At 54.6% G+C, this 120,417-nt stretch overlaps 7 protein-coding genes across 14 annotated transcripts; 3 read left to right on the forward strand and 4 right to left on the reverse strand.

Moving 5' to 3' along the window:
- Positions 1 to 8,138: 8,138 nt before the first annotated feature.
- AMOTL2 (angiomotin like 2) lies at positions 8,139 to 15,881 on the reverse strand. 2 transcript variants are annotated; one of them, XM_032119909.1, is made up of 10 exons: positions 15,793 to 15,881; positions 13,997 to 14,796; positions 12,446 to 12,668; positions 11,805 to 11,949; positions 11,573 to 11,665; positions 10,646 to 10,941; positions 10,251 to 10,543; positions 9,912 to 10,123; positions 9,471 to 9,611; positions 8,139 to 9,301 (listed from the first exon to the last, which is right to left on the reverse strand). In XM_032119909.1, exons 2-10 carry the CDS (start codon positions 14,707 to 14,709, stop codon positions 9,243 to 9,245), a joined length of 2,175 nt encoding a protein of 724 aa, XP_031975800.1. In that variant the 5' UTR covers positions 14,710 to 14,796; positions 15,793 to 15,881; the 3' UTR covers positions 8,139 to 9,242. The 2 variants fall into 2 exon arrangements, with proteins under 2 accessions (XP_031975800.1, XP_031975799.1); XM_032119908.1 differs by having other exon boundaries at positions 9,471 to 9,614.
- An 11,087-nt stretch (positions 15,882 to 26,968) lies between these two features.
- Positions 26,969 to 39,098, forward strand: SENP2 (SUMO specific peptidase 2). 3 transcript variants are annotated; one of them, XM_032119395.1, is made up of 17 exons: positions 26,969 to 27,106; positions 30,568 to 30,620; positions 31,286 to 31,416; positions 31,636 to 31,702; positions 32,386 to 32,464; positions 33,086 to 33,215; positions 33,370 to 33,464; positions 33,880 to 33,968; positions 34,576 to 34,633; positions 35,676 to 35,739; positions 36,090 to 36,233; positions 36,396 to 36,527; positions 36,878 to 37,081; positions 37,188 to 37,267; positions 37,940 to 38,024; positions 38,273 to 38,368; positions 38,878 to 39,098. In XM_032119395.1, exons 1-17 carry the CDS (start codon positions 26,991 to 26,993, stop codon positions 38,953 to 38,955), a joined length of 1,701 nt encoding a protein of 566 aa, XP_031975286.1. In that variant the 5' UTR covers positions 26,969 to 26,990; the 3' UTR covers positions 38,956 to 39,098. The 3 variants fall into 3 exon arrangements, with proteins under 3 accessions (XP_031975286.1, XP_031975287.1, XP_031975285.1); XM_032119394.1 differs by having other exon boundaries at positions 26,970 to 27,106; positions 33,361 to 33,464; XM_032119396.1 differs by lacking the exon at positions 36,090 to 36,233 and having other exon boundaries at positions 33,361 to 33,464.
- Positions 39,099 to 39,891: 793 nt separating this feature from the next.
- On the reverse strand, positions 39,892 to 63,362 carry IGF2BP2 (insulin like growth factor 2 mRNA binding protein 2). Of its 3 annotated transcripts, XM_032119392.1 has the most exons (18): positions 63,042 to 63,362; positions 62,502 to 62,562; positions 52,901 to 52,949; positions 52,517 to 52,568; positions 51,970 to 52,033; positions 50,538 to 50,610; positions 50,338 to 50,405; positions 46,495 to 46,629; positions 46,221 to 46,343; positions 45,514 to 45,649; positions 45,212 to 45,340; positions 44,448 to 44,471; positions 43,806 to 43,874; positions 43,014 to 43,130; positions 42,674 to 42,748; positions 42,319 to 42,450; positions 41,930 to 42,043; positions 39,892 to 41,445 (listed from the first exon to the last, which is right to left on the reverse strand). In XM_032119392.1, exons 1-18 carry the CDS (start codon positions 63,229 to 63,231, stop codon positions 41,350 to 41,352), a joined length of 1,707 nt encoding a protein of 568 aa, XP_031975283.1. In that variant the 5' UTR covers positions 63,232 to 63,362; the 3' UTR covers positions 39,892 to 41,349. The 3 variants fall into 3 exon arrangements, with proteins under 3 accessions (XP_031975283.1, XP_031975282.1, XP_031975281.1); XM_032119391.1 differs by having other exon boundaries at positions 44,448 to 44,468; positions 50,338 to 50,610; XM_032119390.1 differs by having other exon boundaries at positions 50,338 to 50,610.
- A 5,617-nt stretch (positions 63,363 to 68,979) lies between these two features.
- TRA2B (transformer 2 beta homolog) lies at positions 68,980 to 84,516 on the reverse strand. Of its 2 annotated transcripts, XM_032119364.1 has the most exons (9): positions 84,386 to 84,516; positions 78,037 to 78,170; positions 74,518 to 74,680; positions 74,070 to 74,258; positions 73,165 to 73,280; positions 72,241 to 72,324; positions 70,440 to 70,502; positions 69,909 to 69,982; positions 68,980 to 69,390 (listed from the first exon to the last, which is right to left on the reverse strand). In XM_032119364.1, exons 1-9 carry the CDS (start codon positions 84,419 to 84,421, stop codon positions 69,380 to 69,382), a joined length of 870 nt encoding a protein of 289 aa, XP_031975255.1. In that variant the 5' UTR covers positions 84,422 to 84,516; the 3' UTR covers positions 68,980 to 69,379. The 2 variants fall into 2 exon arrangements, with proteins under 2 accessions (XP_031975255.1, XP_031975256.1); XM_032119365.1 differs by lacking the exon at positions 68,980 to 69,390 and having other exon boundaries at positions 69,901 to 69,982.
- A 10,325-nt stretch (positions 84,517 to 94,841) lies between these two features.
- On the forward strand, positions 94,842 to 100,816 carry CFAP410 (cilia and flagella associated protein 410). Of its 2 annotated transcripts, XR_004242177.1 has the most exons (8): positions 94,842 to 94,955; positions 95,545 to 95,563; positions 96,142 to 96,188; positions 96,871 to 97,100; positions 98,041 to 98,212; positions 98,607 to 98,700; positions 99,876 to 100,301; positions 100,457 to 100,816. XR_004242177.1 is itself a non-coding variant. In XM_032120073.1 (7 exons), the coding sequence occupies exons 1-7, from the start codon at positions 94,879 to 94,881 to the stop codon at positions 99,996 to 99,998; spliced, it is 762 nt and encodes a 253-aa protein (XP_031975964.1). In that variant the 5' UTR covers positions 94,842 to 94,878; the 3' UTR covers positions 99,999 to 100,816. The 2 variants fall into 2 exon arrangements, 1 of the variants encoding a protein (XP_031975964.1); XM_032120073.1 differs by having other exon boundaries at positions 99,876 to 100,816.
- Positions 100,817 to 104,189: 3,373 nt separating this feature from the next.
- Positions 104,190 to 110,477, reverse strand: PFKL (phosphofructokinase, liver type). Its single transcript, XM_032119993.1, has 22 exons — positions 110,349 to 110,477; positions 109,808 to 109,881; positions 109,639 to 109,716; positions 109,364 to 109,553; positions 109,028 to 109,193; positions 108,893 to 108,937; positions 108,699 to 108,807; positions 108,282 to 108,377; positions 108,110 to 108,202; positions 107,680 to 107,805; positions 107,528 to 107,592; positions 107,287 to 107,350; positions 107,054 to 107,200; positions 106,880 to 106,950; positions 106,705 to 106,792; positions 106,432 to 106,584; positions 106,129 to 106,293; positions 105,894 to 105,955; positions 105,450 to 105,561; positions 105,271 to 105,370; positions 105,061 to 105,166; positions 104,190 to 104,975 (listed from the first exon to the last, which is right to left on the reverse strand). The coding sequence occupies exons 1-22, from the start codon at positions 110,431 to 110,433 to the stop codon at positions 104,828 to 104,830; spliced, it is 2,343 nt and encodes a 780-aa protein (XP_031975884.1). The 5' UTR covers positions 110,434 to 110,477; the 3' UTR covers positions 104,190 to 104,827.
- Positions 110,478 to 112,748: 2,271 nt separating this feature from the next.
- On the forward strand, positions 112,749 to 115,258 carry PROCR (protein C receptor). Its single transcript, XM_032120205.1, has 4 exons — positions 112,749 to 112,937; positions 113,044 to 113,280; positions 114,201 to 114,467; positions 114,549 to 115,258. The coding sequence occupies exons 1-4, from the start codon at positions 112,763 to 112,765 to the stop codon at positions 114,659 to 114,661; spliced, it is 792 nt and encodes a 263-aa protein (XP_031976096.1). The 5' UTR covers positions 112,749 to 112,762; the 3' UTR covers positions 114,662 to 115,258.
- The last annotated feature ends 5,159 nt before the right edge of the window (positions 115,259 to 120,417 follow it).

Raw genomic sequence — 120,417 nt, forward strand, 5'->3', positions numbered from 1 at the left:
AGGATTCCATCCCTACGTGTTTGTGCCGTGGTCACCCCAAAGATCCCTCGTTCTAGCCCCAGGGATCCCCAGTGCTGAAGCGAGGAGAGGTTGTGGGGCTGGAAATGTTCCAGCTTCGGGGTTGTTTTCAGTGCTCTCCCACGTAGCAGGGCACCAGCCACTGGGAGTGGAGATGGACCATGGACTGGAGATGGTCTTTGGACCATGGGAGTGGGGATGGTGTTTGGTGGAGCATGAAGAGCATATGGTTTGTAAGGGTTGGGACTGGTTCTCCCGCCTGGAAGCAAGCGGAGGCCAAGGGGGGGTGATGTGATGGACTGACTGTCTTGCTTCACCACAGAATGACACTTTCTCCAAACTCTCTCCAAGCCTCCCAAGCCAGCCCATGGTGCAGCAGTCCCGAGGGAGATATCCATTCCCATTCACTCCTGTTCCCCTGACCACAAAGCCACCTCCCTGAGCTCTGCTGCAGCCATGGCACACATCCCTCTTTTCCATGGGTTTTCTCCTCCCTTACAGCTGTTTTGGACCTTGCAAAGCCAGAGTGGATTTTCCTGCATTGTCTGCCCAGCTTCCCTCACACTCTCCTGGATGCAGCTCTGTGGCAGGGCAGGGAATCGCTGCCAGCAAATGCCTGGCATAGAAGAGGAGGACAGCAGGGATTACACCCTGCAAGCGGCCGTAAACAAGAGAGCAGAGTACAAAAAAATTCCTGGGATTTGCAATCCAGTCTTCCTGATTTGCTGGTGAGCCCTGTGCTGGGGTGCTGGGCGATGCTGAGCATTCCTCCCCACTGATCCATGGGCATTCCCAAACCATGGTGGCTCCATGCACTGCTCAGCCTTGAAGCCAGCTGAACATGGGGATGGAAAGCAAAGCTGCTGATTAAACAGCCACAAAGCCAAGGGAGTTGGGGAGGAAAATGGATGGAAGAGGAAGGAGCGAGGACCAAAATATTGGGGCTTTTGGGCAGGACAAGCTGTGTTTGGGCTGCAGGGATGGAGCCTCCCGGGTGCTGGAGACACATTTAACTCTGCAGGCACACAACCCAAAATAGCTGCCATGGGGGTAACATCTCCATGGGGGGCTCTATTCCGGGATGGAGCCGCTCCTGGTCTGGGCATGGGGCAGCAGCTCAGGAATAGCCTCGACTGGCCAGGGCAGCCCTGGTGTGCTTGGAGACAACCACGAGCATCTCCCCTGTTTGTATGCATCCAGCATTCCTCAGGAAGGGCCAGGGAGAGGGACCAGCCTGCCAGTTTTCCGTCTGATTTCATTTTCTTAGAATTTCCTCTGATGGTTCCATTTTTTTTTTTCTCTAATTCCACCTTTTTTTTTTTTTTTTTTTTTTTTTTGGCAGCTGGAAAAAATAATGTTTTGGTTGCCTCGGAAACACGCTCCTAAACTTTTGGTAGATCCAAGACATGCCTGGAGTTCCAGGATGGCCTGTCAGGGTGGTGGGGGCTTGCCCTCCCTTCCCAAAAGTGGCAGGAGCTGCTCTCCAGTAGCTCTGGACACACGTGGCCCTGACCTACCCTCTGTCTCGACCCCTGTTTACTCGGCAAATACAACGTTGCTTACAAATTCCTGCGACATGCCATGGGATCTCTAGGCTGGGTAGTGTTACTTCATGCTGGACCCTATGCAAGAGGGAAAAAAATAACAGGATTGCACTTTAAGGCTGTAAAAATGCGGGTGGGAATATTTTCCAGCCTGTGTCATTTTCCATTGAGGCCAAAATTCACATTCTGCCTTTCTCTGTTTGTGTTTTTCTCCCTGAAACTTGGATTATTTTTTTATTCTCCAGCTTTCTCGAATGAAAAATTAGGAAATTCAAGGAAAGTGATTCTCCCCCCGACCATGTTTCAAGGAAACTTTGTACATATACAATTTTAGGTGTCAGGAGTTAAAACTTTCCTTTGGCCTGAAGCCAAATGTTTTCCCGAAAATTCAGTATTTCTGTGATTTTCTGGGGAAGTGGGATATGGGCCCCTTCTCTTTCATTAACCAACATGCACTCTTAAACTCTTGTTTATTCAGAAGAGTTTCAGGTCCAAAGGGGGGAGGAGAGGAAAGGAAAATCACAATGACATGTTTCCCCTGCAGTGGGCAGAGAGGCCAAACATCCAATTTTTCCTGGAAGGAAGAAGATAAGTTTTTTAAATTTAAAAAGAAAAAAAAAAGAAAAAAAAAAAAGAAACCAAGGCACTTCTGTATGGGAAAACACTTGAAGTTTCACTTGAAATGGCCGGAGCAGCATTAGTGTGCAGTGACTCTGTGCTGGGAGAGAGAGACCTGGGAAATGAAGCTGGGTGGGTTTTAAAGGCTTTCCCTGCCTGGAGCGATGGCTCCGGCCGTCTCTGTCTCCTGCAGCTGGATGTCGTTTCCCTGTCCAGCTGAGGAAGTGCTGAGAGCCTTGTGCCCTTTCCAAGCCCCTTTGCTTCCAAATGAGCTTCTAATGACCACAATTTTTCTCCATCCAGTTAATTAATCCCTGGTTCCCTCCAGATATTCGGCCAGAGCATGTTGCAGCACCCTGTGGTGGGACGTGGCCCATCGCCCCAGGGACTTGCCCTTCGCTCCATGCTGGATCCAGCCCTGTGTGCCAGGACCTGCCACAAACCTCTCAAATTTTCCTGCTGCAGCTAAACTCAGCAAGCAACCAAAAAACCCCTCCATCAGATCTAGCAGGATGCTCCTTCCCTTCCCTTCCCTTCCCTTCCCTTCCCTTCCCTTCCCTTCCCTTCCCTTCCCTTCCCTTCCCTTCCCTTCCCTTCCCTTCCCTTCCCTTCCCTTCCCTTCCCTTCCCTTCCCTTCCCTTCCCTTCCCTTCCCTTCCCTTCCCTTCCCTTCCCTTCCCTTCCCTTCCCTTCCCTTCCCTTCCCTTCCCTTCCCTTCCCTTCCCTTCCCATTCCTGCCATTCCACACCATCCCATGCTCTGTCTGGCCCCTACCACCCTGTGCCAAAAGCCCTGGTCCAGGGAAAGCTTTCAGAGGGAGGATGAGGAGGCAGGAAATAGAAGGAAGGAGTCTCAGACCTGTCAGGGGACCTGTGGAATGAAGCAGGGAATACTTGCTGCCTGCAAGGGCTGGATGCTCAGGCTGTTCCCATGTCCCTCTCAACCCCCAGCTGCCCACATCCTTCCAGCTCCTGGGGATGCAAAGCAAGGAGCACAGGCAGCATCCCATGCCCCTGCCCCAGGTGTCTGTGTGAGCTGCACCCACCGGAGCACCCCCAGTGCCTTCACCATCCCTGGCCACCTCCAGCGCCCCCCGCACCTCAGTGATTCCCAGAACTGCAAGGATCCCCAGCATCCTTGGGCATCCCAAACCTCCTCGAGCATCCTCAGCACCTCCAGCATTCCCAGCCTCCTCCAACACCCCCACCACCTCCTGCATCCCCAGCACCTCCAGAATCCTCAGTGCCTTCAGCATTCCCAGCACCCATGAACATCCCCAGCACCTCCAGCATCCCCAGCACCTCCAGCATCCCCAGCGCCTTCAGCATTCCCAGCATCTGTGAGCATCCCCAGTACCTCCAGAATCCTCAGCACCTCCAGCATCCCCAGCACCTCCAGAATCCCCAGTGCCTTCAGCATCCCCATCCTCCTCCAACATCCCCAGCACCTCCAGCATCCCCAGCACCTCCAGAATCCCCAGTGCCTTCAGCATTCCCAGCACCCATGAACATCCCCAGCACATCCAGAATTCCCAGTACCTTCAGCATCTCTGTCCTCCTCCAACATCCCCACCACCTCCAGCATCCCCAGCACCTCCAGCAACCCCAGCGCCTTCAGCATTCCCAGCATCCGTGAACATCCCCAGCACGTCCAGAATTCCCAGTGCTTTCAGCATCCCCATCCTCCTCCAACATCCCCAGCACCTCCAGCATCCCCAGCGCCTTCAGCATTCCCAGCATCCGTGAGCATCCCCAGTACCTCCAGAATCCCCAGTGCTTTCAGCATCCCCATCCTCCTCCAGCATCCCCACCACCTCCAGCATCCCCAGCACCTCAAGCATCCCCAGCCTCCTCTGGCATCCCTAACACCTCCTTGAGCATCCCTAGCTCCTCATCCAGGGAAGGAGATGAGCAAGATGCCCAGCAGGCCGGATCCTGCCCACCACTGCCATGCCAGTGCTGCTCCACCACCAGGCTCAGCCCTGAATTCCCTTGTTGCCGGCCATGGGGAGCAGCGGGAGCGGCAGCCGGAGCACAGCTGGGGAGCGGGTGCGAGCAGAGACAGCCAGGGAGCTCATCCGCCTGGTTTTTCAAGGTCACAGAGGTGGTGGGAAGGAAAGAAAAGAGAGCGAGGAAAAAAAGTTGACTCAGAAACCGCAGGGAATTTTTTGCCTTTTTAGAATACTGGGAAGAGAAAAAATAGCCACAGTTATTCAAAGCATCCAGGATAATAACAGCCTGTTTACTGTTTGCATGCAAAGATGGCAGGCAGGCAGCACAGCGCAGGCAAGAGGAATGAGGAATTTGCCGCACTCGCACCGCGGGTCCGACCGCTTCTGCTGAGCCCAGCAAAGCCCTGGTGCTGATCCTGGCTGTGAGAGCAGGAGCACGGCCCCACCATGACACCTGGACAGTCCCCACTCCACCAAGGGTCCTGGAGGAAGGGTTTCAGGAGGACCTGGGGCTGGGGACGGTGGGGAGGGAGCTCCCAGGCATGCTCCAAGGCTGAGTGGATGGAGCATCCCGGAGCGTGTCATGGCCAACCCCTAAATAACAACCCCCATCTTGCCATCCCATCCCTGCCACAGAGACATCTCCAGTGCTCGGCAGGCACCTCCAGCCACCCCCTCACAGGGGCATGGGAAGCCAGGGGGACAGGGATGCAAGGACTGAGGGCACAGCGGTGCAGAGATTGAAGACAGAGGGGTGCAGGGTCATGGGAATGCAAAAATCAAGACATGCTGATGTTCTGCAGGGAGGGGACACCTTGGGGTGGCTCATTCTGCAATGGAATGCGAAGCCCAATGAAAGGAATTTGGGAAGGGAGCATTGACCCTCTGGCAGAAGAAAGCCCAGGGAGCAGCCCCCAACTAGCTCTGGACACAGAGAGGAGCCTGGAGGCCTGGGGGACCTCCGGGAAAGGGGTGGGATGAGAGAGGGAGGGAGGGGGAAGGGAAGGGTTCAGCAGGACCAGCGGGGAGAGCTTCATTCCTGCCAGTCCAACGAGCAAGCTGGGACTTGAGGCGAGAGAAAGCACCCGGTTTGCCTGACTGGTTTGCTGGGAAGCGGCTGCAGGGCTGGCCCACAGCCTTGCCAGACTTCCCCCATGAGGATCAGGATTATTTGGAAGGGGGGTGAAATTCCCTTTCTCCCAAATTCCGGTGAGGATTTTTTGGTTTTTTAAACCATTTCCCATAGGAAGGAGGGTGTGATGAGCTTGTCTTTCCCCATTCAGCTCTAGCATTCGGCAAGTGGAAAAGGAGGGGGGGTTGCACGAGGAGAGGATGAGGAGGAACCCGGGCCCACAAAGGACCTTCCAAAATTCCAGGATGCTCCAAGGACCAAGTTCCAACGTTCTCCAAAGAGAAATGAGGAAACGCAGGAACCAAAGCTGCAGAGAGGCTGCTGTGGTGTGGCACCAAGGGCACGAGGTGTTCCTGGCTGGGAATGGGGCTTGGTGGATGGCCAGGGAACCCCAAGGAGATCCTTGGCCTTGTCCCAGCCCACTGTGACCACAGAGGGACCAGAACTCCCCAGACAGCCCTGGAGCAGTGGAGCCATCTCCCTGTCACCCACAAGAGCTGCTGCCCTGGGATAGGGCACCCCACCCAAAGCCACCAAGGTGACACTGGTGGCACTTGGAGCAGAGCCCTTTCCCATCTCTCCAGGGATGCAGATGTGCAGCCCACAGGAGGAGTTGCATCCAGGTGCCAGCCCAGCCAGCAGCTCTGCAGGCATCTCCAGCACCCCTTTCCAGGGCATGGGAGCCCAGGACAGGGATGCAAGGATTGAGGCTACAGGGATGCAAGGATTGAGGCTACAGGGATGCAGGGCTCTAGGACACATGGGAATGCTGAGAACAAGAACACAGGGATACCAGGTAACAGGGATGCAGAGATTGAGGACACAGGGATGCAGGGATACAGGTATGGAGAGATCAAGGACACAGAAACAGAAAGATACAGGGATGCAGGGACACAAGGATGCAAGGATCAAGGACATAGAGATCACAGGCACCAGGATGGGAGCAGGAGGTTTGGCTCCCACGTGGTATTTCAGCCATGCCATGGTGACAAGGACATGGGGTAAAGGACAGTGGGTCCAGGCAATGCCGATGGTGAAATCCAGGGAGACGGTGTGGGAAGGGCAGACGGAAATGCCTGTGAGCACAGAGCAACGGAGCAGGTGAAAACACACCCCCACAGCAGCTTCCACGGACAAGGTGTGGAGCTCCTTGGGGTGTTGCTCTGGCTGAACAGCATCCCTACCAAAGCACAAGGCTCCTTGGAAAGTGTGGCAGGAGGAGCCGGGACCTCCTGCTGGATTTAGGAATCCTCTCCCTATGGCCCGATTCCTGGATCCACAGATGGGCTTTGTACTTCTTTCTGACTGCCAGAGACTGAGAGCCCTGCGGATGAGGATCAATGGGCAAAGCTCTCAACAGGAGCCCATTTCCTGAATCCCTGGTCCCAGAAAGCTCCCTGCAAACAACCAGACCTGCAGCCAGGCCAATCTGCATCCGGATTCGGGTAAATAAAGCGTGGGGTGTGAGAGCTGTGGAATGCCAGGAATGCTGCCGGCCTTCCCGGGCTTTGGAGCGGCAGGAGCTGGGGGAGGCAGGGCAGGTACAGCCCTGGCTGGAGGCCGCCAGGATCCTCCAGACATATTCCCAACCTCAGCAATTCCCTGCGAGCTTCCCACCCTCTTCTGCCCATCCCTGGCCCCGTTTCAGGGTCCTCTTCGTCCTTCTGCATGGGCGGAGCTTATTTTCCTGCTTGCAACACCCAGGAGAAGCCATGGGTGCAAGGAGGATCCCAGCTCCGAGCTTTGCATTGCTCCAAGTCTCCCTAACCTGCCCCAGATTTTCATCTTTTAGCCCCACTCCTTCCAGATTCCTGAGTGGGAAGGGTGGGGCTGAGCTGAGATTCAGCATCGCTGTCCCACCAAGACCAGTGATCCTCGATGAAGTCCTAAGGCATCCTGCCCAGGAAAGGGATGGAATCACCATCCTCAGAAGTGTTGAAAAACATGTTGATGTGGTACCTGGGGACATGGTTTAGTGGTGGCTTTGGCAGTGCTGGCTTAACAGTCAGACTTGATAATCTTAAAAGTGCTTTTCCAGCCTAAACGATTCCATGAGTCCGTGATTCTGTGATTCCATGGAGGAGCTGGCAGCAAAACTGGTTTCTGATGCTGCTGTTCCACATAATCCAAGCTAAACCCCATTGCAGAGCACAAAGTCCCCAGGGACAGTGGGATAACAAAGATGAGCTGCCAGTTAATGCCAAGGGATGCACAAAGGGAAAGCCTCCGCTTGGCTGGAGAAGGCAGAGTCCCCAAGGATGTTCCCTGGGAAGCATTAACACCACAGGTGTTAGAAAATAGAAGTCCAACACCTGGAAAACTTGTGGTCTTCTGGAAGATCAAGGAGCCAAGCAGAGGGGGAAGGGCTTGGAGATGGCTGCCAAAGCCAAGGAGAGCTTGAGGACCAGGTCCATCCATGTTGGAAGACATCAGGGAGTCCCTGTGGCAGGGGCTTAGGAGGGCAGGAAGGGGTTTTGTGAGGAAGAGGAGAAGGATCCCACCAGGATGCAGTTATGGGATGCACAGATCAAGGACACCAGGGTACAGGGATTGAGGACACAGGGATGCAGCGTCATGAGGATGCAGAAACCAAGGACACAGGGATGCCAGAGCAGGAAGGAAAGTACATTGACACTTTCAGGCAACTCCATCCTTTTCCCCCATGAAGCTGGGGGGAATGGGATCCCAATGGGATTTTGGGGAATGCAGAAATGCTCTTGAGCATTTTTCTCCTCTCCCATGTAGCTGCACCCCAAATCTCTGCCCAGGGGAGCTGGGAAGGACATGTGAACCAGGGAGTCAGCAGCCCCAAACCCTCTTCCCCTGGCAGCACCTCCATCTCTCCCCATGGCATGGAAGAAAAGAAAATCCATGAATCAATATTTGGGTTTTTTTATTAAAATATTGTTATACCAAGTGGAATGCTACAGCAATCTCGGTATAGGGCGGCGTAACGAAACAGCCAGGTTTATGTTTAAATACTTAAAGATAACTTAAAACGCACAAACGAGAACTTGTCATCTTTGGCAGGAAAAAAAGTTCACAGCACGAAAAAAATACTTAAAAAGAAATACCAATATTAATATAAAATATATTAAGTCATGGGGTTTGGGGATTTTTTCCTCTTTCATAATTTTTTGTTTCTTTTCCATTTTGTAAACAATGCACGAGAACCGAACGCATTTTTTACGTGTCTGGGGAGAGAGAAATAAAAAATGCAGTTGGCCAGCAAATGCACACGTTGAAAGGGGAAAGAAATAAAGAAAAATATATATATTTACATGAAGGGCAAGGATGGGAAGCTCCGAGGAGCAGGATGTCGGCGCTGGCTACGGGCAGAAGCCAGCTGCCAGTAGCTGGGGGATGCAGCCAGGAGAGGGGCAGCACATCCCGCTGCCTCCATCGGCACCCTCGGAGCCTTTCACCTCTGCTTTTCCTCCACCTTTCATTCCCTCCGTTGTCATTTTTGTTTCACTGCCACCCCATCACAAAGCCCTCGCCCACCCGTGATGAAAACCCAGGAGCAGCATGCAGGTGATGGAAGTTTGGTGCTCGGCTTGGCCACGTGGATCCAGGTGGTTGATGGGACCCACGGAAGATCCCTCCCGGCTCCGCCCTCGTGCGCAGACTTCAGCTTGTGGGTACAGTTCAGGCGATCAGAGAGGGATTTTCCAGTTGGAAGCCAAGCACCTGGGTGGGTGTGGATGGCCAAGACCCAGAGGTGGGAGCTGGGATGGGGATGGAGCCGGGATGGGGATGGAGCCACCACGGGGTCCCCAGGCTCCAGCGCGCCCCGCGCAGCCAGGGACCCGTGTGGGCACCGAGGGGGACAGTGACCCTCCCACACACCGGAGTCACTGCCGAGACCGGCCGAGGGGACACCGCTGAGCTCCCGGCTCGGTCCCTCCTTCCCAGAGGCTTCTCCATCCCGACATGCTGGCAGAAAGGGTGGAGAGGCCACTGTGCAGCTCGGGGTGGCCCTAAATCAGGATCTCCACCATGTCAGACAGGTCTGGGGCTCTGGAAGCAGCCGAGCTCTCTGCAGAGAAAGAAGGGATTCACAGTGATTCGAACCCACCCCACTCAACTAGGGCCTTAAAAATGCCTTAAAAAATCACTGATGCTTGTGCAAAGCCCATCCCAGGCATGCTGAGCCCACGGGCTGGGGCCTCCCAACTCCCTGCCCCGTGCCATCCGGGGGGACTCACCCAGCACACCGGTGCCCTCGCCCTGCCCGCTGCTCCCGGCCGCTCCGTCTGTCTGCGTGCTGCCGTCCTTGCTGCCGTGCTTGGAGTGGGATGGCAAGGGAAGGGCAGTGGACACTGCTGTCCCTTCAGCGGTGGCTTTGCCTGCTGAAGGAGAGTCTGTTATGGATTCAAGGCAAGGGATTCAAGTTTTCAAGGCCAGGTTGGAAGGGGCTTGAAGCAACCTGGGTTAGTGGAAGGTGTCCCTGCCTATGGCAGGGGGTGGAACGAGATAGGCTTTAAGGACCCTTCCAACCCAAACCATTCTGGGATTCTGTGACTGCTGGCTGCTCCTGGAGGAAATCCCCCTCCCCAAGCTCTTTAACTCCAAAATCACAGGGGAAAATTGCAAGCATGTCCCCACTGCCAAGTGAAGGTAGCAAGCGGACAGGTGTCCCTGTGTACCTGTGCTGCCACGGGAGCTGCCCTCAGATGACCGGTCACTCTGGCCAGCCCCTGGCCAGCTCGGGGCGGCGGAGGCGGCAAAGATGGAGGGCACGGATTTGGCCGGCCGCAGGGAGCCCTGAAGGGCTTTGCTGGGGTCCCTCCGCGAGCGCTGCTGCAGGACCTTGATGACAGCATCCTTCTCCAGGATTTGGGCATGAAGGGCTTTTAACCTGGAGAGGAGGAAAGGCAGAAGCTGGGAGAAGAGCTGGACAGGGAGAGAAGGATCCAGGCACTGCCCAACCAGACCACAGAAAAACCTTGATGGGGGCAAAATGCCTCTGGCAAGGTGGGACTAACCTGTTCTCCATCTCCTGGTGCTTGTGGCTGGCCAGGAGAAGGTCCTCGTTGAAGCTGCTGTTGGGGGAGTGCCGCGGGGAGTGGCTGATGAGGGTGGTGTCGCGCTGGGCGGCCGCCGTGGCCGCGGCGTCCATGGCGAACTGGCGCATGGTGCACTCCTCCAGGTACTTCTGCTCCCACTTGGTCATGTCGGCCTCCAGCGCCAGGATCTTCTCCTCCTTCTCCCTCAGCTGCTCCGACAGCGTGTGGGCGCTCAGCTCCGGCGTCCCCCCGCCCGCAGCGCCTGCCTGCCTCTGCAGCAGCCAAAACAAAGCCCCGGTGAGGATGAGGAGGTGCTGGGAGGATGCAGCACCCGCCGTGCCTTGCCGGACCCACTGTGGCTTGCCAGCACCCACCTGCTGAGCCCGCAGCATCTTCAGCTCCTGCTCCAGGCGGGTGCGGAGCCGCAGCTCCAGCTGCTCCCGCTTCTCGCAGGCGGCCTGGAGCTGGCCCAGGGCTGCCTGCAGCCGCTCCACCTTCTCCACGTAGGCTCGTTTCTTCCGGAGCTCGGCCTCTGCCTTGGCCGCCCGCGCCTGGGCGCTGCCCAGCGCCTGCTCCAGCAGCTCTGCCCGCCGACGCTGGTCCTCGTTGGCGCTGCGCAGCAGGGACACCTCCCGCTCCAGCTTCTCCTTCTCCTGCTGGTGCTCATAGCCTGCAAAAAAAAAACCCCACAAGTCTCAGACATTTGGCTTCCCTAAGGCTGATCCATGAAGCCCTGCAGAGATTCTTTGCTCCCCGACATCTGGCCGTGCCACCCCTTCCTCCAGATCTTCTATCAAATGGGGGTCAGGGGCATTCCAGCCACTTGGGCAGATGGCCAAAAGCATCCACGTGCCACATTCCAGCCTAAATTTTAGCTCGGGAAGGGTGAAACCTGCCTAGCACGAATCCAGCCACCTTAGGGAAGGGGAGGCAATTCCTCCTGCTAACAGCAACACCACGTCTCTCTGCTGAAATGTAGGTACACTTTCCCCCAAAAAAGCCCAGGCTGGCACGGCTGCGAAGTGCAGGAGGGAGGAAGCAGAGAACGGCCGGGCCGGCGTGGGGCGGGAGTGCGGGCTCGGTGCTGGAAGAGCCGGCGCTGCGGCAGGAATGTGCGGAATGCGGGTCACGCCGCCGGCCGGCCGCCGGGATTAATGGCTCGAGTCCAGCGCCAAGAGCTGCTCCATCCCCCCTGGGGAAGGGCGAGAGCTGCTGCCCAACACCCGCCTCCTCCTCCAGCCGAGCCCCGCTCGCAGATGCCACGGGGAGCCGGGCAAGGATGGGTGTCCCCCGGGACTTACTCTGTGCCAGGAGTTTGGCCACGCTGCCCTGGTTGCTCTCCTGGCTTTCCTGGGTCTTGCTGGCCAGCTGCTTGTTCGCCGATTCCAACCGCTCTGGTCCAAAACAATCAAACCCAATTAAGATTTAAATACAAGATTTTGGCTGGAGGAAGTGGGGAAAGCCTGGTTTCCCATGGAAACAGCCAGGGGACACAGAGCACCCACAGCAACGGGGACACAGAGGGTCCCTCACCTTTCAGGTCCCGGTTGAAATCCTGGAGCCGTCGCATCTCACAATCTCTCTTGTTTCTCATGGCTTTCTCCAAGGCTTCCCGCTTGGAAGACGCCTTGACGAGGTTTTCATAATCCTCTGAGATGCGCTGGATCTCGCTCTCCAGCTGGGGTGGAGGAAGGGACAGGCCAGGGTTAGATATTCATGGAATGAGGAAAGGGACAGGCCGGCCAAAGCTCCGCCAGGGTGCTCAGCCCAACCAGAGCTGCCAGAGGAGCTCAGTGTACCCCAAATTGATCCCCAGCACATATATGGGGGGGGGGGGGGGGGGGGGGGAGGAGGGGAACTGATTTTTCCTGTCTTGTTTCTTATGGAAGAGTCTCTCCACAGACTTTGGTTCTGCTATAGCCTGGCTACGGGGAACAGCCACCCCTTGTACAAGGCCACACAAAGGGCTTTCTGTGGCGGCTGGGATGGGGGGACAGGCAGAGGGAGAGGGTCACTGGAGAATGGGCTCCTTCTCCCCAGTCCCGGCTGCAGCTGCTCCGAGGGGAACAAGCCGCCGGAGGGAGGAGGAGAAGGGATTAAATCACTAAAGGGGCTGAATTTTCACAGCAGCTGGTCAGGCATCCCCCGGGCAGGGGCTGCCACCATTCCCTCACCTTCTGGATACGGCTCGCCTTCTCGGCACAGCTCTCCAGCTCCCGCCGCAGCTTCTCGCTCTCTCGCTGGAGCCTCTCATTCTCCCGCAGGACGGCGTCTGCCCGGGCCAGGCGGCTGCCGGCCGACACCGCCTGGGCGCTGACCAGGGCCTCCACGCCGGCTGGACCCAGTGTGCTCGGACACAGCGGCAGGAATGCGGCTGGCACTGGAGTGGGCAGCACCCTGCAGCGGGGGAGGAGAGGGTGTCAAGGTTTGGCAGGGTGGGAGAGCTGGCTGTAACTCCAGCATCCCACCAAGCACGTGCTGGTGCCTGCAAGTCACCTCAAAGGAGGAGGGAGGCTCTGGGAAGTGCCTATCCTGCTTTTTAGAGCTGGGAAGCGCTTGCTCTCTAACCACAAATCCCGTCTTGCAGGGATGCCTTGACCTGACCCCTCCAGGACCGGGCCAGTGGGTCTGGATGGACTCCCAACCCCCCAGGCTCCTCTCTTCCTGGGAATGCTGCAGGCAGCCTGGTATAGGATGCACCTTGGAAGTCGGCAGCGTTCCCCATTTTCCTTATTTTCTGGGCGAAGCAAGGGCTGCTGGCACAGGTCCTCACTGCCCAACTATGGATACGTCCTTTCTATATTTGGAGGGGCCAGGACAGCCTGGCTGCCCCTTGTGCCACTGCTCCAGCATCCCACAACAACATCCCGCCAGGAATACCCTGAGCAGGGTGGCTGTGCACAGCCCAGCCCCGCTACGCTCCCCCGCGGGCTGCCTGCCAAGGGCCTGCATTCCTGCGGGATGATATCGGAGCAAGGAAGAATAAATACATCTTCCTCGCAGCTCCCCTTCCCCTCTTTGTTCCCTGGAAGGAGAAGGTTTTCCTGCTGGAGATGCTATCGCTCTCTGCCTGGATACATCAGCAGGGCTGGGAGCAGCGTGTCCTCTCATCGAGCCACAAATTCCCTTCTTCCCATCATTTTCCACACTGGAAGAGGTTGTTTCCAGACCTCCTCAAATTCCAGGCAATGCCCGAACCCCCAGATGTCCATCTCACAGTCAGCCTGGGGCTTTGCCAGAGGCATTGAGCTGCCAGAGGGAACACAGACCACCTGGCACCAGCCCAGGCTCTGCTCGGCAGCAATTCTGAATTACATGGACATTCCCAGCTCAGGACCATGGGATGGGTTTCTGTGGAGCAGGGAGCATATTTGTCTTCTGCCCTGCCCCATACCTATTCCACATTTAGCTGCTTCCTGGGCTGTTTCCAGCTCCTAGATTAACCTCTAAGTTACCCCCAGATTCCTCCCGGTGCATGGGGAGGGGGCAGGGTCTGCTGAGGGAATGGGATTTTCATCACTGGTTGGAAAAGCCTAGCCGTGCTGGGGGAACTGGGGACAGGAGCAGAGTGGGGGGCTCCCAGCAGACCCCCATGGCCTGAGCCAGTGAGGACAAGAGCAGCTGCTCTGCGCCCCCACTGCCCTTCACATCCTGCAAGTTCCAAGCATCCATCCCGGACACTCCTGGGAGGCATCCAAAAGCAGAGCCCAGGGGCCACAGTTTACCTGATTTCGGGATGCTGAAATCCAGGCCCTTCCCGGGAGCAGGGTCGGGGCTCAGCCAGGTAAGCGTCCTGGGAAGGGATGACGTAGGGATACTCCGGGGGCGGTCCCCGCGGCTCCGTGCCCTCGGGGTGCTGCCCGCGCAGGGGGACGAGCTGCCGGGAGAGCTGCGGGAAGCTGTGGGAAGCGCTGATGAGGCTCTGCGCCTTGGCCCCGTTCCGCTCCAGCGACATCCGCATGAGCCGCTCGCTCAGCGACCGCACGTGGCCGTGCTTCAGGTCCTTCAGCCCCTCGTCGGGGCGCCGGGCCCCGCTCTCGGCCCCGCGCGGGGCGTTCTCAGCCCGGACCCCCGTGCCGGCCGCTCCCCGCTGCGAGGCGAAGAACTGGGAATGCGCCTTGGCCTCCTCGTAGGTGGGCAGCTCCTCGCCCTTGGGCGGGCAGAGCCGATAGACGCTGTTCTCCAAGTAGACGTGGTCGGAGTGATGCTCCTGGCCCTGCGGCTCCTGCCGCGTGGATTGCTGCACCATCTGGCTCTCCTCCGGGCTGAGGCTCTCCAGGGAGGAGCGGGGGCTCCCGGCCCCGCCGGCCCCGCCGCCGCGCAGGGCCTGCTGCTGGATGGCCAGCAGAGTGCGGTTCTCCGTGAGATTCCCATAGCGCAGCTGCTCCTGGATCAGGCGGTGCAGGACCGTCCCGTTCGAGTCCTCCGCCGTCCTCATGTCCGTCCGTGCCGGCGGCAGAGCCACGTTTCCACCCGAGAAGGGCGTCCCGGGGGACCTCAACAGCAACTGGCCACGCCGAGACACCTGCAAGAGGGAAAAACGGGATTGTCGGCAAGCAGTCGGGGCAGGACACGGCGCGGATCCTGACGGACTCGGGGCTGTTTGCCGGGACGTGCCGGAGGAGTGGAATCCCGTGGCGGCAGTGGGAGAGCGGAGCAGCCTCCCGCGGTGGGGTGGCCGAGCGCCGGCACTCTCGGTGCACCCGGGGCCGGGGCTGGCAGCCGGGGCTGGCTCCGGAGCTGGCGCCCTATGGACCCGAGACTGGCACTGGCCCGGGAATGGGGAATGGAGCGACCCCGTGGGACCGGGCACAGAGCCACCGGGAGATGGGGAGGACCTCGCATCCCCGGCCACGGACATGGAGGTCCTGGACCCTCCTGGACCATGGGGAGGGTCATGGGATTTTTCCGGGGGGGCTCTAGGTGTTGTGGGGATGTTCCGGTCCCAGTTTGGAGAATGCCGGGAGGGTTACCAGTCCCTGGGGGTGGATCTCGCATGGGAGAGGGTCTTTTCCCCGGGAGGGTCCAAGTGCCGGGGAGGGGGGCACGTCCCGGTCCCAGGGAGAAGGATCCCGGTTTCGAGGGGCGTCCTTTTCCCGTGGAGGGATCCCAGTCCCGGCTGGGGGCTTCCCTGGGCCGGGAGGGTTCGATCCCGGTCGAAGAGTCCCAGTCCCGGGGGGGGGGGGGTCCCAGTCCTGTGCTGGGAGCATCTCGGTTCAGGGGGGTCGCGGTCCCGGGGTTGCTGGTCCGGGTGGGTCCCGGTGCTGAGGGAGGTCCCGATCCCTGCTGGGGGGTTCCCGGTGGCGGGGGGGCGTCCTTTGTCCGAGGGGCATCCCCGTGCCGGGGGGGGGTCTCGGATCCCGGTCGGGGGAGAGTCCCAATACCGGGGGACTCCCGGTGCCTGGGGGTCCCGATGCCGGTCGGGGGGGTCCCGGTGCCGGTCAGGGGGGTCCCAGTGCCGGGGCATTCCCGGTGCCGGGGGGTCCCGGTGCCGGTCGGGGGTCCCGGCGGCAGAACTCACCGGGGCATGGCGGAGCGGAGCGGTGCTGCGGCGGCTCTGGGCGTCCCGGGGCCGCGGGGGCCGGGCCGGGCGCTGCTATGCCCGGAATGTGGGGCCGGTCCCGCCCCGCTCCGCCCCGGGGCCGCCGCCGCGCAGGAGCGCGGCCGGGAGCGGGAGCGGCAGCTGCGGGCGGGGGGGCGGCTCTGCCCGCCAGCTGTCCCGGGCCGTAAATCTGCCCCAGCCTTTGTCTGCGGGGCCGGGGCAACCCCGAGCCTGCCGGCCCCATCTGCTCTGCCCCCGCGGGCCCCCCCTTCTCGCATCCCCCTCCTTACATTCCCCTTCTTCGCATCCCCCCTCCTCGTGTCCCTCTCCTTGCATCCTCCTTCTCACATCCCCCTATTCACATCCCCCTCCTCACAGCCCTATCCTCTCATTCCCCATCTCACATTCCTCCTCGTGTCTTCCTCCTCACATCCCCCTCCTCACATCCCCCTCCTTATGGCCCCCTCTTCGTATTTCCCATCCTCACATCCCCCTCCTCGCATCCCCCCTCCTCACCTTCCCCCTCTTTGCATCCCCTCTTCACATCCCTCTCCTCGCATTCCTCCTCCTCACCTTCCCCCTCCTTGCATCCCCTCTTCACATCCCTCTCCTCGTATTCCTCCCACTTGCATCACCTCCTTGTGTCCTCCACCCTCACATCCCCCTGGCTAGGGATGCCAGCTCCCTGTGGATGCAGTAATTCCTGCCAGCTCGCGTCTGGCTTGGCACCTCTGGGTGTTCCCCGCTGCTCTCCCAGCCTCTGTTTCCCCTTTTGGGCTCTGCCACCCACCTCCCTGGGGGGGTTGACAGGGATGGAGGACGCCATCAGGGACCAAACTCCCCCCTCAAAGCACCCCGGCTCATCTCTGGGAGGACATTGAGCAGCCCCAAAGCAGTGAAACACCAGCCCCGTCTCGGCCCCGGGCGCCCCAGGCTGTCGGTGCAGAGTCCAGAGGCCCCGAGACGGCAGATGGCCGGAGGGGAGGCGGCGGGGAGAGGCAGGTGCAGGGGAAAATTGCTTATTAGCTCCGGGACATTAAGCTCCCATTCTTTTGAGGGAACTCGGCATCTTCTGACTGGCACAGAGCCGGGAGGCTGATCTGGGGAGGGGGACACGGGGGTCTCCAGCCTCTTCTCCTTGTTTTGCTGCTCCATCATGCTCTGGTGCACCCGGGGTGCAATAGCAGGCACAGGGCTGCAAGCACAGCTCGCTCCCTCTGGGTTATCTCCCCAAAAATGGGGAAAAAGTAAATCTCCAGCGTGTAGCAGGTACCGGGCTCAAGGGCAGGGGAGCATGGAAAGAAAATGCAGAGAGATGGAGTCGGTGCTTGGAGGAAGAGGAGCGCCTGGAAGCTCAAGAAACAGGTTTTCCAGCCCAGTTTTCCCAGTGACAAGTCAAATCCTCATGGATGGAGGTTGAAATGCGGGAATTGGCACCAGTCCTGAAGCCCCAGTGAGGGTCTAGTTTTGTGTGGGGAGGAGATGAGAGCACAGCACTGGTCCCTGTGTCCCCAGGCACATGCGGAGTCTGGAAACACTGGCCCAGGCCCAGCACCACAGGGATGGATGGATGGATGGATGGATGGATGGATGGATGGACAGGTTGGACAGCGCTTGGAGCAACCTGGGATAGTGGAAGATGTCCCTGCCCCAGGCAGGGGGTGGAACAGGATGAGCTTTAAGGTCCTTTTTCTTTTTAACCCAAACCAGTCTGTGATTCTGTGGATGGATGGACGGATGGATGGATGGATGGATGGATGGATGGATGGATGGATGATGCACCACTCCAACACACCAAGCCCAGCAGCAGCACCTCCAAAAGGACCCAGCTGTGGCTCTGCCCTGCTCTTTGCCAGGTGAATGGGGCTCCCAGCTGAGCTCCAGGGGAGCCAGCCCAGCTCCCCCAGCAGCGAGGGTTCCTCTCCTGGCTCATGCCCCCAGCCTTATCTATGCCTGTGTCATCCTGCTTCCCTTCCTATCTTAACACTGCTCTATTTCTGGCAGCAGGAAACCCCTCCTGGGCTGATAACACCCCTTTGGAAAGTGATCTGAAGAGTTTCCTCTCCTTCTTTCTAATGCTGGAGGCAAGAAAAGCCTCAACCTTTTCGTTTTCCCCAGGAGAAGGTGAAATAGCAGCCGGACCTGTGGGCAGTGGTGGTGGCACCTTTGGCTGCCTGCACGGACCGTCTGCCCAGGTGGAGCATCCTGGAGGATGGGACAGGGACTCAGGGATGTGGCTGGAGCCAGGGAAGCGCAGGTGCCGTGTCCCAGGCTCCATGGGGTGACACACGGCTCCGCAATGCCAAACCCTCCCACTGACCTCAGCCCAGCCTTATCGCCGAGGCGTTGGAGCGAGGAGAGTGAGCCAAGAAAATACTCGTGGGATGAGATCACCTCGGCTGTCTTCGGGCTCCCAAAATGCCTCAGCCCTCAGCCGTGCTGAGCCTGGAAAACTGGGGCATTGTGGGCAGAGGAAGGTGCCTGGGATGGAGAGGAGGTTTGCAGCCTCAGCACATCTCCCGGGGTGATGGTGACAGTGGTGACAGCATCCCGTGGCCAGTGAGCCCCAGTGACAGTGTCCCATGACCGTGATGAACCCCTCAAACCTCTCCATGGCAATGTTAAAGCTCCCTCCAGGTACCTGCCTCCGTCCCAAACTCTGGATTCAAAGTGCAACCACGTGGGAAGGAGAGTTGGAGTGCCAGGAATCACACAAGTGCCATTTCCCAGTGCCAGGATTCCGCAGGCTGCCCCCAAAGGGAACTGATCCCCATGGGCAGGGAGCCAAGGCAGCATCCCAGCCAGATGGATCCCATCCTCCTGGAGACACCTCCATGAGCTGCCAGCCCTGAGGCCAGCTCATCTTCCCTGTCCTCTCTCTGAAATCTGCATCATTTTGGGGTGTCCCAGGTCTGATCCCACCCTGGGAATGTGTTCCCACGGAGCCTGGGGTGCTGCTGTGCAGCAGGGTGAATTCCAGTCCCAAAATTCTAACAGGGAACACTCCTCAGTGTGACTGGGGAGGGCATGGGTGGGATTGAGATGCTCCTGGTGATGCTCACATCCCCACTCCCAGGAACTTCTGCCACAGTTCTTCGATCAAACACTCAGGGAGATGATGCCACAGGCACCTTCACAAAGCCCCTTCTTAGGAATTTTGTGAGGGGAAAAATGTGGCTGAAAACACAGCCAGGACCCTCCTCTTTCTCATCCTCCCTGCATTTTAATCCCCCTGAGTCATTTCCATTCCTGGATGTTAAATTGTTCTTTTCTGCTTTCCTTTATTTCCCTGTTCCTGAACTGCCAGCACCAGTGGGACCCTGTCCAGGGCGCTGCCAAGGAGATGCCAGCAGGGACAAAGGTGGAGCCCAGCGAGATCCCAGGAGCCACCAGCCCCAGGGGACACAGCCCCACATTTCCATAGCAAAGCCCCTCTCTGCTGTTTTGCCACTTTTGAGGAATTTTCTCTTTTTCCTGAGAAATTCAAAGTGCTGGGTGTGATTTCCTGCCCACCTGGCAGGGAACCCCCGGGATGGGGGAGGCTCCATCCCCTGCCCCAGAGCTTGGTGAGAGTGTGGGGTGACAGAGACACCGAAACAGTATCACAGGCAGGTGGCCACCAGCAGCACCTCCTCGCTGGCCACATTTGCCCACTTGACTTTGGAGCACATCCAGGTGGATGGATGGGTCCGTGGCCCCTCCCCAGGCCCATGTGTGGGATCTGCACCCTAATTTGGAGCCACCACTTGCAGAAGGAGGGGGCAGAACCCAGAGGAGCAGAGGGACACCAGACACCCCGGTCCCCATTGCTCTGCAGGGGTGAAAATCAGCACATCTCTGGATCCCTAAGGAATTTCACATCCTCCTGGCTATGAGATAAACCTGCCAGGGATGCAGCCAGGGCAGAATCAGCTCGGCCTTGTGTTCCCTAACACAGAATAAGTGAACTGGAAGAGCAGGAGAGGTTGAGGAGAGAGAAAAGGGCTGTTCACTCCAGTGCCCAGTGATGACACTTTAAAGGCAGGTTGTCCCCAGTGCAGCGCTGGGCAGGGGTTGTTCTTCATCCCAGGATCCCAAAGACAGCAGGAATTGTCACTATCTTGCTGCTTCACCCCCTTGCTGCCTGCTCACTTTGGCTCATACCAGTGCTGGGGACTTGCAGCCACTCTGTGGTGATGAATTAGAGGTGACCAGGAAGCCACGCAGAGTGGGACAGAGTGGGACAGAGCAGCCCTGTGTCACCTCTGGGATCATTGCCAGCTGCATCCGAACACCAGAGCCATGCTGGGATCTGTGGTGGGAAGAACACGAGGGGACAACGTGCCAGACAGAGAGGTGACCTTGATGGCACTGAACATCCCCTGGCACCGTGGCAGTGAGGGTGTCACCGGGATGGTCACAGCTAACAGGGCTGGATGGCCCCAGGGATCATTCCTTGGGGACACAAAATGCCTGGAAAACACCCACGGACCCTCTTGCCATGAGTTTTTGAGCTTCTGCTGTTGATGATGGTTGGGAGAGAGGCTGGAGTGGCCTCGGGACAGGTGTGGAGAGGGGACAGTGAAGAGCATCCTCCAGCAGGTGCATGGAGGGAGCACAGATGGGTGTAAAGGTGGAGGGTGGAGCAGCACCTTCAAACCCAACACTGCCTGGGAAAGATGGAGCAGGGATGAACCTGCAGGTGTGGAGAAACGGGCTCCAGAAGGACCCATCATCAGCACCTGTGATATCCAGCGGGATAAACGGGCAGGGCCTCGGGAGAAGTTTGTCCAAGAGCAGGGAGAGGCTGCAGGGCTCTGCCCACACTGTCACCGCTGTGAGTGGCTGAAATGCTCTTTCCCAGAATCCCAGAATGGGTTGGAAGGCTTGGAAGGGACCTTAAAGATCATCTTTTTGTGGTCCAGGGAGCAGCCAGCATGCATGTCCTGAGTGCTCTTGTGTGTCCCGAGTGCTCCCCTGCTCCTTCCTACCTGTCCTGCCTCCCATGGCTCAGCTGCCTGCTCACAGTGCTCTGTTCCTGGAGCTCCTCATCCTGGCCCTGGCCCTGGCCCTGCCTGGCACACAGCACAGGTCCTGCCTCTAGCAGTGGGCAAAAGCCAAGAGAAAAAGTGGGAAGACCAGAACTTGCAAATCACAGGGTGGTTTGGGTTGGAAGGGACCTCTAAAGGTCACCCAGTCCAATTCTCTGCCATGGGCAGGGACACCTTCCACTAGCCCAGGTTGCTCCAAGCCCTGTCCAACCTGGCCTGGAACACTTCCAGGGATGGGGCAGCCACAGATTCTCTGGGCACCCTGTGCCAGTGTTTTAACACCTTCATTGTAAAAAAGTTCCTGCTAAATCTCACAATTTCCTCTAAAATACTAAGTGCTGAACTCTCCCATGGCAAGTTTCCACCAGGCTCCCACGGGACAAATCTCTTCCTTCCCAGCCCAGCCAAGGTGGGAAGGTTTGGTTGGGACAATTCTCCTCCTTCCCAGCCCAGCCAAGGAGGGAAGGTTTGGTTGGAATGAAGTTCCTCCTTCCCAGCCCAGCCAAGGAGGGAAGGTTTGGTTGGAATAAAGTTCCTCCTTCCCAGCCCAGCCAAGGTGGAAAGGTTTGGTTGGAATGAAGTTCCTCCTTCCCAGCCCAGCCAAGGTGGGAAGGTTTGGTTGGAATGAAGTTCCTCCTTCCCAGCCCAGCCAAGGTGGGAAGGTCTGGCTGGCCACCGAGCGGATCCCCCCAGCAGAGCCGCATGTTTCAGCCTGATGATACAATAGAAAATGCCTCTGAAGTCCCGGCCCTCTGGAGCATTTCCTTAGCTCTCTGGAATTTCCGTTTAGTCCTTCCTCTCCCAGGCTCTTACCGAAAACCGATGTCACCACGTGGCTCTGGAGAGCAGCCAGCTCCCGGGGTCCCCTCCCAGGTCTCCCACCGCCGTGCCGGGGATTTGCAAGGAGCGAGCTCCTGGAGGGTGTCAGCTCCGTCGTGCCCCTTGATTAATCACCAAAGGCCACTCTGCCAATCAAGGAAAGATTTACAAGGCAGGCAGGAAGCTCTTGTTTTTACAGGAGTGCCTCAAACACACGCACACAGTAGGAAAAGCAAACATTCCAGGCATACCAAGGGATCCACGGGATAAAAATTCCCCAAACAGCCCAGATTAAGATACTTGGCTGCACATGGAAACACTAAAACCTGGGCTCAAGGATTTAATTGTCTTATTTCGCAGAGAGCCCTGTGGAACAACCTGAGCGGCCTGGGAACAGCCACCCTGGGGGGCAGGGAGAGGGTCAGCGGCGCTGCCCTCCCTACAATAAAGGTCAGGCCTGGCCCCCACCCCTCTCCCAGCTCCATATGGTCGCCAGAGCCTTGTGGCAGAGTTTAATGCTGGTTTTCCTTTGGAAAGACTCAGCCCTGCTCCTGCCTGAGTCAGGCAGGGTCGCTCTGCATCAACCGAGTGTTGGATCCGAGCCCACGGGAGCGGAGAGAGCCTCTGCTCCAGCTCCAGCCTCGAGACCCCCGGGCTCAGAGCGGTGCTCAGCACGCTGTGTCGATACCTGGTAGCTCCCATCCTGCCCTGAGAGAGCAGGAGCACTCCCATCCTCTCCAGTCCCATGTCCCAGCCCAGAAGAAGCCCCAGCTTTGCTGTCTGACAGTGACATTTTGGTTTACAGATTTTGTAGGGGCCATGAGAAAGGCAGCAGGGAACTGCTATCCCTGGAAGTGTCCAAGGCCAGGCTGGATGGGGCTCTGGGCAGCCTCTTCTGGGGGATGTTGTCCTGTCCCTGCAGGGTGAGAAATGAGAGGGCTCAGAAATTGCTGTGAGCTGGAAATACCCTCCCTCTGAAAGGGTCAGGGGCTGTAGAAAGGCTCCTGTCTCATCTTTCTGCAAACCACACCACAAAAAGAGGAACTGGACCTCACCTGGTACACGTGGTTTGTCCACTTCTGCTCCAAATCCAGCTGCCGGTGGCTTGTCCCAGCAGGATGCTCTGGCTTGCATTCATGGATCGTTTCTGGAAGAGCAGTGGAGGGACCGATAAGGAAATAAATCACCTGGTGAAGGTGAGAGTTAAAGGAAAGACTGTGCTTGAGATGACAGAATCATGGAGTGGTTTGGGTGGGAAGGGACCTTAAAGCTCATCCCCACCCACCTTCCACTAGCCCAGGTTGCTCCAAGCCCCGTCCAACCTGGCCTTGGACACTGCCAGGGATGGGGAAGCCACAGGCTCCCCAGGCAACCTGTTCCTTATCCCAAAGTGCAGCCCATGCTCAGGCACGAGTGGAGCTGCCTGCCGCAAAATCTCACCCCAGCTCCCCTCCTGCAGCCCAAGCTTTCACAGAGCTCCCCAGAGCTGTGGGGATGCTCCGTGGGATACAGATGCGGGATCATGGCTTGTGTGATTGAGGGTTTGCATCTCAGTACATCACCTCATTCCTGCAAGCAGTTCCTTGTGCTCCTGCTCTCTTTCCCCTACTCATCATCAGCCAGAGCAGCAGCAGTCCAGGACCTTCCAGTAGCCAGCTCATGGCTGGGACATGGATGCAGCCTTCAGGAGTTGGTTTTGTCCCAGTAAACACTGGCTTTAATGTGGATGGCTTCAGCATTCTTTGAGCACTGCCAGGGTTGTTTTGAGTGTGCAGCCCTTTCCCAGAAGCCAGCACCTTCCCTTTCCAGGGCTTTCCCAAGTGCTCTGAGGCTTCTGGCTTGGCAACTCCCATCTGAAGTCACTGGAGAAGCCATCCCAAGGGAGATGATCACCGCACACCGCCCAGGGACCTGAGGGTCCAGGGATCCAGCAGCTGCTGGTGAAACAGGATAAGGAGTGGTGGACCTGGAAGGAAGTGGTCAAGGATAATTCCTTACTCACACTGAAGAGGGTCAGGGATAAACCCCTGGAGCAGGGGGTTCAGGAGACCTGGTGTCAGGAGGGTCATTGCTGTCACCCAGCCCAGACACTGGGCAGGCTGGAGGCCTCTGTCTTCACACCAGCAGAATTCCCAAGGGCTCCCAAGTTCAGAGTGGAGATGCCTTCAGGCTCTTTTCCAGGAGACCTCTGGCATCAGGCTGCTCATCCTGGGCATCTTCTGCTCACCATGGGCTCATCTCCTGGCTGGGAGGGCCTGGGAGTGGGAGGTGGGGAAATATTAGGGCAGGTGGAACTTCCCATCCTGTCCTCAGAATGGGGTTGGGAGACCTACCCAGGCTGCTTCAGGTGGCCTCTGTCCTGCCTTGCCTTCCTTTACTTTGCCTTCCCATTCCTCCCCACCCCTGCCTTTCTTTGCCTTGTTTTCCCTTTCCATGCCTTCACTTCCCATCCCTTGCTTTGCCTCCCCATTGCTTCCTTTTCTTCCTCTTCTTTTCCTTTACCTTCCCATCCCGTGCATTCCCATCCCTTCCTTTGCTTTTCTTCCCCTTCCCTCCATCCAGGTTAACCACCACCCTGCAGGCAGAGCTCTTCCACCTGGCATCCTGCACTCAGGTAAAATAAAGGGATTTAAATGACAGATTGAGCCTATTTGCTGTTATATCTCTAAAATCACCCATCATGTCCCAAATTAACACCTCACTGGAATTACCTTGTTATCCCAATATTTTGAAACACCAGGTACTGGAACCCCACTGCTGTCACATGGAAGCTACACTAAAGGCAGAGACACTTTGAGCAATGCAGAAATAATGAGCCGTAATTAATAATTATTTATGGAAATTCTCCCTCTGGGGTCGGAGATGGGACAGATGTGATCCAGGTCTGTTTAGCCAGGAACAGCCAGGAGCTGGAGTCCGGATTTTGGGTGCATCAAATGTCATCACTTTGAGTCACAACACGTCAGTGCTCTGAGCAAGATGCTCGGGGGCAGAGCAAGGGTGAAGTCATGGAGGGAACCAGCAGCTGTAGAAATACAGGGATTGGGAAATGCAGCCGACGTCAAACTGCTCTGGGAAGACATGGCAGGAGTTACAACACACAGACACTCGTTGTTGTGTTTTTTGGGGAAAAAAAGGGGAACTTTCGCTGCATGGAAAGCAATACAAGAAGAAAGTTCGCTCAGCCTGGTGGCATTATTTTAATTAAATTGTAATTTATTCGTGTATTTGGATATTGCTGTTTCAGAGATTGTGGTAGTCTGCGTATCAACACCACGGAAAACAGAACCAGCTCATGTAATTCCGTGTTAGTTACCCTGTGTTTGGGATAAACTCTTCCAGCTGCACAGGTTACAGGGATTTGGATGTGCAGTGATGACTCCCACCCCGCGGACACGTCCCCAGCTCACAAAAATCCAATCACAGGCGTTAAAAATCATTTAACAGCCCTAAAATCCTTCTCCTTCTCCCGTCCCGGGAGGATGAGGGAAGGACTGACGGGTGGCTCTGCAGGTCCTGCGTGGGGCTGCCGTGCCCTCTGCTGGGCTCTGCATCCATGCTCAGGCTCCTTCCTTGAGGCCTGAAGCCTGGGAATTAAACTCCCAAAATATACAGGAAGGTCGTTTTTATTAATCCGGACCCCACCACCCCTTAGATTCCCTGCGGGACCTCCTGTTGGGAAAGCTGCCCCAAAGCGCTTTAATCTGCCCATTTTCCTCCCTGCCTTCCTCCTTTCCTCCCTTTAAAAATCCTGTTCTCTCCTGTGGAAAATGCTGGAGCCAGCCTGGAGCGAGCAGCTGGGAAACAACAGGAGAAGCATTAAAAACCCCTTTTGTCACCGAAATTCGGGAATAAAACGCCTCAACACCAATTAAGGAGCAGGCATCACTTTATTCTAGCACGGGATGCTCGAGGGATAACTCCGCCTTTACGCGCACTCCGGACTCAAGGTGCTACGTGCATTTATTAGCCAGGAGATGCCAATTTATCAGGAAAGAGCTACATATTCCCGGGAAACCTGTAACTTTAGTCGGCCACAGGACCCCTGAACTGGCTTGGGCTCCTTGAGTTGTTCCCGAGCACCCAAAAAAATCCCTTCTCCGTGACTTCTGAGGGATGCGCAACACATTTACCAGCGGGGCCGGAGCGGGCAGCGCCCAGCGGGGAGCGCGGCCGCTCCCGGGGCTCCGGGCAGCGAGGACCGGCCGAGCCCCGCGGCACCGCGCGCACCTCGCGCTGGAAGCCTCGGCTCGCGGCCGCGTTCGGTCCCGGTTCGGTCGCGGTTCGGTTGCTACTCAGTCGCGGTTCGGTTGATGCTCAGTCGCGGTTCGGTTGATGCTCAGTCGCGGCTCGGTCGCGGCTCGGTCGCGGTTCCGTCGCGGCTCGGTCGCGACAGCAGCAGGCGAGCACGATGCTCAGAAGCGGAAAGCGCCGCCGTGAGCCGAGCGTGGCTCGGTGAGAGCCGGGGAGGGGATTCCGCACCGGGGGGCAGGGAGAGGGAGGCGGGGGAGACCCAAGGGACAGTCCCTGCTTTTCCTGGGATGCTGGGGGGTTCTGCCCCGCGGAGCCCCGGGAAATCACCTGAGCCTCGGGGAATTACCAGCAAATCCCAGCACCTCGCAGAGACCCCCGGCGAGTTCCCCACGCCAGGTCCTGAGCCTCGGGGAATGCCCAAGCAAATCCCAGCACCTCGCAGAGACCCCCGGCGAGTTCCCCACGCCAGGTCCTGAGCCTCGGGGAATGCCCAAGCAAATCCCAGCACCTCGCAGGGACCCCCGGCGAGTTCCCCACGCCAGGTCCTGAGCCTCGGGGAATGCCCAAGCAAATCCCAGCACCTCGCAGAGACCCCCGGCGAGTTCCCCACGCCAGGTCCTGAGCCTCGGGGAATGCCCAGCAAGTCTCAGCACCTCGCAGGGACCCCCGGCGAGTTCCCCACGCCAGGTCTCCACCAGCGCCCGGCGACTGATTCTTGGAGTAGGGAAAACCCCTAACTCTCGGAGAGGGCAAAGCCCCTGACCCAGCCGTGGTAGCGCTCGCAGTGCCCGCTTGGGGTGGGGTGGGGGGAAGAAACGGGGCGGGATAGGGGCAGAACGGGCAGAAATAGCCCAAATTTTGGCATCGGAGTGTTGGCAAACGCACGCGCGCATCGCTCCAGCCAACGGGCGCGGGGGGCGTGGCCTGCGGAGCGGGGGGCGTGGCCTGCGGGGCTGGGGGCGTGGCCTGCGGGGCTGGGGGCGTGGCCCGGCCGGTTGCGGGCGGGGTCTGCCGGGGGCGTGGCCGCCGTCGGCGGCGCGGGGCGGGGCCTGGCGCCGGAAGTGCGCGCGGTCCATGTACCAATGGCTGCTCGCCGTCCTCCGCGCCCTCCGCGACGCCGCCCGCCAGGCCCCGGCCCCGGCCCCGGCACTCGCCCCGGACCCCTCGCTCCGCAAGAAGCTGCCCCCCAGGTCAGCCCTTCCCGCCGCGCTTCCGGCCTGCGCCCCGCCTCTGCTGCCCCTCCGCTCGGCCCGGCCCGCGTCCGCACGCCCCCGCGGCTCCCCCGTGTGGGTCGCAGAGATTCCTGATAAATCCCAGGTGTTCACGTGGGTGTGGGTCCCAGATGTTCCGCGTAAGTCTGTCCGCAGATGAGGATGTAGAGGTGATTTTGGGTCCCAGATGCTCCTGATAAATCCCCGATGCTGAGGTGGTTGTGGGTCCCAGATACTCCCGATAAATCCCCGATGTTGAGGTGGTTGTGGGTCCCAGATACTCCTGATAAATCCCCGATGCTGAGGTGGTTGTGGGTCCCAGATACTCCTGATAAATCCCCGATGCTGAGGTGGTTGTGGGTCCCAGATACTCCTGATAAATCCCCGATGCTGAGGTGGTTGTGGGTCCCAGATACTCCCGATAAATTCCCCATGCTGAGCTGGTTGTGGGTCCCAGATACTCCCGATAAATCCCCGATGTTGAGGTAATTGTGGGTCCCAGATACTCCTGATAAATCCCCGATGTTGAGGTGGTTGTGGGTCCCAGATACTCCCAGTAAATCGCATGTGCTCACGTGTATGTGAGTCTCAGATAGTCCCAGTAAGTCTGTGGACAGACCCTGGTGTAGAGGTGATTGTGGGTCCCAGGTACTCCTGATAAATCCCCGATGTTGAGGTAATTGTGGGTCCCAGATACTCCTGATAAATCCCCGATGTTGAGGTAATTGTGGGTCCCAGGTACTCCTGATAAATCCCCGATGCTGAGGTGATTTTGGGTCCCAGATGCTCCTGATAAATCCCCGATGTTGAGGTAATTGTGGGTCCCAGGTACTCCTGATAAATCCCCGATGCTGAGGTGGTTGTGGGTCCCAGATACTCCCGATAAATCCCCGATGTTGAGGTGATTGTGGGTCCCAGATACTCCTGATAAATCCCCGATGTTGAGGTGATTGTGGGTCCCAGATACTCCTGATAAATCCCCGATGTTGAGGTGGTTGTGGGTCCCAGATACTCCCAGTAAATCGCATGTGCTCACGTGTATGTGAGTCTCAGATAGTCCCAGTAAGTCTGTGGACAGACCCTGGTGTAGAGGTGATTGTGGGTCCCAGGTACTCCTGATAAATCCCCGATGTTGAGGTAATTGTGGGTCCCAGATACTCCCGATAAATCCCCGATGTTGAGGTAATTGTGGGTCCCAGGTACTCCTGATAAATCCCCGATGCTGAGGTGATTTTGGGTCCCAGATGCTCCTGATAAATCCCCGATGTTGAGGTAATTGTGGGTCCCAGGTACTCCTGATAAATCCCCGATGCTGAGGTGGTTGTGGGTCCCAGATACTCCCGATAAATCCCCGATGTTGAGGTGGTTGTGGGTCCCAGATACTCCCAGTAAATCGCATGTGCTCACGTGTATGTGAGTCTCAGATAGTCCCAGTAAGTCTGTGGACAGACCCTGGTGTAGAGGTGATTGTGGGTCCCAGGTACTCCTGATAAATCCCCGATGTTGAGGTAATTGTGGGTCCCAGATACTCCTGATAAATCCCCGATGTTGAGGTAATTGTGGGTCCCAGGTACTCCTGATAAATCCCCGATGCTGAGGTGGTTGTGGGTCCCAGATACTCCTGATAAATCCCCGATGTTGAGGTGGTTGTGGGTCCCAGATACTCCCAGTAAATCGCATGTGCTCACGTGTATGTGAGTCTCAGATAGTCCCAGTAAGTCTGTGGACAGACCCTGGTGTAGAGGTGATTGTGGGTCCCAGGTACTCCTGATAAATCCCCGATGTTGAGGTAATTGTGGGTCCCAGATACTCCTGATAAATCCCCGATGTTGAGGTAATTGTGGGTCCCAGGTACTCCTGATAAATCCCCGATGCTGAGGTGATTTTGGGTCCCAGATGCTCCTGATAAATCCCCGATGTTGAGGTAATTGTGGGTCCCAGGTACTCCTGATAAATCCCCGATGCTGAGGTGGTTGTGGGTCCCAGATACTCCCGATAAATCCCCGATGTTGAGGTGGTTGTGGGTCCCAGATACTCCTGATAAATCCCCGATGCTGAGGTGGTTGTGGGTCCCAGATACTCCTGATAAATCCCCGATGCTGAGGTGGTTGTGGGTCCCAGATACTCCCGATAAATTCCCCATGCTGAGCTGGTTGTGGGTCCCAGATACTCCCGATAAATCCCCGATGTTGAGGTAATTGTGGGTCCCAGATACTCCTGATAAATCCCCGATGTTGAGGTGATTGTGGGTCCCAGATACTCCTGATAAATCCCCGATGTTGAGGTGGTTGTGGGTCCCAGATACTCCTGATAAATCGCATGTGCTCACGTGTATGTGAGTCTCAGATAGTCCCAGTAAGTCTGTGGACAGACCCTGGTGTAGAGGTGATTGTGGGTCCCAGATATTCCTGATAAATTCCCGATGCTGAGCTGGTTGTGGGTCCCAAGTGTTCCCAATAAATCCACTGGCCCCTCCTTCCCTTCCCACCTGCATGGTGGGGGCTTGAAAAGGAGAAAAGGGGTGGGGATTTGGAGCAGGTGTGTTGGAGGAGCAGGGAAGGGTATATAGACCCATAGGGATGTGTTGGATGGAGGGAAGCCATGGGATAGGGATGTGAAGTGGATGGAAGAAGGGTGTCTTCCTAGGCATTAACCACTTTGTCCCTAGTGATGATGGCTGAACCATCTCCCTGCCTGCTGCTTGGAATGTATGGATTGCATCCTGTGGGCTGGGGAGTGTGGTTGCTCCCTCCGGGAGGAACTTACTCCAGGAGGCTTTGGTCAGTGTCCCATTCCAGAGTGAAAGAGGCAAGGGAGCGTCTCTGGAAAGAGCCACGTGTTGCACAAGCAGTTTTCACTGAGGAGCAGCTCAGAAGGAATTAACTCTTGGGGGAAAAAATAGAAAAGAGAATAGGAATGTTCTTTGTGCTCAGTTCCTGCAGGAGGAGTTTTTACCGGACTTAATGATGGTATAAACTGATAAAATACTTGGGTTTAGGCTTCTGAGAAAGGATTAGGCTGGTATTTGTTTCAAGGAGTTGTTCCTGAGCGCTGACTCAGCAGGAAGCTGTGGAGTGGGTGGAAGCAGAACTGGCTTTCCCACCTTTCATTTCCTGCTCCACTTAAACTTTCCTCTGCAACTCAGTGTAGTGACATGAACTTGGGTAGCTTGGTGACCTCTGGAGTGCTTCTTTCCTGGAGGAAAGCATTGCATATTAAAGAATTTTTTGGTGATAGGAACAAGCATCAAACATGAGGAAGCATTAACAGAAGGGGAAAAAGAGGCCTGGTCTGCTTTAGTGGGATGATTAACTCTGTGGGAGATGATCCTGGGGAAATAGGGAAGCCACCTTTGGAAATCTGGGTTGTGTGGAGGGGAGTCAGCCTGCTGGGAGCTGAGCTGTGGTTGCAAAACATTGTTCTGTCTGTTCTTCCCTCAGCGTTCTGTCATGTGTGGAAGATCCTGAGATTCCTGCAAAGAAGCAGAAAGCAGGTATGGCCCCTCTCAGAGAGAGTTAATGTGCTTGCTTTTCCTTGGGTTTGGGGTGCCTTGGATAACTCTGGAGTTTGTACTTCCGAATTGCTGCTGGAACTGAGGATTTTTGAGCCGTTCTTGTGGCTGGAGGGGGTCTCCTGGGGCCTGGGCCTGTTGATGATGTGTACCACTGTTCGTGGATGTGGCACTTGGGGTCAATGGTGGCCTTGGCAGTGCTGTGGGAACAGTTGGACTTGATGGCCTTATAGGGTTTTTCCAGCCTTAATGACTCTGTGAGTCTAAAACCCAAGTGTCAGATGAAGGGAGGAAGGGAAGCAGGGAAGAACTTTTCCTGTCCTAGGAGGGCCGTGTGTTTGCACCAAGGATAACTCCTGGCTGGGGCAGGGCACGGGATATCCCAGGTCTCTCTGGCACTGAGCAGCACAAAGAGCAGTTTAAATCAAGGCTGTTGCTGTTCCATGGGGGATGCGGAGCTTCCTAATCCCTACTTGGGAACAACCTCCCCGGTGATGGGGTGGGGGGTGCTGCTGGGCTGTTGCTGTGTTGTTGGAATGAGTTACCTGCTCCACATGGGATCGAGGAGTTGGGCTTTGGTGCAAGCAGAAATCCCAATTCCTGTTTCCAGTCCCGTTCTTTATGGCCTGGTGGTGTGGTTTTTCCAGAATGTGTCTCTGGGGCTAACGAGGAGCCCAAAGAGGTTTCTGTGGCTGCCAAGTTGCCACCTGAGGCAACGAGAAAAAGCCAGGAGACAAAAGAGAGCGATGACTTCTCCTTCTCCGAGTCTGAAGATGAGGTGAGCAAGGATTTTGTGGGGAGCTCGGGGGATCACTGCCACTGTCCCTGCACGTGTGAGAGCCTGTATTACAGAAGTGGTGCCATCAGTCCCCCTGCCTTCTGCTGCAACCCCAGCAAAACCATGTCAAGACAGAGCTGACTGACTTTCAGGAAGGTGAGGTGTTTGCTTGGATTCATGTTCAGGTTATGCTCATTCTGGTGCTTGTTTTTATTTCAGGTTGTGCACATTTCTTCTGACTCTTTGTTTGTAGCATCTTCAGAGGATGAGGCTGTAACAGAACCTGGTAAGGCTGATAGCAAGTCCTTCACTCATTCCTTTCTCCTGCTGCTGTGTCTGGGCAGCTCTGCCCAGGCTGGGGGCTGGTTGCTGGAGGTGAAATATCTGGGTAGCATCCAGGAATAGTGGAGGGTGAGCTCTGTTTCTTCCCTGCATCCTGGTATTGCTTCTGGACTGGAGCCAGGGCTGGGAACAGGCTCCCCAGGGAATGGGCACAGCCCTGAGGCTGCCAGAGCTCCAGGAGCATTTGGACACTGCTCTCAGGGATGCTCAGGGTGCGATTGCTGGGGTGTCTGTGCAGGGCCAGGAGTTGGACTGGATGATCCCTGCGGGTCCCTTCCAACTCGGCATGTCCTGGGATTTATCCCAGGATGCTCACATGGTTGTGGAGCCCAGATATTAACTGCCTTGGGTGCAGTTCTAGTGTGTCCCACTGCCAGCTTGCCTGAAGGAAATTGTTATAAATGCTGATTTTAGGTAGTAGAGCCTCAGAACCCTTTTTTATTAGGCTTAGGCGGGTGACATTCTGTAGTTGCCAATATGAAAATATCCTGAAGCAACGTAACGCAAATAATATTAGGACGTGAGGGATAAAATTAAAGTAATTTATCTTTGGTGAAGCTCTTTAAACTCGTAGAACTCCTTTTTTTTCTTGACCAGTTGCTGACTGCTTGTGCTCTTCTCCCCTAGACGAAATGCCTTGTGACACCACGCTGTGCTTGACTGAGGAAACACCATCCTCTCTTTGCAAGAGAGTTCCATACCTGAGGTAAAAATCCTTCTGTTGCCTTTCACTCCTCCTTTGAAGGGTTTCTTGCCTTTCACTTTCATCCTTGAACTGCCTGCGTTGCCCAGCATTTGTTTTCGTGTCCACAGAGCAGCATTTTTCCTGGGTGTTCTGGGACTCCTCCAGGCAGCCATACTGAGGGAGCTCTCCAGCTGTGGAGAGGCAGCTGTGTTCTTGCCTGTGACCAATTTTAAACGTTCTCTTTAAATCCAGATAGTTCATAGACTCAGGAGATCAGAGGAAGATTAACAAGGTCAATACTCTCACCTCTTGTGGTAGGAGGAAGTGTTGAACTTGGGAAGAGGCTGAGACCAGAAAAACCCACAACCACAAAAAATCCCAGAGAATTCCCATTTCCCCAGAGAATTCCACTGGGAAACACTTTTTTTTTTTCCCCTCTGAGGGTGCTCAGCTGCTGCCCCAGGTCACCTGGAGAGGTTGTGGAGTCTGTCCATGGAGATGTTGGAAAACCCTCCCGGACACGGTCCTGGGCAGCCTTCTGTGCCTCCTTGAATCAGGAAGTGCTAATTCAAACCTAATTAATAAATCAGGAGCTCTGAATGTTCTCTGAATACCATTTCTTCTGCCTTTTGATGCTTTCAGCCCAAGCAGGGATAACCACATCCAAGCTGCTCCAGAGAGTCCTGTCACTCCCAGGCCCCCCATTAAGGAGCCAGGTCCCAACTCCCCCAGAGGCAGCGGCACCAGGAGGCCCTTGTGTGCTGCTGAAGAGGTGAAGTGGGGAGAAGGGAAGAAGGGAGGGGAGAAGGGAATTGTTTTGGGATGAAACAGCTGCAGAGTTCCTGCACAGTTAGGCTGAGACAAAAGGAAGGGGTGGGAATGCCTGCTAAAGTTTTTTTTCCCTTCCCTTCTGCAAGGATGTTCAGCAAGCAGAAAACAAGAAATACAAAGAGCTCTTGAGTCTGTTCAAGGAAAAATATTCTGGAAAACTTACTTCTCCACGGCTAGCAAGACTCAACAAGTAATTATCAGCAAAACAACCCTTAACTTTTCTGGTGGTGGGTTTGTTGTATGTGGAAGGGCAGGGGAGTTGATGTTTCCTACTCTCAGAGTTCTGGAGAGAGTCAAATGTAATGACTGAGCCTCTTTTGGAATAGTGGAGACAGCAAATCTGACTCTTGTATGTTCACTGTGCCTGGGTTGAAGGTGGCCAAACTTCTGGGTGTAAACTCCTCAAAATGCCCTTTGCATCTGGTCACGGAAGCAGTGACAGCAGGGTTCTGTTAAGGATTAAACAGCCTAATTTTACTTTATATATTCTATTGCTTTCATTCAGCCAGTTGTGTACAAATAGCCCTGTCCTCTGTGGTGAATTGATGGGCACTGGTAACAAATCACCTGTACAAACTCTGTCCTTTTCTTCTGCTACACCAAAGAGTTCAAGCCAAGGAACCAGGGATGACTGGGAGTCCCCTGAAAGAACGAAAATCCAGCCGTGCCTCTCCACCTGTGCCAGGAAAGACCAGTGAGTATCCCCCTGCTCCACTCTGTAGGTGGAAGTCCAGCCCAAACAGGGCATTTCCTCCAGGTAGTTATTGGCTAAACTGGGTTTGTGAGGGTTTTATTGAAGGGGAAAAATTGGTTTAAAATGGGATTTGAGAGCTGGGACTGTAGCAGTACAGTTTGTAGCTGGCTGTGACCCCACTGCACAGGAGAAGGTTGTTTTACCTGGGATTTCTGGACCAGAGGAGGGGGATAGTTGACTCTGCACCCTCAGAGCTGCACTTTAATCCCTTTTTAATGCTAGACAGGACTATTTCCATGACAGCAGAGCTGCCAAACCAAGTAAACTAATTACATACATGTTTAATATTGTCCCAGGTTGGTTTTTTTTTCCCCTGTCCATTGCTTAAATGTGCCCAATCCCCTCGTCTGGTTCTTTTATATCTTGGCCTTTATGACATGATCATATGGGGATTGAAATGATTTCTGAGCAGGTTGCCAGAGTTTGAGCTTCTAAGTTGAAAATGCTGATGAAATGTCTGTGATGTCACCCAGAAACCGAGAGCTCTGTGCAGCTGCTGCAATGGGAAGTCACCTCCTTGTTCTCACATTGCTGCTTTTCCTTGCAGGTGTCAAACATGGGGATGTTTTCAGCCCCCAGCTGCCTCAGAGAGGTGTCATGATCAGGTGAGAGTCTCTTTTAACCATGGCTCTTGTTTCTTTTGGCTCTGTCAGCCTCCAGAAGACCAATCCTGTTCAGTGTCTCAGTGCTGGGCGAGAGGAGCAGCTGCTTTGAGGAATTGCTCACAGCCTGTTGTCCCTCAAATCAGCTCCCCTGTCACAGCTGGGCAGCTGTGGGATGTGCTGGGTGTTTTTTGGGAGAAGGAAGTAAGGGTGACAGTGGTGGCCACACCAAGTTGTCCTTGGGTTTGCAGAATCCGTTTTTGCTCCCGAGGGTCTTTGTGCCACACCATTAACGAGCTCACTTTTGCATTTCCTCTGGATCCTCAGCAAAAGAAGTAGGGAGCTTGTAAAGCCTGGGGGCACTGAGGCAGTTTTCGAGGTTTGCAGGATGCCTTGGGTTGGAGTAGGAGACCAAAAAGGGAGCATTGCTCCCTCATCAGGGGCCCGTGGGCTCCGTGGTGGCACAGTGGGAGTGCAGGAGGCTCCTTGTGCATGGAAAGGGGCTTTTGGCTGCGGCTCCAGGGAGGGATTTTGGTGTGGCAGCTTGGTGCCCTCCTCTTCCTCCCCTCAGAGGAGAGAGTGCAGATGGGGCAGAGAGAGGTTTGGTTGTGGCAGATCTGGTTTTGGGTGATTTCGTCCCTGTTCTCTTTCCCCCTTAGACATGAGCACTGTATTGAGCTGTGTGTTTGTCCTGAGTTAAATTGTCTCTGTTCCTGAAGCTCAAGGGAAGAGAGGAAATAACTGGTGGAGTGGGATTTGTCACCAGGAGATCACAAAGTACCTGATTGAGGAAGTGCTGGTTGCTTCCCTGTTTTCCAAAGATTAAAACTGAGAAACAAAAGGAGTTTGGCACCTGATGGTGGAAGAAAGTTTGCAAAGCTTCCAGCTCTTCATCTGTCCTAATCTGGGAATGGGCAAGGAAACTGAGGTGTTGTCATGTGTCAGAATCAGCTTTGGAAAAGCATTTCTTAGGCTGAAGGTGAATTTTGGGGAATTTCATGGGGCAGTGTGGATGTCCAGCTCACCTCTCTTTCTCTCCTGACAGCTACTACACACCACCAGAAGACTCTCGTGGACAGGGGAAACGAGAGAAACGAGCTGCTTCAGTGGTAAGCTTGAGTTAGTCCTTACTCCACTTTGTTTTTAGGAAAACAGAACTCATCTCTGCTCAGGATTGAGATCCAGAATAAAACTGGAAGTGTGGAAATCAGAAATACTTACCTTGATCTCAGCTTGCTACCTGTGTGGGGAGGCTTTGCTGGGGTTCTGGATGTTAGTCTAAGCCCAAGGAAAGTCCTGCCTCTCGGGCACAGTTGGAATGCAGTCACCAGTCAGACTTTGGGGTTTGCTGCTGGTGTGTGTGTACCAAAACCCTCCCAGTTCTATGCAGGATTCTCTGCCCTGTCCCCCAGCAAACCCCTCGTGCTTCTCTCTGACTCCCTGTCCCTGTGTCTGGCAGGGCCAGCATGAAGCTGAAGTCCCCCAAGGAAAGTTATTCCAGTTCCATGTGACACCTGTCCTGTCCAAAGACCTCTTTTTTGTGGACAGCGAGCCTCTGCCATGCCCAGAAAGGCCAGCAGACGACCTGGCTCCACTGACAGAGGTACCTGGGCTCAGCAGCAAGCCAGTGCTGTGGCTGGTTCAGCAAAAAGGCCTGCAACACCCCTTGCTCTGGCAGTGGAGCTGCACTTGGAGGCTGCCTGAGGGGCTGGTGTGCTCCATGTGCTGTTCCATGAACCCTTCCCCATGAAATCCTTTGTTCCAGGCCATGGAGAGCGAGATCTCTGCTGCCTTTGACGGTGGTGAGCCCGAGGATGTCCTGAGCAGGGCCTTCAAGCTCGCAGTCACCCGTGAGGACATCTGCACCCTGCAGCCCCTGGGCTGGCTCAACGACAGCGTACGTGCTCCTGCACTTCCTGGGAAATCCCCCTTCCCTGGGCACAGGAGTCTTCCAGGAGCTGCACTGCAGAGCCCAGAAATAGCTGTACACTCCTTATTTTGGGTGCTGTGTGGGCTGGTGTTTCTGGAAGCTTTCACTTGGCTGCTGCAGCTCCCAGGAGTCAGTCTGGGTTACTGGAGTGGGTGCAGGGGCTTTACCCAACAGCACAGGGCACCCAGTGTAAAATTCTGGGAGCAAAAGCTGCCAGCTGGAGTTCTCTCAGCTCCAGGGTGGCCAGCAAAGACATGTTGCTGTCTTTTTGGTTCAGTATCTTATTTCACATCTCCATTTGCCTCTCTCTGCTCCAGATCGTGAATTTCTACATGAGTCTTCTGGTGGAAAGAAGCAAGAAGGAAGGATATCCAGCAGTCTACGCTTTTAATACCTTCTTTTATTCCAAGCTAAGCTCTACAAGCCACAGGGGAGTAAAGAAATGGACCAAAGGTGTGGATATCTTCAAGCACGATGTCCTCTTGGTGCCTATTCACCTCAGAATTCACTGGACACTGCTGGTGAGTCACACTGGCTTTTTATTTAGGGGAAGGGGAGAACAGAACTAGCAAGCAAAGTCCTTTAATGTTTTGGCTGTGCTTTGTCTAAATCACCTTTTAACCCCAGGTCGTAGATCTCCGAGAGAAAGCCATCAAATACTTCGACTCCTTGGGACAGAAAGGAGACCACATTTGTAAAACTGTCTTGTGAGTAGCTGCTTTTTTTAATCCCTTTTGGTTGTTTTTGAGGCCTTTTCCCCTCCCCACGTGAAAAGTGTTTCTGCCCTGTCACATGGTACTCCTCACTTTGAACCTCTTCAGTTCTGCTCAGTGTTTTGAATCCCCCGGAGTGTCAGAGGTGCAGGTTTTCACATGTGCTGCACATCCTCACGTGTCTTTGTCAGTAAAATCCCTTCACCCAGCAGCTTTGTAGGGTGAGAGCAGCCCCACAGAGACAAATCCCAGAATCATTGAGGTTGGAAAAGCCCTCCAGGGTCACTGAGTCCAACCCGTGACTGATCCTCACCTTGTCACCAGCCCAGAGCACTGAGCAGATCCCTCTGCAGAGCCTTCCTGCCCTCCACACTCCCACCCAGCTTGGTGTCACCTATGAATGTAGTGAGGGTGCCCAATCCCCTCATCTGGATCATGGATAAAGATACTAAACAGTGCTGGGCCCTGGGGAGCCCCACTCACAGCCTCTCACTGTGTCTCTAAGGTTGGGATTTTTCCTCCACGTTCCTCAAATCCACTGCTGTGAGGATCCTCTGGCATTTCACTGCCATTTATCTTCCTGTCACCCTTCACCAGCTTTTTTTGTTCATTTGTTTTTTCCCTAAATCTGGGAGGTGAAAAGTGATTGTGTGTTGTTTTCAACAGAAAATACCTGGAAGAGGAAAGCAAGGAAAAAAGAAACATTGAATTGACTGCTTCCGAGTGGACCCTTCGCAGTCTGGGCGCAGAGGTATGGGAGCAATGCCTGGATTTGGGATGGGAGCTGGAACTCCTCGTCACAGAGGGTTTAACACTTTCCAGGGAAGCAGAGGAGGGAGATGATGTGCAGTTAACTGGGACTATTCCTTGGGTTTGGGAGCGGTAAATGGATTATGGAAGTAGGTTTTCAGGAGTAGGTGTGGGTAATGTGTGCTACGACCACGTTGCTGCTCTTTTAAGACACCTAAAAGGTCTCTCCATCCTTTTTGTATTCCTCAGGAAATCCCTCAACAAAGTAATGGAAGTGACTGTGGCGTTTTTGTTTGCAAATTCGCCGATTTCATCACCAGAGACAAACCCATCATCTTCACCCCGGTGAGAGGAGGTGTCAACAACTCCAGCCTTTCCCACACGCATGCAGGAGCCAGGGAAGCTGCACAGCAGCTGGGGCAGGGCCTGAGGGTTTGTTCCTCGTGTCTGCTGCCTGCTTCTTGGGCAAGATGCTCAATCATGGGAATCCCAGGGTGGTCTGGGTTGGAATGGACCTTAAAGACCATCTCATTCCAACACCAGGATGCTGCAGCCAGTGGTTTGGGATATCTGGCTTTTATGTCTCTTGGAGAAATAGGTTTCCCCCTTGGATCAGCTCAGACCACTCAGCCACTGGTTATTTTCCAGTGTGGTGATCTTTAATAAAAGTCCCTGTAAAGAAATGGGGTTTTGCTGGGTGGTTGTGTCACCCTCGTGTGAAACCCACCTCGTACCCAAATGGCAGGTGCTCAAAAGCAGCTTCCCCTTCAAGAATTCCCTGGGTGTTAATGGAGATTTCCTGCCTCTTTCTCCTCTGGCTTCCTATGTGATGGATTTTTCCCATTTCTTTTCAGGAGCACATGCCTTATTTCCGCAGGAAGATGGTGTGGGAAATAATCCATCAGCAGCTGCTGGGAGACATGCACTGTTAGAAAAACACTGTTCTTTAAAAGAGTAGTATATTTATTTCTTATTGGTTAGGTTAAGATAAGATAAATATTAACTTATGTAAGAGCCTTATTGTATGGGAACGTTACTTGTTAATAGAGTAATTTATTTTTTAATTGAAAACCGATTTGCTGTCTCTGTGTGGTTTTTAACTTGCTCCCCATCTGAAGAAGAACAGGGCCTCTCTCCTTTCCTGGTGGCTCTGGGGACATCCCTGAGCTGCTCCTGGCCCAAAGATCCACAAGATCCTGGCAGAGCTGCAGCGGGGCTTTATCTGTCTCTGCTTTCACTGCTTGGTTCAAGCTGCCACAACCTTGGGCAGGTTCTCCAAAGGACAAACAATGCCAAAGCCACTCGTGTTTTATCCTTACCAATAATTAACCAGGGATCATTAATTTTCCCTGAGGCTGCGGAAGATCCGAGCACGAGGACGCAGCACCTGGGAATGTTTTAGGCGTCCTTTCCCCTTCCCTTTGCTTCTCCCGGTTTGGGGCTGCAGTTTTGAGTGTCCCAGGTGCCACCAGAGCCACTCTCCCATGGCAGCATTCCCAGGGCTGGAGGGGTGGGAGGGAAGAGCCCAGCTCTGGGGCTCATGGAGTGGGGTTCCCTCATTGTGGCACCCAGCAGCACCCCAGGCCCTGCCCCCCCACAGGCCATCCCAGCCCCATCTGGCGCCTTTCCCCACTGGATCTTCCATCGTTTCAGCTTTGCCAGGGATGTGCAGGGAGGGAGGCAGAGGTGGCTTCATGATGGCAACACTTCCCAGGTCCCTGGGTGAAGCCACTTCTGGCAGTGCCAATGACCCTCCCCCACCCCAAATTCCCCCCCATCCAGCCCTTCCGTCCCCGGCAGCAGGGAGGAACTGCCAGCCGTGACCAGCGCACGGGACCCCAAAGAAGGCAACGGAGAGCAGGCTCAGGCTCTGGTTAGCTGGATATATTTCTCTTTGTTCTCGGTGTCTCGGGTTGGTTTTCACAGAACACTTTGCAGTAGAGGAAAACACGGATTCGCAGCCCAGGGCAGCGGCGCTGGCACTGGCACCTCAGCTCCTCTCCCTGCTCTTGCCCGTCGGCTTTCACCGCTTCCATCCGGCATTTTGATTTCCTTAAACCCTTTTTTTTGTGTGTGTGTTTGGCTTTTTTTATTTTTTCCCTTTTTTTTTTTTTTTTTTTTTTTTTGCTTTTTAACCATTTTTCAAGCTTTCTCCAAAGGAACAGCCACTGGCTCTTTGCTTGCAGGAGACTACGGAAGAGCTCTGGGACACGGGGGATGGTTTCCTTCTTCCACCTCGCAGCTGACTTGGTCGAGATCATTTTTCCAACTCGTTTTTTTTTTTATTACAAAAATAAAAAAATGCTCCAACTATCAGTTTTACAAGGCGTACAAAAATCTCTAAAAGGGCAACACAAGCACAAGGTGCTGAGGTACGAAAACCTGAGGTAGTTTTTTGTGTGTGTGTGTGTGTCAGGGGCAGTTATTTGGGTTATTTTTCATTTGAAGCCAATTTTGCTGGTTGGGTTTTCCAGCCCTGGGCTGACAACATCTTGGAAATCCATTTTTTTCACCCATTTCCCCCTCCTCTCCCTTCAACAGGGATCTTTCCCCAAAGATCCCAGCCCAAAGCGGGCAGGGCTGGTGCTGCCCATCATTTTCCAGAGCTGGGCAGTGATGGAGAGAGGACAGACAGACAGAAAGGGGGGACAGAACGGATGCAAACCCCACTTTTGGAGTCCAAAGCAAAGAGGAAAGGGGGTGTGAAAGAGAGGAACAATTCCTACAAGAGGAATCTTCTTGGCTCCTACAGGCCCTGCTCTTCTCAAAGCCCTTCAGAAATCGCTTTTTAACAGTTTTTTAATATTTTTTTTTCCCTGCTGGCGATCCGACAGCTCTGCTCTACGGTGCATTAGAGAACCAATGGACCAGCTCCTGCCATTCAACCTCTAGAAAAGCCTGCTTTTACTAAAAACAAACAGCCCCCTCCCCCAAAAATTTTTTAAAAAGTGAGTTAAAAAATAAAATCTTACAAAACTTAAAAATCGGCGTTAGTTTCGTTATCGATATATTAATTCTAAATTAACGAGCGCCTTGCGCCGTGGCCCCCAAGGCTGGGCGAGCTCCTCCTGGGTGGAAGGGGCAGGGTTGGGGGAGAATTCCGAAATAAAAACCACCTCTCTCTGCCTGTGTTAGTCCAACTGACGGGGGAGCAGCGGGGCGGCGATGGAGTAAGGCGGAAGCTGCGGGATGGAGAGAGCCCCCCGTGCCCCGGTTCTGCACAGCCTGGCTGCAGGAGGGCTCGGGGGTCTTTGGTTTGTCCCCTGACCCGCTGGGGTCCGGCGCTGGCGGGGGGTTACATTCGTCGGGCAGTGCTGGCGGGAGCCTCACTTGCTGTGCTGCGAGGCCGCGGCTCCCTGAGCGTGTTTGTGCTCCTGCTGCTTCACCTGCTGCACGATTTCCCTGATCTTGCGCTGGGCAGTCTGAGCAAGGCAAGAAACGGGGGTTGGGGAGGCCACCAGAGGCTGGGCTCCCTCCCCACACCACCAGCCACACCAGAGCCGAGCCCAGCCCAAGCAGTGTCAGCCCCCTGCAACAGCATCACAACCCTCCAGCTTTTAACCCCAGGGCAAGCACAGAAGTGATTCTGTGAGAAATGATGATGTGCTAAAGCAAAGGCTTGACTTGTTCTTCCATCACTCAAGAGCCTCGATTTTGGGGTGTCACCACCCTCCTGCAATCAGAAACCCAGCCTGGTACATGCACCCAGCTGGGATGCAGGAGCCAATTCCCACCCTGCATCCCAGGCACAGATTTTGGCTAAATCGAGCCTATCTTTGAATGCAGGCAAAAACCCCTTCAGTGCATCCTGGGTGCACAGAAACCACTCAGAGCCACTCGGGGAACGCTGTGCTTGGCAGCTCTCCTTAAACTGGGGATGTTGGGAGAGCCATGGCCAAACCTTACCTGACTGGCAAAGAAATGCCCAATGATTTTGACGACGACCTCCTCATTCTCGTCCGGGGTTTGGTCTCGCGGCACAATGACTTCTGCGCTCGTTAAGTTCTGCAGTTCGTTCACCTGGAGCAAACGACAGAGATCCAGGTTTTGCTGCGGAAGAGCCAAAATCCTCCACTGCTGGTGCCACCCCAGCTCTGAGCCAGCACGCGGCACCAGGCTGCTGTGGCTCACACCCTCTCCCCCTTGGGATGGTTGCCATCCCAAGCCATCCCCCAGGACATGGGGCTGGGACCGAGACATCACTGATATCACGGAGCACTGGGACAGAGGTGATGGGAGAGGAGGTCCAGCTCTGCATTCCCAGGGCAGGTGGGAGCCCCCACACCCCCACCTACCGTCTTGCCACCTTTGCCGATGACGCGGCCGGCGGCGAAGGAAGGCACCTTGATGTGGGCTTCGAGCTTCACTTCTTCTTTCGGGTTAAAGAAGTTTTCCTCTTTCAGCTTCCCAAATATTCGTCCCTGGGCCTGGAGAGAGGACAAAAGGGACATAAAGGTGGTGGGCAGTGTCCTGGAGGTGGCCTGCTGGGCCCTTCACTCCCACAGGCAATGATGTGCCAATGTCTGGCAGCACCAGAACCGTGGTCCTCAAGCTGAGAAGCCCCCCCTGGCACAGTGGGGACCAAAGGGATGCTCTCACCTTGCCCCTGCCCATGTCCCCAAGCCAGCCCCCACCCCGTGGCCACCGCACCTTGAACTGAGCCTCAGGTGGCCCCGTGATGATCACCATGCGCTCGCTGGCGTCTGGACCTTCTGCCGGGGCGATCTGCGGAGGGATGAGGAAGGATTGTGAGTGTGACCCTTCCTCGGGCAAGACCTTCCCTGTGTGGGATGTGCCCCCATGTAGGGACACCTCCCATGCAGAGACACGCCCCTGCCCAAGCAGCGGTGACAATCAGGATGCTGCAGGACTGGGTTTCTACTAATTTGGGGAGCAAAACCATTCACCAAGGGCTCCCTTCTCTGTCCTCAGCAGTGGGAAGGGGAAACTGAGGCACAAAGCCCTGGCCCAGCCCTGCAGTCCTGCTCACCTTGATGGAGGCACCAGCAAACCGTGCCAGCTGCTTGATGTGCTGCCCCTTCTTCCCGATGATGGCCCCCACTGCCTGTGTTGGGATGAACAAGTTCACGACCTCCTGCTCTGGCAGCTGGAAAGGGCACGGAAGAGCCAGAGGGTCAGGGGAACAGCTGGATCAGGGGGTCGCTTCCCTCTGCCAGCATTCCAGGTTTGAAGAGGTGGTGGGCAGGGTTGGGTTGGGTTTGGTTGGGTTGGGTTAAGTTGGGTTAAGTTGGGTTGGGTTAAGTTGGGTTGGGTTGGGTTTGGTTGGGTTGGGTTAAATTGGGTTGGGTTAAGTTGGGTTGGGTTAAATTGGGTTGGGTTAAGTTGGGTTGGGTTAAATTGGGTTAAGTTGGGTTGGGTCAGGTTGGGTTAAGTTGGGTTTGGTTCGGTTGGGTTGGGTTAAATTGGGTTGGGTTAAGTTGGGTTGGGTTAAGTTGGGTTGGGTTAAGTTGGGTTGGGTTAAGTTGGATTGGGTTGGGTTAAGTTGGGTTGGGTTAAGTTGGGTTGGGTTAAACTGGGTTAAGTTGGGTTTGGTTGGGTTGGGTTAAGTTGGGTTGGGTTAAATTGGGTTGGGTTAAATTGGGTTAAGTTGGGTTTGGTGGGGTTGGGTTAAACTGGGTTAAGTTGGGTTGGGTTGGGTTAAGTTGGGCCGGGTTGTGGTCCTGGCACGCACTCTCTGCTTTTTGCCTGCCCTCCTACAACGTGCCCAAGGAAGACTTCATGGCAGGAGGTGCCAGGGCACTGTTGGGGAAGGGAAACTTACGGGGTGCTGATGGGGGAAGGCGCCGGCTGGGGGGGCTCCGTACAGACCTGACAGATAGGCTGAGGAGCCCTGTGGTGGGAGAGAAAATGAGGGTCAGTGACATCAATGACGTCCTCAAGGTGCCAGCCCCTTCCCAGCCACCCCCACCCTGACATGGGGAGTGTGTCACCAGCATGAGCGACACAAGGACACAGTGACCACCCCTCATCTCCTGAATACCCCCAGGAGACTCCAGGCACATCCAAGGATGAGCTGCAGCCCGGATCCTGCGCCTGTGGCACAGCACGAGGCTGGGATGGGGGTGGGAGCTCCCAGTTAAGCCCAGTCCCTCCCCACTGCGTTTTTTCGGCTGCATACTGCTAATGGTTGTATCAGAAAAAAGGTCCCCTTCTCACCTCACCAGGGGCGCTTGAAAAAGGCCACACAAAGCTTTAGGGTGAAGGACCCCACAGCAAAAAAGGCGCTTCAGGAGACCTGTCCTGCTCCTCTCCATCACACCCATAAATAATTCTTACAGCTGTCTCCCAAAGGCTGTGGATACAGGCACAGCATCCTCCCCTCCACAGGCTGAGAGTGACCAACCAACCCTCCTGGAGCCCCCCAGAGCCAGCACATCCCCCCCACATCCTTCCTGGCACTCACCGTCCTCCTCCGCCCGCTCTGCTGCTGGCATTCCAGGGAAAGAAAACAGCACAGGTAAATTAACCCACAGCTCGGAATAAATTATTTAGGGACTAACGGAGACAGCCCACAGCACCTGGGATGGACCTTCTCCATCAGCACCTTGGCCACCCTGTTCTCCTGGCACGGCACCATCCCTGCCCACTGTCACCTCAGGGGTTGTGAACATCCTTGCCCAGGTTTCAGCACCCCAAGAAGGAGGAGAACCCTCCCCTGTGAGGTGGGGTGAAGGTTGGCTCCCCACGAGCACAGACCCCTGGATGCGAGGGCAGGGATCCACTGATGGCAGTGAATGCACAGGGTGGCTGCTTGTCCCCTGCACGCCCTGTGGCCACACGAGGGGGCTCTGGTGGCCACCAAGACCAGACCCACAGGGCACAACCCACTCCATACCATCACAACCCAGTGGTGGGCTTGGGGTCAGGACTGAAGACCACCTACATGGCTTTTCCATGCTCTCTTCAGAGAGCAGCACCCTTGGGACACAGCCGGTCCTTAAACACTGGTGAAACCCAGCTCAGCACAACACAGGGATGCAGCTGATCTTCAAGCAGGGACAAGCCACCTCCATTCCCTGTCCTCTCCACTTTGCTGCTGTGATGAGCATCCTCCCCAAATGGCTGAGAGTCAGAGCTCCCATGAGGTGGCTCCTACAGCTACGGTGTCCACCCAAACCCAACAGCTCTGGCAGGACACTCCAGACACCAGGAACATCTCACACTTACTGCAAAGGGGTGGTACGGGGTGGCAGCTGCAGCCCCTCGGGCCCCTGGGGTGGACGGGAGCATGGACAGCCCTGTGGAGAAGATGCCCAAAGCGCTGAGGTTCAGTCCTGGGATCAGGTTGGCCTGTTGCTGGGAAAGGAAAGACACGGAGAAAGGTGTGAAAGGTGGAGTCCTGGGCTTCTCAACACAGTGTGGATGTGATGAGCGAGGCCCAACCCTTGTTGTAACACATTGACCTCCACTCTGAGTTCTCATCTGGCCACCTGCAGCGAGAGCAGCCCTGGTGGCAGGGCTGAGCTTACATTGACGGCCACCACGTCGTTCTCGTAGGCCTCGCGCAGCTTCTTCATGATCTCCACCTCGGCGTTGGAGCAGGCCTCCGTGCTGCCCTTCACCGTGATGGTGCGCTCAGGGTTGTAGATGGTCAAATCCTGCAAACTGCCCCATGGGAAAAATCCAGAGACACGGTTACACTCCTTCTTCAAGTCAAGAAAAACCCCAGAAAAACTCAAATCACAGCTGAGGGTTCCCCCCCAAGATCATGTGAGAACCACATGCCCTCTGCCTGCCACCACCATCCACGTGGGATGAGGAACATCCAGCCGGGATGGGGAATGCACATGGGAGGACACAGCTGCTCTGTTTTTTGGCTCCAGCACTGCTTGTACCATGTTGGATGGAATGGGGTGGCCTGGTGTTCGCCAGGATTTCACGGAATCATTTCATCATGGCATCATGGAATGGTTTGGGTTGGAAAGGACGTGAAAGCGCATCCAGTTCCAGCCCCTGCCACGGACAGGGACACCTTCCACTAGCCCAGGAGGCTCCAAACCCTTTCCAACCTGGCCTTGGACACTTCCAGGGATCCACGGGCAGCCACAGCTTCTCTGGGCACCCTGTGCCAGGGCCTCACTACTCTCAAAAGGAAGAACTTCTTCCCAATATCCCATCTAACGCTGCCCTCTGGCAGTGGGAAGCCACTCCCCCTGGTCCTGTGACAAGAACTTACGGGGAGATGGTGATCTTTGTGCCCGTGTCCTGCTCAATCTTCTTGAGGTTGCGGCCCTCCTTGCCAATCAACCTCCCCACCAGGCTGTTGTGTGCCAGGATTTTCAAGGGAATCTCTTCTGCTCTAAAATGGAATTTAAAAAAAAAAAAAAAATCTAAAGGTTCAGCCAGGCAGGAAATAGAAATTTCCAGCCACAGGTACTAAGGATGTGGTGGAAAGAAGGACCACCACCACCATTTCCCACCACGCTTTTGGCTGAGCCAGGAGCACTCACGATTTAGTTTCGTCAGCCTCCTTCTGCATGATATCCAGGATCATGCGGCACGCTTCCGAGCACCCCTCCGGCGTGGCGTGGATGGTGATGGGCTTCTCGGCAGCGCCGGCGTTCTCCTTCCGATGGATGTCAACCCTGCGGCGAAACAACCAGCAGAGAGGAGCCCCTGAGATGGGTCTGGTGTCACACAGAGGGTTTTGAGAGCTCAGGAGCTGAGAAAAACTCATTTCAACACTTGCTCAAGCTTTGGGGTGAACCTGGGTCTCAGGTGCATCTACCATCACCCGGCTCACACAAGCCCAGGCAGTGTTTGGTTTCGGGTGGTTTGGATCAGATTTGGGCCGCGTTCGCCTGTAGGACCCAAGGTCCTGGAAGCTGAGGGGTGTCACAACATCAACCAATGCATCAAGGGGGCAGAACAAATCCTCAACTGGACAAAGCCCTGAGCAACCTGGTCTATCATCTCTGACGCCAGTCCCGCTTGGAGCAGGAGACCGGATTAGAGGCCTCCAGAGGTCCCTTCCGACCTCTGCCTCTCTCTGCACAACACCCGAGGCTGTCCAGCGACCACGTCCTTCGGGACAGAGAGCACTTACCCATGGGCAGCGTCTGTCACGACACGGAGGCACCCGGCAACAACAGCGCTGGTACTCACGCCCTTCCAGGGGAGACCAGAAGGCTCCCGTGCGCACCGGCAGGGACCGTGCTCTACTCCTCTGGTCCTCCCTCAGCTCATGGCGGGAGGAGGCACGGCCTCCAGCTCGCTCCTCACGCTCAACCGTACCTGGCAAAGCCCTGAGAGAGAGGGAGAGAGGAAAGCAGGGTAGGAGACTCCCGCACCTCAACCACGCGCCTTGGACAACAGGGGGAAGAACCTTTCCGTCTTCTCCGCACGAGTCCGTGCGCTCTTCCCACTGGAGGGTGATGCTGTGCGGCCATCCTGCCATCGGCCACCACCTTGGTGTCCCTGTCACTGCTGCAGCCATGGCCAGATCTTCCGAGCAGGTGTGGTAGTGGCAGCTCAGCCACTCCAGAATGCTGCCGGCGCTCAGCTCCGACACGGTGGGTGCCCTCTGGCCATGTCTCCGACGTCCCGTCCCGACTGGGATCATCCAGGGTGCTGCTGCATGTGCCAGGCCAAGGGCTGCAGGGCAGAGTCACCATACAGTGCCACACTGGGACGCTGCGGGGTCCCGGTGGGTTTGCACAGGTCAACTCTTCCAGGAGCTCAAGAACCAGCACGTTGGAACACGGAGGATGGTGGAAGGGGAGCAGCTGGGTGAGCCTTCCCTGAGAAAAGGGCAGAGCCAACCCCACCCGCTCCAAAGGGGCCCCAGAGTGGTTCCATCCAAGCACTGAGCAGGGAGCGAAGACAGAGTGTGATTCCCTTCGTAGGCTCCATCTCTGCAGATCTCCCGTGGCTTCAGTTGGAGCTGTTCAGGCAGGAGACTGGTGCTGAGTGGACCATGCAAAGCGATGATGGAAACACTGGCACCCTCCGGCCACGTCGACAGCCCGTGGTGACCCAGCCGTGTGCTGAGTGACGCCCTCTGAGGTGCTCCCTCAGGTTGGCCTGGAGGATCCGTTCCCAGCAGGTACAGGGACACTTGCTGCCACCCCTTCGCCGGGGGCAGGGTGAACACGTCATGATGGCCACGTGAGGCGATGACAGACCAGGCTGGTGCTCCCAAGGTAGTGGGAATCAATGAGGAATCCCAACAAACCCCATAGATGGGAGCCACGCAGCTCCTTGGACGCATGAGCAGCTGAGGCTGGTGGAGATGAGGACACAGCGGAGCCGTCATGCCAGAGAGGGACCAAGCGCCACGAAAGGCCTGGATGGAGGCACTGAGGTGATGAGGACCTTGGACAAGCCTTAGAGAGGGGCACAAGACAGGTTCCTGGCTGACCAACCCATCCCACGTCTGGATGTGTAGGCACGAGCTCACTCGCCAGAGAGAAGAAGGAAGGAGGCACGTACCCCCCCAGAGAGCTGGAGAAGAGAGAGCTCTGGACCTCCCAGCACATCCCAGTGCCACTGCTGAACTGCTCCATTCCAACAGGAGGATGGAGAAGGGACCTTCAGCACCCTCACCCCATCACCAGGTGCTGCCGGGAGGGATGACCAGGGATGGGGGGACAAGGTTTGCCTATGGTGCAGCAGGAAAAGCCTCCAAGAGACCTCACGGGGTGCTGGGAACGCGTCAGGGAATGGCTGCCACGAGGCACAGCCCTCTCCAGGTGGACAATACAGTGTGCCTGTAGGGTTATCGCAGTCCCATGGCTGCTGGGTAGCCATGATCCTCTCCTCATGGAGTTCCAAGGGCTGTGGAAGGTCACCTGGTGGGCTGGGGTCTTGGTCTGGGCTTCTTCAAGAAGAAGATGGCTCAGCCTGGGGACAGTTTTGCTCCGCGGGGCTCAGAAGCATCTCTGGGATTTCTCTGTGTGGAACTAGGGATGAAATCCAACGTGACCAGAGGAATCCAGAACCCAGTGTTGCTCTGGCGAGGAGCAGGGGCCAGGCAACAGGATGTCACCCTTGGATCATCACACCGGTGGATGAGGGTGGCCCGGGCAGGGATGGAGTGTGAGATAACACCCAAGCTGAAGGACAGGGGCTCCTGTGGCTGCCTGGGACGGATTCTTGAGGTCCCCTTCGCCCAAACCTGAGCAGAGGTAGTGCCCCACTATGTGTAGGGCAGGGGAGAGCACTGAGCATGGCCTTCCTCCACGGCACTGGGTCTTCGTCCACAAGGAGGGACAATTCAGTGGCAGAAACTGCTCCAAGCAACAGCGTTTGGCTTCGTGGTTGGGAGAAACCGGCACCTTCCCACCTTCCTTGCCAGGCTTAGGGCTTGGAAAGGGCAAATTCCAGTCTTGGGTGGTGAGGATGCAGCTACACCTGCTGCTCATCTCCCACCAGGACTCACCTGGAGAAGAAGAGCTTGCGGCCAACCAGGATCTGCTCATGGCTACCAGGTGGCCACGCCCTGGGGCAAGCTGGGCTCCAAGAGCTCCTCTCCCTACTCCTCTGCCCCCTTTCCGTACAAATCTCTTCCTGCCAACCCAGTGCCAGGGTTTGGCCCATCTTTCTACCTCCAGCCACACTACTACCAAAGATTTGCCTCTAAAATCTCCTCTGAGAACTAGGATGCTCTGGGACAGGAGTCCTACATCCCATGGGATCACCAGGTTCAGGATGATGAGCACAGGAGAAGACAGCTTTGGGTTAAACACAAACACACCTGGGCAGGAACAAACCATGCAGGAAAACCATGCAGAGAATGAGCAGTGAGATCAGGAGAACAGCAACATGAGAAACATGGAAAACTTTGGCACGACAATCCCACTTTTTGGTTTTTTTCCTTTTTTTAGTTCAAAAATAAACACGTTAATAGCTGAAAAAGGCTTCAAACAGTTACAAAAGCCATCCTTCTCGTGGCAGGGCTCCCACAGCATCCCTCTCCCCTCAACAGCTCTAGCCCATATGGGATGCTGCAGGATGAGCAAATCCCAAGGACAAAGACCACTGCACCAAGGATTCCCCTTTAGGATTTTATCCCCAAACTTGCCATTTCTCCCTAAAGCCTCACCCCCAGCTGTTCTCATGAGGCTTTAGGAACTCATCCCAGGCCTTTTCCAGTGTGCATCCCCCTCTTGCCGCACCCAGGCCACCCTGGCCAGCAGGAATGGTTTAGGACCTGAGCTCTGCCACCACCCCCTGAAGGCTGCACCCCAAGAAATCAGCAGTGGCTGGCACTCCAAAGCCCCCAGTGCAGGGAGAACCCGAGCTGGGACCTACAGCACCCTACAGAAGGAAACAAAACCATTGGAAGTACTTACTTGGACTGGGTTTGCTTAGTAAGGTTCTTTATGGTCAAGCCCTCCTTTCCTATGATCGCACCAACAAACTGCGTGGGCACCAGCATCCGCAGTGGGAAATCGAGCTGTTTGGGCTGCGAGGAGCCCCCCGGGGAGGAGCCCCGCTCCCTGGAAGAGTGGCCCCCGCGGCGGGATCGCTGAGGGGGCGGAGGGGAGCTCACCTCTTCATCCGGGATGTAGGAAATCTTGAAGGAATAGTTCTCAAACTGGTGGTCGCTCAGCTTCTCTATTGCTCTGCAAGGCAGGGAGATGCGGGCGGTGGTGAGGGGGCTCCTGGGGATGGTGTCCTCTCCAGTACCCCCACCACACGTAGAAAATGGGCCCTTCCCAACCTGTGTCTTCCTCCCTCCCCAGTCTGGAGAAGGTGGCCATGGGAAGCCAGAGCCCCACACGTTTCCCATGAGGAGCAAGCCCCATAACCTGGCGGGACATCGTCCCCTTCCACATGGGTCATGCCAAAGCTGGCACATGACTTCTCCTGCCAGCAGAGGTGGGACAGCAGCTCAGGGACCTGCCCCTGCACCAGGGCAAAGTCCTTGCCAGAAGCTACCACACAGCATGGGAATGGTCTCACAGGTTTTTTGGACATGGAAAAGGTGACAAGGGCAGCTCCGAGCCACCACCGCTGCTCCAGGGAGAAGGATGCAGCACGTGGTGCCCCCTCTGTTGGGAACCCCAACTCCCTTCCTGGCTGGATGAGGCTGGGAGGGAGCACTGGGACTCCTCACTCCCCAAGCCCCTGCTCAGCAGCGATGTCCGGCCACGCCGGTGCCAGCTTCAGCTTTCCCACATCCCACTTTGGCTACTGACAGATCACAAGCAGCTCCTTGCCAAGCCTGAACCCCACATCCTCTGAGGACTTCTGCAGCTTCATCATCCCTTTCCTGAGTTCAAAAAGGCCTCTTATCCCAAAGCATTGAGCACTGCTGTGTTGGGGAAACTCTTAGTGTTCCTTTATTGCCACACATGCCAAGACCATGGTGGGATTTTTGGGGCTGTCCTGTGCAGGACCAGATTTGGACTCAGTGATCATTGTGGGTCCCTTCCAGCTCAGGGGACTCCATGATTCTAAGACACTCATGTCATGTTTATCTGTGGTCCACAGCACATCCAGCCGAGGCTGGACGCACAAGAAGGACTCTCCTCTGCCCTCCTGGACCAGCAGATCACTGTCCCCATCTCTGTCCTCACTTACCCAATGCCATGATGGGTCAACTCAGATGGGAAGCTGGTGGAATGTCCATCAACAAATGGACTCACAAAAGCTCTCCGGGGCCTGGGATCTACTCTTGATCATATCAAAAACACCCTGGCCGCTAATAATAATAATAAGCTCAATATTTGCTCCTAGGGCTGGTCTCCAGCACAGGGCTGACGTCTCTACAAGCCTGGAATAAAACCTTTTGCTTGGAATGACCCTTCCCCTCCTGAAATAACCCCTGATTTGTATTACCCCATCTCCCATGCCAGGGGAGAAGGCAGAAGACAGCCCAGTGGTGGGACAGCTTAGAGAAGCCTGGAAAATAGCTGGGATTCCTTGGGAAAGCTGGCGTGGTGTGAAATTACGGGCAAAGCCAAACAAACCCCACTCACACTTTTGCCTCTTCCTTCGTGGCGTAGGTCACGTTGACAACGGCAGTTTCTGTGTCTGTGTTCACTGCGGGGAGCAAGAGAAGGAAGAGTTGGAGCAGGGATGGGAGAGGTGTCACGGCTGCTCCCGGCACGCTCCGGAGAGGGCTACAGCTGGGATGGGGGGAGGGAGATGCCTGTCCCATGGCACGCCTGGGCACTGCAGGACTGGGCTGGATCCAAGCAGGATGCAAGGCTGGACATCCCTGACCCACCAGTGGATCCCAAGCTACACTCAGCTCATTTTTGCTTGCAGGGATAACAGTTTTTTCCATTTTTCAGGGACCAGGAGCATTCCCAGGGATGAAGGATGGGTGGCCCAAGACATCGCACCACTGGACAGGTAGCCCCACCTCCACCAGCAGGGTTTGTGTTCAAAGGGAAACCCATTTCAGACCAGTGCTACTGGGATAATCAGGTTTCATCCCAGTGAGCTTCCTGTAGCCTGGGCAGAGCTGGGGAGCAGCGCTGGGAATTTTGCAGGGATGAGGACCACGCTGGACCATCTTACCTTGCTCTACGTTCTCCACCGTGCCGTACTGAGCCAAGAGGCCATCCAGCACCTGAGGACAGAGCAGCAAACCGGGCAGGTGAGGCCCCAGGCAGGCAGGGCAAGAGCCCACTCCACCCACAAACACCATCCAGCACCACCCAACCACTCCAGTGCCTCCACCCACCTGCATCCCATCATCCCAAAGCTGGCCCACCGCTCAAAGCTGGCCCACAGCTCTGCTACCCACAAGCAGGCAGGAGCTGGAGCCCAGTTCATGCTCCCTCCTGAGGTTACTGGGAAGTTACAGGGTGGCCCATGTGCAGACCACGTGCTCCAGCAGCACAGCTCACGCTGCCCGAGGCGGAGATGAACGGGACGTTTCTGGGATCGGCCACTGCTTACCTCCCACTGTAGGTGGGGGGGGATGTTTCGGATCTGGATCTTCCTGCTCCTGCAAAGACAAAGCCCTGGGTTAGGGTCTGCAGGCACCTCAGGGCGGAGGGAAAAGCCTCTCTGGGAATCAGACAGCAGCTGTTGACAGCTTTCCAAAGCATCCCACTTTCCCACGCCGAGCCAGGGCAGCTCATCCCCAGGGAAAGTCATTTCTCCCAGCTTTGCCCTGGTCACCACAGGCGCTGAAGCTCTCTGGAACGCTCCCTCCTCATGCTGGCTGTCAGGTTTCCAAGGAAACCTCCTGAAAGGAGCCTCTGCAGAGTCATGACCACACCAGGATGCGTGGACAGCCCTGCCCACGCTGCTCGGGGCTGGGAACGGGACCCCCAGCCCCACCATGGCCTGCCCTGATCTACCTTGAGGGGAGCTCTCCAAAAGTACATCCAGCTGAGGCCCACCACTTCCCAGCAACATGGGGCTGCTTTCCTTGGGGAAACCCAAATAAATATCCTTGGAGGCCCCAGCTTGGAGATGGCCAACACACCCAAGCTTGTCCAGTGGCACTTCCAAACTCACATGACAGCCTGGCCATGGCTCACTCCCAGCCTGGTTGTGGTGCCATTCCCAACCTGGACATGGTTTCATTCCCAGTGTCGCCATGCTTGCATTCCCAAACTGTGGTTGCCTTCCCAACCTGGCCATGGCTTCATGCCCCACCTGGCTGTGGCTGCACAGGAAGCACTGCCAAGGGCAGCAGCCCCCAAACATCCCCCCAGCCTGGCTGTGAGATGTGCTTGGGCAGTGAGAGCTCCGTCCATGCAGGATCTAGCCAAGCCATGAGCTCATCCACGAGCCACCCAGATCAGCATTCCCAAGCCTGCCTGGAGCCAGTCAGCTCCAAGCACAGCACTGTCCTATGTTCTCACCTAGCCCAGCTCCAACGCTCTGAGCAGAGCACAGCTGGACCACCCCTCCCAGCACCAGGGATGGCTTTCCTGACCAAGTTTCCCCATGCCCACACACAGAGCCAGGTTTCAGGAGCTGATCAGCAGCTGGAAGCTGGTTTTGTGAAGCTTTCCTTTTCCCTGGGATGAGTTCAAGGAGGATGCTTGGAAGGACAGGTCCCACCAGCCTGGGAGTTCCACGGGAACGCAGAAGCAGTCCCAGCTGATGGCCACCAACATCCAGGAGCCTTGGGCCAAATCCCGCAGGACAAGGAGGCAGGAGGAGGTGGAAGAAGACATCGACAACCTGATCCCACCAACAATCTTCAGCTGCTGGGAAACAAGACCTTCCAGCTCTGGTCCTTGCTCTCACAACTCATGCTCTCACAAACCCTGAGCCCCTGCCAACAATTTTGGCAGATAAAGAGTTCCTCAGGTAGTTTGGGGCCAGACACTGGGGCCAGCGAGGAAAAGGCAGGGAAAAGGATGGTTTTTGAAATCTGGTTTGTGAGGGCAAGACAAACCCCACAGCTCATCCCATGAGAAGGACCATGGGCAAGCAGGTGAGACCACCAGGGAGCCTGGTATCTCCTGGGGCTGCTCAGCCAGGGATGGTCAGTGGGACAACAAACCCTGCGCTGGGATCCAGCTGAGCAGGCGTGCTCAGGAAAAGGCTCCTGTCCCCAGCTGCCACCAGGGATTTCCCAGCTGGGAATCCCAGAATCCCTGTGAGGGAAGGAGCAGGGTTTGTCCTACCCCACCCCCAGCCATGACCACCCACGGCAGGAAGGAGGAGCCGGCCCAAGGGAGACCCTGGCAGTGGTGAGCCTGCTCTGTCCACCAACAGCCTGAGCCCTTCTCCTGCCCCTGTCACCCGTCCGTGGCCGACGCTGTTCCCAGTACAAACATTCCACAGGGACCACTCCAGAAAATGGGATATGTTTCATTTTTAAAACGCACCAGCATTTCCCAGAGGGGCTATTTTAAGATGCCCAGGTCCTGCCTGGATACTCAGCTCCCAGGAGACCGCTCCTGCCAGCTCCAAGAGACACATCCCACTCCTGGGATGATGGGTGCCACACAGTGAGGCCGGAGTGCCTGAACAAATCCCTGCGAGTCAAACCACCAGAGAGAGCCAGACACGCTGCCCAGTCGCTCCCACCACCTCCCAGACCCAAACCAACCTTCATCCCAAGGTGCCACTGCTCACCTCCAAGCCAAAGCATCCCTGCAGCCATCCTCCTCTCCCAGTGTGGGAACCATCGGGATGCCCCAGGCTGGGCCACGGAGGAGGCGCTCTCCTTTTGGGGTTCATTTGGCTCAGCCCACCTGTCACCAAAGCCCAGGAGCCCAGGGGACACATGGCATTTGGAAAGGGCACATCCAAAAGGAACCAGCACAACGGCTGGACACGGTCCCTTTGCCACTCCTGGAAAAGCCCTGCCTGGAATTGGATTGCTCCAGGGCCATAATTTCCCTACTCCTCTGCCAAGGCAGATGCCAGGGGAGATATCACAGCAGCCCTGGTCTCCCAAGGTGCTGCCTCACCCCTCCTGGCCCACCTCCCAGAACACCCAAACAGAAGGATCACAAGCGAGGTGCCACATAACCCCACTTCCCAATGGGACACTGCGGCATATTCCCACTTCCAGCGTCCGTCCAAACTGGTGCAGGGCATCTAAAGACACCCGAAGGGCACTCAAGCTTCAGCTCCCACGGGCAGCATTCCCAGCAGCTCAGCATCACCACTCAGCATTTAAAATAAGGTTATTATTCCTATTGGGTGTGTTTATGGCTCTTGGAATCGCACACCTGGTGGAAGCAGTGCTGGACCACGCACAGCCATCACTGATGGAGTCAGGCATGTACATCCAGAGCCAGGACGGATGGATGTGCTATTCCCAGGGCTGGGGAATGGGCCATTCTTCACCAACACCACTCCCGGGGGCAACTTTGAGGCAGAAAACCCCTTTATTTTGATTTTTATTCTGATTCTGACTCTAGTTTCATTTTCCCCGCTCTCCCAAACCCCAGGGATTGACTCCAGGGCACGCACAAAACACCGGCACAGGAGCTCATGAGGGCACAGCAGCCACGTTTCACCCACCCTGTTTTGCAGCAGACTGGTGGGGATTTAAAAAATAAAAGAAATCCTAATAACCAGCTGGGAGAAAAACACTCAAGTGTGTGATGCAACTGGCTCTGCTGTAGCGAGTGCCCTCGGATAACCCAGAGAGTTGCATCCCTCTGGCTCTTCCCTACCTCCACACACCCACCTCGCTGCCTCACCAGCTTCAAGGGCTAAAGAAACCAGGTTCACCTGCTTTTTTCCCCTTCTAAATTGATCCCAAAGTGGTCCTGCTCACCAGCAGCTCGAGGAGGAAGCATCTCTTCCACCCCAGAGCTGGGGTTTGGGTACCGGGAGCTGCCGGCAGCACAGGGAGGATCAAGCAGTGAGTGAGGAGGTAAAGTGGGCTCATGAAATAATCCAGGACGGAGCTGTGTGTCATTTCAGGCATCCATTAGAGCAGAATCACAGGGCTGACATCACAATCCTGCAGGGAAAGGGGATGGAAAAGCCCCCAGCCATCCACGCCTGCCAGCACCCCCGCTGCCACGTGCCTGCTACCTGCGCTTGCTGAAACCAGGCAGTAAAACAGAAAAGCCTTAAAACTTAGGGTTTATTCCCCAGAATCAGGAGGATTGAGGGGGTTTTGGCACATCCCCCCACTTTTTCCAGCCTGGCTTCCTACCCTCCTGTAGCTTCCAGGGAAACAGTAGGTGACAACCCTCTTGAAATCCAGGGACACAGAAGGACGAGAAGGAAAACAACACGAAGGTGTGAAATGCCAGCAGCTCCCTGCCCAACATCCACAATGGATCCCTGGATCTTCCCTGCTGGCCCCACAGATCACCCAACCACCCCTTAGTCAAGGGGAAGCTCCAGAGGGGCTTTGTCTCCCACAAGAATTTGGGAACCAGAAGCAAGCTGGCTTAAATATCAGCCCTGAAATATAATTTAAAAACCTCAAAAAAATAATATAGCAATATAATACTATACAGTAATACCAAACAATAATAAAGAAAAATAATATATAATGGTATATAATTAATATAATGGAATACAAAGGATGGCTTCACCACTCTCTGCCCTAAAAAACATGGATTTTTTTCCTACTCAAGCTTTGTAATATCTTACTATAATAAAGCTTAAGGGATTTTATCACCTTCCACCTCGGATCAGCACTGAGGGCAGAGAAAACACTCTCTGCCACCTCCTGTTTTCCATAAAAATCAGTTTTCAAGAGAACTAGGGAAAAAAGCAAAGGGAAAACATGCTGAAAACCCAGTGGGGGCTCTGCCTGCTTTATGAAATGTTTGTCCCAGGCAAGGAAACATCTACAAAAAAATGATTCCCATCATCAGGCAGGGACCAAACTCTGTCCCAGCTGAATTTTCCAGACCCAGCAGCTCGGAGCCCGAGCCAGCCACAGTCCCCTGACCGGGCAGGGAAGGAAGTGGCTGTTGGATTTGTGATTGCTCATTATTATATCTATTTTCTGGGTCTCCTGGCGTTGTCCTGGAGGAGTTTTGCTGTCACCCAAGCCCACCCAGCAGCAGATCCTGCGGAGCAGCAGCTCTGTGAGCGCTGGATGAGCATTAAAGAGCTGCCCCAGTTTCCACCAGTTGCCAGGAGCGTGGAGGCTGCTGCTGCTCCAGTTCCCCTCCCAGCCTGGGGGCTTTGCCGTGACGCTCTTAAGGAATTAAAATCCCTCGTTGGTAAAGCCCCCCCGGCCTCGTCCTGCCGAGGCACCGGAGCGCTCCAGCCCCCGGAGCTGCGATGGATCAACAATAGGGACGGACGGGAATCGGGAATCGCGGCCCATCTGTCACCGCCCCGGCAGATGAAGGGGGGAAAACAAAAGAGGGAAGAGGAGTGGGGAAAGAAGGTGGTAAAAAAAAGGAGGGGGGGAAAAAAAGGAGAGGGGAAAAAAGGAGGGGAAAACATAAATGGGAGGGGTGGGGGGAAAGAAAGGAGGGGGGAAGAAAGAAGGGGAAAGAAAAAAGAAAGAAGGGGGAAAAGAAGGAAAGGGGAAAAAAGAAGGGAAAAAAGAAGATGGGAAAGGTGGGGGTAAAGGGGGAAGGGAGGGAAAAAGAAGGGGGAAAGAAGGGGGGGAAAGGGGGGGAAAGGGAAAAGAAAAAAGGGGGAAAAAAGAAGGAAAGGGGAAAAAAGAAAGGAAAAAAGAAGACAGGAAAGGTGGGGGGGAAAGGGGAAGGGAGGGAAAAAGAAGGGGGAAAAGAAGGGGGGGGGAAAGGGGGAAAAGGGAAAAGAAAAAAGGGGGGGAAAAAGGAAAGGGGAAAAAAGAAGGGAAAAAAGAAGAGGGGAAAGGTGGGGGGAAAGGGAGAAGGGGGGAAAAAGAAGGGGGAAAAGAAGAGATGGGGAATAAAGGAGGGAAAAGAAAAAAGGGAAAAAAAGAAGGAAAGGGGAAAAAAGATAAGGGAAAAAGAAGAAGGAAAGGAAGGAGGGGGAAAGGGGGAAAGGAGGGAAAACGAAGGGGGGAAAGAAGAGGGGAAAAGAAAAGGGGAAAAAAGGGGAAAAGAAAGGGGAGAAAGAAGACGGGGAGAAAAAAAGGAAAGAAAAGGGGAGGAAGAAAGGGGAAGAAAAGAATGGGGAAAAAGAAGAAAAAAGGTGGAAAAGAAGGGGGGAAAGAATGGGAGGAAAAAGAAGGGGGCAAAAGAAAGCAGGGAAAGGAAATTGAGGAAAAGAAATGGGGGGAAAGAAAGGACAGAAAATTCATGGAAGCAAAGACCCAAGTGGAAAGGAAACTAAAGAAAACCAAAACTCAAACACCACCAACTCCCAGTTCACCCACACCTGCAAACAGATAATAAAATAAAATAGAATAAAATAGAATAAAATAGAATAAAATAAAATAAAATAAAATAAAATAAAATAAAATAAAAACGAGCACCAGCGTCACCCCTCGCCAGAGCCAGCGCTGGAGTCTGGGAAAGGATCAACTCCAAGGGGATTCTCTTGGCCAGCTCCATTGGGAACATCCCAGACCTCTGGGACACTGGGCACACATCCAGTGGGCAGCAGGAGGGGGGTTTCCCATCCTGGATGTGACCAGCATTGCCCTGGCAACTTCATATGTATGTCTATATATAAATATATTTATATATAAAACGTCTCTTTTTTGTATAGAAATATGTCTTATAAAATGTTATATAGGAGTATTTTGTGCGTTTTATGTAATCGAATATATTTTTATAAATGTTTCATATCAACTTACATAAATATAGAATCATAGAATAGTTTGGGTTGGAAGGGACCTTTAGAGCTCATCTGGTCCATATATCTCATATAAAAAGATGTATTAGGAGTATATTTTAATGCATATAAATATATATATAAAGTAGCTTTTATATACTGTTTTTATACAGGTAATATCTTTTATTTGTATCTACATAAAAGCTACCAAATACTTGAAACACACCACCATACATTATTAATTTGTATCAATTTGTAAGATGCTAAAAGTTTCAAAATCTCTCTCTTTAAGGATACAGGACTAGGACTCAGAGCAGCCCCACTTTTAGCACCCCAAATTCAATATTCTGCTCCCCGTGTGCATTTCCAGACACACCTGGGGAGGTTCCAGGGGCTTTTCCTGCCAAAGCAACTGGTGTGCACGGGAACTCCTCTCTCCTAATTAAGCATCTCACTAACGACAGGCAATTATTGATAAGGAAAGCAAAGATGGGGTGCCCAGAGGAAGAACAAAGGGCCTGGATGTTTATCCCCAGCCTTAACATCACCAGCATTTATGGGTTGAAAAACACAGGGAAATAAGTAAATAATCAATAAAGCAAAACCACGAAGAAATGAGAATTGAGTTGATGCTCAAAAGAGAATTATTTAAGGGTAATTCTTTTTGAAACGGGAGGAAATGCCATAAAATGACCCCCAGCAAAGCCCCTCGGGCAGGCACTGGCACCACTCCCCCTCCTGCCACCTTCCTCTGGGGCAAAACCACCCGAGTTTGACACACAATGAGATATTTCTAGATAATCATTTCACATCACAGTGATTTCCAGGCTCCTCTCCCTGCTCTTCCCATCTCCCACGTGCTTTCCTTTCACATTTCTGACAATGACGGCAGAAACAGAAATTAAAAGGCACCTTCCTAACCAGAACCCCCAAAACGGGACTGGTTTGAGGACAATAACTGGAGATCTGCTACTTTTCAAACTCCTCATTTTTATCCAATTCTTGTATAACAGTCAGCACTGGGGTAGCCGAGTTTTACTTCTCATTTTTCACAACCAATCCTGATTTTTTTTTTTAAATGCTCTTTCTTTTTATCTATCTCTGTATGTTCTTTCTTTTCTTTCTTTTCCATTAACACGATTTTTAACGATTGTAGGGATATACAACCAATCTTTAAGGGGGAAGATGCTGCTGCTTCCCCCACGGCCACGCTCCAAGAACAAAATACTTGTGGAGTGGGACTGCTTCAAGCAAATAAAAGTATTCCCTGCTCCTGCTGAGTTTAAAATCAATTTAAAAAAAACTTAAAAATAGAAAATGTTGATTAAAAAGTAAAGTGGTTTTTTTTTTTCTTTAATTCCCCGAGGCACAATCCAACATATACAAGGGGAAAAAAACAACTGTGAGGCTGTTGGATCCCTCCTGCAGGAGCCCAGATCATCGGGATGGCAGCAGAAGAGCTGGTTTTAAACTCGTGGGAGGTGAATGGATGGACTGGGCAGGATTCAGGCTCCTTCCCACCGCTGTCACATCTAATTCCTGCCTTCGGAGAAACAGAAACATCCCCTCTGCCAGCACCTCCCCTCGAGGAATTCCCTTCCCTCCTTCCCGTGGCCAGATGTCCCAGGGGTTTTCCAGCCCGCTCCTTATCCAAATGTATTTATAGGTATATAAATATATTGATAACCCAGATCTGTGCTAGATTTTAATATAAAAATTAAGCATTCCAGGTGAAGTCGGGCACGGAGGGAAGCACTGGGCATCGGCACCTCCTCACATCCCCGTGACGCAGGAATGCCCAGGGGTGAGAGCCAACGCAGCTCGGGTTCCCCAACCCCAATAACCCCCAAATTCATTTCAGTCACAGGGAGATTTTTACCATTTCACTCTCTGAAATCCCAGCGTCTCTCCAGGACTCAACCACGAACATAAAAATTGGATTTTCTACAAATTTAAAGGAGGGGGGGGATATAAACACAACCACGTGAGTCTCCGTTCCCTGCCGAAAATCACATTACAAAAATAAAATCTATAATCTACTGAGTCAGGGCACAGCCCCCCAGACTGGGGATATTAATATAAAGCAGGGTAGATTTCTTGAGCTGGGCATAAAAAGATATCAGCTTAAATTAGATCTCGATAATCGGAAGAAACTTGGGAATAGAAAACTTGGAGCCAGCTGAACACAGAGCGATGTAAAATAAATCAGTATTTATTTCTGGGCTGGTTAAATGGCTTTTTTTCTAATTATAAAACTTGGGAGGAAAAGCAGGAGCACCCAAGCCCCGTCGGGAGAATTTAAAGATGAATTCCTTGTTTACATCCCCTGCTACATGGTAAAGGTCGAGCCCTGGCTCTGTACTACGGCCCCAAACTCCCAATTTCTGGCTCCATCCCTCTTCCAAAGTCCCCGGCAGCCCAACCCGAGGCTGCTGAAGAGGTTTAGCTTCGAAATGTCACACCTGGGTATTTCTGGGCAGCTCGTTTGGATGGATTTTTGAAGGTAAGGGAGTGTGCGATCCCTGCCGAAGACGAAATCCCACTCCGGCACACGTGATGCCGGGCACGAGCCATTCCCCCCCCGTAAGCCTCAATTACACAACAGCATTTCCAACCCCCCCGTCATTTCCAAATTAATACCCCAGCAGCAATCCCGGGCCAAATCCGTAGCCCACCTCCCAGCCCAGGCCAAGCCTCCGCGCCAAGCGGCCCCGAATTACCCGCCCGGAGCAGACGATGGGGTTATTTATTTTTGTTTTCCCCTCTTTTATCCCGACACATGACGGGGGGGGGGGAATAAACCTCGGGATGAGGCTACGCCACACGGTCGCGGGGTTTGTTTTCCCTGTGGAACGCGTGTGCCCATCAGGCCGGCCTCGGGCACCTGATGGAAATGAGAGGGCGCGCTCGCCGCGATGCATTAAGTGGAAAATGCTTCGGGGTTGGGGGTTCTCCGGCTGGATAAAAGGGGGGATGAGGTGTTTGGAGAGGGGAAATTGATGAATTACCGACTAAAAATAACATCCCTAAGGGTGCGGGTGGCTGCGCTGCTGGGAAAAACCTCCGTCCACGCCGCGGAAAGTGAGGGGAAAGGGGGTTTTTTTTCGTGTTTTCCTGCTAAATAAGCGGCTGTTTAACCCGGGAGCGGTGGGCACCGTGGGGTGGGGAGGCATCACGGGGGTGCCCGCCCGTGGGAACGCGGCCGTGGGCCGGCAGCTCCTTCCCCCCCTCCCCCCCGCGCTGCGCTCCGGAGCGAAAGTAAAACCGACGGGGCTCCCCCGCCCCCCCCATCCCCCGCATCCCCGCTCCCGGAGCGCCCGGCGCGCCCCCCGTCCCGCTGCGATGGACACAGGGATCGGGGGGCAGTCTGGGGGTGACGGCGCGGGGTTACCTGAGCTTTTTGGGCACGGAATAATCCACTTCCATCACTTTGCCGTGCAGCTCCACTTTCCCTGCGGAGACAGCGGGGCGCTCAGCATCCCCCCGGGATGGGGCAGGGCAGCATCCCCCCGACAAATCCCGGCCCACCTGATCCCACCCCATGGGATCCCATCGTATCCCACGCCCCCGGCACCCCCGGGCTGTCCCCGCGCCCCCCGCCCCCCCCCCGGGCCCCCGGTCCCCCCCGCTCGGCGCCCCCGGGGAGTTGGGGTTGGGCACCTCGTAATCGGGTCCCCGGGGGGCGGCGGGGGGCGGCGGGACGGCGGGCCGGGGGGCGCCGCGCCCCGGGGGCTCCCAATAAAATCGGAGAAAAAAATCAGCGAAAAATAGAGGCGAGGTTGGGAAGAGCCGGGGCGGGAGGAGGGAGGGAAGGAGGGAGAGGAGGGAGGGAAGGGGGGACTGGGGGATGCCCGGGGAGGGGGCGTCGGGGGGGGAGGGGATGAGGGGGTCGCGGTGGGGATGCGGGGGGCGCGGGGGGGGGGTCGCTCACCCGAGAGGGTCTCGATGGCCCGGATGGCCCAGTTTTGGTCCGGGTAGTCCACGAAGGCGTAGCCGGACTTGAGGAGGACCTGGCCGGGCAGGGGCAGCTGCCGCTCCCCGAAGAGCTGCCGGAGGTCCTGGGCGGTGGCGGCGGGGCTGAGGTTGCCGATGTACAGCTGGTTCATCCTCCGGCGCCTCATCGGGAGCCCCCCGGGCTCCTCCCCGGGAGCCCCCCCGGCTCCTCCCCTCCCGGGAGCGGGACGAACGCGGGCTCGGGAGGGTCCCGCTCTGCGCCACCGGCCCCGGCCCGGCGGAGCCTCCGACAGCAGCGGGCGGAGCCCGGCCCGGCCCGGCCCCGGGGCCGCCCCGCGGGGGGGCAGGTGGAGCCGCCAGACCCCCGTGGGGACGGGATGGGCCGGGGGGCACCGGCCCTGTGCCCCCCGCCCTTCTGTACGGGAACCCACCGCAGCCCAGCGCCCCCGCCCCGCCGCACCCAGCACCCCGATCCCTCTGTCCTGGAACCCCCCGCACCCAGCACCCCGATCCCTTCCCCGCCTCGGCACCCACCGCACCCAGCACTTCCAACCGCTCTGCCCTGGAGCGCACTGAACCCCGGTACCCCCATTTCCCCGCACCCCGTCATCACCCCCGAGCCCTCTGGCCTGCAGCCCACCGTAGCCCATCACCCCCAACCCCTCCCTCTGTCCTGAACCCACCACCCCCCCATCATTCCAACCTCTTTGCCCTGGAAACCACCACAGCCCAGCACCCCCAAACCCTACTCTGCCCTGGAACCCACTGCACCCATCACCCCTGATCCCATTACCACGACCCCAGCCATCCCCAAACTCTGCCCCAGAATCCACCACAGGAATTCAGGAATTCCTTCAGGGAGAGGAAAACCGTTCCGCTCAGGAACCAAAGTAAAGAAATACTTAAGAAATAATTGTTTCTACCTATATATTTATTTACGTAATTATTTAATTAATACCATTAAAACGAAGAAATAAATAAACATGATAAATAATATAAATAATACATGTTTTACAATGCTTTTTTTGGAAAACAAGAGTGCACAAACCCTTCCCAACCCAGATCCAGCCAGCCATCACTGCGTGTGATCCCATTGTCAGAAGGGCTCCAGGAGAAGCCAAGCCGGTGCTGGACACTCCGGCCACGAGCTGTGCACGGTCTCAGCCCGCTGGTAGAAGGCTCCTGCAGCCTCTGGGGCTCTGCTGAAGGGTGTCCTCAGGTCACCAGGAGCTGGTGTCACCACCTGCCTGCAGGTTAAGTGACATTTTTCTCTCTCCTTTTGAGAATAAAAGCCTAATCCTCACAGAAGCGCATCCAGGATACGACTGGAGACTGAAATAAGCTGCAGAATAATCCTGGCTGGTTGGGCAACAAGTGGAACAGAGCGTTGTGTCCAGGGCCAGGCGTCCCTTCCTGTGCTTGGGGGGGTGAAGGGCAGTAATCTGAATTCCCCAGATTTTAAGGCAATTAAGGACACTTCAACCACCGCTCCCCCTGCTGCTCCATCCCACTGCCAGTCTTCCCTGGCATACGGAGATGGATGGAGTAGGAATAGCGGTGACGGGTGCTCGATGCCATGCCTACAGCAAAAATAGATGTGGTTGGGTTGCGATGATGCAAAGCCAGAAGAATCCTTCTCCTCCAATTTCTCCGGCTTTGCTTTCAGCATGGCTCCTGCCCGGCTGTCATTTGTCACCAGTGCTCACAACTCCTCCATCCCCAGCACATTTTTTGGGGTGATTTTAGGCTGAAACGGGTTGATAAAGTTGTTTTTAAAGATCTTCCCCTTGTTCAGGTCATTCCTGCCTCCTCAGGGATGAGCTATCAACAGGAATGGGGCAGGGAGCTGCTGGTTCATTGTGTGAGGTCGCTGCAACTGGGAAGGAGTGGGAGAAACACGAGATTTTGGGATTAATTAGTGCCCATGGGATGCAATACTCATTTACTGCTCCTCAATCCAGTCTTCTGACAGAGCTGGATGTAATAGAGGAGTCTCCTGCAGTTACCTGCATGAGCTCATCCCTCCTGCCCCTGATTTTTGGCTTTGCAGAAAGTGCTCAACAAACTTCTGCAGAAGCTTTCCCAGCCCTACAGAGCTGATACTGTTTCCCAGTTTTGGTGGATCTGTCTTGGTCCAGATGTGATGCTCAAGGGAAGTCTGTGCTTTGAGGAGGAAGATTTCAGAGCACTGGTACAAAACAGCTGGAGAGGCAGCAACCACACGGAAAAAATGGTCCTAAAACTGGTGCAGGATCCAGCAGGAAAGGGAAAACATCTTCCAAGGGCAGCCTTGTAGGCAAGATCATTCCTCCCTGGAAAGAGATGCTGGCATGGAATGAGTCTGGAATGCAGCAGCAGGGGTGATAAAATGAGCAAAAGGCCATGAGAGGTTGAAGGAGAGTTTGTTTAGTCTGGAAAAGGACAGGATAACCTGCTGTGCGCGAAGGGCTGCCTTGAAAAAACAGGACAAACTAGGAAAAAAACGGAGTGTTTGGTTGATTGGATAGAGGAGGAGATGCTGCTCCTCAGCTGGAGGTTTTGGGAGGAGGTTGGGCAAACATCTGGGACTACCAAATCCACGTTGGTGCCGGCCTGGGGGAGGTTCCTGAGTCTCCTGCAAGCTCAGGACAAACAGCCTGGCCCACAGCTCCATTTTGTCCCGAGCCTTTGGTAAGCCTGTCTTGGAGCAGGCAGTTGGGATCCACGAGGTTTCATTGCCCTGTTCTGGCAGACTGGTGTTACTGGGACTTGCACTCAGGGCACTGTTTGGGCTCCTGCTAAAGGAGCAGGCTGGAGCACCTGTGTTGGGATCTCTCCTTGGATCCCACATCCCCAGAGGGTGTCGGGAACAGGACAGAGAAGGGACAGCAGGGGGAGGGAGGATCCTGCCTTGAGCCAGCATGGGTGTGGAGGCTCCAGAAGTTACCCCAGGAAGTTGCAGTAATCCAGTGGGAAAAGGAGGAACCTGCCTCACCTCTCTGCCCTGCAAGTTTTCCCTGAATCCTTAAGGATATTTTTCACTATTCACCATGCAGAGAATCTCAGCAGAGCTTCATCCCACCCCTGCACTGTCGGGATTGGGAACAAGGTGGGAACACAGCTGCTCCTTGCTCTATGGGGACCCACCTCTGGGTGCAGAGACTGCACAGGGGAGGCAGTGCCAAAACAAACCCTGTCCTAAAAATGAACCCATTTCCTTCACGAAAGGACTCTGTCTGTTCTCCTTTGTTCTCCCGAGTGTGTGGCAGAGGTGACTCTGTGCCACGATGCAGCAGAGTGGGATTGGGACATGCTGCTGGAGCAGATCCTACCTGCCCCTCACCACTCTGAGCAAGGCACGAGGCAGCTCCAGGCTGGGCAGATCCCAAATGTCCCTCATATGGTGGTGATGAACCGTCTGAATGTGGGTTGTGGCTTTTAGAAACCTCCCAGAGAGAGAATGGTGCAGCTACTAAGGAGGTGAGGGAAGAGCTGGCATGGAAGCAGCCCACCTTGGGAGGTGGGATTATCCCTCAGGAAGAGCAGAGCTGAGAAAATAATTCACCATTTGGTTTCAATCGTTTTGCTCACCCTTTGCTGCGACATGAGTGAAAATTAGGTTTCGGAAGCTTCCAAGCCTGTAACAGTTGGAAATGCCAAGGTGGAGGCACTGGCATGGCCGGATAATTAAATTAGTGCCTGTGTTAATTACACCTGCACTGGGGCCGAGCACGAGCGAGACATTAACGATGGGAACGGTGGACAGGCACCAGTAGCTCCTTCCCAACAGGCTCCAAGTTTTGCTGACTCTCCCAAGGTGACGTCAATGCTATGGATCTCTGGGAACAAAGTGTGGAGCAAAGGGCAGCTGCCAGAGATGGGCACTAAGGAGGGTCCGAGCAGGAAATTGAAAGGATCAGCTTCTCCGCGCTCCAAAGCAGCTCATGGAATTCCATGAAGAGCAGAGAGCTACTGTGCAAGGGGTGCCTGGATGTACTGAACTGATACTGCCCCAATACTGTGCAGCTCCGAGCTCCACAATCCCTCTAGGGCCCCTCCTCGTGCCCAGGGAAACCCAGGAGATGCTGCAGGGACAGGAGCATCTCCTATACAGAGAGAGACCCAAACTGCCCCAGAGGAAATTGCACCTGCACATGTGGGGAGAGACCAGCGGCACAAACAGCTCCCCGTTTCCTTTTTCCCCCCCATGTGCTTCCAAAGTTTTTATTTGTCCTCTGCTGACGGGAAAGCGGGTCAGGAAAGGGCACAGCCTGCCACATCCAGCCAGCAGATGCTGCTTTGGTGGAGAATTCCTCACTGCCCTAGTGGGATCCATGCTGGGGGTTAGGGTATGCTCCCCACTCCCATGGGTAATTCCTGCCTCACTGCTGCCCCAGCACCAGGCCAGGCAGCTGGGGGTTCCAGCACACCACACCCCACAGCAGCTGGTCAGCCGTGCCACAGGGCAACACTACACCCTGGGAGCATCAGAGCCCGGGCTGTTCCTGGACTGAGCGCCCTTGGAATGATTCAGCAGCAGGAAATGCTGGACAACAGGCTCTCCCCACAGCAGAGCTCCAGCAGCTGCTTCCACAAACCCCAGGAGCAGCTTTAACGGGGATTGTGGGGTGCACCTCAGCAAGCTGCCTCTCATGGACAACACCCATTGCCTCTGGCACCCTTGGCGGAATTTTCACCTGCATCTGAGCCCTACCAGCACCCCTGGTCCTCACAATGACATTGAGGGGCTGGAGCACATCCAGGGAAGGGAATGGAGCTGGGGAAGGGGCTGGAGCCCCAGGAGCGGCTGAGGGAGCTGGGAAAGGGGCTCAGGCTGGAGCAAAGGAGGCTCAGGGGGGACCTTGTGGCTCTGCACAAGTCCCTGACAGGAGGGGGCAGCCGGGGGGGTCAGGCTCTGCTCGCAGGGAACAGGGACAGGAGGAGAGGGAACGGCCTCAGGCTGGGTCAGGGGAGGTTCAGGTGGGACATCAGGAAGGATTTCTTCAGGGACAGGGGGGGTCAGGCATTGGAAGGAGCTGCTGAGGGAGGTGGTGGAGTCCCCATTCCTGCAGGGATTTAAAAGCCCTGTGAATGTGGCTCTTGGGGACACGGGTCAGTGGTGGCCTTGGCAGTGCTGGGGAATGCTTGGACTCCATCTTAGAGGGCTTTCCCAAATGAAAGGATTCCGTGATGCACCATGGCCTCCAATGCTCACACTGAGCACGGACCTGGCACAGGGATTTGGGACACTCTCAGCACAGGAGCCATGTGACACATTCCAAAAAATGTGTCACCACGAGCAACCAACTCAGCCCTGAATGGGCTGTTACTGCTCAGACAATTAAAAATAATTACTGCCATGGTCCTGTTGACCACTCTGGACAGTAGAAACAGGGAAGTTTTAACAAACACCTGGATAATTTGTAAATCCCTGAGACACCTGCTGTGCTGCTGTTGGGCACCTCCTCTCCAGAAAGCTGAAGCCCTGTTCCCTCAGTCCCTTCCTTTGCATGACGACACCATTCCTCAAACTTTGTTCCCTACATCCACAGAAATCATCAGTTTTGAGTCTAGAAATTTCCATTATTTCCACAAAACCCCACATTCTCACCACAAACCAACGTGGAAAGCTCCTCCAACACAAGATTAAAAAATAACTGGCTCACGGATCCAAGAGCACAAATTCACTACGTGGTATGACAGATACACCATGAAACGTTGGCCCAAAATCTTTTAAATACAAGAGGCAACAGCTGAACACCCAAATGAGGGATTCAGTGCTGACTTCACAAGTGAGAAACGGACTTAAGAAGCACCTCAAGTGCAATTTACTTGTGGGACACCCAAAGACTGGTTCTTCCTGGAAGGAATGGACAGCACTTGCCCTGGGATTACTTCAGTGTTTTTGTTTTCTTGGCAAAAAAAGTAGGAAAAGAAAAAAACAAACTTCTTTTTATTTTATTTTCTCACTTTCGGAAAGCATTTTACACAGGTTTGGATCTTGGGAATAACTTGGAATCAGTAGAAAAAACTAACTGAACAGTTTTTGTCTTTACAATAGAAACCTTTCAGGAGTCAAAATGGAGACTAAAAAAATACATGCAAAACATACTCCTTTCAAAACACAACTGGAAACAAAGCACCAAACTACACAAATATGCAGAATGAAACAGCATTGAACACCACAGAAGTTGTCTTCATAAAAGGTGTAAAAGTCACCTAATTCACTAGGCACTGTCACTTGATTAAACAGAAGAGACAATAAAAAAATATTGTCCACAAACTTGCAATTTCAACTCAAAGGCTGTAGATAGAAATTCCTCTATGTGTCATGCTTTAATAGCGACCTGAAAGACAAAAACCCAACAGTCAGACTTCAAGGATTGAGAGATTCCTGACTAAACCCACTGCCTATCTTCAAACCTGCACCAAATCTGAGCCTGACGTCCTAGAGGTAACCAAACTCCCAAACTCCTTTGTTAATAGAGTTCTGGAGGAAGAGACAGGATCTCAGACTCAAAACAAGGGCTGTTATATCACTTGTTTTTTCCAAACTAAGTATCTGCTCTGTCCTCAAGGCTGCCAGTTGTTCAATGAAGCATTGAAGGAACTGTGGCTCAATAAAATATCCACACCAAAGTCAATCTCAGTGGACAAAGAAGCTCAAAAGAAGTTCAGGGAATGGGGAACTTACTTTGGAGAGGTGAACTCTGTGATTGGGGCAGGCCCAGTTAAGGCCAGGTTGGATGGGGCTTGGAGCAAGCTGGTCTATGGAAGGTGTCCCTGCCCAGGGCACAGGGTGGAATGGGATGAGCTTTAAGGTCCCTCCCAACCCAAACCATTCTGTAAGTCCACGACTACTTACGAGGTGAGTAGGATCGGGATCTGGACCGGGATCTGTAGCCCCCTCGGCTGTAGTATGGCGATGGTGACCTCCTCCTGTGACAGGGGTGACACAAACAATCCCTTTGTTAAAACCTGCACAGGTGAGTGGCAGCAGCTTTATGTGGCTCCCTCTAACCCCATCCTGCTCTCAGGAATGCACTTGGGAAAGTGAACAAGCATGGAAGACCTGATCAACATTTCTACAGGGTAACAAAGCAAAGATCTGAATTCTCTTTTTTGTTACCAGGTTTTGTTACCAGTATTATTTTTGACTAATACAAGCTCTTGCACTCACAATCTGCTCTCATGTGAATTTAGTCTGAAGCCAGGAGCATCCCACACAAGCAGGGTAAACCAAATCCACCTTCACTTTTAAACTGAATTATTTGTCCAAGGTGAAGATTCCCTTGACTTGCAGTCAGTGCTACAGCCAGGTACCCCCAAAGCCCTCCAATCCAGGCACCCCCAAGTTTTGTGCTCCCTTGCCTTGTTCCACCAACTGAGTACACACCTGTAAAACTGATCCCTGTCCTGAACAGCTCTCCAGCCTCCTCCGCCGCCACCACCTCCTCCTCTGTGAAAACAAAAAAGCAGAGCGAGTATTAGGAATTTAAAAAATAAACAAAAAGTTCACTGTACAAAAAAACCCCATCATCAGAGTAAGAAAATGATGGGAAGAAAAGACATTAGTTCCTACACTGGATGATGCTGAATTACTTCATTTAATATTGATTTTTAAACACTTATCTACTCAAGGAGAACCTTCTGACTTAATATTTTCAAGTAGCAAAATCAACTCACTGTCACGAGGAAAAATATTGATTCCAAGGTGGAAGCAGGGAAAACCCTCCCAACCCTGACATTTTAACACTTTAGAGTCTCATTTAAACAAGAACTGTGATGTAACTTCTTACAGAGAACAGAAACAACATCTTACAGCATTAATATTGACTGGTTGGACTGAATCCTCAGATTCAGATCAGCAAAGCTTTACCAGGAGACTAAATCAAGTTTAAAGTCTTCTGCAGTTGTTTTTGGGGGACTGCTTTTTTTAGAGGTTATTCCTTCATTTACAGACACTTTTTCAGGCAAAATTAAGCCTCCCACAGCAACAAGGAGAAATTGAAGTTTTACCAGGACAATTCCCATCTGACACTGCATTTCCCTTAAGGCTTTATTTTCACAGAGGGCTGGGAATGCAAAGGAATTGTTACCAATGGAATTTTTAGGGTGGAGTATGCAATGCTCCACTGCATCTTGAACAATTCCAACTTTTCCTTCCTCAGGGAAGCACTCACAACATACCAACACTTCCCTCTCCCTCAACCAACCAGTGTCTGCAGGAGGGGAAAGTAGCAGACCATGACATTTTTCAAGTAGCCACACACAAGTCATTTGTGGCTCCATAATTATTCACAGAATCCCAGAACAGTTTGGGTTGGAAGGGACCTTAAACACCAGCCAGGGGCACCCCTGCCACAGGCAGGGACACCTCCCACTAGAGCAGGTCACTCTCACAGGCTCTCTCCTGACCCAATCACCCAATCCACAAACCCCTGTCAGAATGAAAAGGCACCACTTAAGCACTGAAGACTTGGGCCCATAACTTTAACACAGAATTCTGCAATTGCAGGAACGTTTGGTAGTGAAGACAGAAAAAAAATCAACTCTTATCTTTGTGTTCAATTTAACAGTGTCCCAGAAATTGTGAGGATTTTGCAGGGGACAAGGATTTGCTGGAAAATGCAGGAAACAAATTTCTCTATCACCAAAACCAACTGCACCCCCAACCGTGTTTACACACACAACCAACCTGACAGGGGGTGTTAAAAAAGCCTTTTGAAACAGATGTCCAATACAGAACAGGTCATGCTCCAATCCCCAATTCCTTATTTTTGGCAACATTTGAGGTGCCATAATTATCAGCAGGAGATACTGGGGACCACTGAAATGTCCCACTTTTTGTCTACTACACTGTGCACAAAACATACCAACTCAAATATTAATCTGCACCATTTCAGTACTCAAGGATGAACCAACCGAAGATTCTAAAATGAGAATACAAAGAACACTTTGTTTTTCAAAACTTAGTGCAGATTCAGAAAACATTTTGGACTAAGACAGGTCACAGGTTAAACCAATCCAACCAATTTGATTTGTACTGAGCAGTCGTTTTGGTGAACGTTTCACAGGAAGATTCCAGAATGACAGCGAGTGCAACAATATTCTGGAATAGTTATGTAGGATGAACTTGCACAGGTAGGTGAGAGAGCAGAGTTTAAAAAGCAATCAAATATTCCAAAGATGCTCACCTGTATGACCTGCTGTAATAGTCACGGTCATCGTAGCCTCTGTCATAACCTCTGTCATAGTAATCTCGTCGCCGTGAGCTGCCGCTGCAAGGAGTGAAGAGAATTGCACTTGCTAAGATACAAAACATTAACTTTGTCTGCAGTCTGTTAAATTCACACTATTTAAGCTGGGTTATACTATTACTTCCCATCCTCACAGCTGGACGACTGAGCACTCCTGTTTTCCCACCAGTTCAGGTGGGAACAGAAATACTTAAATAATTGCTTTTTAAATGCTTGAACTCTCAGTTATTTTCCTCAACCTCTATAAACCTCCACCTTTTGGTATTACAGGCACATGAGGAATTCCCTTCTGAGACAAGTCTTCATTCACTTTTAACTCTGAAAATGCTTCCCCCTTCAATCAACTTTCTGATTAAAAAACACAACATCACCATAACCACCAGTAAGCTTAAAAGTCTTGGGAAATGAACTGGGGAATGACTTGGGAAAACAATTTACACACTGGTAACTGGGAGTCAGAAGTGTAGTGTGTGAACACAGTAAACTGCTAATCCCAAATATTAACTGAGCCACACACCAGTGTTTGTTCATTCATTCTTGAAAACCTGAGCTTGCAAAGGACATGAATATTTGAAGGTACATAGGAAAATTACTTAAACTAATTTACAAATTGTCAAAGTATCTTCTTGGTGACGTATGCATTACTACTGATGCTCATGGGTAGTGTTTTCAGTGTCCAGCACAGCAGCCATAAACAAGGAAACACAACTTGTGCATTAATGCAAAAGCCCAAGAAACCAGGAAAACCACCCAAAATCAGGTCTCTCAGAGGGGATACAGGAGTTTTTACAGAACAGTGAATCCTATTCTGTACTGGTCTGGGGAGGGGAAAACACAACCAAAACCGCAGATAAAACTTACTAAGTGGGTCGTCCCATATAGATTCCAGGGGTAGGTGTGTGAGGTCTTTTTGTTATGGAAAAGTCTACCCGAATCCTTCTTCCATCCAACTCCATTCCATTGGCACGTTCCTTTGCCTAAGGAGTGATAGAAGAGCATTAGCTGTAGCTATGAACTTAAGCAACAACACAAACTTCTAACCACTGCTTTAAGCGTTAAAATGCCCTAAAATGGCTCAGTTTGGAGGCAGCGAATCTAATTTTTAAGATACTCTATGCCAGCTGGACTTAAGTGCCAGTAACCACTGAAAAACGTGACTTCTGTGGCACTAAAATCCTGGAAGGAACATCACTGAGCAATTTTTCCAGCTCTGACAGGATTAAGAGCAACCTTTGAATATGCTGATGCAGGGAGATGTAACTACTCCACCACAGAACATAAAGCATTTACAAGTTATAAGAACACCACTAAGGTATTCAAATACAGCCTTCGAGCTACCATAACCTTGAATATAATATCAGAGCCATAAATAAAAAGTAAAAAACCCAGAACAGTTGTGTTTCGGGGTTTTTTTGTCTGCCAAGTAGCAGGACCTACACCCCAAGCTCCAACCCAATGGGGAAGCTTTCATGCCAGATGTGAAAAAGACTAGACTTTCAGGAGTGGAGTTTATGCAGAATATAAGCCTTGTTCCAGCCCATAAAGGGCAGCTCTACAAGGACTGGCGTGAGTGTAGGATTCTCTGCTGGGTGACTACACAATTCCCCATTCATTCTGCAGCACTTCTAAGCCCAAATTCCATGATTATGAGATTCCAAGTTATTTTTCAGGCTGTGAGTTTCCCCTGGCCATACCCTGTGACGAAACATACACCCCAGGATCTCAGAGCCCAGCAAACATGGCACACACTGTGCACCCCAACCTACTTCCTTGGCATCCTCGACGTTCTCGAAGTAGACGAACGCGAACCCTCGGGAACGCCGCGACTGCTGATCGTACACGATGGAAACGTCGGCAATGGGCCCATACTTGGAGAAAACCTCTCGCAGGTCTCGTTCTGTAGTGTACAGGCTCAGCCCAAACACTCCTAGACAACAGTTTGGGTCAGGATTTGCCTAAAGGAAGGGACACGGGCAGATGTTAGAATGAAATTGGGTTTATTTGCAGTGCAAGGTATTTCTCAAGTTGTGACTGTCAGAGCTTCAAGATGAACAACAACAAAGGTGGGGCTGAGATTTGGGTCACGCACTAACAGATAGTAATAAATTCAACCTACAGAACATAAGCCTTTCACAAAACCCCTTTGTGTTCTCACAAAACAGAGACTGATTCCAGGATGCATCCAGGGCCGTGACTCATCCCTCACACACGTACCCTGTTTCCAATGTGACGTCTCCGAGTAGACATGGGGGAATGGCTGTGACTGTGCCGTCGCCTGTAGTCCCGACTGTACGACCTACTTCTGGATCTCCTGTGGGAGCGGGACCGGGAGCGGGACCTGGTGTAGTGTCTGCGGGAACTCCTCCTCGATCTAGACCTGAGCGAAAGACGAGAAAGTACAGTGCTGGGCTTGTTTGGGTGTTTACCATTTCAAAAATCCATCAGATAGTCACAAAAAGCTCAAGTAATTGTTTTCCAAAATCCTGCAGTACCACATACCTCAGCTACAATCCATTTACTCACTACTCTCAAGGACTGCGTGCTAAATCTTTACTATCAGATTACTGCAGATGCTCTCAGGGCATTCCTGCTGCAGCCCAGTAACTTCCACTTGATCACAGTCAACTCTTCCTTCAACAAAGCTACCTTGGTGTGACACACTAGTGCTTAGAATATTCAGTGTTTAGGTAAAAACAAGTGGGGGGGCTTTCTTTTCACTTGTATCAGACAAGGGGAACAGTAAATATGCCTTAACACAAAGCATGCACCACTGAGGGGGGCACTCCCTTAGTGCTGCCTTGGGTGACACTGAAAAACAAATGCACTCTTTAAAGTCTGGCAAACGCCCCCAAAACAGAGCTGAACACAATCTGAAGAAATCAAGCCTGAGCTGGCTCATTTACCTGCTGGTATTTCAGCAGTTATATAGCACTGCTTGTTCATGAATATTTACATGTTCACACTCTTAAGTGCATTTATGCAAAGGTGCAACTGCTCACTAATCCTTTTTCCCCCCGAATTTTTTCTTACATCATGAGCTCTGCGGACACGAGGGTCTGAAACTCTTCAATTCCTTCTCCCAAAGCCTCAGGCTTCCCATGACAGCCAATCCTAGCAGAGAAGCTGGGCACTGGCTACACCTGACCTTGGTCTGCACTGAATAACCCGCATTTCACACCACTCCAAAGAAAAACCCCTGCAAGGCTAAGAAGAGCAATAAACAGGGTAACAGTCAATGGATCTGAGTCACAAATTGCTGATTTTCAGGCTCTTGTGTCTTAAATGTCCCTTTCCTCTAATTCCACAGCAGCACCACCACACTGGCATGAAGGAAGCTGTGAACCTTAACTGCTTTTACTCCTGAGCATTTAACAGCTTCTTCCAGGATTTCTCACCAAGTGTTACCAGACAGCCAAACTGTACAGTCTATCTCCTCAAAAAACACCTTCAAGCTCATCAGGAGTGAGCCAGAGCAGCTCAACTTAAAATGCATATTCATGTCCAGGAGAAATTAATTCCCATTACAGCACTTCTTACTATGTATTTATAAAGAAAACATTATTTTTGGCAACAACAACAACAACAAAAAGATAACTTCCCTGAAGCTGGGAAAGCAGTAAAAAAAGGACAGAAATTATAATATCAATAAAAAAAGCTCTACACATGCACACAGCCACATTTCAGCCACTGATACAGGAAAAAAAATAATTACGGCAAACACAGAACTGACATTTCAGGTACCAGAATGGTATCAGCCAAAGATAGGAGCTACAAACTTCAGTAAAAGTAGATTTTAAAATCAAGTATATCCACACCCCAACTGATAAAAACACCAGGACACAGGTTGGTTCCCAAATCAAAGTTTAATTTATAAAGCTGGTAACTCAAAAATACATTTGCAACAGAAACTACCAAGAAATATAGAAGTTATCACAGGGTTATTTCTCTGGGGAAAGCCAGAGTTAAATGATCTGCCCGTGACCACATCCCGATGTGTGACAGCACTGAACAGAGATTAAAGTATGTTGTTTCTAAATATGTGCCTTGACACAATTCTGTCCAAATCTAATAATCAACACTAACTCTGGGATGTAATTCCATTATTTCCAGCCATAGGCATCTTCTAGACAGCTGTTAAATGCTCAGGAAGTCGTGGTAGTTATAAACTTCTACTTTTTAGTCATCTAAAAGTAGAAAGTCAGTTGCCAGGGTACTATTTAAAGACAGTTTATTGCAAAAGTAAGATTTGCCAGGTCTCTCATAAATTCCACATACTGTATTTGCTTCTTCAGAATTGTACACATTCTGTGACTGCATTTTTACTCAGTATTGTGGTTATTCTGCAAGTGGGAAACATGGTGCTTTAAAGAGTATGGAATCCCTGGAGTCATATGGATTAAGGGGCAGAAGGATATGCTGGAAGGGTGTCCTGACTTTGTTGTTTCAATATTAAAAGGTTCCCCAGATGTGGTTTGCAGCCTCCTTCCCCTGAGGTTTTCAAACCCCAACTGGATACAGCCCTGACAGCAAGGTCTGAGCCCAGAGCTGAGTGCCCTGAGCAGGATCTGGGACTGGACCTTTCCTGAGTTGCCCCACCATCTCTGGCTGCTGGCACTTGCACAGGTCACTCCAATTCCACACTCTGATGGTGCTACTCTAACAAGTATTTATTCATTTGACACGTTTCTTCTTACACCACAGGGACTGCCAGGTGCATGATATGACACCTGGGACTGTGCCTGAATTAAACAAAAAACCCCATTCTCCTGCTGTCAAAGCTTCCCAACTACCTTCCCTTCCACAAAAGCCTTTCACTTGGATTTTGCAAGATTTAACACACTATTTGAAAAGTGGTTTTGATTGCTGACAGCACAGTATCTTCCTCCAGCCTGCCCCCCAGGCTTCGGCAATTCACTGCTTGTTCACATCAAAAGTGTGTTGTGAACAGCTCACCTGGAAACCCCACTGCTGAAACTTTACTTTTTTCAGCCTGAATGCCTACAAATGAGTAAAGAAATGATCAAAACATTAATTTCTGTAGTCAGGAGTCAACTATCTACTCTCTTTAGATGAATTCTGACCCTGCACACAGCTTGATTGGCAGGTGAGTATCAGGAGAGGTAACACAGTGCAAAAAGCATGTGGAGGTTTGTGCTGCCACATAAATACAATAAGCAAGTTCTCCCCAACTTTTCTGGAGAGCTTGCAGAGCAGTCTAATATTCAAAGCTTCCTACCCTGTTAATTTTCAAGTTAAATCAATGTATATAAAATGTCAGACTGTGAAAGTCACATTTATCTCTACTGCTTCTTTCCACTACTCCAGGAACATCACTGCTTCCAGTGAGGAAACATAATACACAAACGTGACTTAAAATGGGAAATGTGCTCATGCACCAAACTCTGTTAATGCACAGAAAAACTAAGACCTAGAGTTCCTAGTACTCCATGCTCAGAGACAAGTCAACATTCCAAGAGATAAAAAGGCAGGCTCTTCCTAAGTGTATCAGCAAGGATACAAGCCTACACTGCTGACTTAATTGTTGGAAGAAGCAGCAAAATTATCTAAATTTATATAATTTGGCTTTCCCAATCCTGAAACCACACACACCCCTTCGTATTCCATGTCCACAGAAGATCCACTAACTCTGGAAACAGAACTGGCTAAGCTGGGCCACCTCTGACAATCATCTGACTTGTGAGGAGGAGGAAGAGGTAAAAGAAGCAAACTCACCTGGATTCAGACCTGGATCTAGATTTTGACCTGGAGCGCCTGGAATCCTCCTTAGAGCGAGATCTTGCAGGGGTGTGCCTCCCCGACTTGCCAGACCCATGAGCACTTCCGCTTCTGGAAGCAGAACGGGATTCCTGCACGCAGATATTGAAAGCCTAATTTGTACACAATTCCTTGTTCACCTACGGGCTGTAAACAAGCTCCAGTGAAATAAATGGTAAATATTCATAGCTATGTGTCCGGGCAGTCGGCATTAGCACTGCCTAGATTTTTAAGGAGTTTTTTTTTTTTTCCCTGGTAGACACTTCTTTACCCTGCATGTACTTTTGCTATTAAACAGATAATGCATGCATGTTTAGCAAAATATACAGGGACACATAAACAGACTAGTAATTACTTAGCGTAGTGCTTTCAGATTCCAGATTACTTCTTATCTTAACTTCATTTTTATTCCTTTTCTTCATTCTTCCGTTTCAAATTCTGACTTCTTTCATCTTCCCCACTTCACACAAATTGCTCAATATTCTACAAGTGGGACTTCTGGTCTGATAATTAGCATGCATTCACTTTCTTTTTTTTCAAATTTCAGCTTCACTTATTCCTGAGCTTCAAATAATTCTCATTTATAAAACTTGTCAAATGGCGACTTCCGCATTTTCCTTCTTCAACATTAACCTTAATAGAAAAAGAACAGGATGAAGAATATTTAAGAACTCCAGGATAAAATCTAGTGCCAAAACTGAAACTAGAAAAAAAAAAGTGTTGTGGACTTTTACTATAAATGCAGTTCAAGAATTGAATCTACCAAAGCCCTACAATTTTATCAACAGGTTCAGTCAACTCAGTTTAACTTAGCCCTAAGTAGCTGAATTTGCTATTTATGCCTGTATTTAATAGCAAGTGCAACTGGATCAACTGAGTACCTACTAAGGAATTGCAGCATCAGGAAACTCAAAATAATTTGCACTATCAGCCACACACTGAGACAAAATCAACAAGGAGTGACTCCAGTGAGGTCTTGCTGCGGTCACTGATGGACGTGCTTTTGAATGCAGAAAGCACAGCGTGGTTGGTCCTTCCATGAACTACAATTATCTGAATTTTGGGCCCCTCCTGCAGTTTGGCAGCCCTGGTGTGAAGGTTTAACACACACCCCCAGCTGCCTGCACAAGTGGGATTACATGTGCAGGCTTTGTGCTTCTACAGAAATCTGAATTTCCCACCGACCAGAACTGCACTTGTGGGCCCCACACTCCAAACTGCTCTGGAGTAACACCCCACCTGCTCTGTTAATTACTGGCAATCTTCTCTGGCAGTGACATGACCTAATTAGCAGTTTCAACTTATGTATTTTTAAGTCAGTATAACGCTTGGCTTTAGTCATATACCTTAAAACACCTGAACACACTAGAAAGTATTCTTAACTTCAAGATATTAGAGAAAAATTTAAATTCAGCAGAATTATCCTTCTTTCCAAAAACAATCCTAAATTTAGTGTAAATTCTGATGAAGAAAGCTCACTAATGACACTGGGTACCAGATTTCTCTCAAAAATCCCCTGGTTTATCTTTGTAACATCTCTGAACACCAACTTAATGGGAATCCACTAAGCATTCAGAAATTAATTTGCTAACCCGAAATTTAATCATGCTTCAACCACATCCATTCAACTTCAACTGAATTTTACCTGTTTACAATTCCCTACTGTACAGGGGAAAGGAACACGACTTACAGGATAAAGCAGGTTTGCAATTCGTTCCAAGAGCAACAGAAACAGCACAAAGTTGATCAAGGCCATATTCTTAATACAAATGTTTAAAGTCTTGTTCTAAATTACAGCTCCCCCATGTACTAACACTGCAAAGGGCAGGGGGAATATTAAGGAGCAATTTAAGTTACAATTAACTAATTTAACCTAAACCCATTACTACCTTCCGAAGGAAACACTCCACAGAGATGAGTTTTGAGTTAATATATTAATTTTGCCATAAGAAGTCTTAGCTCTTTAACAAAGTTAGACAAAACAAGATTGAAGAAGGACTAAAACCCAAACTAAGGCTGTTCTTCACTTGAGGAAATATACTTCAATTCAGAAAAGATAATCTGGGCTAAACGGAAGGAGCTGTGTCCAAATACAGGTGGTCTGAGACCAGAAAGAAAAGGAGAAATGCAGGATTGGAGGGAAGCAGCTGGGAGGATTTTGCCCACAAACAGACCCAAAACCCTTTTCAGAGCTTTTAGAAGTCAAAAAGCTTTGAAGAAATGAGTAGAGAACATGTAAGTCTTCATATATTTGGTACATTTTTCGGGCAATCTTTGCTGTATTATGTTAAGGTTGATGTGGAATCTGGACACTTGAGGAACTGAGCAGAAATTTGGGAAGAGAAAGTCCTTAAGACAACTATCTACCTAAACCAAAACAATTAAACAGCTGGCCTATTTTCATTCAACTCCTCTGCACTTCGCATTTCCCAGTCTTTAAACATCCACTTTCTTTTCCAGATCATCCTTCAACCCACCAAACTTTACAGGATGATGGCACTTCTTTATTCCAACCTTAGAGGAATTCAGTGCACCTCACCTGCTCTGGGTATCACCAGGACTGGTGATAACCCCCCAAAATTACCAAGTTGCCCCTTTTCCACCCCAAGCCCCAGGAAATCCTCCCTATCCAAAGTTCCAAGAACCAGGGGCCTGCAGCACTGCAAATTTAATTTACACCCTTGAGGGTTCACACCAGTCACTCCCACAGCTCATTTCTCCCATCTGGTTTCGTTGTTCTTTACATTTTCTTTTCCTACTCTTTGCTCTTTCACTCTGTAAATTTTAAGTGATTTAAAAATGCCAAAGTGTGCTCCTGGCATGACATGAGGAAGGAGTAAGAAACAACCTTCTTTACCTTGCCTATATTCCAGCACTGCTGGTCAGCAGATCCAGACTGGTATTCACTAAACAATAACCATTTTTTCCCCCTAACGTTACGTTTGTCCAATGTGAATTTAACCCCCATCCCCAGATCCCTTGGTCTTTAACAACAGCTCTTCCCCTTCATTGGGTGCTTCTGGAATTCCTGTGGAAGCCCTAAAGTCCAGGCTTGTGGACTCCAAATGGTTCTTTCCAGACCTTGAGCACGTTCAGACAAAGTGTAATACTGCAGGGATTATTTTAACAGCTCTAAGCACATTCACAAAGAGTGCTACAGCTATGTACTCTGAGCAGGGAATGTCCCAAAGCAGGATTATTTGGGGGGCAGTAGGTAGGAAAGGTTTCCATGGACAGAAGCAGCTGGAAAGCAGGTGATGGCCACAGCTCTTTGCACTTCTGAGATCCAAACGTTTTTCCTCACAGGAACGGAAGTTACAAATTTCAGCCAGTAACGTAAGATACAGAGAAATAAAAGTATTAAGGTTTTACAATCATAAACTCCTATGAACTTCTGTATTTCCACTTGTTTTCCTAAGGAAAGGTGCAGCCTCACAGGACATTATCAGATCTGCAGCCCCTTTATTCAAGGTGTCACTGTGCTGACTCCACATTCCCCAACCTCTCCATTTAGGAACAGTTGCCTCTCTTTCCCTGAGGGACACGAGATCACTGCTGGGGGAGCTGGGGATTCACTCTGAGGGAGAGCAGAACCATCCCTTTCTACAGGTTCCCAAACTCCACACAGAAAGAACACAGTGTGTTTTGAAAAATCAGGCCACAGCTTCCTCCCACCACCTCTGCCACTGACCCTGTGGGCTCTTCCAGTGCCCCAAGATGGCAGGAAATTAATCCACCAGCAAAATCTAAATTATTTTCTGACAGGTTTGGGCATAGCTCCCCAAGAAGTCCCATCAAGTGCCAGCTGGTGAGGGAGGAACACAGGGAATGGTCCATCCCTTTGGTGGCACTGAGTGATCAACTTGTCTCTAATCTCAAACTGCTTCCTCAGACCTCCTTCTCCCACAATTTAGTAACAAAAATCACTCCTTTTTGAAAATACAGGTATTAAATACCTTGTAAGCAATCTGTAAGTTGAGCATATATACATAAAAAAAAAAAAAACACGCAAACAAACCCCCCCCCCCCCCGACTCAGGTACTGAACAGCTTCTGACCACATAACAAGCCACTGCTGTCATAATTAACTAATTCACAGGATAGGATTAATTAATTTGGCCTTTAACTAGTCTTTTTCCAACCCCTCCATGCCTGAATCCCATGTGCTTCAGTGAGAACAATTTCAATGAAAACAAAATTAAGTTAGAAAACCATGGCATTGCAGTGTAACAACAGTGTCTTAAGTATATTCCAGTGTTTAATTATTAGAAGCATTTCGTAATTTATAGTTTCTTCAGTCAAAAAGTTTCTAGAGTTCATTCCATTATGGAGCATAAAGCTGTAAAAGAGATTTCAAGTGGGGATTTTTTTCATCTTCTTATGCCCCCCTCCCATTTTAAAAATGCCATAAGCCAGTGTAAATTCGTGCTGCTGGTTAACCAAGTCCCATTCCTGGTGAAAGCACCTGGAATTTCTTCTTCATCCCACAAACTGCCATGAGGACTCAATCAAGTCAAGCCTGCAAACCAATGCAGCTGGAAATGGGAGTAAAACAAGATCCAGCTGATTGAATTCCCAGATCTGACCGACAGAACAAACACTACTAAGGGAGAGAACAGGAACATGTTTTCAGGAGCACTATTCTTGTTGGCAGCCTGCACTTGGGACAGTTTAAGACAGTTGTAGTCATACTCCAGATTATTTATCCAAACACTCTATTCTGCAGAGATTCCAGCTTGGAAAAGCAGAAAAGCCACTGACTCTGTAAAACATAAGCCTTAAGTAAGCAAAAAAAAACCCTCATAAATAACACTGGCAAGAGCAGAAAGAAAACCAATCCCTGCTCCAGTCTGGAATAGCAGGTGTGTAGCTCTATCATTTCAGCTTTACAAGTCCATTACAAACTTACCTACTTAAAAGTCACAAAAGTTCAGACATAACTCATTTTAGGCACTGGCAAAGACTGCCTATAAATGCTTTAATACATTTTTTCAATTAAAAAAATAAAAAAGGAGCAGACAACAATTTCTGCGCCCCAATACCCTGCACGATTATGTTCCACGCAAAAAGACTTTGCTACAAAAGCTTTATTATTTCCACGCTTTCTGACTGAAAACACAACGCAGGTAATTCTGGCAAACTTTATTAAGACTAAATTGGCTTCCAGTCCGACTTGCACAACAATTAAAGCAACTTTAAAAAAACTTAACACACAAAAAATCTACCTTGAGCAAAAAACAGCCCCTCACTAAAAACACGCCAGAGTGAATGAAGATATCAATGAAAAGATAACACCGGCGCTGGCACGAGTCTATTCCTTAATCCTTGTCTTTCACCATTCATTCCCATTTTTAGTCCCTTGGAGACCACATTTTTCTAATCTCACCTACCTTGAAGTAGAAACACCAATTACTACGGCCTCTTCTAGCGGATTAATAAGATAAAATTGTATTCTAAGAAAGACATTGCTCAGAATTACTACGTTCTCTTATTTCTCGCCCCCTCCAGTTCAAAACTTAGGAATTTATCACCTCCACAGCTCCCTCCGATGCTGCTGCAAGATACTTGAATTATGCTGAAAAAAACCCCCAAAACACAGTACTGACCCTAATTAAAGGCATCAAAGGCAAACAAGGTTGATCCACTAAATAAAAAGCAACTGCACATGTGCATCACAAACGTGAAGCTTAGCAAGTCATCTATTTCAGCATTAATAAAATGCCCATCCGGACAGTGAGATCTTGCCGAAACTACGAGTCTTGAGAGGTATCTGCTGCAGGTTTCACAAAGCGAAGGGGTTGCCTCCAACTATCAAGTTTAAATTAGAGGAGAGCCCGAGCCACCCGGACGCCAGGCCCGAGGAGCACTTATTGTTACAGGCGAGAGGCAGTGAACAGCAGTCTAAATTAGAGAGCAACTCAAGAGTGGATTGCAAGGCGGCTCTGGAGAGAGGATAATAACAGGATTCCCCTTCCGCAGGGGTGGGATGGAGGACGAGGGGCCCCTGAGGGCTCGGGGCCGCCATTTTGTCCCTCCCGGGCGCGCGCGGTCCCGGCCCAAGATGGCGCCGGGCACCTCACGCGGGGAGCGGCCCCTCCGCCATTGCCCCCGCCGCGCCGCCTCACCCTCCTCTCCGCTCCCGCGGAGGCTCCGCCACCCGCGAAAGGGGACATAAGGGTACACAGGGGGAACACGGGGGGACACGGGGGAACGCGGGGGCGCCGGCGCCCCCCGAAGGAGATGGGGTGTGTGAAGAGGGGAGGGAAAGGGGGCCCGGCCGCGCAGCGCGCTCGGGCTCCGTGTATTACCCGCTCGCCGTAGTTTTGCTCCCCGCTGTCGCTCATCGTCCCGTCCCACCGTTCCCGCCGCCGCCCGAACCGGACACGACCGTCCCCGGCGACAGCGCCGTCCGCGCGGGAAGTGACGAGACCGCGGGGCCGCGCGCGCGCGCTCGGCAGGACACGCCCCCAGCGGGACGCCCCTGAGGGGAACGCCACGCCCACAGCCAGAGCCACGCCCACAGCCAGAGCCACGCCCACAGCCAGAGCCACGCCCACATCCAGAGCCACGCCCACAGCCAGAGCCACGCCCACACGGCCCCGCCCCGAAGAAAAGGCCACGCCCCCGCCCTGAGCTGAGGCTGCCTGTGGGGAGAGACCACGCCCCCGGCGAGGCCGCGCCCCCTCAGCCGCTACCGCCCTGGGTACGACGGCCACGCCCCCCAGTTGAGGCCACGCCCCCGCGGGCACCCGTGAGGCGAACCCACGAGGCCCCGCCCCGTGAAGCCCCGCCCCCACGAGGCCCCGCCCCCTCCGCCCCCCAGGTGAGGTCGTGGCCCTCGCCCTCCCCAGGCCGCGGAAACCCTTTAAAAATGTGGTTGCGAGGGGCTTTTTTTGAGTGTTAAAGCATTAGTTCAGAGCACGTGGGGAGGGAAGAGCGGCGTGTTTCTTAGTCACCCGCTCGAGGGCAGCAGAGCGTCGCTGAAACGGCGGGTTTTCCCCCGTCCTTGGCGTTGTTTCTCCATAAAACATGTGCAACGAGGAGCGTCTCAAACACCTCCATTGTATCTGTTTTATGTCAGAAGCAGCACCAGTAAAGCAGCGGCAGCCCCAAAGAGCCAGGACTGCGCAGGGATTAGCAAAGGACGCCCACACAGAGAGGACCACTCGGACTTAAAATACACACCTGTGGTTTAACCAAAAATACCGACTTCTTCAGTGCTTTTCAAACCACAACACTGCACAGGGGTTGGAGTCGGAAGACAGGAGGAGACATTGCACCTGCTCATCTCATCCCAGTGAATCCCAGAATTGTCTGGTTTGAAAGGGACCTTAAAGCTCATCCATTTCCATTCCCTGCCACGGGCAGGGACACCTTCCACTGTACCAGGCTGCTCCAAGCCCCGTCCAACCTGGCCTTGGACACTTCCAGGGATGGGGCAGCCACAGCTTCTCTGGGCAACCTGTGCCAGGGCCTCCCCACCCTCACAGGGAACAATTTTTCCCCTAATATCTAATCTAAACCAACTCTTTTTCAAATTGAAAGTGCACCTGTTATCCCACAAGCTGCTGCTGCAGGACATAATCCTGCTCCAGAAGTGACCATCTGACATCCCAGCAGTGACTATTTTTCTCCACTGAAATGCATTTCCTGTGCAGTGAGGGCTCGGTAATGCCCTGCATGCCCCATTGTGCTGTTAACAAGCAGCAAAGCCCAGACCTGAACAGGTCGGTACCTCTTCTAGGTGGGATTTTTGGCTGCCAGGGGTATTCCTGGCGCCATTCCCCACACAGATTGAAGAAGTGGCAGCAGCTGAGAATGGCGGGAGAGCAGGCTGGAGGCAAAGTGCGAAGGGAAGAGAGCAAATCGCTGATGCATTCCCAGGTGATCACTACAGAGACACCCAGGGGGAACCCCAGCTCCATTTCCATCACTCGTGAGAAGAGACAAGCCAGAGGTTGTTTGGCTGCCTTCCCTCTCTCTGCCAGCCCCAGAACACAAAGGTGAATTTATCAGCCAAAGAGGAAGGTGAACAGTATTTTCGCAGCTTTTGCTGGTATAAAAATACCACAGAGGGCTTTTATGTCAATAGTTTCACCTCAATGCTTTGCTTCTGTTACAGCACAGTTACTGACACACTGATCCTGAGCTGGAAGGGACCCACAGGGATGATCCTGGCCCTGCACAGACACCCCAGCAATCCCAGCCTGTCCCTGGAGCATTGTCCAAACGCTCCTGGAGCTCTGGCAGCCTTGGGGCCATGACCATTCTCTGGGAGCCTGTTCAGTGCCCGACCGCCCTCTGGAGGAAGAATCTTTTCCTGATACCCAGCCTAACCCTCACCTGACACAGCTCAGGTCCCGTCTGTGGTCACAGAGAGCAGAGGTTGGAGCTGCCCTTGGTGGAAGCTGCAGCCCCTTCAGCCCTCAGCCTCCTCTTCTCCAGGCTGAACAGACCAAGTGACCTCAGCTCCTCCTGCCTTTGTTGCAGGAAGTTTAATCGACGTTTGTTTTCCAACCCTTGGTCTATATTTACAAATCTAGGCAGTACTCGACCCTCAGAGACTGTAAACCCCAAAACTCTGCCTACAACCCTCACTGCAGGGCAAGGCATTGCCCACTTCTCCTCAAGATCTTCCCCTTCACCAGTGGGACAAGAAGACACCAGCAGGGAGAAATCATCTGGAATTTCCTGGAATGACGGCCTCTTCCCTGTCCCAGTGGTGGCAGACACCCCAATGCTCCTGAAAATACTCTGAGCAGAACAGGGCGTGGAGGAAAAGAAACAGCTGGTCTGAGCATGCTTTGATCCTTTCCTTCACATTTAAATTTGGGTAACCATGAGTTAGGGAAGCCTCCCTGCCTTTGGGGAACACCTGAGCCTGCAGTGCTTGGCCTCTGCAGCAGTGACGCAGATGTGTGAGATGATCCCAAGGAGATTATCTCCCTGCTCCCAGCAGCGCCCAGAGAGGCAGCCTTTTCTGCAGGGAGTGAAGCTGGATTGAAGAGATATTCTTCTGTTTGCTTAGGCCACTTCCAGCTTGTATTCCAACGTCAGTCTGGATTTGGGGGCCTCCTGGCCATGTCTCCACAGACATATACCTGCCAGAGTTTGTAAAACCCCTTGTACAGCTCAATTAACAGTCCCACCTGTGCCTTGGATACTGTTTCCTACAGCATTCTCCCTGAGAAACTGGCTGCTCATGGCTTCTATGGGTGCACTGTGTGCTGGGCAAAAACCTGGCTGATGGCGGGGCACAGGGAGTGGTGGGAATGGAGTTACATCCAGATTGGGCTGGGCACCACTGGGGAACCCCAGGGCTTGGTGTTGGGCCCTGTTTAATATCTTTATCCATGATCCAGACGAGAGGATTGGGCACCCTCACTACGTTCATAGGTGACACCAAGCTGGGTGGGAGTGTGGAGGGCAGGAAGGCTCTGCAGAGGGATCTGGACAGGCTGGATCCATGGGCTAAGGATAATGGGGTGAGGGTCAACAAGGCCAAGTGCCAGGTCCTGCCCTTGCGTCACACTAGCCCTGTGCAACTCCAGAGTGGCTGGCAAGCTGGAAAATGCCCTGGAGGTGCAGGTGACAGTGGCTGGACGTGAGCCCAGGTGTGCCCAGGTGGGCAAGAGGCCAATGGCCCCTGGGCTGTCCCAGCCATGGTGTGTCCAGCAGGCCCAGAGCAGTGACTGTCCCTCTGTGCTGGGACCTGTGAGGCACCTTGAGCGCTGTGTCCAGTTCTGGGCCCTCACAGCAAGAGAAACATTGAGAGCTGGAGCATGTCTGGGGAAAGGAACGGAGCTGGGAAGGGGCTGGAGCCCCAGGAGAGGCTGAGGGAGATGGGAAAGGGGCTCAGCCTGGAGCAAAGGAGGCTCAGGGGGGACCTTGTGGCTCTGCACAAGTCCCTGACAGGAGGGGGCAGCCGGGGGGGGGTTGGGCTCTGCTCATAGGGAACAGAATGAGAAGAAACAGCCTCCTGGTTATGGCTGAAATGCTAAAATAAGGAGCAAGTTCCACTGTGCCCAGTGCTCTGTAGAGACAGCTGTTATCAGTTCCTTTTGCCAATAACACGCATCCTGTGAATACATTTACATGGGAATTGGGATCCTGCTGATCTGCAAATCAAAGTAAAATATGATGTTTCTTTATGCAGAGCGTGTGATGCTGCAAGATGCACAGGAAGGAGCCTGAAGGAATCAAGGTGATATGTCCCTCCCTTATGAAGAGACCAAAAAACATGGGAAAAGGGCAGAAAATTAGAGTCAAGGTGGGCCAGGAAGCTCCCTCTTGCCTTCCTCCTTTCTGAGGATTTAGTGAAGGGAGCCCAAATGGAGTGGGAGTTATAGGGAATTTAACAAGGGTTTGGAGAAGGGCACAAAGAGGCACAGGGAGTTGAACCAGCACTTTTCTCCACCCAGATCTGCAAAGGACAATGCTGCTTTGCAGCCAAGTTGTTTCACCTCTTAATCCTGTTCCTTCCTCACATCCCCCCTTAGGAGGTCAGTGTCATGCAAGAACAAAGATTAAGTGACGATTAAGAACATTTAAGTGAAGATTAAAGATTAAGAACAAAGAGTGAGTGAAAAATCATGAGTAGAAAACATTTGTGGCAAGGAGCTGCTGTAACAGCTCCCAAAACAGCAATTTCCCTCTATCCAGTTATGTGTAATCCCCAAAATTGATCCCAAGTGGAGAAGAGTGGCTCGTGCCTACACTGCTGAGGTCTCTGGGCTGCTCTGACTACATCCAAATCAACTCCTGGTGGAAACCTTCCGGCTGCTCCTCAGCTGAGCAAATGCTGAAGCCCATCCATAGGTCCTGCTAATCTGTGCTACCTGAGATTGAGTTTTGATGTTAATCTTTTCATGTTTTTTTTTCAACAGATAACCAACCAAAGAAAAAAAAAAAACCCATAAAAACAAAAGTGGGAACTACTTAAATTCCTGGTTCCAAGTGCATCATGGAAGTTTCATAAACCAACCTGCACAGTTTCTTTTCAGGACCGATGGAATGAGTCACCTGCTATATTTGCCATGTTTGCCATGTAAAAGGCAAACAGGGATGCTCAGGTGGGGGTTGTGGCATTTGCCTACTGACCTGCAGGCTGAAAAAGCCACACTTCTGGAAGTTATGGAAAGGAGTTTGTTTTTTCCAGCAGCACACACGTGTGGCTGCAGAGCCAGCCTGGCAGCTCCCGCTCCCCTCCGCCTCTCTGCCCCCACACCACCCACACAGCACATGGACACGCTTCCAGAGCAACAGGAACCACATTACTTGGGAATCATTAGTGAACGTTGGCGGCTCTGCTGCCAAGGGGGATGGACCAGGCTCTCAAACAGCTTTTCCCTGGAGTGTGTGTGGCTCCTTTTCCATGTGAGCTCCCACTGCCATCCCGCTGCAGCCCTTCCTGGCTCTGTGCTGCCCAGAGCTCTGCCATGCCCAGCACCTGTGCAGCTCTTTGCTGGAAGGGGAGCAGAGATCCTGCTAGGAATAACCTTTATCCCCAAGTGCCAGCTCACCTTCCTGCTGAAAGAGCAGATGGAAATGAGCAGAGCAGAACAGAATCATTTAGGCTGGAAAAATCAAGCCCACCCATAAACCTTACACTGCTGAGTCCACAACTTGTTGCCTAGGAACAGAGTCTGACCCTCACCAGCTGCTCCTTCCTGTCAGGGAGTTGTGCAGAGCCACAAGGTCCCCCCTGAGCCTCCTTTGCTCCAGGCTGAGCCCCTTTCCCAGCTCCCTCAGCTGCTCCTGGGGCTCCAACCCCTTTCCCAGCTCTGTTCCCTTCTCTGGACTCACCTCAGCCCCTCAATACTCACTCTGTGCACTTGGCTGTGAATTCCCTTTAATGTGGATGTCTGTCGTGGGAATTCATATTTGTTGGGTGAGACAGATCTTGTCTGTTGGGAAATTCTTCATCCTGGTCAGGCCACTGGAGCTGTGCAGTGTCCCCAGGTGGCTTCAGGTGTGGCTGTGGTGTCTGTACAGCTGCTCTCTGGTGATACAGGGCTAGTGCTGGTGTGGTCATAGGGGATACCAGAGGGAGCAGGAGCTTTCCTGGAAATCTTCTCCAAAGCTTTTTTCCCAAAACTTCTGCAGAAGCTCCTCTGTTAATTTGGCCCTGGAGTGCTCATCTGCCTCCCTGGCTCTGGAAATGTTTTGTAGACACAGGTGTTCCTCTTGGCTGGCTCTTCAGAGGGACTAAAGAGGGGATGTTTCCCAAACTGAAAACTGACAGTCAGTGTGACGTGCCTGTCTCCATCCATCATGACGACATGATTATTCTGTTGGCTCTTGCCAAACCCTGGCTTTTCCTGGCAACATCTAAATAGTGATCCCTCACGGTGTTCTGGACCTAGAGCAGTGGCAGCTGCACACAGGGAATGTCCCGTGGGTGGAAGAACTGCTGAAGAGCTGCCACGAGCATCCTCGGAACTCCAGCATGGCCAAGCCTGCCGTGACCCCACACTGCAGCAGTTACAGGAACAACTTGTTGCTCAGAAACGAGACATTCTCAAACGCATGGGGCTTTTCCGAGGAAAACGAAAGGGCAGGGAGCAGAGCCCATCTCCAGGAGGGCTGACCACCTCTCTGGGACAGCAGGAAGGTAAAACTCTCTGAATGCCTCTCCCAAAGCCATGTTGCTCCTTCTATGGTGTTTAACAGCTTTTCTTAACCAGGATGGTGCTTGATAGGGATTATCTTCTGGAACACATAACCCTGCTGTTGGCAGAGTGGGGTTGCACCAGGAGAGGTGGCTCTGGTTGCCCTCCCAGCTGCCAGGACTCAAGAGGTCGTGTCCATACAGGCCCTGCCAATCTTCATCTCCCCAAAGTGTTAGTGAGATCTGATGTGGCCAATGGAAGACAAAACCACTCCATGCAGGACCTGAAGGAATGTCAGGGAGCTGCGCTGGGGGGAGATTTAGGTTAGATAATAGGAAAAGGTTCTTCCCCCAGAGGGTGCTGGGGCACTGAACAGGCTCCCCAGGGAACACAGATGGCCCCAAGGCTGCCAGAGCTCAAGGAGAGTTTGGACAACTCTCTCAGGCACAGGGTGGGATTGTTGGGGTGTCCTGTGCAAGGCCAGGAGTTGGACTCCATGATCCTTGTGGGTTCCTTCCAGCTTGGGGTATTGTGTGATTCTACGATTCCATGATAGCCGGCAGGGCAGACACCCATCGGTGACAGTGACAAGCCTGGAGAGCAGTGTGGAGGTGTGGCTGCTACTGGCAGCAAGGGCAGTCATCACTATCCCTGGCAGCTCCCAGCTCTTTCAAATTCCCTGTGTGTGACTCACACTCCAACAGCAATCCCACAGCACATTCAGGTGGTTCAGTTCAGTAGCCAGGACAGTCTGGGGGTCCCAACTTCTCCTTCTGAGGCTGTTGTGGGAATCACAAGTGAGCTGTGAGACCTTGCATAAAGGAATCACAGATCACAGCAAATGTCCTGGTTGGAAATGAGAGGAAAAAATACAGACAAGGATTAGGTGCAGGAAATGGCTCTCCTGGGCCCTCCACAATCCGTTAAACAGGTTCTAATTGGCTCATTTTATAAAACACTGATATGGAGCTGGAAAGGAAATGTGAGGCTGCTGTGTAGTACAGACCTGACTGAAGGTACTTCAGATATGAGCCCAAGTGTGCTAGGAGCTTTTTGCTCTCTGCCTCCCAGACTCAAAAAGTGACCACAACCCACCACCAGGAATTAGGGGGTGAGGAGAGGCCTCATCAGGGCTGTGGGGAGATCTGACCCCTGCTCTGGAACATTGAAAGATCTGTTAGTGACACTGCAGGGCTGTGAGCAGGATGTGGATGTGATTGTAGGTGATCCTGCGCAGCCTGGAGAGGCCACGTGGTCCCAGGCCTCAGAGGCTCTCCTGTTCTTCTCTCCATGCACTTCACAAGCCTAAATGCATTATTTAACTGCTCTCTTTTTAAAAGACTGGGGCAGAGGTTTGCCTGAGATGATTATTGCTACTACTTGCAGAATTAAACTGGGGATTAAAATAGATTTTATTTAATTAACCTGAATGAAATAAATGTTTGTGTCTGATTCAGTCTCAGGAGAGGTGTCAGAGCAGACAGTGCCGGTAAAACTGACTGACCTGTGCTTTTTCCAGTGGGATGAGCACAAAAATCTCTCTGTGGCATCTAGAGAAGATTCCTTAATCTCCTTAACCTGTCTCGGGGACACACTTGGCTGCCAACAGCGCAGCAATGCAGGGCTGGGGCTGGGATTGCAGAGCTGAGTGGTTGGAATCATGCTTGGGTGTTTCCATGTTCCAGTGGAAGTGAAAGCAGCCCGGGATTCGGTGAACAAAAGTACCACAAAGGCATGGATATTGCTGTTCCTCGGGTCCTGCTGCTGCCCTCAGCGACACGTGGCCCAAGTGCCCAGATCCGAGTTTCCTCATGCCAGCCGGCCTGTGGACAGCTGCATGCAGAAAACCCAAGAATTCCAAGAATTGCTCCATCTGCCTCCAAGTGCTTGCGAATCCAGCTCTAAAATCCTCACGCACCACCTGCGTCCTGGCTGTCTGTGGGAGTGATGGCAGCTAAGTGCTGAGACAGAGAGGGAAGTGCAGTGGGATTATCTACCTAACCCGCTTGTCCCACACTTTTCCTGAAAAGTGCACGCCCATTGATCCCAATAAACGCATCCCTCGGCCCTTCCCTTATCCAGAAGCATGGCAATCAGGAGGGAAGGCAGTTCAGTGCCACCCCTCTCCTCCCACACGAGGCCATCACCATCACCACAAACAAGGGTTCACTTCCACATGTTTCATAGAATCATGGAAGCATTGAGGCTGGAAAAGCCCTCTAACATCGAGTCCAACCATTAACCTGGCACCACCATGTTCGCCACTGGCTCGTAGCAGGAAGAGTGTGTCCAGCAGGCCCAGGGTTGTGCCTGTCCCCTGTGCTGGCACTGCTGAGGCTCCTCAAGAGCTGTGTCCAGTTCTGGGCCCCTCAGTCCAGGAATGACATTGAGGGGCTGGGGTGAGTCCAGAGAAGGGAACAGAACTGAAGATGTGTCTGAAGTGCCAGGAGCAGCTGAGGGAGCTGGGAAAGGAGCTCAGCCTGGAGCAAAGGAGGCTCAGGGGGGACCTTGTGGCTCTGCACAAGTCCCTGACAGGAGGGGGCAGCCGGGGGGGGTCGGGCTCTGCTCGCAGGGAACAGGGACAGGACAAGGGGAAATAGCCTCAAGATGTGCCAGGGGAGGTTCAGGTGGGATATCAAGGAGGAATTTCTTCACAGAAAGGGTGGGCAGGCCTTGGAAGGGGCTGCCCAGGAAGGTTTGGAGTCCTCATCCCTGCAGGTGTCCAAGGAATGCCTGGACATAGCACTCAGTGACCTGGGCTGGGTGACAAGGTGGGGATCGGTCACAGGTTGGACATGATGATCTTGGAGGTGTTTTCCAGCTGTAATGATTCTGCAATTTTGTGAACTATGTCCCTAAGTGTCCCATCCACACACCTGAACCCTTCCTTTTGCAGCAGCACCCAAACACCCACACAACCAAACACGGAACACCCAACCCCCACCCTGCAGTTGTTTCTGTTGCTGAATAAGGTGGAAACATTCAGAAAAGTGCTGGGAAGCACTGCATTAATCCTTTTTTTTGGACACACCTCTTCTCCAGACATTTTTATTCCAGCTCTCCCATTCAACCACCTGCTGCTGTTACACCCCTGAAGATACAAACTGGAGGTTTTCCTACACCACATCAGACGGTGGTGTAGAAGCCCAGCAGTCCAGGAGAGGAATCCTGAAGGACTTAGGCTCTGTAAAAACGAGTCCTACACCACTTGACTCCAAAGGCTGGTTCAAAGGTGAGTGTTAGTTTTCTTATTGCCCCATGGGATAAGAGGAGTAAGAAACTGTAGTGCTGTATTAGTCATTCTTGAGAGAGTCATTAACTCTTATTTGTACGAAACATATTTTTCAGGGGCTGAACTATCACCTGTTGGAATGTTTAGGAACTAACTGAGGAGAGAGGGGGCCAGGGATGTGGATGGGGAGCAGGCAGGGATGGGTGAGAAGCCACAAATGATACATTTATTATGGAAAATTTAGACCTATTTTATTTATGCACACTTCATACATATATAGATACAGGGGTATATGGGAGTATATAAAATTACACACTCATTATGTGTTATTCCAAGGGGAAATGGGTTCAAACTGAAGGAGTTGGTTTATATTAGATATTAGGGAAAAAAAAAAAATCTTCCCTGTGAGGGAGGTGAGGCCCTGGCACAGGGTGCCCAAAGAAGCTGTGGCTGCCCCTGGATCCCTGGCAGTGTCCAAGGCCAGGTTGGACACTGGGGCTTGGAGCAGCCTGGTACAGTGGAAGGTGTCCCTGCCCATGGCAGGGGGCGGGATGGGACGGGCTTTAAGGTCCCATCCAACCCAAACCACTCCACGATTCCATGATGATCCCTTCACATAAATATACACCCACAAAGGCGTAGCTCTGTGTACAAACCATTCTCTAATAAGATATAATTAAACGACTAATAAGATTTATCCGTAAATACGAATAACCACCTCAACCCGCGCCCGTTGCGCAGCGGCGCTCGGGCGGGCGGGCGGGGCGCGGCGGGGCCCGGGGGCTGCGGCGGGGCCCGGGGGCTGCGGCGGGGCCCGGGGGCTGCGGCGGGGCCCGGCCCGCGGAGGGGAGGGGAGAAGGCGAATCCAGCCCCGGAGCTGCGGAGCCGCCCCGGCCGGGCGGGGCTGAGGCCGCGGGTCCCGCCCCTGCAGCCGCGGCGCGGCCCGGCCCGGCCCGGCATGAGGCTGAGCCGGGCGGCCGTGCTGGCACAGGCCAAGGCGGCCGCGCTCGACGGTGTCCGCCGCCTCAACTGCTGGTGGGCGCGGGGACAAGCAGAGACGGGCCGGGGGACAGGGACTGAGGGGGGTACAGGCAGGGGTGACGAAGGAGGACAGGCTCGGATGAGGCTGAGAGGACAGTGATGGAGGGAGGGCGGGGATGGAGAGGGGACAGGCAGGCCTGGGGGTGGGGGCACAGGCAGGGATCAGGAGAGAGGACGGGCAGGGATGGATGAGGGGTGGCAGGCAGGGCTGAGGCTGGCGACACAGGCAGAGATGGAGAGGGGGGTTCAGACGGGGCTGGGAAGGGGAGACAAGGATGGAGGGAGGGCAGGAAGGGCTGGGGCTGGGTGTCAGGCAGGGATGGAGAGGCGGGACAGGGCTGGGGAAGGGCAGACAGGCAGGAGTGGGGAGCAGGCAGCGCTGGGTGAGGGGGGTCAGGTAGGGCCGGGTGAGGCAGAACGGGCAGGGCTGGAGAAGGGGAGGCACAACAAGGCCTGTGACAGACTGTGCCGGAGCTGTTTGGTGGGGCCAGGCTGGGGGCTGGGGCTGTGACCCCGGCTGGGGGGGGTGCAGGGGGAGGCTCAGCCCTGCTGTGCTCTCCCTGACCCCCCTCTCCTCTCGCAGGGGCAGCCACCTGACAGATGTAAGTACTGGAGGAGCCAGAGGAGCCTGGGCCCGCAGCCGGAGTGGGGACACCATGGAGGCGATGGGGTTGGCAGGGCACGGGGGAGGGCCTGGCTTTGGGCTGGCCCATTGCTTGTGAGCTGCAGGGCTTCTCAGGGTTGATTAGCGTCTCACACTATAAAAAAAAAGGGATTGCTTCTGTTTCCACATTGGAAAATTTCTCTCCAAGGCCCAGCATGAAGCCCCGGAGAGCAGGACCCCGAGTCCTACCTCTGTGGTGATTTTGGATGAGGTTCTGTTGCTAAGGGAGGGCTGGCAGGGGTGGGAGGGAGCCTTTCCTGCGTGTGGAGGCTGCAGAGTTGCTGGAGCAGAAGAACAATGGGACGCTGGCTGGTATCTGCACTTCCACTCCTGAGCAGAGGCCGGAGGAGCTGCTGACGCTGCACTTGCTGTGTCAGAAAATCTCTGGTGCTGTTAAGCTTGGGTTAGACTGAAGCAAACCCAAATTCCTGGTGGTGCTTCTTGTGATTTCAATTGGGTTTATTTGTATTTTCCCCCACGAGTGCCAACTTGTTGTTTCTGTCTCTTCCTGCCCAGATATCCATATGCCGGGATTTGCCCAACATCGAGGTGATCACGTTCAGGTGAATGCCAGTTTGCCAGCTTTGGAGAGGGCAAGGAATTCACCTTTTCCTGGGGATGGTTTCTTCCCACATTGCTGGGGTTGTGTGTGTGAGCTGCCTGGCTCTTCATGCCCCACTTCTCAAGCAGCAGGGATACAGAAATGATTATTCCTCAGTAGCTCCTCTGCACCATTCCCTGTGCTCCTTGAGAAAATACTCCCTGTTTTGACAAGTGATAAAACCCCTTAGGATTGTTGCTCCTGAAGTTCTATTCCACAGTTTGGACAGGGATCTTCTTGGCCTCTGTATGTGGCCTGTTTCCAAAATGCTTGTTGAAATATTTCATGGATTTCTTTGAGCTTCTCCTTTCCATAATACACCCAACTTTCACTTACCCTGGGGATCCCATGGAGCCAATGCCCTGCAAATCCGAGCCTTTTAACTTGGGAATCTTACATGGGTTCTCCTTGGGTGGGTCTGAGGAGAAAAGGGGGCAGGTTTGGGGGGAGCAGAGGCTCTTTGTCATCCTCAGCAGAGCGGAGCGATGCCCCTTCCAATTCTTCCCTCTGTTGACAAAGATGAAATGCCACAAGCCACGGGCTGGGGTGAGGCTGGGGTGAGGCAGTTTCAGGAGAGGGAAGTGCTGTGCTCCCTGGTGGCTGGGGCAGCGAGGGCGCGGTGGGCTCTGACCGTGTCTCCGCAGCGTGAACGGCATCTCGGACCTCGAGCCGCTGCACCGGTGCCAGAACCTGAGCGAGCTGTACCTGAGGAAGAACAACATCACGAGCCTGGATGAGCTGTTCTACCTGAAGGCGCTGCCACGGCTGCGGGTGCTGTGGCTGGCAGAGAACCCCTGCTGCGGGCCCGACCCCCACCGCTACCGCATGACCGTGCTGCGCAACCTGCCCAGCCTGCAGAAGCTCGACAACCAGGGTGGGCTTTGGTCACCTGCAGCAGGAAAATGGGGATGTGTTGGCTGCTCTCAAAGGCATCCTTTGAGTTTTCCTAGAGTCAGGAGGTGTTAGGGGTTGGTTAGATTAAGTGCTTCTAAACTGTTTTCTCTCTTTGTCTTCTCCTTTCTCTTCCCCTTTCCCATCTGCTTCCTCTTCCTCCTTCCCCTTTTTCCTTCTCCATCCCTATCCCCTTCCCTATCCCCTATCCCCTTTCCCTTTCCCTTTCCCTTTCCCTTTCCCTTCCCTTCCCTTCCCTATCCCCTTCCCTATCCCCTTCCCTATCCCCTTCCCTTCCCCTTCCCTATCCCCTTCCCTATCCCCTTCCCTATCCCCTTCCCTATCCCCTTCCCTATCCCCTTCCCTTCCCCTTCCCTATCCCCTTCCCTATCCCCTTCCCTATCCCCTTCCCTTCCCTATCCCCTTCCCTTCCCTTCCCTTCCCTTCCCTTCCCTTCCCTTCCCTTCCCTTCCCAATCCCTTCCCCACTGTAGCAGGAATGAGTGCCTCATTATAGCTCAAACCGTACCACTAATTAGTGGTTTTTAGCGCTCTCTCTTTGCTGTGGCCAGACAAAGGTTCTAGAACTGCATCTGCTGCTTTAGAAAAGCTGCTCTGTTTTTTATTTCCCATCCGGTAGCAGCAATTTGGTGGCTTTCGGAGCCTTCTCCAGAGACAAAAAACAGCAAAGCATGTTTGCATCCCTCCCTGATACCCTTCTCACTTTGAGAGGCTGGTGATTGCTTCCAGCATTCTCCTGCACAGGTTTCACTGCAGGAGGAGGGTGAAAGCAAAATGCCAGACAATTTTTGGACCAAACCCCTTGGGAACAGCTCTGCAGCAGCAGAACCTGCCCTGTTAGAGATGCTCTTCCCCTGGGCTGCTGCAGTTCATAGCAGCAGGTGTTTGTTGTGGCCTTTGCAGCTGTGACAGAGGAAGAGCTGTCGCAGGCCCTGGTGGATGGCGTGGAGATCACGGCCCCCCCAGCCCGGAGGAGTGTGGAGAACGGCTGGTCTGAATCCTCCACATCCAGCACTGCCGGAGCCACGACGGAGCCCCGGAGCGAGCTGCTCAGCTGCAGCCTGGAGGAGACAAAGTGAGGGCTGGGGAGCTGCCAGTGTTTCTGTTTCTGCGTTTCTGGGCTGAGCTCGTGTAGCAGGAAAGGACCCTGACATTGCAGGGTGCATTGCAGGCCGGTGCAGGCCTGTTCTGGTTACTGCAGTGGAGCTGTGCTGGTTCAGTGGCACTGCTGGGGCTGCTTCTGTGTCTGCCAAACAGGTTGTGCTGTGGGGGGTGACTCGAGCTCACCAGCTGCATGTGCAGTCAGGGATGGATCCTCTCTCATCTGGGAGCTCCAGTCCATTTCCTGGAGTCCTCTAGCTGGATATTTATTCCTTGCATGGTTGCCTGTGATGAGGAAGGATTGACCTGGCAGAGGAAGGTTCTCCCAGCCGGTCATAATAACATTTGCTTTTCCTCCCTTTTTTTAGCAAAACTCAGGAGGAGCTTGATATGAAGCCTGTTCCCAGGGATAAATATTCCTCCTTTTCCCCTCAAGAGACAGATTGCAGCCACAAGAAGAGAGTGAGTATCTTTTAAAGACAAATTGCTTTTCCTTGTATGTGGGGCTGAGCCCCAGCATTGAAGGATGTGAAGAACCTTGGATGACCCCCAGAGGAGGGGAACAGAGCTGATGCCGGAGCTGGAAGAAATGTCCAGGAGCAGCTGAGGGCTCTGAATTTGTCTGGTTTGGAGAGAAGGAGGCTGAGGGGTGACTTCATCTCCCTCTGCAACTTCCTGAGGAGGGGATGTGGGGAGGGAGGTGCTGAGCTCTTCTACCTGGAATCCAGCAATAGGAGACATGGGAAAGGTTCAAAGTTGTGCCAGGGGAGGTTCAGACTGGACATTAGGAAGTGTTTCTTTAGCAGGAGGAGGGTAAAACCTTGGGAAGGATCTGCTGAACAGGAAGCTTAGGTGGTTGCTCAGCCCCCTCTATCGTGTAGCCTTGGATGAACCTGGATTTTGGTGATTAGCTGGGAATTGCTGAGTGCTGGACTTGGTGCCATCACATCAATCAGCAGCGCAAGATCTAACCCACGCTGCCTCACTCTGCCTTAGCTGCCTACAGCAGCACCACAGGCTCTGACCATTAAAAAAGGGGGAAATGGTCCCCCATTGCAGCTGGAGCGGTTCAGGTTGGATGTTGGGCAAAAGATTCTCCCTAGAAGGACAGTTATTTAGGCTGTGGAATCTCTCCCTGGAGTTCTTCAAGACATGGTTTGACAGAACCACGGCCCGGTGTTGGCAGTGGTCCTGTGGTGGTAGCAGGGCTGGGGACCCTCAAGGGTCCCTTGCACAGAGCACCAGCTCTGCTCATTCCTCAGAGCAGAGGGCTTCTGTCCTTTCCCATCCTACACACGCTGGGGAGCGAGGGCGGCAGCTCCTGAATGTGCCTTTCCTTACAGAAGCCGGGCTGGAGCGTGGCCGGCAGCCAGAGGCGTGTGGCCAGCCGGCGCAGGGCTGGGCCGGATGGGTTTGTCCTGCATTCCAGCCTCGTCACGTGCCGCATGCAGCCTCTGCCTGTGTTTGCCCCGAGGGCTCGGCTGCTAGTCCCGCTCCCGTGGCTGCAGGTGGCTGTTCCAAACTGCTGCCAGCGGTGGTCGTGGTGGTGGTGGAGGAGTTCCTAGAAAGAGCAGGGAAAATCGAGTGTTCTTGTCCTGGCTGGCTGGTACAAAGCAGTGTCTGTCTTGTCCCGACAGAACAATGTCCTGAATGCCATCCTGCTTCTCATGAAGGAACTGGACGCAGAGGGGCTGGAGATCATCCAGCAGACCGTGGCGAGGAGGCTCCAGGCCTTCCAGAAGGAGTTGCAGGAGGAGTGACAACGCCCACCCCCATTCCAGCCTCCCTGGAGCCCCAGCCCCCAGCGCTGTCCTGCCCACACATCCCTGGCTGCAGCCAAAGCCTCGGTGCTCCCTGCTCTGCTTCCCGTGCGAGGGGCTGGGCTGGGATGCTCCTTCTCTGGAGATCTCCTGCTTGTGCAGCAGGCTCTGTCACTGTACCCTGTGTGGCTGGGGCTCTTGGATGGGAGCTGCAGGCAGATCAGCAGAGCAGAAGGGAACAAGGCTGCAGCCAGAGGTCCTGTGTGATCCGAGGGGGAGCAGAGCCTGCTGATGGCTGGGAAGGTAGGTCTCTGACCCTCAGCACAGCACCTCTGAGGGCACTCTGTACCAGAGAGATTTGGTGAAGTCTGACAGGGAGGCATTTCCTGAGATCGTCACCAAGAACTGTCTGGTGCAGGTGGTGAAGGTCAATGGCCAGTTATTAATTTATCTTCCAGCTCCTGGCTGACTTCTCAGGTCCTTGCTGGTGCACACAGCACCTGCTGTGGTGGTCAGGCAGCCCAAGGAAAGCTCGGAGCAGCCCAAAGGAAAGCTCGGAGCAGCCTAGGTGAACCAGAAATGACTCCCAGGTGCTGAATGCTCAGCTGTCCTCTCACCCACACGTTCCCTGCAGGCATTAGAGCAGCTTAAGGAAACATCCCAGTTAAAATGCCCTGAGCGTTGCTGCCTGCTTTGCACAGGCATCAGGGGTGGCTGTTGCTCTTTAACTGATAAAACTGCATTTACCAAGTTTTACAGAGCTGTTAAATCCAAACTAAACTGTTGTGACATACCAAATAAACCCAATTATCCCTCAAGGCCGTGTAAGTGGTGGCTGGAGTTCAGCAAAGGCCTGGCTGGGGGCACTGCTCCATTACCTCTGGTTCAGGGAATGCATTGTGAGCCCTTTGGAGCAGGAGGAGGGCTGGGAGCCCTGCGCCTTCCCGCTTCACTGCGCCTCTGGAACGGTGAGCCTGCTCTCAGCGCTGCTTTGCAGGGGCACTGGGCTGTCTGGGAACCTTCTGGCAACCGCAGCAAAGGTGAGGAGCAAAAGAGGTGCTGAGGAAAGCTCAGTGCAGATGGGCAGGACGATGGCCCCGAGATATGGGACACGAGCCCTCCGTGCCTCCCAGCACTGCACGGGCGATGTGGCCTTTCCATGGCCCCCCTGGCCCTGTTTGTGCAATGTCCGTGCTGCCAGGAAGGAATGCTCCTCAGAGATGCTGACAGCCCTGTGTCCACAAGCCTGTTTGCCTGACCTTGGTGGGAAGGGACACAGTTTGAACCTCGTCACTTGGGGGGAGATTTGCTGATGCCTTTAACTCCTCGAATGACCTTCGTTCTTGCCTTGTGTGTTAAACCCAGCTGCAGTTGTGTGATTTATGATGTCCCACACTTCCTTTGACAGCCAGGGCCTGGGAGACTCACCCTGCTGAGTGCAAGTCTTCTCCCAGGCCCCTGGCCTGTTCTTGTCAAGGAGCAGGGGAGCTGTTGTTGGGGTGAGCTGGACCCCCCCAGCTTTTCTGGGATGCAAGTGATCAAAGGAAGCGTCCATCGGGACTTGTTGGTCATGGGGCTGGTGGAGCAATCACTGTGCCCTTGAGGCCACACTTACTCAATTTCTGGAGAAACTGGGCTGCTCGCTGGCTATGTGCCGTGCTCGTCATCCTTGGCTGCTGCTGGTGTTGCCCTTGGAGCTCCCAACTGCTCCTTGCAGCATCCCAGCAAACCCTGGTGGGAGCCCGGCCCCTCCAGGCCCAGACAGCCTGCCTTGCGTTGCAGGATGCTCCTGGAGGTTTGCTCTGCCCTCTTTTCAGGGTGGGTTGGATGTGCTGGGAAGTCTGGGAGCACAGTCATATCCCCTCCTGCTCATCCTGGGAATGCAAGTGCCTGTCCATTTTCTCCCAGGAATTTGGCCCTCCAGGTACTTTTTTTGGTGGAAATGAGATATGAGGGCTGCAGTGACTCCTGTCCCTCAATGTGCAGCTGGTCTGAGCCTGGGGGCACCCCTGTCCCCATTCACATCCTAAACCTGGCTGCTGCAGAGCTGTGCTGCCGACAGATTTTCCACGTGACCTGCTCTCACCCTGCCCTGCCTCAGCCGGGAATATCGAGCGGTGAACGCAGATGATTCCCAGCTGTGGAAAATGCCAGCGGCCCTGCAGAGCCACTTCCCTTCAAACCATCCTCAGGGACTCTGAGAGCTGATGGTGAGGCAGGTGTGAGGCCCGTGGCTGAGGGAGGGAGGGAAGGAGTGGGCTGGGGTTCCCCCAAAGTGGAGTGGCACATGGGATAGTGGAAGAGCCCAATTCCACCCAGGAATTCCACCCCAAGTCTCTGCCTGGGGTCTCCAGAGCAGATACTCATTCAAGAGCAGCAATGCTGCCTCCATCACCAAGGTCTGCTATTTCAGGGGTCCAGGGAAGAAACAATAGTTACCATCTTCCTCCAGAGCCTAAAATGTGTCCAGTTAGGGGAAAAGCACTGAAATCATGGGATCATGGAATGGTTTTGGGTGGGAAGGGACCTGAAAGCTCATCTCATTCCACCCCTCCCATGGGCAGGGACACCTTCCACTAGCCCAGGGTGCTCCAAGTCCCATCCAACCTGGCCTTGGACACTTCCAGGGATCCAGGGGCAGCCCCAGCTTCTCTGGGCACCCTGTGCCAGGGCCTCAGCACCCTCACAGCTGAGAATTTCTTCCCAATATCCCATCTAACCCTGCAGCAGTGGGAAGTAATTTCCCCTTGGCTTGTCACTCCACACCCTTGTCCAAAGTCCTTCTCCAGCTTCCTTGTTGGCTCCTTCAGGCCCTGCAAGGCCACAATGAGGTCACCCCAGAGCTTCTCCTCTCCAGGTTGAACAATCCCAGCTCTCGCAGCCTTTCCTCCCAGCAGAGCTGCTCCATCCCTCTGCTCATCCTGGAGCCTCCTCTGGGCTCTCTCCAGCAGCTCCACGTCCTCCCTGTGCTGGGTCCCAGGGCTGGGGCAGCTCTGCAGGTGGGGTCTCACCTGAGGGGGCAGAGGGGCAGAATCCCAACCCCTTTCCTGCTGCCCACGCTGGGGCTCAGCCCAGCACAGGGGGGTTTCTGGGATGGGCCATGGCCAGCCCTCACCAGCTGCACCCCCAAGTCCTTCTCCAGGGGCTGCTCCATCTGCTCATCCCCAGCCTGGATTGATCCCGGGAGTTGCCCCGACCCAGGGGCAGCACCAGCACTTGGTGCTCTTAAACCTCATGAGATTCCCATGGGTCACTTCTGGAGCTCTGGATGGCCCCTCCAGGGAGTGCCACTCCCCCTCAGCCTGGTGGCACCTGCAAACCTGCTGAGGGTGCCTCGAGCCCTCTGGCTGTGGCAGTGATGCCGATATTGAATATCACTGGTCCCACTGCGGACCCCTGGGACACCACTGGGCACTGATGGCCATCGGGAGTGGCCCTGAGCCACTGCCCCTCTGGATGTGACCAGCCAGCCAATTCCTTATCCATCTAACAGTCCATCCACGGAATCCAGCTGTCTCCAATGCAGAGAGAAGGATGTTGGGTGGGATTGTGTCCAGGCTTGACAGAAATGCAGATAAATGACATCCATAACCCCTCCCTTGTGCACTGAGGGAGTCACCCCAGCAGAGGCGGCCAGGGGGCTGGTCAGGGGGAGCTTTCACTTGGGGACAGCTCCATGGGGAGGACAAAATAACGGCATGTTTGACCCCAAAGACTCTGATGCATCCTGGTGCTGGCACTGGCCCGGAGGCTGAAGCCGTCAGCCGACAGCCCCAGGAGGGACATGGCCTGGGAAAGGGGCTCCCTGTGACTGTCTGGTGCAGCCTGAGCGCGCGGAGCTCGGCCAGGCCGGCACGCTTGGCCGGCGCCCTGAGAAACTGCCTCACAAACAAGCACAGCACCACCCTAAAGCACTTGGGTGCTTCCCTTGAAGGTGGGAAACGAGTGATATTTCTCTGGAATTGTGAAGCAATTGCAAAAGGATGCTGACCTTGCACTCACCACGACCCGCACAGGGAGCCGAAGCTGCCTGTGGTCCCACTCTCCCAGGCTTTGAGGATGTACAAAACCAGGAAACTTCTTGGCCCGGCATTAACCCAGCTTGGGAAAACCATCAGGCTTTACTTGTCCCCCCACCCCTCCCTCATCCTGCCGCCCATCCCCCCTGCAATGACCACTCCAGGAGGCAGGTTTGGCTCCAGCAGGTTTTATCTCTAGAGGAGAGGAGCAGCGCCGCGGGCGGTGCGGGATCCGGGGGTCACGGAGCAGCGGTGAGGTGACGGACACGGCGCCCGCGGCCACGGTCGCAGCCAAGCGTCATGCAAGGGGACAGGGGCTCGCCAGGACCCCCGTGCTCAGCCCTCGAGACCCCCACGGGGGATGGAGCTTCACCGGGGCTCAGGGGCACCCAGAAGCCCCCGGGACCAGCTCCGACCCGCTCCGGGATGGCTCCGCATCCTTCTCACTCCCCTCCCGCACGTGGGGCAGGCGACTACAAGCAGCAGCAGTTGGCTCAGGCGGTCAAGCCGCTAAATAAGGACTCAAAATACCCCATCATTAAATAATAATAAACTATTAAGGGAAGATTAAGGGTCTGGGCTGCGCGGCTGGCTCAAGCAACTTTTCTGCATCCGCACAGGGACCAGACCCCGCAGCAGTGATTCGGGGCAGGATTGTGCCGTTCTGGGAGCCAGCACCAGGCTCTGCCTGCTGTAAGGGGTTGATGGCAAAGCTACAGGGCTACTGAGAACAGAGGGGACACAGTGCTCCCCCAGCAGCATATGGGCACGGAGAGGACACGGCAGGGGCTATGGGTCAGGCTGGTGGGACTAGAAGCCCTTCTCGATGCTGAGGGTGCGGCGGGTGACGTGCTCCATCTGCCCCGAGATGTACTCGGTGAGGCTGATCTGGTAGTTGGCGAGCATCTTCAGCATCAGCCGCAGGTTCAGCCACCACTGCTCCTGGGGCAGCCTGTGCCTGTGCAGGGGGACACAGCTCTAGAGGGGACACCTCGGGAAGGGTCCCCTGGGAGATAGTGAACCGCTGGGGCATGGGGACTTACTCAAAATCCGTGACTTTCTTGAGCTCCGTCACGGGGCTGAAGGCCACCACCTTCTTCCGCAGCCCGATCACACAGGCAGTGTCTCCAGAGTTGGCAAACACGCGCCCTGGGAGGGGGACACCCCACCTCACTGGGGGCCAAGCCTGGAAGCCTGGAGCAGCAGCCACCAGCCTCCCCCACCCTCCGTGGGAACCCCAGCCCTCGGCTCACCCTTGCTGTAGACTTGCTGCAGCTTCTCCGACATCCACAGCACCGCCTTCACTCCCAGCTTGGTCCCGTAGTTCCGGTCAAAGGGGGTTGGGGCTCCCCCCTGGGGACAAAGAAATGGGGATGTCAGGCCTGCCCAGCTCTCAGGGCCAGTGTGGCCCATGTCACCCCGTCCCCTGTACCTGCTGGAGGTGGCCCAGGACGTTGATCCTGCAGTCAAAGATGCCTTTGCCCTCAGAGGAGTACAGGTTGTAGAGGAACTCGGTGGTGTAGTGCTCGTGGCACTTCTCGTTGCTGGGGGGCAGAGGGAAGGGCTTGGGGGGCTGCTCCTTCCTCCAGCATCCCCAGGCCATTGTCCTCCTTTGTTTCCCATAATGCCTTTTTTGTGCTGTTTTGTTCTCCCTGAGGCCCAGAGCCCCAGCCTGTGTCCCCCAGAGGACCCTGGGGCTGGGGTGGGGACAGCAGCGGAGGCATCCAGCAGCCCCACGGCCAAGCGTGTGCCCACTGTGCCAAACCTCACCGTGCCCAAGAACCCTCTCTGGCCATGGGAAGGGCTCAGCTCTGGCCTTGCTCCCTGCCACGGGGCTGGGGTTTGCAGGGACTGTCCCCAAGGGCCCCCAACTCACCGCAGCACCAGCCCTCTCTGGATATCTGTCTTCATTTTGTCAGTCAAGTGCTCCACGTTGGCCTGCAAGATGAACACCAGGATGCTGGCAGCCATCCCGCAGCCCTCCGGTCCTGACATCCACCCAGCATCTGCACGGCATGGCTGTGCTCCCACAGCTCCTGCCCTGCTCTGGAGCCCTCCCTTCCCCAATTTTCCTTCTCATTTCAGCCAGAGAGCCGCTCCTGCCCACTCACCTTTAAGTCGTGGATAGTGAAGGGGTCTTCATAGACGTAGGCGGCGTCGGCGCCCACGGCGATGCCGGTGACCGTGGACAGGTACCCGCAGTAGCCCCCCATGGTCTCCACGATGAACACGCGACGCTTGGTGCCCGACGCCGACTGCTTGATGCGGTCGCAGCTCTGTGCCCAAAGCAGGGGAGGTCACACCAGGGCAAGCCACCTTTGCTTCCCCAGCACGGGCCATCGGCCACTCCAGGCCATGATGGAAGGTGGTGGAGCGGGGCGGCCCCGTGAGCTGTCCCCGTCCGTGTCCCTCACCTCCATAGCGGCGTTGACGGCCGTGTCGGAGCCCAGGCTGAAGTCGGTGCCGGGCACGTTGTTGCTGATGGTGGCAGGGATGACGCACATGACGATGCAGAGCTCCTCGTACTGCCCGCGCGCCTCCACCAGCTGCAGCACCCCCTCGTACGCCTGCAAGCGGCCGAGGGATTGGGAAATGCTGGCCCTGCAGCCGGATCCACATCCCAGAGAGATTCCTTTGGGACGCCCACAGCCACCCCGGCCCCCACTGAACCGAGGATTCCGCCGCACCTCAAAGCCCCCGATGACCAGCAGCCCCTGGATGTTGAATTTGCGCACGTTCTCCACAATCTTCTCCATGCAGGTCTTGGGCAGCGTCCTGTGGTGGGGAAAGGGGTGCAGACGGTGGGGTGAGCATGGTGGGAACACCTCTCCCCTATGCCCCTCTCCCCAGGGCCGCACTCACCGCTTGGTGCCCAGCATGGAGCCGCCGCGGCCCAGCCATCCCGCCACGTCGTGCCAGCCCACCTCGCGGACCTGCGGGCACCAGCGCCGGGTTAGGGGTGGGAAGAGCCCCCCCCGCCACCCTCCAAGCCCAACCCCATCCCCTGGGACAATCCCAGGCTCACTGTCCCCTTACCTGCCCCTTGGCCAGGCCCTCGAAGCCGTCGCTCACCACGTAGATGGTGTGTCCCTGGCAGATCCCGATGCGCACGGCCGAGCGCACGGCAGCGTTCATGCCGGCGGCCGGCGCTCCCACGTTCAGGATGGCCATGCTGAAGGGGCTCTACGGGGACAGGGATGGGAACAGCACATCCCTGCGTGTCCCCAAGGTGGCCATGGTGTGCCCTGCTGCTCCCTATCACCCCTCACCTTCTCCTGAGCTGGCTTCTGGTGTGCCAGCAGCTTGTAGATGTTCCAGTTGTTCTCAAAGCTCCTGCAAGGACACGGTGACATGTCCCCAAGGCACGTCTGGGAGAAGGGGGAGTCTCCCCAGTGCCCCTGGGGTGTGACTGGGGACATCCTTCTGGCTGCAGGAGCCAACAGCTTCCCCACAAGGAGAAGCCCCCATCCAAGAGGGATGTCTCCCCAAGTCCTGGTCCCTGCTCCTCACCTTCCACGGAGCTGGATGGCCTCCTCAAACCTCTTCTCATCCATGGCCTTCTGCACATCCTTTGTCTTGGGCCAGGAGAAAGATGCAGCACCGTGACACCCACATTCACAGGGAGAGGAGGGGGACCCCCACCCAAATTCCCCGGTACTCACCACCTGGACACACTCCATGAGCGGCAGCCGCACTGACTGGTTCCCGGAGAGGCTGACCACGCAGGCCGGGGTGTCCGGCGTGGCCTCCAGCAGCGCCATCACCGCCTCCATCCCCATCTTGCTGCTCTGCAAAGGGACAGGGGCACCTGTGACACTGGGGCCACCAGTGCCAGCTGGGTGGGATGCTCAGGGATGCTCCCTCTCACAGGCTTGGAAACCGCGTGGCTGCTGATTCACTGCTGGAAAGCCGATGGCTTTATTTAAAAATCCATTAAATTTGGAGTAAATGAGGAGAAACGGGTGCACAGCTCTGTCCAGCACAGCGAGGCCAAGCCCATCTGAGCCTCACCCTGGCTGGCAAATCCTTTCCTTTGGGTAGAGGGATGGCAGGAGCAGCCTTCCCCCTCTCCGTGTCCTCCCCTGGACCTACCAGCACGCGGTCAAAGGCGGACGGGGTCCCTCCGCGCTGCACGTGGCCGAGGACGGTGACCCGCGTGTCGAAGCCCAGGCGTTGCACCACCAGCTGTGGGGAAGAGGGGACATCACGCTGGGGACTGGCCAGTGTCCGTGGGTGCCAGGGCGGTGCCGGGGCGGTCACTCACGTCCTTCACGTAGTTGGAGGAGATGGGTTTGCCGCTGCGGTCGATGGCGCCCTCGGCGATGATGATGATGTTGAGCCGCGAGCCCCGGCTGCGTGTCTGGCACGAGGGGAGGACAAAGGGCCACCACGGCTCAGCCAGAGCTCACCGTGGGCCACGTGTGAGCACCCTCCCCTCCCTGCCATCCGTGCTGCCCCGGGGGTGGCTCAGGTCACGGGCAGCCGAGCCCCCGAGCCAGCGCTGCCCCTGGCACGCGAGGGCTGGATTTGCACTCGGCTGAGTGCCCCGGTTCACAGGGACAATGGCGGCAGCTCCCGAAGCTTCGCAGGGGCCGGGCACCGGCTGCAGGGCTCAGCCCGGGCCCCTGCGGGGACACCTCGGGGGGGAACAGGGGATGGGATGCTAGGAACCCCCCCTCACCTCCCCGAGCCTCTCGCACATGAGGTCCTCCCAGCCGTCCTCCGGAGGGGATTCAGGGATGAAGAGCCAGTCGGCGCCCGAGGCCAAGCCGGACACCAGCGCCAGGTACCTGGGGGGACACGGCGGTGGGAGCGCTGACCCCGAAACGCGGCATCCCGTCCCACCCGTGGGCTTCCCCACCCACGGGAGCTTACCCGCAGTGGCGACCCATCACCTCCAGCACGAACGTCCGCTGGTGGCTGCAAGGACCCGGGTGGGAAGAGAAGGAGGTGGGTGAGTGCGATGGCCGGGGCGGTGCAGCCCCCAGCCCCCAGCCCCGTCCCGCTCACCTCTGCGCCGTGGTGGTGATGGCGTCGATGACCTCCATGATGCGGTGCAGCGCCGAGTCGGTGCCGATGGTCATGTCGGTGCCGCAGAAGTCGTTGTCGATGGAGCCCACCAGCCCCACGATGTTCAGGCGGCAGTTCTCCCGCGCCACCTCCTCGCTGATCTGCCCTGGGGGGGTCACAGCCACCACACCGGTTATTTCAGGGCACTCACGTCCCCACCATCGTGGGGCCGGAGCCCAGCCCTCCTTGGGGTCACAGCACCGGGGTGACCCTCCGGACCTCACCACCCTCAAACACCTCCATCTACACCCCGGGGGCTGGGAGGGGCTCACCCACCATCTCGGACCAGCTCCTCCAGCAGCCCAGCCCATTCGGAGCGGAAGATGTCAGCGCCGGTGAGGCTGCCGTCGCCGCCGATGACGCACAGGTTGGTGATGCCGTGCTCCACCAGGTTGCGGGCGGCCCGGAGCCGGCCCGCACGCGTGGTGAAGGCCTTGCAGCGGGCGCTGCCGATCACCGTCCCGCCCTGGGGACAGAACGGGGCATGCAGCTCGTCACGCATGTTTGGGGGGCTGGGATCTGGGGTGCCACAGCCCCGTGGTGATGCTCACCAGCTGGATGATGTTGGAGACGCTGAGCCAGTTGGCTTGCTTGATGTTGTCACCCCCCTCCACCAGCCCCTCGTAGCCCTGCGGAGAAGCAGAGGGTGGAGGTGAGGGGTACCCCGGCACAGGGGGGTGGATCCCCCCAGCCATGATGGGGAGCAGGGGGTACCCCAACCTCATAGATGAGGAAGACCTTGGCTCCCACGTATATCCCCATGCGGGTGACGGCACGGACGGCGGCGTTCATGCCTGGAAAAGTGATATGTGAGCTGGAGTATTCCCATGGGATCCTGAGCCCCACATGGGATGGGATCCTATAGGTGACCCTGAGGTGTCTCCTTGAGTGGGCGGGGAGCCACGTGGGCTGAGACCGAGGAAACTCAGCGCACAGCTGGGCCTGGGGACGAGAAACTGCCCGGGAGCGAGTTGCTTATCCCGGGTGGGGGGGGGGGGACGGCGACGGGGACAGGGACGGACACACCCCCTCCGTGGGGCTCCCCCCGTGGGGCCCCTGCCCTCCCACGGCGACGGCCCGAGGGTGGCGGGGACGGGGCAGCGGGGCGGGTGTAGGGCACACGGGAGGGGGGTCCCCATCCGCCCGCCCCGGGGACGAGCGCGGGCCGCGGAGTCCGGCCCCGGGGGTCGCGGTCGCGGGCACGGACACGCGGGGAGGCCGCGGGCCCGGCCGAGTCCCCGCCCCGCCCCGCCGGGCGCACCTTGCGCGTCGCCGCCGCTGGTGAGGACGGCGATGGCCATCCCGGCCCCCGCCATCCGCAGCCGCTCCAGCTCCGCCGCCGCCATCGCTGCGCTCCCGGCACCGGCGCCGCGGACACGCCCCGGGACACGCCCCGGGACACGCACGGACCGCGGGGACACGCCCCGGGACACGCCCCGGGACACGCCCCGGGACACGCACGGACCGCGGGGACACGCCCCGGGACACGCCCCGACCGCCGCGGCGGCGCGACAGGCAGGGTGACGCGTCGCGCCATGTCGCGCCATGGTGTGCCGTATCGTGCCGGCCAGTGGGCACATGCCCCGCCATCCCGGAGCGCGCCATCCTGCATGGTGTCCATCCCAGAGTCTTGGAGGAATTGGCTGATGGAGCTGGACAGCCGCTCGCAAGGATATTTGAAAGGTCCTGGCTGTCCGGTCAAGTCCCAGGTGACTGGGAAAAAAAGGAGTCCTTGTCCCCATCTTTAAAAAGGGAGGAAAGGAGGAGCCTGGGAACCGGACCTACCGGCCCGTCAGCCTCCCCTCTGTGCCTGGGAAGATCAGCGGGCAGACCCTCCTGGAAGCTCTGCTGAGGACAGGAGGTGATTCGGGACAGCCAGCACAGCTGCACCAAGGGCAAGTCCTGCCTGACCAGCCCCCTGGCCGCCTCTGCTGGGGTGACTCCCTCAGTGCACAAGGGAGGGGTTATGGATGTCATTTATCCGCATTTCTGTCAAGCCTGGACACAATCCCACCCAACATCCTTCTCTCTGCATTGGAGACAGCTGGATTCCGTGGATGGACTGTTAGATGGATAAGGAATTGGCTGGATGGTCACATCCAAAGGGGCAGTGGCTCAGGGCCACTCCCGATGGCCATCAGTGCCCAGTGGTGTCCCAGGGGTCCGCAGTGGGACCAGTGATATTCAATATCGGCATCACTGCCACAGCCAGAGGGCTCGAGGCACCCTCAGCAGGTTTGCAGGTGCCACCAGGCTGAGGGGGAGTGGCACTCCCTGGAGGGGCCATCCAGAGCTCCAGAAGTGACCCATGGGAATCTCATGAGGTTTAAGAGCACCAAGTGCTGGTGCTGCCCCTGGGTCGGGGCAACTCCCGGGATCAATCCAGGCTGGGGATGAGCAGATGGAGCAGCCCCTGGAGAAGGACTTGGGGGTGCAGCTGGTGAGGGCTGGCCATGGCCCATCCCAGAAACCCCCCTGTGCTGGGCTGAGCCCCAGCGTGGGCAGCAGGAAAGGGGTTGGGATTCTGCCCCTCTGCCCCCTCAGGTGAGACCCCACCTGCAGAGCTGCCCCAGCCCTGGGACCCAGCACAGGGAGGACGTGGAGCTACTGGAGAGAGCCCAGAGGAGGCTCCAGGATGAGCAGAGGGATGGAGCAGCTCTGCTGGGAGGAAAGGCTGCGAGAGCTGGGATTGTTCAGCCTGGAGAGGAGAAGCTCTGGGGTGACCTCACTGTGGCCTTGCAGGGCCTGAAGGAATCACCAGGAAGCTGGAGAAGAGACTATTTACAAGGGCTTGGACAGAGGGGAATGGCTTCAAAGTGACAGAGGGCAGGGTTAGGTGGGATACTGGGAAGGAATGGTTCCCTGTGAGGGTGTGGAGGCCCTGGCACAGGGTGCCCAGAGAAGCTGGGGCTGCCCCTGGATCCCTGGAAGTGTCCAAGGCCAGGTTGGACAGGACTTGGAGCAGCCTGGGACAGTGGAAGGTGTCCCTGCCTATGGGAGGGGTGGAATGAGATGGGCTTTCAGGTCCCTTCCCACTCAAAACCATTCCATGACAGTATTCCATGCCATAGCAGGCTGTGGGATGCCATTATGTGCCACCCCAGGCTGTGCCATGCTCTGCCAATGAGATGAGCTGGAGCTTTCATTAGAAATTTCGCATTTTAAGATTTTTAATTTATAATTATTTTAGGTGTAATTAAAAAACAAACCTGTGGAGGAAGCCCTGCCATGGATTTCTCACCCCCACCACCCAGCTCAGCTACCCAGAGTGTCACCCCTTTCCAGGGAGGGAGGTCCTGTTGCTGCTGGGTGCCCTCTCCACACCAGGTGGGTGCAGCGCGGTGCTGCGAGGCTGCTCCCTCCAATCCTCCCCATTCCCTGGGAATGGTCCCCATCACAGTGTCCCCCTGGTCTCCCACATCCCCCAGGGGAGTGGCACGGGGCTCTGCCCAGCCAAGGCATGGGGAAACTGAGTCAGGTGCTGGCTGCTCGCCCAGTTCCATCTGTGCCGGGGGAGCTCGGAGCCTCATCCTGCATCCTCAGGCGCCGCGGGGCCCGGCATATCCGGCATGGAAGGGGTGCGGGTGGCTCGGGTTAAGGAAATGGGAGAGACTTGGCCGGAGTCCCGCTCTCCTCCTCCCACAGCCCCACCTACCCGGCCCTCTTTAACATCCCATGGACCAGCCGTGGGGCTACCAGCGCGTCCCCAGCGCGGTGCCCACGCTGAACTCCGTGCCGGGCCAGCCGTGGGGCTACCAGCGCGTCCCCAGCGCGGTGCCCGTCCCCACGATGCTGCTGCTGCTGCTGCTGCTGCTCTGCGGGGCCCTGGGCTGCGGGGCGGAGGAGGCGGGTGAGGCAGGGACACGGCGGTGGTCGGGGATGCTGGGGGTGGCCTGGGGGCACACGGGGCTCACGGCGGGTGACGGGCGGTCGGTGATGTCCCGCGTCTCCCGCAGCCCCGCTCGCCTTCACCATGCTCCAGCTGACCCGCGTCTACAGGGGCAATGCCATGTTCCGGGGGAACGCCAGCCTGAACGGGGAGCTCAGCCACCTCCTGGACGAGCAGAATGTCACCCAGGTGCTCCCGCTGGAGCCTCCGGACGCCTGGGCCCGGCGGCGGAACGACGTGATCACCTACCTGAAGAACTTCAGGCAGCTGGTGAAGCTTTTCCACATGGAGAGACCGACCAACTGTGAGTGGTACCCGGGGGACAGGGGCGGGCCCCCGGGGAAGGGGAGCCTCTCCCGCGCTGCCGGGGCACGGGGGTGGCTCTCCAGGGACAGATGGGCGAAGGGATGGGCACATGGGCATGTGCAAAACCACTCTGTGGGCAAAGGGAGTCCTTCTGTGGAGCCGGGAATTTCTTACCCTGGGAACGGGATGATGCTCAACCTGTTGCTGCTCCTCAGGAAAAGGGCTGGGGAGGAACCCTGTCTGCTCCCTGCCTGTATCCCACCCGCACCCTGCCTGCTCCCTGCCTGTGCTCTGCCTGCATCCCACCTGGACCCCACTTGCACCCTGCCTGCATCCTGCTCACTTTCTGGCTGCCCCCTGCCTGCATCCCGCAGCTTGTGGGAGCTGTGGGACGCTGCTGGCGATGGCTTCGTGCTCCTGCCTGCTCCGCTCCATTAACCCTGTCACCTCTGCTGCTCCTGCCCGGGGTGTCCTTTTCCTTTTCCTTTTCCTTTTCCTTTTCCTTTTCCTTTTCCTTTTCCTTTTCCTTTTCCTTTTCCTTTTCCTTTTCTTTCACCGGTTTTGCCCCGGCCCCACATTCCTGTACCCTTGGGGAGCCCGGTGTCACCGCGGGGTCTCTAGCATGACCCACCCCACCCCTGCCGGTGTCCCTGTGCTCCATCCGCAAGAGCCACGAGCAGCTCTGTGCCCAAACCCTCCCTCTCTGTAAAACCGGAGCTGTGCTGTGCGGAGATAAGGGAGGGAAAATAATCCCAGCCTCTGGAAAAGTCACTGCCATGACCAAACCGAGGAGAAGCAAAGCTGCGGGAGGGTTGGGTGGTGCGAGGCTGAGGCTGTGCGAACTCAGTGCCCAGTGAGGGCCACGGGGCGCTGAGGGTGGGAGTGTGGTGACCCTGTCCCCTCCCTCTGTCCCCGCAGTCACCCAGCACCTGTGCTGCCACCTCGGCTGCCGCCTCTTCCCCAACGGCACAGCCCAGAGCTTCTACGAGGTGACCCTCAACAGGACGGCGTTCCTCAGCTTCCACGTCCCCAACGCCACCTGGGAGCGGCGCTGGCCCGGCGAGCTCCCGGTGGCCGCCTTCGCCCAGGCACAGCTGATGAAATACCCCATAACCACCCAGGACCTGCAGTATTTCCTCAACACCACCTGTGTCAGCATCCTGCAGGCTCAGAGCGCCAGGACAGGTCCGTGGTGGGGCCGGGGTGGGGGACAGGGACGCGGTGGCGTGGCCCAGTCGTCACCTGCGTCCCTCTCGCCTCTTGCAGGAAAAGTCAGCGGCCGATCGCGCGCTCCGCTGGTGCTGGGGCTGATCCTGGGGAGCCTCGCCCTGCTGGGCATGGCCCTGGGCATCTTCCTGTGCACAGGAGGGAGCTGCTAGCGTGGGCAGCTGGCCCATGTCACCCCATGGACAGAGGGGACGGACCCGTCATCTTCCTGTGCATCCATCAGCACCCTGCGGAGGCGGGGGACAGACCCATCATCTCCCCGTGGAGTCAGGGGATGGATCCATCATCTTCCCAAGGATCCAGCAACTCTCCGTGGATCCACCATCACCCTGGGGAGGCAGGGCCTGGATCCATCATTCCTGCATAGAGACAGAGGATGGATCCATCATCCCCCTGTGGAGGCAGGGACCAAGGCCATCCCTCCCGAGGGATGCACGTTCCCAGTGCCACAGGCTTTGCTCCCCAAGGACACCAGTGGCTTCCCAGTCCTGTCCCAGCTGCACTGACCCCTCCAGCAGCCCCCAGACCTGTGGACGGTCCCCACGCCGGGCAATGCACTGAGACCACACAGAAACACTGGGCACGGATGGAAAAATGGTGGGGAGGGACGTGGGGGGGAAAAGCAGCAGGAGAAACAGCCATGGAATGGTTAAAAGGATGCTGTTAAACCCTCATTTATCCCTGTTCCAGTGGGGATGGAGGAAGGATGTCACACCTTGTGTAATAAAACCACCCATCAGCTCCCCCCACACCTCTGGCTGCTCTCATTCCCCTCGGCAGCACCGATGTGGGGCTGTGGATCCATCCTGGATCACGGCTGCTGGTGCTGGGTGGGCTCGTTGGTGTTGGCCAGCCCCTGTGCCAGACCTTGGGTTGTGTGCTAAGTTTTCCAGGCCTCTGGAAAGACACTGGTGATGTTTTCAGGAGGGTTTTGCACCTCCTGAGCTCACTGCAACCTTCTCCCAGCTTTGCTTTGGCTCAGTTAAGTCATTTTCCCAACATTTTTCATTTCCTCACTTGGTGTGAGACGCTGAGGTCAAGCACACACAGCTGTGAGGGGACAGTTTCGCTTTTCCACAGTCCAAATCTGAGCTAAAAACTCTTTGACTGTTTAAACTTTGATTGCATCAATAGAAACTCTTGGCCACGTTTCCCTCTCACCCAGAAGGGCATTTTGAGCTCTCCCGCTCATCTCCACTCCTGTGGCGGCAGGAAGGGCTGGGGATGAGCCAGGAGCTGGCGGGGGACAGCACAGGAGAGAGGTTTTCCTGGATTAGCTTCCAGCTCTTTCTAAACACCCTGCGAGCAAGACAGGGTGGGATGAGGGAAGATGGGAAAAGAGATGAGGGACAGAAGGGATGGGAAGATGACCTTAGGGGTTGTCCTCTTGGAGGGATGGAGGAGCAGATCTCCAAAGCCCACATCTCATCACCCTGGCCCCCAGCCACCCCCGGGCTCCTGGGGCAGGGGCCGGGGCGCTCCCCACCCTTGGCGGGCTCCGAGAGGCCGGAGAATCCAAAACAACACGGATGAGGCACGGGAACGTCATCGCTCGGCCCTCGAAGCAGCGCCCTTGGCAGGAGCTGTGCTGTGGGCCGAGCGCTCCGTGTCCCTGCTGCCGGCACCCAGGGACGCCAGGGCAGTGCTGGGGACACCAGGGCAGTGCTGAAGGTCCCACGTGCTGCATTTGCTCCCCACAAAGGGATTCAATCCCTTCCAGCCGGGAGAAACCGCTGCATTCCCGGCTCTGCTTTGGCTTTCGGACTTGGGGCATCTCTGCTACCTGCAGATGTTGCACCGTGGTCCCCAAGACCTGGAGTGATTCCCATTGCCAGTCCCCCTTCCCTGGGGTGCAGCCCCTTGCTCCGGCTGGGATGGGTGAGTGTGGATGCTGTGGGATCCCCAAGGCCGCGATGGAGCGGGGATGGCACCCAGGACAGAGCCAGGCGGGAGACACTGGGGGGAGGCCTGGAACAGCGGAGCTTGTTTTGCTTTTTGCTGCAGAAATGTGTCATCTTTTGGACAGAGGAGCAAGTCTGAGCTTCTCCACCTCAAGCAGCTCTGGAAAAGCCCTTTTCCTGCCCTCAAGCCCCCCTGTGTCTGGAGAACGCTCCAGAACGGAGCTGACTCTGCTGCTGCTCTCGAGTTTCCACGAGGGGCTGGGGCAGTGAGGATCTCCCAGAAGTGCAGGACCCCGAGGAACAGCCTCATCTCCATCGGTGTCCATAGGCAACACCCCCAAACCTGGCACCTCCATCCCAAGGCACATCCCTGGCAGTGACCGACTCTGACCTGGACATGCTGGCCAACAGCAGAGGGGTTCTGGTGGCAACATCCACCTCCAGCATGTCGTAGCCTCAAAATTTCTCTTCCTCATCCCAAACATCACCATTTGTTGCCCCAACATTTCCCTTCCTCACCCCAAAATCCTCAAGTGCCTCATGGCGGGGCCACCGAGGCCTGGCTGGGTGTGGCAGGTGGGGACATGTGGCCCGGCTGCCCCAGAACTGGGAGCTGGGCTCCCGTTCCACCACTGCTCTGACACGGAGCAGCTTCCTGGCAGCCGGCAGCCACACTCGTGGCTCATCCCTTCCCAAGTTTGGCCACTCTTCCACCCCGGATCACAGCTCGGGACAGGAGCCAGTGCATATCCCATCAGTGAGGGGTGGTTTTCATTTTCTCCTCAGAGGATTTTTGGGTTCTGCAGGAAACCTCTGGCAGCTTCAACCAGCTCCCATCCCGGTTATCTGAAGGGATTGCCGGGCAAGGCTTTGTTCTCCACGCATGGTTTCCCTCAGCCCACTCCCCTATCGCTGTCTTGGGTAAGGGCTGAGATAAGATGCCCAAGCCTCGATCCTCATTCAGTGAGGCAATGCCCATGTGCCAGGAACCAGCCCTTCGCCCCCATGCCATGGGGAACTTGGATGGGGTGGGCAGGTCACCCTGTTCCCTTTTGGACATCATCTCCCTCTGGCAGGTTGACATCTCCATCCATGTCCTTTGGGAGCTGCTGTGCCCCAGGACAAAGGGCTGGATGGCTCCAGGAGCTGCCCAAAACCAGTGATGGGCTCTGGTGCCTGCTGGGGTGGGAGAGGGAAAAAAAAGTGGGGCTGATGGGATCCATCTGGAAGGAAGTGGAATTATCCCTGTAAACACCTCTTACGCACTCGGAGCCTGCACTGGTGTCATTGTGGCTTTTCAGGACTAAACAAACCCCGTCCTTCCAAATTCCCGGAGGTCACAGCCCCAGATGTTTTAATTCCTGCCTTTGGGACACACTTGTTAACCCCAGGGGCTGCACTGGGGTGAGGGGATCCGCTTTTTTTCGGGATGGAGGCTGGGATCTGCTTCCTAGCAGCCTCCTACTCCCACATGGAAGCAAGCAGCTCCCTGGAAAAGCCTCCCAGCACAGAGAAGGGCCGTGCTGGCCACTCCCTCCTCGCAGGGTGGTCGGTGCTCAGCGCTGCCCTCTTCCCTTCCTGCTCACCTCCCAGGTCAGCTGCAGGAAACGGGAGGAGAGAGCTGGCTGCAGGCCAGGAGCAGGGATACAGGGCGGGCAGGATGAAGGCAGCAGGTACCACCCATCCCACACCTCTGCCCTGCCCCAGAGGGCTGCCCTCTCCCTGGGGACCGCTCCGGAGCTCCTGCAGTGCAGGCAAGCAGCGATGGGGGCTGCTGGCTGGGAATCACAGGAAGGATTCCAGCGAGGAATCATCCCCTCACCTTCCCTTCCCAGCTGGAGGCCCACTCCAAACCCACGTGTGCTCAGAGCAGCCTTCTCCTGGCACCAGCCCCTTCCCCCTCCTTCCTCCACTGCTCAGGCCCGGGGCAGAAAGGTTCGACAGAGATAAGGACATGAAAAAACAAGATTTTTCTGTGGAGAAACCTATGCTTGCTTACACTGCGCTTGCAGAGAAGTTTCCCTGGAAAAATAGCTCTTTGGGAACACTTCCACCCACTTCCCAGAGTTGGGAGCAGCCTTTGGTGTGACTGAAGCCATTGGGAGCAAAGCCCTCCTTCCCAAGACCCCCATACCAAGGGCTGAAACTCCTTGGAGCAGCCCCAAAACGTCACCCTCCAGTCTGGGATGGGGAATGCGGCTCTGGGCGCAGCCAGCCCAGGCTGTGGAGGGACAGAAGACACGGACAAGGCTGCAGGGCACGATGGAAACGTGGATCTGAGCCCTGTACTCCCTCCTGTCATCAACCTGCTATGGAATCCTCATCCCATCTGCTCCTTCCCCTCCCCTGGGACGGGAGGGATCCAGCCAAAGGGTGGGAACGCAGCGCTGGTGGAGGTGATGACATCTAAAGGCCAGCCTGTGCTGAGGCCCTGAAGGAACACAGGCAGCTCCTGCAGGTGCTGAAAACCATTTCCCTTCAGGAATAAACCAGGACCCCGTTTCAGCCAGGCCTTCCCAAAGCAGCATGGACATCTGGAAGTGCATTCCGAGAAGGAGTGTTTTCCTAGAAGAACTGAACAGCATGCCTACATCTGAACCCTCACAATCCCCTCTGTTCCAAGGATTTAGGTTAAAAGAGGCACAGGAAATTTGGGTTTATTTGTTCCAGTTTGGGAATGGTGCTGCTTAGAAAGGACTGGAAATTCAAGCTGTGCATTACAGAATTCCCAGTCTGGAGGTTCACGGTCATGATTACATTTTGGTGCCAGACCAAGGTGTGAACACCTAAACCTCGTGGGAAGCATTTCTATGGATAAAGGAGTCCACGTGTGCCATGACTGGCTCCCACCAGCTCTGTGTCACCAGAGAAGGGGACAGAGGATGCCATGGACACCGAGCATCCTCCACACCCCCAGCTCTTGGGGGACAAATATTTCCCCATGACCGTAGAAAAAGCACAGTGTGAGTGGGCCAGAAGCAAAACCAGTGGGAATGTTTGAGCAAACACTGCTGTTGCTCCTGGGCAAAAGCATGGAAGCCCTGGAAGCTTTGTGTGGAGGTGGGAAAGGCGTTGGGTGCTGGCTCCAAAACACACCCCATAGCAGGGGGAAAAGGGTGGAAGGAAGCAGGGGGACTTGGTTGGAATTTGGGGCTTTTTTCCTGTTTATCTCCCTGCTGCTGTGCAAGCCGGGGCTCTGCAGCCATTGTTGTGTTCTCCAAAGAGTCCAGCCCCACAATTCAAGAAAAACAAACCACAGGAAGGAAAGGAATTAGCAGAGAAAGGAAAAGCAGCAGTGGGAACAAGGACTCGGGCCCAAAATAAACCTGTTGGCTGCTGCTGGGGGTTACACCTTCCCCTGCAGGAGAACCTGGAATTTAGGGGTGAAATCCTGGCTTTTTGGGTTTATTGCTACGGGTGAGCAGGGTTGCAAGGAGCTGGAGTAAGAGGAAACAGCCCCACGCACAGGGATACAGGAAGGAATTTCTTTGGAATCTGAGGTTTCCTAGGAACTTAAACTAAGAGGGAGCAGAGGCAGAGTTGCCTGCAGCACCCGGAAAAGACTGGGCATGGTGGGCAGAGGGAGCAGCCTCAGCTGGGATTACCACGTTATCCTTAGGGATCCTGAGGAGCAGCAGAGAGCAAGGGTTTGGCATTGCAGGTTTGTTTCAGCTGCTCCCCAAGCCCCTGCTGTGCTCTGCCAAGGCAAATGTACACAGGATCCAACAGGAAATCTTCCCGGGGCTGCTGCTTCCCCTGCGTCACTCCCACTGGAGCTGCAGGGGTGGGTGGGACTTGCTGGACTGAGGGCACCACGGACACAGGGGCTTTGCCCACCTTGAGCTGCTTCCAGCTCCCAAGGAAGGAAAACAGGGAATAAACTGAAAACAAAACCACCTTGAGGCTGCATCTGCTGCTTCCCAGCAAACACTTCCCTGTAGGCAAACCAGAGCCCATCCACTTCCCAAATAGGGAATGGGGTAGGGAGAAGCTGCAAGGATCCCACT

Source organism: Corvus moneduloides, chromosome 10, assembly GCF_009650955.1.
Source record: "Corvus moneduloides isolate bCorMon1 chromosome 10, bCorMon1.pri, whole genome shotgun sequence".
Taxonomy (NCBI): domain Eukaryota; kingdom Metazoa; phylum Chordata; class Aves; order Passeriformes; family Corvidae; genus Corvus; species Corvus moneduloides.

Bases quoted from the DNA above. Each gene is read 5' to 3' on its own strand.
- PROCR (XM_032120205.1), top strand. From the start codon at position 112,763: ATGGACCAGCCGTGGGGCTACCAGCGCGTCCCCAGCGCGGTGCCCACG. The intron at 112,938-113,043 runs GTGAGGCAGGGA...CGTCTCCCGCAG, and splicing joins CTGCGGGGCGGAGGAGGCGG to CCCCGCTCGCCTTCACCATG. The intron at 114,468-114,548 runs GTCCGTGGTGGG...CGCCTCTTGCAG, and splicing joins GGCTCAGAGCGCCAGGACAG to GAAAAGTCAGCGGCCGATCG.
- PFKL (XM_032119993.1), bottom strand. From the start codon at position 110,433: ATGGCGGCGGCGGAGCTGGAGCGGCTGCGGATGGCGGGGGCCGGGATG. The intron at 109,717-109,807 runs GTTGGGGTACCC...GCTTCTCCGCAG, and splicing joins AGGTCTTCCTCATCTATGAG to GGCTACGAGGGGCTGGTGGA. The intron at 105,371-105,449 runs GTACAGGGGACG...CTTTGTCCCCAG, and splicing joins TCCTGGGCCACCTCCAGCAG to GGGGGAGCCCCAACCCCCTT.
- CFAP410 (XM_032120073.1), top strand. From the start codon at position 94,879: ATGAGGCTGAGCCGGGCGGCCGTGCTGGCACAGGCCAAGGCGGCCGCG. The intron at 96,189-96,870 runs GTGAATGCCAGT...GTGTCTCCGCAG, and splicing joins ATCGAGGTGATCACGTTCAG to CGTGAACGGCATCTCGGACC. The intron at 97,101-98,040 runs GTGGGCTTTGGT...TGGCCTTTGCAG, and splicing joins GCAGAAGCTCGACAACCAGG to CTGTGACAGAGGAAGAGCTG.
- SENP2 (XM_032119394.1), top strand. From the start codon at position 26,991: ATGTACCAATGGCTGCTCGCCGTCCTCCGCGCCCTCCGCGACGCCGCC. The intron at 27,107-30,567 runs GTCAGCCCTTCC...TTCTTCCCTCAG, and splicing joins CGCAAGAAGCTGCCCCCCAG to CGTTCTGTCATGTGTGGAAG. The intron at 36,528-36,877 runs GTACGTGCTCCT...TCTCTGCTCCAG, and splicing joins TGGGCTGGCTCAACGACAGC to ATCGTGAATTTCTACATGAG.
- IGF2BP2 (XM_032119390.1), bottom strand. From the start codon at position 63,231: ATGAGGCGCCGGAGGATGAACCAGCTGTACATCGGCAACCTCAGCCCC. The intron at 50,611-51,969 runs GTGAGTGGGGTT...CCTGCCTTGCAG, and splicing joins ACGAAGGAAGAGGCAAAAGT to AGCAATAGAGAAGCTGAGCG. The intron at 42,749-43,013 runs GTGAGCAGGACT...ATCCCTCCGCAG, and splicing joins TTGCTGGTGCCTCCATCAAG to ATCGCCCCGGCAGAAGGTCC.
- AMOTL2 (XM_032119908.1), bottom strand. From the start codon at position 14,709: ATGAGGACGGCGGAGGACTCGAACGGGACGGTCCTGCACCGCCTGATC. The intron at 9,615-9,911 runs GTACACAGGGAC...ACTCTCCTTCAG, and splicing joins CAGCTCCCGTGGCAGCACAG to CAGGCAAAGCCACCGCTGAA. The intron at 9,302-9,470 runs GTGAGTCCCCCC...CTTTCTCTGCAG, and splicing joins CGAGGGCACCGGTGTGCTGG to AGAGCTCGGCTGCTTCCAGA.
- TRA2B (XM_032119364.1), bottom strand. From the start codon at position 84,421: ATGAGCGACAGCGGGGAGCAAAACTACGGCGAGCGG. The intron at 74,681-78,036 runs GTGAGTTTGCTT...TCTTTCGCTCAG, and splicing joins AGATCCAGGTCTGAATCCAG to GTCTAGATCGAGGAGGAGTT. The intron at 73,281-74,069 runs GTAGGTTGGGGT...ATCACTCCTTAG, and splicing joins ACGTCGAGGATGCCAAGGAA to GCAAAGGAACGTGCCAATGG.